General features: G+C 36.1%; 3 protein-coding genes across 3 annotated transcripts; all 3 read right to left on the bottom strand.

The window, feature by feature from the left end:
- Window positions 1-14,160: 14,160 nt before the first annotated feature.
- On the bottom strand, window positions 14,161-15,946 carry LOC145683224 (zinc finger BED domain-containing protein 4-like). Its single transcript, XM_081754591.1, has 3 exons — window positions 15,909-15,946; window positions 15,019-15,295; window positions 14,161-14,910 (listed from the first exon to the last, which is right to left on the bottom strand). Exons 1-3 carry the CDS (start codon window positions 15,944-15,946, stop codon window positions 14,161-14,163), a joined length of 1,065 nt encoding a protein of 354 aa, XP_081610717.1.
- A 48,854-nt stretch (window positions 15,947-64,800) lies between these two features.
- Window positions 64,801-68,387, bottom strand: LOC145683223 (uncharacterized). The gene is made up of 2 exons (XM_081754590.1): window positions 67,837-68,387; window positions 64,801-64,936 (listed from the first exon to the last, which is right to left on the bottom strand). The coding sequence occupies exons 1-2, from the start codon at window positions 68,385-68,387 to the stop codon at window positions 64,801-64,803; spliced, it is 687 nt and encodes a 228-aa protein (XP_081610716.1).
- Window positions 68,388-71,364: 2,977 nt separating this feature from the next.
- Window positions 71,365-111,486, bottom strand: LOC145683222 (uncharacterized). Its single transcript, XM_081754589.1, has 6 exons — window positions 111,402-111,486; window positions 95,774-96,343; window positions 77,786-78,268; window positions 77,673-77,680; window positions 74,419-74,764; window positions 71,365-71,443 (listed from the first exon to the last, which is right to left on the bottom strand). Exons 2-6 carry the CDS (start codon window positions 96,079-96,081, stop codon window positions 71,365-71,367), a joined length of 1,224 nt encoding a protein of 407 aa, XP_081610715.1. The 5' UTR covers window positions 96,082-96,343; window positions 111,402-111,486.
- Window positions 111,487-112,688: the final 1,202 nt, after the last annotated feature.

Genomic DNA, 112,688 nt, shown 5'->3' with positions numbered 1-112,688 from the left:
AATAATAATAATAATAATAAATTTTTAGTTTATGATTTATCACCCTTTTCAGGATCGACGATATATTTGACGTGGTCCTACAACTTAACGAAGAATCCAAACCACATAAGTTTCGTTCACGACAGGAACGGATCGAGGACGGACTGCTGGGGGGGCGGTGGGTTGCAATTAGTGCTCTCAAACGGGTCGGGTCAGGTCAACTCGGGTCGGGTTGTCGGGTCGGGTCAGTCGGGTCAGCTCGGGTCGGGTTGTCGGGTCAGGCTACTCGGGTCGGGACAGTCGGGTTATCGGGTCGGGTCACTCGGGTCGGGTTATCGGGTCGGGTCAGTCGGGTCAGCTCGGGTCGGGTTGTCGGGTCGGGTCAATCGGGTCAACTCGGGTCGGGTCACTCGGGTCGGGTTATCGGGTCGGGTCAGCTCGGGTCGGGTTAGTCGGGTCGGGTTGTCGGGTCGGGTCAGTCGGGTCAGTTCACTTTGGTCAACTGAGTTTAGGTTGAGCTTAAACTCGGCGGGAGTCGAAAATTGCTGTTTTTCACTAGCTGCCTAATTAAAAATAGCAATTTTCAATTGATTTTATAGAAACCATAAATCTATTTTGAACACTTGCAGCTAGTGGTTTTATGGTAAATGCTTTATTTTGTACTTGTGTGTACTTTAATTTTTAAATATGGAAGATAGATTTTACCAATCGACAGTAATATTAATATCTACGCCAATATGGAGTCTGGATTTAGAACAAAACTAGAAATTGTTTAAGCAAGGAAAAAAGAAAGATTGGATATGGACGACCAAGCCCAAGCAGGGCTGCAGTGGCTCAGTAGTAGAGAATTCATCTCTGGTGCCTGGTGTAAATGGTTCGATCTCAGTTTGTGCTAAATAGGCTTTGTGGTGGAGAAACGCCGTGTAGTGGGTTTTCTCGGGGTTCTCCTGTTTCCTCCCACTTTCTTCATTCCACCATTTCATTCATTTCTCATGGTCACCATATCCCTTAACCTTGGTGCAGAATCGAGAGACCTTAAACTGAATATTTCATTTTATTTCACCAAGCCCAACGACATCGATACAAGAACAAGATAAAGATTGGATATGCAAGACGAATTGCATAGTAATCTTTCTCTTGGCCTTGTTTTGGTGATCACCGAGTAGCGATGAGCGTATTTTCTTGCTTTCCGTAGGGTCTATAGTATGAAAGACCATAATCAAATCACACTTGGTCTTCATTTGTACCGATGAGGCGAGCATTCTTGGCTCTTGTATAGCATGAAAGACCACCAAGATTACGAAATGCAGAACCAAGACTTGACTGCAAGACAAAGAATAAGACGCAGTATTGATGACAAAGACCCAGGCACGTAGCCAGGATTGCGTGAAGGGGGAGGGGGTCCGTGACATGAAATATTATACTCATCACACCAGGGGCTCGGTCATTCTAAACAATTTTACTGGAATATATATTGGTTAGTTTAGCCAGGATTTCGTAACGGGGGGAAGGGGGGGCGTGACGTAAAAATTCTGAAAGAGCTCGATCAATCTAAACTACTTTACTATTAACATATATTGTTTTGTGAGGATATGTTGGTAAGTATTTTAATAAACTATGAAGAAATCTCAAGTAAAATTTAAAAAAAGTATTGAAAAAGATTATACAATATTTACATCCTTCCTCTATTTATTCAAATATAACAATTTTCCTTTCATTATGAAATCAACCATTATAAAAAGTATATATTCACTATTATAAAAAGTACATACTCAATAATATCTTGTAAAATATTTTCCAATATCTGCGTTCCTTTTTCTGTTGAATCAAATGTTAACAGAACTTTCTTTCCACATATATTTTTGTTTTTATTATTCTGTCAACTACTGCCTGTTTCAAATGACAGGTTAAAGGAGCAGTAGAAAATTGTTTTTGAAAAAAACATGTTTGATATTGCAAGGATGCGATGACGAAAAATTATGATAAAAAATGTCCACGCTGTTACACAACGGCACTATGCTTTAGGAAGCTTGAAATCTCCCTGACTAGTAGCAGAAATTCTGAGAATTCCGCAACTTTTCTAGAAATTTCAAATTCCCTGACTCTTCCAGGATCACCTTGTAACCATGTATTGCAAGTAATACAAATTTACTCATAAGAAGGACTAACCAAAAGCTTCATGTAGTTTATTTTTAACGCTGATCCTTCTTTTTCTCATTTCATTTTGTTTCATCATTCCTTGATTTTTTTTTCATTTCTGGTCTCGAAGGGGGTCCGGACCCCCCGGACCTTCCCCCCTTGGCTTCGTGCCGGCAAGACCCAGGAAGCGAATTGTTTGAATTTCATTTGTTGGGCTGAAAGTGATGAAATAAAATTAGTACTTTATAATTAAATATCATACTGTATTTTTAAATTTTAAATTACAAAATTCATATTATGTATCTTCTTACGTGCAACTATATATACTGTAAAATGCGTTTTAATTACCGAGAAAGTGGCACGGGTCTCGGAATCATAAGAACCTATTTTGGAATGAAAGTTGAAGGATTGGAAAAAATCACAGGTGTTCTCCTGTTTCCTCAACCCTTATCATTGTAGTTAAACGATTTCCTTTTGTTTCCGCCAAGATACTCTTGCTCCTGCCTTCCGAGAAGACCTCCTGCCATCCGGGCAGGTGAGAACACTGACCTTGAAGAAAAATTTCGTCACATAGAACTAAAGCAAGAAAAAAAAATCTTCCACGTCGGACATTGGTATCAGTTATAAAAAGAAATAACCAAACCTCAAAAGTGCCAAATATTCATAAAGATGCATATACAAATCCCCCGCTTGATCTAGTTAGTGGTTAACGTGTAAGACTTCGGTACACGTGGTCCGGGTTTAATTCCCAATGGGAGTGCATTTTGGCGTTCACCCAGTGTCGTGACCATAGTGCTCTCAAACGGATCGGGCTGACCCGACCCGACCCGACTCGGATTGGGTCAGCTCGGGTCGGGTTGGGTCAATCGGGTCAGAACGGGTCGGGTTATCGGGTGGGGTCAGTCAGGTCGGGTTATCGGGTCGGGTCTGTCGGGTCAGCTCGGGTCGGGTTGTCGGGTCGGGTCAATCGGGTCAGCTCGGGTCGGGTCAATCAGATCGGATCACGGTTCGGGTCAGTCGGGTCGGGTCGGGTCAGTCAATTCGGGTCACGAGTCGGGTCGGTCTTCAACCCGACCCGACCCTACCCGTTGAGAGCACTAGTTGCAATACTGCCACTTAAAGCTACTTTTAAGAGTTCCAAACACTGTGATGGGTTTTGTTTATATATAAAATAAGAAAAGTTTCCTCTTCTGGGGGGGTGATTGCCCCGATCACTTCCCCCCTGGTTCAGGAACTGTATACAACTAGGAAATCCGTTGAAACCTCGTATTAGATTTTCTTTCACGATCTTATGTGTTGTATCCTATCCTCGCCCGAAAGTAGAAATGACCCTTTTATTCAGAAGCAAAGACTTATATTGTACGGTAATCGCTGTGCCTTACAATGACTCCCCTGAAATTCTAGAACAAGTGAGATAAGGGTCTTACTACGGACGAGCAAATAAGCTCCAAACGAATTCCTGGGCCCCTTAAATCGAATTCGTCTGTTAAGTGTTAATTTAAAAAGGTTTACTATAGCAAATGACGAGAGTTCATTATAGAAGAAGCGGAACTCCTCGTTCTTCGCACAGGAAGAATGACGTTTGCTGAATGAGAAAATAAATTTAAATATTAAAAGAAACTCTCTTTCCTCTTCCATTAACAACATTTTCGAGAAATGAAAATCTTTATATAACGGATTTCATATCTCCTGAATACTCACTTTGGGTTTTCTTTTCTGTACAAACCAAGGAAGTTATAGAAAAGTAACCAAGAAAGTTATCTTCCTTTTTCATCCACGACCTTCGAACATCGATATGTCACCCAAGGCGTACTTAGAAGATCAAAAATAGTAACTATCGGTATCGACGACCTTCTTCCAACGTTCTGGAAGGCAATGGAACCAATCACGGTAGAGTTTGCTGGGCTGTGAAGCGAAGAAGGTATCAAGTGCATTTTGCACCTCTACTAGGGGCTTGAACTGGCGTCCTCTAAGATGATTGTCCAAGGAACAGAACAAGTGATAATAGGACGGTGCATTGTTCGGGGAGTATGGCGGATGCAACTGTTTTTTTGCCATCCAAGGCGTAGAATGATATCTTGGTTCATCCTTACCAGTAAGGCTTAGCGTTGTCTTGTAAGAGGAGGAAATCTTTGCGATTTAGAAGTGCTGGCTCCAGAGTTTTGAGTGTTTCTTCAATGCGGCTCAACTGCTAAAAGTACACACTTGCATTGATGCTCTGACCGGCTGGTAGCAGTTCCCGATGCACGATACCGCGAGTAGTCCACCAAACACAGGACGACCTTCCTCTGGTACAGTGCTGGTTTTGTCTGTTTTGGAACCGGTTCATGGGATGCAACCAATGATAACGCCGCCATGGAGCTTCGGACAGGACCCACTTCTCATCACATGTCAACACTGTCCAGAAATGGCTCCGTCCTCAGACGAAACAGCAAAGAAATACACATGATTGCTCGCGTTGTCTTCTGGCCCAGAGTCAAATCATGTAGGACCCATCAACCCAACTTGTACTGCTTCCCAAGTTGATGCAGGTGCTGCCGAATAGTTTCTCCACTCACACTGAATTGTAGTCCCAGTTCCTCACATGTTTCCTTAAGGCCTGGCATATCTTTCGCCCCAATGCAGCAGCATTAGAACCCAGTTTGAACTCGTACAGCATACACACCCTTATGACGCTGTGTGGAGGTATCATGTTCACTCTGTCCTTAAGCAAGTTCACGGTGTAACTGAACTGCTACAACCAGGTGGTGTGTTGGATATACTCACACCAACAACTGACATTCGCTTTATCTCCATTCGCATTTGACTTACGGTGTGAGGGCCAATTGAACCTCTAGAAAAAACGACAGAACTTTCTTGATTACCTTTATAATACAGAGAGGTTTGCCCATAACTACCTTATTCAATGAAGCACAGAAACAAGCGAGCATCACTAAACCTGATTGGGTTCTCTTTATTCTGCCATTAATTTCGCTCAAAGCATTAGATTCTCCGTATGTGAACCTACAGTGTTTATTGTGTGTATTTTTATTTTAATCTTTGCTTTAACGTTGAAAATGGTTACATGCCCATCTTACAAAGTACTGTTCATTACTTTCAGTAGGGCTAGGCTGCTAGCCTCGTTCAGGCTCGCACTTACTCGGGATTGCATTTTTCAATGAGGATTGAACTCACTACAGCCTCTTCTGAGCTCGCGTTCACTAATTTCTCTGGGAGTTTCTCACTTGGGCTCACTACACTCAGTGGGGCTCGGACTTACTGCTCTCAACTGGGCTCCAGCTCACTGGAATCAATGGGTCTCTTGGTCATTACTCTGAGTGGAGCTTACACTCACTTGGGCTCATGCTCAAATTTGTTTGGGTTTCCGGTCATTTACTTTGAACGAAGTTCGAAATGAAATGAAATGAAATCTTTGAGTTTTACGTCCCACGCATATGCCGGGTAGGCTAAAGGAGACGGTTATGATGAGAAATGAAGAAAGTGGGAGGAAACGGTAGAATCCCGAGGAAATCCACGCTCACGGCGTTTGTCCACAAAGTTCATGCGGCGGGAGCAGAGTTTGAACCCGGGACCCCATGCACCAGAGGTGAACGCTCTATCACTGAACCACCGCGGTCCCTGAATGAAGTTCGAGTCCGTCACATTCAGTACAGCTCGGACTTCTCAACCTGAGACGGACTTAACCTACTCTGAATCACTTCCTTCAACTGGCGTTGGGATCACTAGCATCAGTTCGAGTTGCTTTCACTTGAGCTCGCGCTTAATAATTTCGTTCGAGCTTGGAGTCTTATATCTCCAATGGAGCTCAAACTCACTATTTTCAGTGGGATTTGGGCTCACTCGGGATCGGGTTCACTAACCTCAATTGGCTTCATGATCAGGGTCACATCCGATTGTTTGGTTAATATTAGAGAAATAAAACGTAAGATGTTGCAATTTTTAACTTTCTATTGTGATACATTGATTATAAGTTGGATCAACAAAGATGACGAAGTAGGCGTAATAAAGCTGTGACGTGTGATTTCGTGATTTTGTAGTACACGTAGACCCTCTATTTTATAAAATCCTTGGTATGAACAATCGAAATTTAAATATTATAGAATACCTCTTTCCTATATTTGTAATAGAGGCAGAAGTTGTCGAAAACGTCTTTTCCCCATTTAAGAGTGGACTTTTCGAAAAATGCTAAAATATGTAATCAGTTATTGTTAATGGTAAAAATGGTGTGTTTGTGTTAGAGACCTGCACGGGTCGAATTTTTCGGCCCGAGCCCAATCCAGCCCGAACGTACCTAGACCCGGCCCAGCCCGGGCCCGAAATGTTTTGGAGATTTTCGGCCCGAGCCCGGCCCGGTCCGATAAGTTTTTCAAAATTCTTGGCCCAAGCCCGGTCCGGGCCCGATAAATTTTAAAAGTTTTTGGCCCGACCCCGGCCCGATAATTTTTTAAAAAAAATTAGCTCCAGCCCGAATCTTTCTCAAAATTTAGTACTAAATTTGACCTAACTCTCAGAAACATTTTCTAAACTTTGTTCACAACCTGACGCTAGCCTTCCGAATGGTACCATTGCCTCCTAGAACTTTGCCTGTCATCGAGCGAACAAAAACTCCATTCCTTGTAACAAAAATCTAACTTAATTGATTTTTAGCATAAAGTGAAGATGGTAATATTGTTTAGCGACAGGCAAAACACTTCCACCCCTTCTTTTTATATTTTGAGTTCAGTGAAGGTCAAGGTCAGAGCTCAATTTACCGCAATCCTCTATAGTGAAAGTGGAGCCGCTAAGCAACACAAACTGTAAATAGCTATTGCATTCTTTGTAACATTTTTCACGGACACACTTCTTCAACGTTTGGCTTTATTCCAATTATCATTTAACGAAAGTCAATAATTATTAAAGAATTGCAATTGATCGGCCCCAGCCCGACCCGACCTGAAAAGAAATCAGTGTCGGCCAGCCCAAGCCCGGCCCGGCCCAAAGAAATAACAGTGTCGACCCGCCCAAGCCCGGCCCGGCCCAAAGAAATAACAGAGTCGGCCCACCCAAGCCCGGCCCATGCAGATCTCTAGTTTGTGTGCATTATTTATTTACTGGAAACATTAAATCATATTGGAAAATTTTATGGCTACGGACAGGAAATTTCCCTTCATGAGCTACTAACACTGCCTGTCACAATAAATAGCAAACATTTTAGTCCAGTTTCACTCGTGTAGTCGAAAAATGTAAATAAACTCTGTGCGGTAATAACGTCCGAGTGAAAGTTTTTGAAAACTTCAGATGAGATCAAGGGCGCCCATCAGGGAGGCAAGGTGGGGCGCTTGCCCCCCCCTAAGAGGAAATTGTACTTGGGAATATCGAAGACCCCATAGAATTTTTACATTAGTTACAGCAAAATTTGAAACTATATTTGAAACGTCGCTTATACTTTCCCCCCTCCCTTGCAAACCACAACAGGGGCGCCCTTGGATGAGGTAGTCCGTGAACTAATTACACAGCAAGAAGAAAGTGCTGAAGCTATCATATTCTAGATTCTGGCTGCCTCCCCCCATTTTACCTTCTAGGTCCGCCACTGAAGAACAATACGCTCATCACTAATATCAAGCTTTAAATTAATTGGAAATCTAGTAATAATACTATGTTCTCCTTTAAAAACAATTAAAATATTGATCCTATCTTCGTCAGGAGCGTTATTTCTAGTATTTTCGCTGGGCAAATATTAAGGGGTGTCCTAGATACTCCTCCAAAATTTTGAAAGGCGACCATTAATGCACCCATGCCTTATGAATGGAAATTGGCCTGATAGAATCATACAAGATAAGAGTACCTCATCAAATATATTCGGAAAGGATAACATAGGTCAAAAATCTCTAAGTTTTCAGTTTTTGACAATGTCTTATTCCTCCCAAATTTTAAGATGGAAGCCTCAATGTACCTATGTCCTGGGCCCCTGTATAGTACTACATAATCATATAAGGTAATAAGGTCTCATCAAAGACGATAACACAGGCCAAAATCCTCTAAGTTTTGAAGTTTTAGAAATTTTATACTCCTGAAAGGAAATTACACAAATCTCCCAACTGGTAGAGGTCCTACATGTAATTCCAGATGTGAGTCAAGGTACCCGTGATGATCCTATGAACCACTGGATAGTTTTATGCACTCCTGGTCATGGGCTCTGATCAGCAATAGAGGAGGCACAAATTTTCGGCCAAGTGGGACAATTACTATTACAGACCTTTTCTGTCACAGTAAATGCTGCTTTCTCACAATATACACTGCGGTAGATGATCCATTGTTTTGTGTGCACGGCGTGAGGTAGACATAGGTGTCCAAACTCGCAAGCTCGTCGCTCATGAGCTTGGTACTCGAGCTCAACTGGGCTCGGGCTCAATAATTGAGCGCGAGCCCGAGTGAGCCCGAACCCCACTGAAATAATTGAACGCGAGCTCAGTTGAGAGAAATGAGCGTGAGTCCGAGTGAGTGCGAGCCCAATCGAGAGAAGTGAGTGCGAGCCCGAGTAAGCGCGAGCCCCGTTAAGAGAAATGATCGCGAGCCCAAATGAGTGCGAGCCCAGTCAAGAGAGATGAGCGCGAGCCCGATTGAGTGTGAGCTTAGTTGAGAGAAGTGATCACGAGTGCTAGTGAGCGCGAGCCCGACTGAGTGCGAGCCCAGTCAAGAGAGATGAGCGCGAGCCCGAGTGAGTGCGAGCTCAGTTGAAGGAAGTGAGTGCGAGCCTTAGTGAGCGAGAGCCCAGTTGAGAGAAATGAGCGGGAGCCCAAGTGAGTGCAAGCCCAGTTGAGAGAAGTGAGCGTGAGCCAAGCGAGCGCGAGTTGAATTGAGTGCGAGCCCACGCTAACTTCACACTCACGTGAACTTATTTGCTTTAGAGTCAAAGAGATAGGAAACGCATTCCATGCGCAGAATTGAAAAGGAAGATTGAAACAACTTTGCAAAAAGAAAAAGCACATTCTTGAGGTCTGAGCTGTCATTTTATTGTCCAAAGGACTTCAAACACCTTTCGATAGAAAATCGACTTTTTCATGGTTATTATGAGAGGATGGTATTTGCTTGAGGCAGGTATTTGTTTTTGTTGTTTTAGTGGCAACTTACAAGCTTTTTTTTTTTTTTAATTAAGATCATAGAGTAAGCAAACTGCTTTACCTTGCAAAGTAGGAAATTTATATACTAGCAACTAATGAAACTGTGGCTTCATCGAAAAGTCGAGTGAAATATGTATTATCTAATTGTAGCTTCTTTAAATCAAAATAAACAAGAGTAGCTCTTAAGAACGTTGAATACCTGCACCATCATAGTTCATGGGATATTTAACTACTGTATTATGTAATTTTAACATTTATAAATAAAAACTAAAACAAAATTTCATTTATACACTGGCCAAAATCCCAGGGGGATGAAAGGGGACATGTCCCCATCAATCTTATGACCCCCCAATAATCCGATTTGAAAAGTGCTTTTTTGGGATAAGTGTGATGATGTGTGTCCGACTGGCACAAAAGAAAGTCAAATGAAACTGATTTCTCTTGACTTTTCCATTTCATCTTAATGATGTAAAGATTTGAAATTTCATTACATTAAATTTTTCATTAATTAGTTACTCTATTTCCAACTATTTGTTTAATTCCTGTAACGATTGCTATTATGCTATTGAGATCACCATCATGTTGTGTCATACATAATTGATTTTCTTTCTTCATAGTTTATGGGAAGTCATTATTTGTATTATTATAAAACAGGTGTAATAAAATTTCAATGTGGATCATTGTGGATACCTCAGTAGAAACATATGAATTATAAATATGCATATATTCAGATTTCAGAATGTGTTCACGGCACTGATATGTACCACTACTTCATCTAGATCGCCTGATATATAATACAACAGAGAAATTAGAAAAAATGAAATGAAATCTTTAAGTTTTACGTCCCACTTTTATGCCGGTTAGGCTAAAGGAGACGGTGATGATGAGTAATGAATGAAATGGTGGAATGAAGAAAGTAGGAGAAAACCCGAGAAAACCCACGCACACAGTGTTTGTCCACCACAAAGTTCACTTGGCGGGGGCGGGGATCGAACCCGGGACCCCAAGCACGAGAGATGAACGCTCTACCACTGAGCCGCCACGGGCCCTAGAAAATTAGATTCATCTACTCTAATATCAGTCTCATCTCCCCCCTCATTCCCAGGATGAGCCTCAAATCTGCCCGCCATCCAATGTTGACGACAACTGTGCTCCCTTCATCTTCCACTGTGTATTGTTTTTCAACTTCACAAATATTTTGAATTTATATATATATATATATATATATATATATATATATATATATATATATATATATATATATATATATATATATATATATATTATGGGAACATTCTTACCCATCCCCTCGAAAGTTGAAGACAGATTTGCGCCGCTGCGTTTATATATAATAATATTTTTAAATAAATTAATACTTATAGAAATATTAAATATAATGCGGAGTGGGTATTTAAATAGATCACTGCACCCTTACACAACATAAGGAGGAATGTTATTAGGTTCTTTTAGTTTCAAGTCTCATATAGAGTTTTCTATTTCTTCGAGTTCTATTTCATTTCAATGAAAGTTCTTTAATATCTTACTTTCAGTTAGGGGTGGACGGTTCCTGGAAACGTAAACCGCGTTTTCGGTTCGTTACTTAAACCGGTTTGGAACGGCTAACCGAAACCAAGCCGATCCGTCTCTAAACCGAACCGAATCGAGTCGTTCCTAAACCGAATAGAACTGTTCAGACTGAACCGAAACCGAACTGAACTGTAATACAAATTGTTAAATTTCTGGTAGTTTTAGTACTCTTAAAATAGTATAACTGTAATATTTCCATTGTGTGACTCTTCACGCTAGAACATAATTTAGTACTATTAAATTAAAGTAGTTCCCAATTACTTCGGTCGGTTATCATATCTATATGGTTCTCATAATAAAATATCAATAGATAAGAAACGAGTCAATCTTTACTCAAAAATATTTATCTTTCTCTTTCGCTTGTATTATAATATATCACCACGATATATTTTTTCATAGTACAGTAACATTCACCATCATGAATATTTACAAGTTACATATTATCATTTAACATTTATAATTTTGAATACTTAAGGATATCTTGAGGTTCTCTCGGATTTCAGATAAGGGCAAAGTCGATTCACTGAACTATTGAATACAATTGTATACGATATTTATCCCAAGACTGAGACACTTCATCCTTTCTAATTCTAGTATATATCTTCTACATCAAAATTCTTTCCACTATACGACTTTTATTTCTATCTTTCCTTTCTTAATAACTTTCCCACATAAGAACTTTTAACCCCAGACAATTTTTTTTTACACAGATTCCATATTCATTGTACAATACAGTAAAACCTGTCAACTTGGCCACCTCTCTAAGTTGGCCATTTGCTTATCTTGTCCTGGTTCGTCTTGAACCTGCATTTTCCCACAAGACATTCGTTACTTATTACTCTGTAAGTTGGCCACCTGTCTATCTTGGAAGTTGGCCGCATTAAAGCAATATTTATCCTATGTTGATAATGATAAATTTACCTGCGTATCTTGGCCATGCAAATACGTTTTGTTATTTTTTAACTCTTTCGTATTCCCGTGAGAGAGCCAAATGTTCTGTCTTTGTTACTGGAGACAGAGAAGCATAGATTCCCACGATTTGTTCTTGGACGTCAATGGCCAGAATACTACCCTCACAAAGGGGTGTTGAAGGAAGATGCGAATAAGAAAAAGCACGTATAGGAATCCAGGAAATGGTTGTACGTATTTGTTTACTCTGTCTGTTTTGGTAAAACTATTAGCTATATCGGCTTCTTTCATCAGTGGGGACCTTTAGTAATTCCGAAAATATTCTCAAGTTTAAAGCTAACCATTTCAATTGTCATTTATTGGCACGTGACTGCTTGTCGAAAGGTAGCGGAGGTTTTGAGATATGAATTCCCTTAAAACTTTCTTAAAACGTCTTTCGCTCCAAGGGAAACACTTGTAGCTCATTATGAAGGGGTAGTTACTACAAAATTAGTATGTTCATATGTGAAAAAAAGAATAAAAGACATACGTCTAGAATGAACCACGATGAATAAATTTGTTATTGATAACTGATTTGCTACTTTTCGAAAGGTATCTGCAGAAAATATTTGTCACTGCCGAAAAAAAAAAAATCATATAAACTGCACTGAATTTAAAACTTTGCTTTTCTTATTCTCAATCTGAATAACTCAGTTTGCTACAATACCAATTTCAATAAACTGCGTACATATGTTCCGATTTTATAGTTGTTTGTGGGATTGTGTTTTCCATCCGAATAATTCAGTGTACCAGACTAGTCTTCAGGAAGAAAAAGGTACATATATTAAATATACTGTAGTATTTTTTCTAGTTCGTACTGTGTATTGTTACGATTAATCAATATACATTATTTAAAAGTAGATGTCGTGGTATTGCTTATTAAAATTTTACAATCAAATAATACTAGAAATTCTATTCTAAAAATACACCAATGACACTTATTTTCTGTAAGTTGACCACCTGTCTAAGTTGGTCACTTTTCAATAGAACGGATGGTGGCCAATATAGAATTCACTGTAATATACACAAATTATTCAGAAAACAAATATTAGAATTGTATAAATCTACATCATATAATACAGTAGTTCATATCACGGACACAATACAATAAACAGGATAAGGCATTGTCGCTTAAAATTTTTGTTTAGGTTGTAGGAGGAAAAAGATAACATTTAAAAACATGGATTTTTCAAAGAACAAAATGATAGTTTAAAAATAATAGTGTACTTATACACTCCAGCAACTACCAATGGCTAATGAACTTTTGGGAAAGACTAGCATATGATTAGGGTGTCTACTGACTTTCATTTTCAAAATTCCAGTATATTTAGTATAACTATCAGCAAAATTCCTGTACCTAATACAACGAGCTCTTTAAAGTTCTTTAGGAATAATCACTCTTGATGATTTCAGGTTTGTAACTGTTTGACCATCAAAAGAATATTTTATTTTTAACAAATTTAGTTAACCTTGATTTTAAAAAAACAATGAATTTTTAACAATTTTTAAAGGGCCTCCCAACTCCCCTCGCAGCCCTTTACTCCACCCATTGCTTTAAATGTCTAATTACTAAACGTATACAACTTTTGCTTTGGAAAAATGTACAATCTCAATGGATACAAAATTGTTTCTAAGACTACTAAAATAATTACAAAAAAGTATTGTTAACAAATTACCAGTTTCATGATTTTCCCAGTATGTGGATCAAAATTCCAGTGTATTTCCAGTATCAAAATTAAATTCCAGTAAAATTCAAGCATTTCCAGTATTTCCAATATTCAGTAAGATACCCTGATGATACACAGTTTATGCGTTCTTCGGAACAAAGTCCTTGTTCATTGGTAAGAAAATCAATTGTTCCGTGTGCTCAGCGAGAGAGACATTCTATAATCACTAACAACGTTAGATCCCATACTAAACACTCGTTCACTGGGAACACTTGTAGCTTCCGCCGAAAGGTATTTTCTTGCTAACTTTGCCATTTCTGGAAGCTCGTTACTATATCGGTGCCACCACTCTAATGGGTTTGATTCAAAATCACAACGTGGTAGTCTGTAGTACTTCTCTATTTCGTTTTACTCTGCTGCACTTACACATTTTCCACGAAGAAAAGCGGCAAAACATTTTTTTAGCTATTTTTCTAGGTGGGCATGAATCTTCGGATGTTAGGACATCTACTGTAGTTGGTGTTGTTAACATTAATTCTTCCTGAACTAACGACTTTATTTTGATCTCATCCTCTCTATTAAAAAAGAAACTTTTAAATCGAGAATCCAGGAAGCAGCACCTTTGAATCAAGTTCTTGGTTGGTTCCCGTAGATACCTCTGTTGAAGTGGACGCATGATTTGCTTCTTTACTTCCTTTACTACGTCTTCTACTGCTCTATCTAAAAGACTTTAGTCATTTTCATAATATTCGCAGAAAACCTCTGTACTTATATCGAATGTTTGTGTTTGAATATCTTCGGTGCCATTTTCTTTCTTCGGTACCTTGGATTTCTTCAGAATCGTGGTTTTCTTCGGTACTTTTGTTTCCTTTGCTGTTTTCGTCTTCTTCGATGAACTGCATGTCTTCCTTCAGTTGACACAACAAAGGCCATATACCCGAGGCTGTGACGTGCTTTTCGGAAGACATTGCCTCACTCATTTCTTGCAATGGCTTGAAAGCTTCTGTTAACCTTTCAGCCAATTTGATATATCTCAAGTCTAAAATCAGATTTGTGTGCCTCTGAGCTAGGACCCGAGAGAGCACATCCTTCTGCTCGTTGAATACCTCTAGTCGTGGCAAACAAGACCACCACCGTGTTGGTGTAGTCGAAGGTAGTAGGCGTTTACTCACTCCCTGATTGTCCTGCTCTTTACGAATTTCTCGTCTAAGCTTCATGTTACAGTGGGTGACTGTTCTGATTTTATTTAGAGTACTAAAGAGATGTTTAACAAGCGGAAGTTCTGAAGCTTTTGAAGCGCCAATATTGATAGCATGTCCAAAGCAATTTATATGTGGCAACTTCATCTGTTCCACAGTTTTCAAAATATTCGCAGCGTTGTCCGTCGTAATAGCTGCTATCATTTCACTCCTTATGCCCCATTCGGTAAGGGATAATTCCAACGCTGTTTGCAAATTGTTATCCGTGTGTTCCATATCAAGACAACTGCACTGTAAACAAAAATATTGCAAATGCCACTGGTCATTTACATAATGCACGGTCAAAGCTAGGAAAGGCTGTTGAACTGGTAAAGTCTAGCAATCTGTCGTTAGACTTACGTATTGGGCGTCAGTTAATGCTTGCTTCACTGCGTCCTTTGTATAAGCATATAATGCAGGAATTTTTGCTTCAGCAAAATATTTTCTTCCCGGTACTTGAAAGCTAGGTGCCAAAACAGACATCAAATGTTTAAAACCACGTTTCTCCACTGCTGCATACGGCTCCATTTCTACTGCCAGCCAGTACGCTATGGCTTGCTTAATCTTTTCTTTCATTCTCTTAGATGGTGGGATGAACGTTTCCAAAGTCGACTGCTGATTCTTGTTTGACTGTGACCTAGAAATGAAACAAAATGGAATGTTTTAGCTCAATACCTACAACTCTGCATTCAATTATTAAATAGAGAAGAAAGATTAAATAGTAGAGTAAATGGAGGGTAGGTGAGTTCACTGCATAAACAAGAAGCCCTTCCAGAGCCGGATTTAGATTTGCTGAGGCTCTAAGCTATTGAAAGTAATCGAGCCCTTTATATGTCCAGCTATCCTTTGTCAATGATAAATTATCTGCATTGCGGTGTGAAGCTACATGTTACATCTAGTCATTCAACGAGTGGGCACCCTATATGCAGAAATGATCAAACTAGTGATATTTTTGGGAGCAGGTTAGCAGGAGGGGCCTTATTACTTACATCATAGATGCCTTCACAGCACAAAATAACTGTTGATGAATGTAAGTTTTATAACTTTTTTGATCCTATAGTTTGGAAATGTACATCCACTTTTTCTTTAAATTTTAGGGCCGTCAAGAGAGTGGGCCCTAAGCTATAGCTTGTTTAGCTGATACGTAAATTCGTCACTGGCAGTGGACTCGTATTTGTTTATTAAATAGGCTGACTCAAATTAATCTGTAGATTGAGATACAGTCGCGGCCACCGTTAAGCGACCCTTACCCATACCCTTCGTAAGAAACAGCTCCTTCCACAAGCATGACCACAAGTGTCCACAAAAGTGTTTTCTGCACGTGCTGAGGGACAAGGTTGTCACATTTTTTTCTTGAAAATGTCTGGACACCATATGTTCTTCCTTCTAGAGAGAGCCATTGAGAAAGCCGTAGTAGAAACGTATTGACTCGTGAATTGTGTAATAAGAAGTGATCTAAGAAAAATGTTATGATCGGGTGCCAACAAAATTCAAATAGGGCGAAAATACCAAAACTGAACACGAATTATTTATGAGTTTTTAAAAAGATATATATACTATTATATTTTAAAAATTAAAAAAGATTATATCTAAAGTGACTTACTCATCAATACCTTACTCAAACTATTATAGATAGAAACATGGATTTGTACAGAATATTACTTTGTCAAAAGGCAAGGGCTAATAAAACAATTTTAAAAATATATGCCCTATATGAGACAAAGAGAGTTCATTTTTTTTTTTTTTTTTTTTTTTTTACTTAAAATAGAATATATGAATTCTTGAAGTTAAGAAGATGGAACTAGGGGATAAATTCTTCATTAAAATTAACAGAAAACACGTTTCAATGATTGCGAAAACTTCGCTCCTATGGGAGAAAAGAGAGGGTTTGTATTAATATTCAAATCTCCGATTATTTGTTTAGAAAATGCCGAATGTGAGAATTCGCTTAAGAAGGAGTAAAAGTCAGCACATACACTTCTCATTAAAAAAAAAAAAAAAAAAAAAATACAGGCCGCGACCTTCGGATTTTCTTTCTTTCTTTTTTTTTATTCTGTTCTTGAGAAGGGGCAATGGGGTCAGTTTCTATAATATTATAATTTTAGTTTTACTAAAGAAATATCCTCAGGTAATTAGAAACAAAGATTAGTGCAAAATGTCAGCAAAATTGCAAATTTGATTAGCACTCGGTTGATAAATCTGTCAGTACCGAAACTTAAAATAAAATTGAAAACAAGCTGTTGAGAATGATATCTGTAAATACTTTACTTTTGTATTGAAATCAATGTAATTCAATTGAGTGCAAGTATCTTACATGGAAACGTATCCTAAAGTTAGTGACGTGGGCTGGGTCTATGGTTTCATCATTGAAGCCAATAAACTGGTGATATTAAATAAATGTTGTTTAGAATTATTTTATATTATTCCGATATGTGATCTTCTTTGATTAAAGTAAGATCACTGGTTTGGGACGCGCAAAAACTATTTAACTCAGACTTGACTAGTGTTGTCCAGGAGAGGAGACGTCTTGTTAAGGTTGAAGAAGTCTCGTCTTGTCTCGATTCTCAAATAATTCTTTATCCTCTCTTTCGAAAATGTTCTCGTTTTTAAAGTAATTTTATATCCTTGACTTTTGAGAGTAATGTACGTCAATTTTTGCACTTAGTAATAAGACAATTAAATGCTTTGTGGGGATAAGTGTTGAATAATTTGCATTAATTAAAAAAGATACATGTCGCCCGGATTTCTTAACCAATATTCATATCGAAGCCAGACCCTAGCTAGGGGTAGATTCGACCACCTTCAGCCCCCTGAAACTTTCGTGTTTTGCTTCACTTCCAAGTACACGATTCTTTTATTTGTTACTTAGACTTTTCTGGCCAGAAGGACCAGGTTGCTTATCATCTGGTACCGCCGAAAGAAATTAGACATTTTCAATCAGCAAGAAAATACGTAGACACCACCAGCATACTACAGTCTCTTCGAACAAAATCTCAAGGGAAAGTAGAGAACTAAAACTTACCATTTGACAACTATGAAAAACATTGATGGTCATAAACAATAAATTGAAGCGTTCTATAAGGAATGAAATTTTTTGAGAAAGTATTCCAAGCTAAGATTTTCACTTCCTTCTCTTCGTTTCTTTAATTTGCAAAACAATACAAAAAAGTTTTAACTTTTAACTTCTTTTTGTGTTGTTACTCAATCGTGGATGAAGAAGGAAGACGTCTTTCCTTCTTTCTTTCTTTATATATATAAACTTCTTTCTTTATATATAAACTTAAAACAAGATCATGCTTAAATTTATAAATATATGATTCATTTTATTATGGCTTGCAAAAATCGGAAAACTATAAAGGGAAGAAAGGAAAATCACCCTACTACCTGCCTTTAGTTGTAAACTATAGAGTCAAAAGTTAGGCTCTTGCAGAAATTGAGAATAAATATCTACCTTTTAAGTGCATAAATTTTTCCCCTTTCCATACTTTGTTTTTCTTTCTTTCTTTTTTTTTTTTTTTTAGTCATCCTGAAGAAAATAAAATCCGTTTAAAAAATGAGATTCTTCGTTAGCTCATTTTCCCTACAGATATTTTGTGGGCAATAAATAAACATATCACTTTATCGAAAACTTTCGAATACTAACATAATGCAAGTTGGGTCTACGTTGAACTAAAAAATAAGTTTTTACTTCTGCTGTTCCCATATGACAATCTGGAATGGAAACCTTCAAAACAGAGAGGAACCAGTTCATTCAGTTTAGAAATCTGGCATCATTGAGTCCTTCGCGACCTCCAGTGCAGTTTGCGGTTGCTAAGCCACAGGGGGTAGAGGAAAGTCTTCCTTCTTCCAGGAAAAATATCCATGGCCCCGACTTTATCTCAAGAATAATAGAGAAAGAAAAGTCAAACCTTTTATCAAAGAAATGTGGAAAGGGGGGCGGGAGCTTATCGTGCATAATGTAACAACAAGAATGATTAGTGTTCCCAATCCAATATACACTGTATAGTTTTATTTTGGAAACGGTGCTACGTCCGCTTATTACATATTCTGAAACTGCATGTAAAAAGAAAGGCTATGAAAGAAAAAATCACATTCCTGCCAGCGTTACAAATGAAGAACGATATAGTAACCAAAACATCCGAAATTCCCGGGCTCCTATTATTACAACAGTAACAATGAAAGTAAAAGAGACGGGGAAAGCACATGTAGAGAACCACTATGGCAGCGTTTCCCAACCGGTGTGCCGCGAATGGACCGCTGGTGTGCCGCGAGGAAATCGCAACATAATTATTAATTCTATAGCAACGAAATTGCAACACATAGGAAAAAACGTATATTCTTGTATTTCACATTGCTATGAATTTCTACCATGGAAAAAATTAGTGTAATTGTAATATATTATTCTACAACTATTACTGTGTAGCAGACAGTGTTTCGGCTCGTACGCATTTCCACGGTTAGCTGCTATCTTACGTTTCAATTGAGAGTCGTACTAACACCGAGAAATGGAAGCTCTTGTACGGTACGCGTCAAATGAACGTTCGTAGAACATTCATTCGCACGTGAATAACAGAACAACACTTTGTTTGTTCGTTCGTTATTTAGTGATCTTCGTTCTTAGTGAAAGGTTGGATACAGTTTCCGAAAAAGAAAACGTATTTTTAAAAATCTGTGTCGTATATTTCATTGCAATTATTTCCTATTTTAAAATTAGAATAAAAAAATAAGCATAATGAACTAGCATAGGGGAAAACCAGTGTTCGAGATTTTATCTCTGTGAGAAGGAAATCAGTAATCACAGAAATGAAATTACCATGGTATTTTATATTTGCAAATAATAATAATAATAATAATAATAATAATAATAATAATAATAATAATAATAATAATAATAATAATAATAATAATAATAATATTTATGAGTGTGCCGCGAATATTCAAGTTACACCCGTAATGTGCCGCAAGTTGAAAAAGGTTGGGAAACGCTGCACTATGGTGACAAATTACGAAAAAGTCCCAATATAAGCGTCACATATAATCACATACAAAGTATTTAGAATATCTAAGAATCATCATGCCGTTTACAGGAATTTGATACCTCAAGCCGTTCAGGAGATATAAAAATCATGTGGAGTTTTGCAATACTGCCTAATAAAATTCACACACACTATACGAAAAATGAAGAATATCGATTTAACTACTTAAAAAAATGAAATGTAATCTTTAAGTTTAACGTCCCACGTTATGCCGGTTAGGCTAAAGGAGACGGTGATAATGAGAAATGAGTGAAATGGTGGAATGAAGAAAGTGGGAGAAAACGGGAGATTCCCGAGAAAACCCATGAGCACGGTGTTTGTCCACCACAAAGTCCACACGGCGCGAGCTGGGATCGAACCAGGGACCGCTGGGATCGATATATATACAGTATATATTTACAACTTTTTATTCTTAGCCGAAACTACATTTGGTGCAAGTAAATTATTCGTAGGTGTCATTGCAATATACTATGTCAGCAATTAAGACACAATATTAACATTCAAATTTACATTTCAGGATATATTTTGCACTAAATACTTCCTACACATTTACTTACATAGGTAACATGAAAGAAAAATGTTAAAAGTAAGGCTACACTTGATAAATGGGTTTTGCTTTAGGCCTATTTTGCTAGTTTTACTTCCCCATCAACAGCGAGGCTATATGAGACGTGAACCTACAATTTAACGTGGGATCCGAACCACTTGTTTCCCAATTTCGAATCGAAGCCGGGACCCTTGACCAGAAGGCAAGGAGCTTATTTATTCATCCGTCTGCGACACTTTTGATAAATAGGTGTTTTAGACAAATGAAAAGGAAAAACACTTAATTAAGGGTATCAGGCATCCCAACTTCGTCGGGACAGTCTTTTCATTTTAACTCACTTCTGAATATATTTAGATTTCAACCAGGACTCAGATGTCTATCGAATATTTCGTTAGCATAAAATTCACGCATTCCTGTGTTCTTTTCCTTTATAAACTCACTTCCAAATTTAATGTCATTAAATTAATAAAGTGTAGAAATTGTTATTCGTTATCCGTTGTGTCAAAATGAAAGTAACGATACTTCATTTACCGAAATCGGCCCAGCCGTTTGTGTTCTTGGCCTCTAAAAAAAGTTATCTGAACTATAAGGGTAAACTTTAGTATATAAACAATATGGAATACTTTTCTACATGACAAAAATTAAAAGCAATAGTTGATTGTTACTCGGGATTGATAGCTAAAACGAACAGCAATTGTTTCTCAAACATCAGATGCGAGCGGAGTTTACACGATTCTGTTTATTAGAAAAGCTTCCCTCCCTGTGAAGGTCAGCAACTTGCTTTCCCCTTCTGCAGTGGTAAGTGATAGCAGGTAGGGGAGTTTCCTATCAGGTTGCCTGGAATAGACGTTAGTGTTGGCTCAAGGGCGCGATTTAGGAGGGGCAGGGAGGGGCATTTGGCCCCCTGAGTTTGAGGTGTATATAGTTTTTATCAATAAAATAGTAGTAAATCAGTGAAAAACGCGAAATTTTACTTATATCAAGAGGTCTTGCCCCCACCCCCCAAGCAAAATCTGAAATGACGCTCCTGTGTTGGCCATGAAACACATGAAATTTCAAATCTGCTCTCGAATTTAGAAACATATTTCTTATCTCAGTCGAGACATCGAGCTTCTTCATGTCTGTGTCGATAGGGTATTCGACTCTGGAATGTGATACCCGGGTTCGTTTCCTGGCGGTGGCTCATGTTTCAGATCTAGTGTTGGACTGGGACCACAGGGTCCTATAGTAAAGACCAGTTTAGGGGCTTCATGGTAGGAGTCGTATACATCTCGTAAATTAAGGCATCATCCATTTGTCAGAGTTCTGTTCCGGTGTCCCAAAAACGTTTGCCGGAATGCTAAAATGTGCCATGTTTGATTTATGGAATAAAAACTACAGAGTCAATAGTTGTTAATGAAGTGAGTCAACAAAAAACAAACATGATAACTCATTGTTTCTCTAACAGTCATTTAATTTCTACTAATTTCAAGTGACTGACAGACAATACAGATAATAACTATTTTAGTTCAACGAATTTAACGTTTAGTTGTAGTATCAACATAACGGAAATATTTATTTTACGTTAAACATCCTTAAATATGTATTTGCATATGCAATATTCAAAGTGTGTAGTTATCCTAGCCATACTGGTAATATAAATTTTATTACTGTAATGTAGAAAAAGGGACCCCATTCTATCTGCTTTATTGTAAATTCAGGCTGTAATGATCATCATAATTGAACGAGAAATGACAGATGTGCGAAGTTTTCTAAATGCTATTTCTGTTGTATATTGCAGTAATATTCTGGAAGAAGCCTGTAAGGTATTTGGGGCCCTTCTGGACATAGAGAGATCTACAGTTATCTTTGTGAGGTCTGTAGGAATACTCAGTGACATGGATGTGTTGTAGGACCGAATTTCGTGGTTCTTTTTGTTATGTTGTAGATACTTACATAAGGATTAAATATATATATACTGTATATAAAAACGAAGTTGAGGGTGGGTCCCCGGTCATGATTCCGGCCCTCCGGCCTTGGCCAGTCCGAAGCTGTTCTGATCCGATACTAGCTATACTTCCACGTTTCATACAGCCTCACTACTGATAGGTACCTTAAACTCAAATCTAATCCAGCCCAGTCCAATCGAACCTCTAACAGGTAACACTACCATTGACTTATCAACGGAGAATTCATGACTGAGAAGTAAAATTGTTTAAGGGTCCCTATCACTGCGAAATTAAAATACTGCTAATGTTACTGCAATTATGTGATATCTTCAAATAGATAAAAGATAATCGAAAAGAGTATCAAGACCTCCCTAGACGACGTTATTTTGCATGAGGTAGTGTTACCACGAGTCACCTAGTAGCTTTGTGTTTGCAGTTATTTAGAAACGCGAAAATAAATACCGATTTTCTAATAGACTGAAATCGAAAGCAGATAAGTGAGTCTTGATAACGGCATCTCACGAAAACTAATATTGTCTAGGGAGGTCTTGTTCCACTTTTCGATTATCTTTTTTGTATTTGAAGATATCACATAATTACTGTAAAATTAGCGGTATTTTAATTTCGCAGTGATGAGGCCTCTTAAGGGTGTGAATTATTTACAACTATTTAAATAGTAGTGTCACTTTGTATATCATCAATAGTACTCGCCCAATCGTCACAACCATGACTCACCAGACTCGGTGACCCAAAGTAGCACGTTACCAAGACTGAGTTGTGTTCTATTAGGACCCAGAAACCATTCCATTTCGTCATGGACAAAATATAGAAAAGCGCACGTCAGATAATGCAATTCAGATGATTATGATTCTCCCTCCCTGTATTTGTCTCTCCCTCGGTCTGTGCTAAAACTATCTCTCTCTCTTTCTTTCTTTCTTTCTTTCTTTCTTTCTTTCTTTCTTTCTTTCTTTCTTCTGTGTTGCCTTCCCTCAGATCTACTGGTTATCGCGTGTGCCATTTGGTGAAAGTAGTCCAAACCGGAGATTTTAGTTTTGCCCATGAAATAAACAATAAAACAAAAGTCTTGTCTCGAAACCGAGACGAATGTCGGGACGTGAAGTAAATTTTTAAACTCGAGATGAGATCACAAATTTCATTACTCTTCTGCAAAACACTAGTTCATCTATCACTTAGATCTAAAACATTACTTTAAATGAACATGATTTAAGAAAAGTAAATTGGTAAATTTTACTGTACGATCACAATGTGAAGCATTTCTCAAAGTTAAAAATGTACATGCAACTTATAAAATATAATCCAGTAAGTAATATTGCTTAAATGCTTTTACATAACACTCCCCATCAACTTCTTGCGGTGCAGAAGGATTCTGATAACTTGCAATGAAGGTTTCTGATAACTTTCAATGAAGGATTCTGATAACTTGCAACGAAGGATTCTGATAACTTGTAATGAAGGATTCTGATAACTTGCAATGAAGGATTCTGATAACTCGCAATGAAGGATTTTGATAACTTGCAATGGAGGATTCTGATAACTTGCAATGAAGGATTCTGATAACTTGCAATGAAGGTTTCTGATAACTTCCAATGAAGGTTTCTGATAACTTGCAATGAAGGATTTTAATAACTTGCAATGAAGGATTCTGATAACTTGCAATGAAGGATTCTGATAACTTGCAATGAAGGTTTCTGATAACTTGCAATGAAGGATTCTGATAACTTGCAATGAAGGATTCTGATAACTTGTAATGAAGGATTCTGATAACTTGTAATGAAAATAAGAGAGACAATACGTTTATAAATGGTTTATTTAAACTTACAAAACGAGACAAAAAAATATTTTGAGACAAGCGGGAAATGCTTTTCAAGAATTGATACAACACAAGGAAGAAAACTTTGACTTTCACGTCCCACGATTATGTTCTTTAGACTAAAGGAGACTACAGGGTGCGGTGGCTCAGTGGTAGAGCGTTCACCTCTGGTGCATGTGGTTCTTGGTTAGATCCGAGCTCGCGCTAAGTGAGCTTTGTGGTGGACAAAGACCGAGTGCGTGGGTTTTCCTGGGGTTCTCCTGTATCCTCCCACTTTCTTTATTTCATTCATTTCTCATTATCATATTTCTTTAGCCTAGGCGGCATAAGCGTGGGACGTAAAACTGAAAGATTTCATTTCATTTCACTTCAAGCAAACGATGATTGGAGCAAGTGAATGGCGATGGAAGAATTGGTGGAATGCGAAAGTGTGAGGAAACGGGAGTACTCCACGGACACCATGTGGTCCATCACAAACATACTTTGCCGGAGATCCAACCACGGACTCCACGCACTAGAAGCAAGAACCCTACCACTTACTGCTTTCCAGTATGGGAATAGTAGCAAGTATAAAATTATATACACTGTACCGAATAGTTCAGACACAGTTCGTTGATTTAGAAGTCACATATCAGCAATCCAACACGTAAATGTTCGACTTCATGAAAAGGAAATCATTAGCCAAGAAGAGGACATCAATAACTTAGAAGAGGACATCATTAACACGTGAAAATGTTGCAGTAAAACTGTAGATGTTGATATCATACCAAGTCAGTACGAGTGATCGGTTCCTATAAGAGAGACCTCACACGTAATCGACGCGAACATTAAAGTTGGTGTAAAGGGACAAGTTTTGCCGATAGATGTCACTACAGCCTTCGTATCTCTCTCATGTATTTTTTACCTTTCACAAAAATTCACGATTTCTCTTATAAATTTCAACTTACAGACTTCAAACTTTGAGAGAAGGGACTTCATAACCTATCGAAGGCAACAATCCGTGCCGATTTTTTATTTGTATTTTTCTTCATTGTTAAAATAGCTTGATTGTTGAAATGGATATCCTAACCTTTAACAATGGAACTGTTTCAACAATGAAAAAATTATAAATAAAAAATTGGCACGGATTGTTGCCTTTGATAGGTTATGAAGTTTCTCCTCTAGAAATTTGAAGTCTCTAGGTTGAAATTGGTAAGAGAAATTATAAATTTTCGTGAAAGCTAAAAAATACACGAGAGAGATATGAAGACCGTAGTGACACCTATCGGCAAAACTTGTCCCTTTATACCAACCTTAAGTCATCCGTATCGTCACTCCAGATGATGGCAAACCCCGAATCACTAGAAAGTACATTTTTGGTTACATGGTTAACGTGCGCGACTTTGCAGTGGGGGGGGGGGGAGGGCACAGTTCCATTCACAGTGGGAGTTCATCTAGTTAGGATAGAACGTAAAGCTATAAGTTAACGTCTCATATAACCTAAGTGCTGAAGTGATAGCTTGTCTAATATCGAATATTGTGTTCTGTTGGATAGAATAATGGAAACTAAATATTGTGAGCCTAAGTTATTACTTTTCACATTTTCTATTTTTGAACTGCCAAATGGATATACTACCATTGTTTCTTTCAGATAGTTTTCGTTGACATTTTCGGACGATTACAAATATTTAGAGAGATTTAGAGTTGGAAGCAACAATATGATTTCCTCCTGTACGTCTTATCACCGTTATCTACTACTGAATACTTGCAACAACAGAACACAGGAAGTTAAACTTCCTTCTTCATACAGAGCTTTAAAATTTTATATATATATTCCTCATGTACCGTAGGCTGACGATAAGATGGAGTTCTATGAATTGTGACCCATAAAAGAGGATACAGAGTGAGCATTTACATACTTCTAGTGAAACAGAACATGCAGCGCCGTAACTTAGATTCTTTCTTGGGGGGACAAGCATATTTGGGCACCTAGAAAAAGTTGTTTCGGTCCCCCGGAATATTCGAAAATAAGCCCCTTCTTTCCATCTTACTCTTGCTCTTTGTGGGGCCCCCGGAGCCTGTGGACCCTCCCGCACGGCAAGGTCTGCGAGGTCGTTAGTTACGACCTTGGGCCCACTCCATACATGACAAATTAATTAAGGGGACAATATTGACAAATCTTAAAGCCATACGAATAAATATTTGTTTCTAGGGTCCCTACTAGTAGACATTTTTTTTTTATTGAGATGGGCCCACGACTCAGTTTTGTTTTATTTAACTTCTGTGTGCTGTTTTGTTTATGTAATAGTGAATCTGTTTGATGCTTCATTTATAATTTCATGTTCGTATCGTATATGGAGTAAGAAAATTTTCTCTTAAAGTGGGACCCCCTCGATCTCCCGCGGAAATCCTGTGGATATCTTGGGAGCAAATTCGGACAATCCCGGGATGTCCCGTCGTCCGTTGCGGGCTCAGTCTCGGACATCCCGTGAACGTAGTTGTGCTATGTGGGTATGTTATATACTGGCATTCATTGTTCAACTACGCGGAAGGAATTATTTGTTCATAATTATTTCATAGTGTGTACAGCAACGGGATTATATAAATTAAGAGGAATTTGTAAGATCTTTGATAAATGTGCAGAAAGAAATTTGTTATCTGTATTTCACTTTTGATCAGCTGCGAAAAGTGAAAAATGTACGGTAATTGGTATATTACGGTCTCTCACAAGTGCAAAGAAATATGGTAGCTTTAAAAGGAATTTATTTAAAGTCAAAACTAGAAAATTAGGCCTACCTACCTATGAATTAATATTTGCAGCTATAGCTGTAGCCATAGAGAAATGAATAATCTAGGCATTCACTATACCATATACCATAAAATTTATTATTTACTTGCAAATAGTTGTATTACTGATAGTCTAATTATCACAATTAAACTACATAAACCATATAATATTTAAACACAAATATCTTTATAGCATTATTAAAGAAACTATTTGGTTGTTTTCACTTTGCATTCTGAGAACAACGTAAATATGTTTATTATTTGTGTAACATTTTTATATTCCACTTGTAAAATCACTAATTTGTATATTTATCAAGTAAAATATTAGATCAGCCGACAAATATATTAACCGCAACAAAATATTAAGAACATGCTTTTTAAAATTTTATTAGGTCATTTTACGAGAAACCTCCACGTTAAGCGCACAAGTATAACATAGTAATAATTTGATTTGTAATATACTCCAGCAACTTTGTAATACAAATAAAATTGAAGATTTTCCTCACAAATATTATACAGGAAGTACACCTTTTGCTAAAGAGAATTTATTTGTTTCAAAAATATAGGAATAGTAACATCCAGTAAGGTATCCAAATTGTAATAGAGTAATAACTCAAAGATCGTGCTGGTATCTTCTGGCAATTTTTAAAACAACACAACTCACTTGTCAGGGGAATTGATATTTACTTTTATTTAGGTTGTCATTGTTAGGAACAACCAATTAGCAAGCTTTATTTGTCTGTCTCCGCATATGGAAGCATCGAAAACGGTACGGACCCCAGGTGTGCTAAATACGGTTTGTTCTTAAATATTCTTATAATTTCTAAATACAAAAGCGTACAACAAATAAATTGTTATTAGTGAATTGAAAACATCTTAAAAAGAGGTGTCCTAAGTCGCAGACAGGAACATGAAACAAACAGAGAAAATATATGAATATAATGAAGCCTGGGGTCTGCACGGACCCCAGGTTGCCGTCATAAGGTTAAATGCTCTAACAGGATATATTTCTTACGTCATTTTCATTGTATTTTATTTTCTCAAAATGCCTCCTAAAGGCCTGAATGTTCACAGCCCAATTGGGGTTAGGAAATTAACCCGGACATGTCATGGCTTGAATGCGGAAAGCATTCAGCTAGGGTGGTATATAAAGGTCTTAGTGTAGAAGCGATTCATTTGAATCGTCAGGAAGTTTGACGACTTGTAGGAAATTGTAAGTTTGCGCCCGTTGGTCTTCGGGACCAATTTATTAACCTATATTTTTTTTTATTTATGACTTACAAGATGTGCTGTCAATAAGTGACGCACAGAATGGTGCTTCGTTAGATTTGACCGCCGTTTAACTCTTTTATTTGTATTAAAATGTTTGAAAGTTTATTAGTTATGTTACACAATGTAGGTATACAGATAGATATATCAATCATTTACGTGTAGCGATATGATATGTAGGAATGCCAAGTAGTTCATACGAGAATTATCACCTAGTTTGGAACTTTACTAACTTCATCAATAGATTTTATATGTTTATTGAAGAAAATATGATTAATATTTAAGATTTGTTCGTATATTATATACACACATACATTTATATAATATGTCAGTACCTTTTAATTATCTTTATGAAAGACGTATATTTGAAATGAAGTGAAGAAGTAGTTTTAATGAAAAGCATATTAAAAAGAAAAAAAGTTTCGTTTTCATAATTTTTTACAAGTTTATCCATTGCTCAACGACTCAGGCAAAGGACAGAAAACCTAATTTTTGGTTGCTTTATCTTAAATATTCATACAGGTGAAAAAATGTAGTTAATTCACTTTACTAAAGTTTTTATTTACTTCAATACGAAAGAAGCATTAGTTGAAACTTTCGCTACATAACTCATTTGAATAAAATAGTCGTAACTAACGAATTACTTTGTTGTTTAACTGATTGTTTTTATGTTTATTGGTGTGAAAGGAGAGAAAGCATTGTCCTAAACTAGCACTTGTCAATAAACTCACACAACAGTAATAATATGTAATGAAATTTAAATTGAATTTGAAAAGTTTCAGATTTAAAAAAATTAGATTCATTGTACAATCTAATAACGGATAGGTTCCATTGCTTATGGTACGTTGAGGAAATCAGGCATAAACCAACGAGGCACGTGGATATTGATAATGGTAGTAGTAGTCCCCGACGTATGGCGAACTGAGTCAGCAAAAATTTTTGTGACGTCATAGGTCAAAGGTCAATGACCTTGGCCCGGGGTCAATGACCTAGGGGTACCTAGGACCACCCCCTCTAAATTTTGGCAGGGGTACCTTGGCCCACCCCTTAAATTTTGGCAGGGGTACATAGGACCACCCCGCTTAAATTTTGGAAATTGCCAAATCTAAAAATTGGGTGTGGTAGCCTAGGACCATAGTATGTACCTCTATTAGTATTGGGTGTCTATGTCGTTCCCTTTCATGGGTAAAAAATTGCCAAAAATTGAAATTTCGGGGGTTTTTGACCTAATTTATCCCCTTTGATGAGGTGTTATTACCTTATATAGTTATATGGGCGTATACAGGGGTTCATTACCTTTCATAAGACATGGGTATATTTGTGCACCCCTTGAGAAATTTGGGAGGGGTACCTTGGCCCACCCCTTCAATTTTGGAAATTGCCCAATTTCAACATTTGGTATTATAGTACAGGACCCTAATATGTATTATGATAAATTTGGATGGTCCACCTCGTTTCCTTTTAGGGGTACCAAATTGCCAAAATATAAACGTAAGCAATACGTTGTACCACGTGTTTGGTTTTTGGCTCAATTTATCCCCTTTGATGAGGTGTTATTACCTTATATGGTTATATGGTCATGTATAGGGGTCCATTACCTTTCATAACATATGGGTATATTAATGCACCCCTTGAAAAATTTGGGAGGGGTACCTTGGCCCACCCCTTCAATTTTGGAAATTGCCCAATTTCAACATTGGGTATTATAGTACAGGACCCTAATATCTATTATGATAAATTTGGGTGGTCCACCTCATTCCGTTCTAGGGGTACAAAATTGCCAAAAATATAAACGTAAGCAATACGTTATACCACGTGTTTTTTTTTGGCTCAATTTATCCCCTTTGATGAGGTGTTATTACCTTATATGGTTATATGGTCATGTATAGGGGTCCATTCCCTTTCATAAGATATGGGTATATTGATGCACCCCTTGAAAAATTTGGGAGGGGCACCTTGGCCCACCCCTTTAATTCTGGAAATTGACCAATTTAAACATTTGGTATTATAGTACTGCACCCTAACATGTATTATGATAAATTTGGGTGGTCCACCTTGTTCCCTTCTAGGGGTACAAATTTGCCAAAATATAAACGTAAGCAATACGTTGTACCACGTGTTTGGTATTTTGGCCCAATTTATTTCCTTGGATGAAGTCCTATTACCTTATATGGTTATGTATAGGGGTCTATTCCCTATCATAAGACATAGGTACATTTGTGCACCCCTTTAAAAATTTGGGAGGGGTACCTTGGCCCACCCCTTAAATTTTGGAAATTGATCATTTTATATATTTGGTATTATAGTACTGGACCCTAACATGTATTATGATAAATTTGGGTGGTCCACCTCGTTTCCTTCTAGGGGTACAAAATTGCCAAAATATAAACGTAAGCAATACGTTATACCATGTGTTTGGTTTTTGGTCGATTTTATCCCCTTTGATGAGGTGTTATTATCCTATTTAGTTATATGGTCATGTATAGGGGTCCATTACCTTTCATAAGATATGGGTATATTTGTGCACCTCGGGAGGGGTACTTTGGCCCACCCCTTAAATTTTGGAAATTGCCCAATTTAAACGTTGGGTATTATAGTACAAGACCCTAATATGCATTATGATAAATTTGGGTGGTCCACCTCGTTCCCTTTTAGGGGTACAAAATTGACAAAATATAAACGTAAGCATTACGTTGTACCACATGTTTGGTTTTTGACCTAATTTATTCCTTTGGATGAGGTCCTATTACCTTATATGGTAATGTATAGGTGTTCATTCCCTATCATAAGACATAGGTACATTGATGCACCCCGGGAGGGGATTCGGTATCATAGTACATGACTCAACATGTATCATGATAAATTTGGGTGGTCCACATCGTTCTCTTTTAGGGGTACAAAATTGCTAAAATATAAACATAAGCAATATGTTGTACCATGTGTTTGGTTTTTGGACCAATTTCTCCCCTTTGATGAGGTTTTATTACCTTATATGGTTATATGGTCATGTATATAGGTTCATTTCCTATCATAAGATATGGGTACATTGATGCATCCTTTAAAAATTTGGGAGGGGTATCTTGGCTCATCCACTCGGTTTTAGAAATTGTTTAATATAAGCATTTGGTATCATAGTACAGGTCTCCAATATGTACCACTATAAATTTGGATGGTCCACATCGTTCCCTTTCTCATAGGTAAAGAACTACCAAAAATCAAATTTCGGAGGTTATTGACCCCTATTTAGCATGTTATATGGTTTATTACCTTTATATGTTTATGTTCCCTTTTAAATTTGGGGAATTATCAAATAACAAAATTCGGTAAACGTTTTCTAAGCCCCATTGTAGATGTTGGTGTTCCTCTTATGGCCAAATATTCAAAATTTAAAGGTTATTGACCGGCTTTATTATTGAATAAGTACAGGATTTATTACTTTTTTCATAAGACACAGGTGTATTTGTGTACCAATCTTAAATTTTGAAAGGGGTACATTTCTTATTGTCATATCAATAATTGGTAATTGTTCTTTGGGTAAATCATTGTGATCACGTAATCAGTTATTGACCTATGATGGAATTAGGAGTCCAGGACATTGGAACATTGAAACTTTGTAGGATAATTTGAGAATTGCGTCATTGGTTTTGATTATTCCCGCCAAATATAAACGTAAGCAAGACGTTGTACCACGTGATTGTCCTTGAAGAGGTAGTGTACAGGGATTCATTTCCTTTGTTGTGGTACTTCTTAAGTTTGAGTACACACACTTTTAGAAAACAGTTGGTTCTACTCAGGTAAACAATTGACGGACATTATTGACCTTATTGAACATATAATGATATGATTAATTCTAAGACTTAGGTATATCAAGAGAAGTATTCTTTAAATTTGGGAATGGTGATAAACAGAATTTTAACATAAGGCGCGAAATTTGAAACAATACATTGAACTTTAGTCACAGCTCATAGTCTAAGATCATTGGTGGGGATTGATTTGGAATCTGATAGCTAACCTTATTGAATCTTATGACTCATAGACGAAAGGCAATACATGCTACAACAGTTTGAAATTTAATCATAAGGTGATGTAATCTGACACTAGCGAAGTTATTGTTAATGCAATTTGATTGGCTGATCACTATCTTTCCTGCAATCTGATTGGTTGATCACTATCTTTCGTGCAATCTGATTGGTTGATGATTTTCAAATCTTTGCTGCATTCAGTTTTAAGTTTTGTTTAACATTTAAAAATCTTGGTTTCGTTCAACATTTTGCACTCACTGATAAATATGATCAAAACCGTTTATTTGTTAATCGAATAGTTAAAAACCGGATAAAGTTTGACGGTTAACCGTGAAACGTAAAATTTTTTGAAACTTTTTGTTTGAAAATTCTTGCTTTCAAATTTTTGTTTGAATTTTTTGTTTCAGAATTTTATTTGAAATTTTTTTGACAACTTTTGTTTCAAAATTTTTTGTTTAAAAATTTTTCGTTTGAAATTTAAAAAAAATTTCTCGTTTCAAAATTTTGTTTAAATTTTTTTTTGAAATTTTTTCGTTTCCAAATCTTTTGTTTGAAATTTTTTGTTTCAAAATTTTGTTTGAAATTTTTTTCGTTTCAAAATTTTGTTTGAATTTTTTTCGTTTGAAATTTTTTGTTTGAATTTTTTTCGTTTCCAAGTTTTTTCGTTTCAAAAATTTTTTTTCAAACTTTTGTTTCAAAGATTTTTGTTCGAAATTTTTGTTTGTAAACTTTTTTGTTTCAAATTTTGGTTTGACATTTTTTAAGTTTGTGCACTCATTAGTAAAGAACCGGAACTGTTTAGAGCAAAAATCTTTGACAACATTGTTTTTTTCATGATGCAATAGTACGTCAGAATATGGGGCTGTACTTGAAATGAAAAAACACAAATCATTGAAATGGATCATTTTATTACACTCCACATACATCCATACCAGATAGTGGTTCTGGATATTGTCGATACAATGTATTTTGAACTTCTTGCACTAGTTTGTCTTTAGCATATAATTTTAATTCCAATTGAAGTCTTTTAAGGTCTATTGCAATATCAATTGGTGGAAACTCAATGTCCATTTGATCACAAATAAACTGTTTATCAATACAGGTATGCACCCACGAACGATGTTGACAACCATCAAAGCATCTAGATACATGTTGTACAATATGCATTTTCAAAATAGTACTTTTTCAGGAATATACTTGTTTTGTTGCACACTTCCACTGCATGTTTCACACACTGAAATACGTTGATAAATTTGTTCCATTCTGTTTCCGTTAGATACACCATGTTGCGAGGGACATGGAATGTACTCTTTTTACGTAACAGCACCATCTTTTCTTCGAGGACTGTACGCAACACCACTTCATGATTTGAGCCTAATGATTTGACTATGGTCACATTTAGCTCATCATGAAAATAGTCATTTATTTGATCGATTCGTGAACATAATATTTGCCATTCTTCACAGGTCAGTTGTACACCAAATTGTTCTGCTTTGCCCAATCGAATCACTGGTTCAAATGTTCTAGCACTGATACCAATTATCACATGTTTTGTTTGAAATATATTTATTGAATAATAGCTTGCGAAGATGAACTCTTTATCGTTAGAAGTACACATCTTTCCTCCTGAAAAACACTTGCTCAAATGATTTCGTGGGATGACAGTGTATTGGTTGATTTATAGAACTACGGCTGACGTCATTGGAAAGGAATGTGCTGACGTTTGAATTCATGATTTCATCACAGTTCCTGACGTGATCCTGACAAACGAAATTCATACAACTATGTCTGACGTCAAAGGAATGTGCTGACGTTTGAATTCATGATTTCATCACAATTGTTGACGAATCTGGCTGTGTACTAAATTCAAATTGATGATTTCGACCCAAGAATCCTTTGTAACATAAAGATACAGATCCAGTATTTAAGAAACGTAACAGTTCTTCTTGTTTTGATGCTTCCATGGGTAAATATCTTGCTGGTAAAATTATATTCTTATCATTTTCAAGCTTCACTACGATTCTTAATCCAAACTTTGTAGGGATCATTTGGCTAGCTAAGATTCTATAAGGTACATTCTGTTGTAAATCAGTAATCTTGGTAAATGATTTCATCACATCACGTGTGTTTAGAAACTGCAGACAAGTAGCCATGATGATGTTATCATGAATACTAACTCGAACGATACTTATATATGATGCAAACCGGAAATTTAAGGGGTGGGCCAAGGTACCCCTCCTGGGGAGTTGCTGACGTCATGCTGACCAACCAAATTCATACAACTATGTCTGACGTCAAAGGAATGTGCTGACGTTTGAATTCATGATTTCGTCACAATTGCTGACGAATCTGGCTGTGTACTAAATTCAAATTGATGACTTCGACCCAAGAATCCTTTGTAACATAAAGATACAGATCCAGTATTTAAGAAACGCAGCAGTTCTTCTTGTTTTGATGGTTCCATGGGTAAATATCTTGCTGGTAAAATTATATTCTTATCATTTTCAAGCTTCACTACGATTCTTAATCCAAACTTTGTAGGGATCATTTGGCTAGCTAAGATTCTATAAGGTACACTTTGTTGTAAATCAGTAATCTTGGTAAATGATTTCATCACATCACGTGTGTTTAGAAACTGCAGACAAGTAGCCATGATGATGTTATCATGAATACTAACTCGAACGATACTTATATATGATGCAAAACTGATGACGTTGCATTATCATGTTCTGACGTGTACTATTGCACCACAACGTTGCCAGATGTTTTTGTTCTAAACAGTTCCGGCTAGTGCATACCTGTATTGATAAACAGTTTATTTGTGATCAAATGGACATTGAGTTTCCACCAATTGATATTGCACTAGACCTTAAAAGACTTCAACTGGAATTAAAATTATATGCTAAAGACAAACTAGTGCAAGAAGTTCAAAATACATTGTATCGACAATATCCAGAACCACTATCTGGTATGGATGTATGTGGAGTGTAATAAAATGATCCATTTCAATGAATTGTGTTTTTTTTCATTTCAAGTACAACCCCAGGTTCTGACGTGTACTATTGCACCACAATGTTGTCAAAGGTTTTTGTTCTAAACAGTTCCGGTTCTTTACTAATAAGTGCACAAACTTTTAAAAATGTCAACTCAAAATTTGAAACAAAAATTTCAAACAAAAATCTTTGAAACAAAATTTTGAAACGAAAAAAAATTCAAACAAAAAATTTCAAACGAAAAAAATTCAAACAAAATTTTGAAGCGAAAAAAATTTCAAACAAAATTTTGAAACAAAAAATTTCAAACAAAAAATTTGGAAACGAAAAATTTTAAACAAAAAATTTTAAACAAAATTTTCGAACAAAAATTTTCAAACAAAAAATTTCAAACGAAAAAAAATTTCAAACAAAAATTTCAAACGAAAAAATCTCAAACAAAATTTTGAAACAAAAAAATTTGGAAACGAAAAATTTTCAAACAAAAAATTTCAAGCAAAAAAAAATTTCAAACTAAAAAAAATTTACGTTTCACGGTTAACCGTCAAACTTTATCCAGTTTTTAACTATTCGATTAACAAATAAACGGTTTTGATCATATTTATCAGTGAGTGCAAAATGTTGAACGAAACCAAGATTTTTAAATGTTAAACAAAACTTAAAACTGAATACAGCAAAGATTTGAAAATCATCAACCAATCAGATTGCACGAAAGATAGTGATCAACCAATCAGATTGCAGGAAAGATAGTGATCAACCAATCAAATTGCATTAACAATAACTTTGCCAGTGTTGTAGCATGTATTGCCTTTCGTCTATGAGTCATAAGATTCAATAAGGTTAGCTATCAGATTTCAAATCAATCCCCACCAATGATCTTAGACTATGAGCTGTGACTAAAGTTCAATGTATTGTTTCAAATTTCGCACCTTATGTTAAAATTCTGTTTATCACCATTCCCAAATTTAAAGAATACTTCTCTTGATATACCTAAGTCTTAGAGTTAATCATATCATTATATGTTCAATAAGGTCAATAATGTCCGTCAATTGTTTACCTGAGTAGAACCAACTGTTTTCTAGAAGTGTGTGTGTACTCAAACTTAAGAAGTACCACAACAAAGGAAATGAATCCCTGTACACTACCTCATCAAGGTCAATCACGTGGTACAACGTCTTGCTTACGTTTATATTTGGCGGGAATAATCAAAACCAATGACGCAATTCTCAAATTATCCTACAAAGTTTCAATGTTCCAATGTCCTGGACTCCTAATTCCATCATAGGTCAATAACTGATTACGTGATCACAATGATTTACCCAAAGAACAATTACCAATTATTGATATGACAATAAGAAATGTACCCCTTTCAAAATTTAAGATTGGTACACAAATACACCTGTGTCTTATGAAAAAAGTAATAAATCCTGTACTTATTCAATAATAAAGCCGGTCAATAACCTTTAAATTTTGAATATTTGGCCATAAGAGGAACACCAACATCTACAATGGGGCTTAGAAAACGTTTACCGAATTTTGTTATTTGATAATTCCCCAAATTTAAAAGGGAACATAAACATATAAAGGTAATAAACCATATAACATGCTAAATAGGGGTCAATAACCTCCGAAATTTGATTTTTGGTAGTTCTTTACCTATGAGAAAGGGAACGATGTGGACCATCCAAATTTATAGTGGTACATATTGGAGACCTGTACTATGATACCAAATGCTTATATTAAACAATTTCTAAAACCGAGTGGATGAGCCAAGATACCCCTCCCAAATTTTTAAAGGATGCATCAATGTACCCATATCTTATGATAGGAAATGAACCTATATACATGACCATATAACCATATAAGGTAATAAAACCTCATCAAAGGGGAGAAATTGGTCCAAAAACCAAACACATGGTACAACATATTGCTTATGTTTATATTTTAGCAATTTTGTGCCCCTAAAAGAGAACGATGTGGACCACCCAAATTTATCATGATACATGTTGAGTCATGTACTATGATACCGAATCCCCTCCCGGGGTGCATCAATGTACCTATGTCTTATGATAGGGAATGAACACCTATACATTACCATATAAGGTAATAGGACCTCATCCAAAGGAATAAATTAGGTCAAAAACCAAACATGTGGTACAACGTAATGCTTACGTTTATATTTTGTCAATTTTGTACCCCTAAAAGGGAACGAGGTGGACCACCCAAATTTATCATAATGCATATTAGGGTCTTGTACTATAATACCCAACGTTTAAATTGGGCAATTTCCAAAATTTAAGGGGTGGGCCAAAGTACCCCTCCCGAGGTGCACAAATATACCCATATCTTATGAAAGGTAATGGACCCCTATACATGACCATATAACTAAATAGGATAATAACACCTCATCAAAGGGGATAAAATCGACCAAAAACCAAACACATGGTATAACGTATTGCTTACGTTTATATTTTGGCAATTTTGTACCCCTAGAAGGAAACGAGGTGGACCACCCAAATTTATCATAATACATGTTAGGGTCCAGTACTATAATACCAAATATATAAAATGATCAATTTCCAAAATTTAAGGGGTGGGCCAAGGTACCCCTCCCAAATTTTTAAAGGGGTGCACAAATGTACCTATGTCTTATGATAGGGAATAGACCCCTATACATAACCATATAAGGTAATAGGACTTCATCCAAGGAAATAAATTGGGCCAAAATACCAAACACGTGGTACAACGTATTGCTTACGTTTATATTTTGGCAAATTTGTACCCCTAGAAGGGAACAAGGTGGACCACCCAAATTTATCATAATACATGTTAGGGTGCAGTACTATAATACCAAATGTTTAAATTGGTCAATTTCCAGAATTAAAGGGGTGGGCCAAGGTGCCCCTCCCAAATTTTTCAAGGGGTGCATCAATATACCCATATCTTATGAAAGGGAATGGACCCCTATACATGACCATATAACCATATAAGGTAATAACACCTCATCAAAGGGGATAAATTGAGCCAAAAAAAAACACGTGGTATAACGTATTGCTTACGTTTATATTTTTGGCAATTTTGTACCCCTAGAACGGAATGAGGTGGACCACCCAAATTTATCATAATAGATATTAGGGTCCTGTACTATAATACCCAATGTTGAAATTGGGCAATTTCCAAAATTGAAGGGGTGGGCCAAGGTACCCCTCCCAAATTTTTCAAGGGGTGCATTAATATACCCATATGTTATGAAAGGTAATGGACCCCTATACATGACCATATAACCATATAAGGTAATAACACCTCATCAAAGGGGATAAATTGAGCCAAAAACCAAACACGTGGTACAACGTATTGCTTACGTTTATATTTTGGCAATTTGGTACCCCTAAAAGGAAACGAGGTGGACCATCCAAATTTATCATAATACATATTAGGGTCCTGTACTATAATACCAAATGTTGAAATTGGGCAATTTCCAAAATTGAAGGGGTGGGCCAAGGTACCCCTCCCAAATTTCTCAAGGGGTGCACAAATATACCCATGTCTTATGAAAGGTAATGAACCCCTGTATACGCCCATATAACTATATAAGGTAATAACACCTCATCAAAGGGGATAAATTAGGTCAAAAACCCCCGAAATTTCAATTTTTGGCAATTTTTTACCCATGAAAGGGAACGACATAGACACCCAATACTAATAGAGGTACATACTATGGTCCTAGGCTACCACACCCAATTTTTAGATTTGGCAATTTCCAAAATTTAAGCGGGGTGGTCCTATGTACCCCTGCCAAAATTTAAGGGGTGGGCCAAGGTACCCCTGCCAAAATTTAGAGGGGGTGGTCCTAGGTACCCCTAGGTCATTGACCCCGGGCCAAGGTCATTGACCTTTGACCTATGACGTCACAAAAATTTTTGCTGACTCAGTTCGCCATACGTCGGGAACTACTACTATGGTTATTAAGCGAACAGAATGATTGCCTGTGAAGTATTTTTGGGTTGTATACGTTTCAGTTCAACCGAATGGCAATTGAGCATTCTAAATGATTTAGGGCTATTTTTGGGATGCCAAAAACTGTTGTAAGGCAGTATCCTTACAAGAATTTACTGTCACGATGCATGTGTGTTTTTAACGTGATTCCAAAAGCCATTAGAGGGCGGCTCACGTTCGGAGATAGTTACTGCTTGTTACTTCTCGAATACCTAGCTTATGGATGCTAGATGAGTAGGGAGTGTTTATTGTAAATGTTTAATATTCTTAGAGGTGGATTGTATATCCCTCTTGCGATGTACGTTGCGATTAATGCCCATGAATGTGTTATTAGAGTTGTACTTTGTCGTTGCCAATGAGGAGTTTTGTTGAAGATAGTCAAATAATGATTGTATCAGCCAATGATCGTGCGTTCGCTAATGTGATAAAGATCCGTGCACTAGTGTTGCTGCCTGTGTACCTGTTGCAGTTGATGATTTGATAAAAATAAAAGTTTACGTTTGTTTTGAGTATTACTGGTAGTTTAAAAAAATGAGAGTTGACATGTGATTCTAAATTTATATGAAACATTGCAATGAATCTTTCGTTTTATCCTTTGGGCAATATGATTATTGAAACTTGAGACTTAAACGATTTTGTATTCCTTTAGCGTTTTTGATATTTAGTAAGTTGTAGTAGTATATTTTAAATAATGAGTATACGATTACAGCTATAATTGCTTTACGAGATGCTTGTTTTGAAAACTGTTTTGATTTATTAATGTTTTTATGTGTAGGAATATGGATATTTTTAAGTGTGATCATTTTCTTGGATACCACATCATGTGTTTATATGTGGTAGTCGAATATTATAAAATATTTTGAATAAGAAAGTTTAAGTATTGATTAGGTTTGTTGCAAAAAGGTGCATATACACACATTACACTACACCAAGTACACATATTAGGAATTTCGACTTTATCGCTTAGGCCGTCGTCAGGCAACATTTCCGAAATCGATACACACAGTTTTGATATTGTCTACTAATTAAGTATTTTGTGTTAATGTTTATCTGTATATCCATTTGGTTTAATGTGTTTACTGTTTTCAAACATGTTATAGTATATGCTTAGTGGAATGTAAATTGAGACAGGTGAGAAACCGATAATTGAAAAATGAATAAAGAAATAAAAGGAACAATGAATTGCATATACAAATAAATGAAATAATAACGAACATTTTATTGGTGGTGGCTCAAAGGTGGCTTATTCAGAACTTAAAAGTAACATTATATACATCACGGGTGGCTTTAACAAATAGATGGCTTAATGTCATACAGGTTAAACAACCTTTTAGTTAACAAGTGTGATATATACAGTGAAGTCCCAATATACCGAATTTTCACAGTAAATCTCCAGTGACATTTGATTTACATACAGGATGTTTCGCAATACAGTGATCTTCCAGTGACATTTCAATACAGACCATTAACCCTCTGACGGCCAGGGTTCTCTTCGCAAATTGAATCAATTTGCTCGGTCAATTGTTTGAGGTCAATAAGATAACACCGACTCGAAGCTCATTTTTTCGAGTTTAAAAAGACATTGCAAAAAACAGATTTAATTCCAAACTTTATTAATTAAGCCTCGTATATAAAGGAACAATCGCGAAACCTTCTTCATCAGTTTGGTATTTTGTGCATTTGTGTTGGTAGGCCTCTCTTCGATTTTTACCGTCATATATGGCGTCGAGCAATAGGGACTGATCACGTGGTAGTAACATGTTTGGTGAACGTTTCTCTGTGTCTGATTTTTGGGACAATCACTTTCTACCTACGCACTCTTATAACCAAAAGCTAATTGAGCGATAATTCTAGTCCCGACGCTAGGAGTGAAAATCGGGATTTTTCCCGGCTGACCGTATACAAGCTTTGGTTTTGCTGAAAGAACCCTCAGTGGTTTGTACGCGGCGGTTTGTCACTTGGAGGAGCACCCACAAAGGCGAGTGGGGTGCATTGTTCTAAAGATAACACATAACTGCTCCCTTGTTCGGGTTGAGCTTTGCACACTGAATCGCCGTTTGCATGTGTGAGAGTTAATTTTTATAGTTTATCGTCAGTGATTGTTACGCATCCGCGTAAAATAATTATTCAAACAGTGTGTAGAAATCTCATGTGAAGTGATTCGTATATACGTGTTAGCACTCTAACATTCGTTTGTGGTCTCAGGTTTATGTGGCAGACTCTGGTTCTAAACCATTGAGCAGCAAGGAATAATTTCCCCAGGTTCGATAATCGCTTATTCCTACCAGTGGGGAACTACATTGGACCTTCGAGATTACTTGACGCAGCTCCAAGCCTATTCCGGCTCTAGTACAGGAACATTTATGTGGATCACCTTTACGCCCAGTGGATTCGACGCCAGGACCCGAGTGGTATCAGTAGCGAACCAATTGACCGGTCAAAAACTAATTGTGAGTAAGTGAAACCTAAATTTGTCGATAAAGCCACCTAGCCATATTTTCATTGAAATAAATTAAATAGAAATTAAATGAGAGGTTGAAACAATCAAAGAATATTTAGCAAAAGTTATTTGTTCGCTTGCAATCTTTTAATGTCCTTTTAATTTGTGTAAATCATATTCAGCATCATTATATTTTTTACACAGTTTAATCAGGTTATGTGATTTGTATCGCAGAATAATTTTATTAGTTAATATCTGTGCTCCAGTTAATCACCTATACACTTTTTTTTACGGTATCTATGTTTTGCCTGCCGGTTTTCTCAGCTCCGGTTCAAGGCAAAGATGTAGATAGGGATGAAATCGTAATTTGTCTTAGCAAAGCTGGGATAAATGCTCTAAATGAAAGAGAGAGAGAGAGAAAGAGGGAGATGTGTAAACAAGAGAGTAGTCAAAAACTAATTTAAATGTTATGCTTGTATTTACTAAATCCTAACGACAAAAACACGACTTCAATCTCTCGCAATTTTTTGTAATAGGGGGTCCAAGTCCAAGACTGAACTCATACTTCGAAAGTCCGCAGCCTTGCCAGATACCACGTTTAAGGTCTATAGACTTTGACAAATGATCATTTAAATGGATTTTGGAGAACACATTTTGTATAACGTATTAATGAGGCTGATGAAGGATGGAAGAAACGCATATATCTTAAGTACCGCAGAGATATATTGATGGGTTTTTCGAAAGACAAGTGTAAATACACAGGATCGGAGACGTTTAAACGGGTAATATGAAATAATATCCAGCAATTTGGATAGTGCTGCTTGCATATTATACGTAGGATTGAGTGCAGCTTGATATTCGGTGATGACCTGACTACAGATGGGTTTTAAACAGCTAGCAATGATTTTAGTAAATATTTTAAGATGGGTATTCAGAAACGTAATAGGACGAAAGTCCTCAAGAGAAAAACTTCCGGATTTTTTAGGAAGTAGGATCAATATGCCATCATTCTATGGAATATTATAGGCGTGTAATAATTTATTCATTACTTCAAGTACTGTCTGACCCACAATAATCGAATATTGCTTATAGAATAGGTAACGCAGTCTATGAGGCCCAGGGCTGTATATATTATGTGATTTCTTTAAAACGCTCGTCAATTCCTCGACCGAAAATGTGTTAATGAGGTAAATCCAAGGCGTCGGGAGGGTCATGCGATAAACTAAAATCTATAAAGTCTTGTATGTCGATCAACGTATCCTGAGGTGTGTCATACATTGGCTGAAAATAACGAACAAATTCAGTTTGAATATCATCAAAATTTTAGAGGGTTGTTTCCACGCCAAAATCAAGACAATCTATATAATCGGAGGTATTACGGTACACATTACGCATACAACGATAAAGGTGGTCTTTTCATTTTCCAGTTTTTCACCAAGATGTGCGCAGCTGTACAACTTAGAAAAAAGTTGATGTTCAACTTGACGTAATTTTGCTTTCTTGTGTTGCATGAGAGTAAAAGTTTCCAGTGTGCTCCGTGGTGGCCATATGTCATGCAGAATTTTGTAATAAAATTCCTGAGTATGGAGAAGATAGGTCTTTCTTTCTCGAGCTTGCCATTGAAAAATGAACGAATTTTATGTTTAGCGTAAGCTACTTAGCACTGATTAAGGCTGTGGTAATAGCGTTGTTGTTTACACCAATATTGCCACTTATGAAGGAATAAATTTTTAATATCAGGCCGGTTTAAAAGTCGAGGTGACAATTTCCAATATGAACGACCAACAGATCGACTCACAGCTTGTGGAAGCTTGCAGGGAATGTAGATGTCCACCCAACACATGTACATGTTAGCCAGGTGTAAAGAATATTTCTTGAGATACATTAGAGTTCATATGATAAGTACTTGAATAGAGGAATCATGTGAAATTCACATGAAGGGAATAAGGTCACTTTCACCCTAAAATAAGTGCCTGACACATATCGAGGAATCAACCTGCTATATGCATATCACGTACCGGATATGTACTCGACACATTTACTGGCATATGCCAGGACTATACTAGGCATATGTTATGATATTAGCGACTCTACCAGTTGTTACAAAGGCTAAAGTGAAACTAAATTGCAAGCTAATTATATTGTAATCCATAACAATTAAACATAATTTGATATTTTCTTGTAGTAAACACATTATATTGTAATATGCGAAAGTATAAACGTATAAGTGGTATGGAGAACATATGAAAGGAAAATACGTCGCGTGCACACATTACAAAATATATAAAACAATTGTCGTTGGACTTTCATACAAAACTTACCTCGAAGAAACAGAAATTTTGTAGACGATGTTCCTAATTTATTTTATATTATTTGAACACAATCAGTACACACCTCATGATGAACTGCAACTTTCTTTTAAACCCGCCTTTCTTCTGACTGTCTGCGCGGGCGTCGACAAACGAATGTCAGAATGCGAAGCAACGTACTAGCGACCAAGCCGTTATTCATGAGGTATATGCGTTCCTCACATTTCAATAAAACATGTAAACTATCTTTCGAGTGGGTGGACGTGGTGAGTTGCAGCTTGGAGTGCTGATTGAAAATATGAGAAGGTTTTGAGCTTTCTGTTTCACGTCCTCGACAGAAATCTTCGAAGAGTGCTTACCTAGTGACACATGCTGGGCACATGAAATGCACATTCCTCAAGTACCAGGTACGTAAGTTATTGGTATAGAAGTTAAATGGTACGTGGCTATCATGTACGTGGTTGGGTGTGTGACTACATGATCAGAAAACGAGCGGAAGCGCATGGCCGCTTCTGTAATATTTTGCCGAGCTACTTCTGATATATACATCCTATCTAAACGGGATTTTACTCGGGCGTAGCGGTACGTCATTTGGCGTTCTGCATGACTTAATAACCAAACGTCGCGTAGGTGAAGCTGTGAGATAAGAGTTTGCATAGCCTTACATGGTATATATTGTTCTGACGTGTCTAATGGTGATGCCACCGCATTCCAGTCTCCTCCAATGATAAGTTTGTCCGGTTGTAACTAACTAACTAACTCTATGGCCTATGGAACCCGGAGGTTCAATGCCGCGTTCACAAAAGCCCTCCACTGACTTCTATCCTTAGCTAATTGCATCCAGTTTCTACTTTGTATTCCTATCTCTGCGAGATCCATATTAATATTATGCTCCCATCTGCGCCTAGGTCTTCCTAATGGTCGTTTTCCTATGGGTCTACCAGTCAAGACTTTGAAAGCGTTTCTACTTTCTTCCATTCTAGCTACATGACCTGCCCACCTAAGCCTCCTAGACTTGACGACTCTAACAATGTTGGGTAAACCGTATAAATTATGTAGTTCCTCGTTATGAAGTTTCCGCCATTCCCCATTGCCGTTCCTCTTGGGTCCAAATATTCGTCTCAGGATCCTGTTCTCAAATACTTTCAGTCTATGTTCTTCCCTCAGAGTAAGTGACCATGTTTCGCAACCATACAGAACAACAGGCATGATTATCGTTTCGTATATTTTAAGCTTCAAATTCTTTGACAGAATTCGCGACGACAAGAGATTTTGAACCGAATAGTAACACGAATTCCTTGCTTTTAGTCGACATTTAATTTCTTCGTGAATATGATTTTCGTCTGTTAATATTGATCCTAAATATTTGAAAGTATCCACTTTATCAAAAGTATTATTTAATATTTTAACGCCTCCACAATTTGCCGTATTACGGTCCAAACGCACTTCCATGTATTTAGTTTTCTCTGCATTTACTTCTAAACCCATGTCCCTGCAAGCGTTTAATAATATCTCTGCATTTATTTCTACTGTTCTCCTATCATCCCCTATTAAATTTACATCATCAGCATATGCCATAACCTGGTGAATGCCGTTCAACTCTAGGCCCTGGTTGCTATCTTTGATTTTCCTTATGGCGTATTCCAGCACAAAGTTAAATAATAATGGCGACAACGCATCTCCTTGTTTCAGGCCATTTTCGACGTGGAAGCTCGTGGACAAAAATTTTCCTACCCGGACTTTACTTTGGGATTCACTTAAACATATCTTAATTAATCTAATTAGCTTTCTCGGTATTCCAAGCTCTGTAAGAACGTTGTATAATGTTTCTCTCCTAACCGAGTCGTAAGCCTTTCTAAAATCAATAAATAGTTGATGTACCGGGGTATTGTATTCCCACTTCTTTTCGAGTATTTGGCGAATGGTAAATATTTGGTCGATAGTTGATGGATTTCGTCTAAATCCGCACTGATAATCTCCAATAATTTCATCTGCGTATGGGGTCAATCTTGCTAACAGAATATTTGAAAGGATTTTATAGGATGTTGACAGAAGAGAAATGCCTCGATAATTATTACAGTCAGTTTTGTCGCCTTTCTTGTGAATTGGAACAATGATTGACTCTTTCCACTCTTGTGGCAATTCTTCCTTGTTCCAGATAAGGAGAATGAGTTTGTGTATCTTGTTCCACAATTTTTCGCCTCCAGCTAAAATTAACTCAGCCGGAATTTCATCTACACCCGGAGATTTGTGTTTCTTTAATTTCTTTATAGCGGCTTCCACTTCTATTCGATTGGGTTCTGGAATATACGGTTCTGCGGTGTGTATATCCTTTTCTCCACGCACATTAGTTTTTGGCTGCGTGTTCAGCAAATCGTCAAAGAAATCTTTCGATCTATTTAAGAGGCTATCCGCATCAGTGAGAACTGTTCCGTCAGATTTCTTTAATATATAAGCACGAGGTTGATAGCCTTTCTTAAATTCGCTGATCCCCTTATACATGTCCCGAATTCCAGTCTCCTCCAATGATAAGTTTGTCCGGTTGTGCTGGTAATAATGGCACTATGTCTTCATTATAAAACTGTTCATTACGTAAGCGGCTTTGGTGAATAAATGTTAATAATCGTGAACCCCTCAGAGCAGCAGCGAATTGCTCCACCGGTATCGTCCACTTCTGTACCTTTCTTGTACAAAATAGCAGTTCCTAGTTGGTGTTCTCCTTGATTAATAATATTATTATATGCCGGTAAAAAGGAAAATAAGGAGACAGCCACTTTTTGAAGCTAAAGAAAATCGGCATCAATTTGTGCTACAAATTGTTGCAGTAAGCACTGATTAAATAGTTGGATATAGCATTTAAATTGAGTGTATAAAATGACCGTGCATTAGTTAGAGGCATATTATTGTTGGAAACAGAAATACTGCTACTGCAGAAAAAAAAAGACAAAGACAGACAAATATCTGAGGGAAAGAAAGTACAAGGCCAATCAACATATCGATGCACAATACTTATAGTGATGTTATGGAGCTGACTCTCGGCCCAGCAAACTATTTTGTCGAGTAGGCAAATCTAACAGGCAACTGATTGGTATGGTTTTCCACTGTTTCCACTGATGATACTGTTTCTACTTGGTCATTAGGTGTTATGAAGAAACTATCTAAATCGTAACTAAAAGTTTCGGTTACAATTTCACACACGTCATTCGAATGGGGCGGGAATCAGCAAGTTTCGGCTTTAGTTTCTTACCTTAAGGCAGCGATTCAGCTTTCTTCTCAATGTATGCTTGGCACTTACTTGCTGTTCATAGGTTTTACTATTAACTTTGTTTACTTGCTGGGAAGACGACTCACACATTTCACTTGTTTCAGAAGCGCGCACTGGCGAAGGTAGTTCTTGAGTATACCCAGAGATAGCAGCATGCGCCACTTTACTCGCTATCGCTGAGGATGCTGGGGCGAATGAGATGCATCAACGGGTTTGAATAAAGCCGGAAATGCCAAATCATCATTAAGAAGAAGCACACTATTATCACATCCAGGCAGTTCATTTATCGGGGTTCTCATAGGCGGTAGAGTCTCAGCAACTTGCACAATTGCATATCACCTTGTAGATGGAAGTGTTCCTTTAAATATTTCCGTCATCTGGAGTTCCTCAGCATGTTTCGATGTTGGCTGTCTTACATTTTTCTTCTTTGTGCAAACTGCGGGTGAGGCACATATCCAACACGTTGTTTGTTGCCCCTGGTACATCACCATGGCTCTCTGGTGTCAAAAAACGCTTTGGAAGTAATGATTTTTTCAGTAACATGGAAATAATACGCACTCCATTATAAATAGAATATGGGAGATATACAGGCCATTTTTCATGATTATCGTTATGTACAGCCCCATATTTATTTAACATATTCACTACTACCTCATCTGGCAATTCCATGGGCAAAAACAAAACTCACACGCGAATCAAAGCAGAGGCTGCGTCTGTAATTCGTATTTCATGGTGGAAATTCACTGTTTCTGGGTTATTCAACATAAATACGTTAAACTTATGCACATCACCGATTTTCATATATATACAGCATTCCTCGTCATGCAATTGTATTGCCGCTGTCTCAGTTAATAAGGGTGCAAAGTTCTCACTTAGCCTTTATGTATATCAAGTGCTAATAGCCGCCTGGATCTTGTGCTCTTATCGAATTCGAATTTCATGGTATTCTTACAAATATTCTGGGACATACTGATATCAATGCAGTATATAAAGCATCAACACAGAAACAATTCTATATATTACTTCTGTTTATCTATATCTATCCATCTATCTATATATCTATATCTATATCTATCTATCTATCTATCTATCTATCTATATATATATATATATATATATATATATATATATATATATATATATATAGGTATATAGATAGGTAGATAGATAATTAAAGGCATTATTAGTAGATCAATAACCAATACTACGTAGTGCAACACACTCACAACACAAAAACTGCATCTGAGACAAAGCACATCCTCGCAGTATTAAGAATCGAAGCAAACTACCCACTGAGCTAACACAAGTATTCTTCGTAACATGATTCTAGCAATGTATAACGGACTCTCAAGACAGTTATGACATTCATATTCACTGCATTCATATCAGCTGTTTCTGTTCTACTTTGATTTTTATTTTAGTACTCAGGCGAGAATTATGTTCTGTCTTAACTTTGAGCATCCTTTTACATATGGAAAGATTCCTTTACTATCTAAATGTCCCAATACGTATGGAGAGCTAAATGACAAAGAAGCATGTGCTGACATTAATACAAGGTTTCGAAATATGTTATCATTAAATATTTCAATCTATGTTGCTTTTCTTCTACACTTGGTAACGAGTCTTATTATATTTGAAAGAAGAAAAACGCATCTGCAAAATTTTTCCCGACTGCAAAAGTTTTCTTGGAGGTTCGAACCTGGTTTACTTTTTTCCGAAGATAACCGAAGTTAAACTTAGAAAAGGTTTGGCTCAAAATAGCGATAAAGAGTGGTGCCATGCTTTATGAGACAAGGTGTACGTTATCAACATATTAATGATCATTAACAGTTCCCCTTCATCTTTTTTCTCTGTCTCTCCTTAAATGTAAGAGATGTGACATTCTCTTCAATACTATAACCAATTTTTCTGCAGCATGTGGTTCTTGCTTTGTTCCCACTTTGCTCCAAGTGTGTTTTCTAATATACAATTACCTTCTCTAGAACTCCATTTGGTCTAGTGGCTAGCATCTCTGATTTCTGTTTGTGTGGTCCAGGGTTCGATTCCTGCAAAGGATACAGTTTAATGACCATAGTGGTTCAGATTCCAGTATAATCAGTAGATCCACGTCCCCTTTTGCCTAAGGGTTTTGCTTGAAGTGATTTTAATGAATAGACACCGCTTGTAGAACCCCGTTTGATGTAATGCCTATCTTGACTTCGGTTTACATTGTAACGGGTTCGATTCCCGGTGGGGAATACAATTGAAAATCCTAAGTGATTTTGATTCCACTATAAACAGTGGGTCCACGTCTTCTTTAGCTTAGCGGGCATAAATCTCTGACGTTAAACTAAACCAAACCAAACCAAACATCGTCTGCAAGGAAACGAGAGTGTACCCGAGAAACGCTGCACAAACACCATGTGCGTACATTTTCTATGGGGTCTCCCGTTTCCTTCCACTCTTCTCGCACAAGGACAAGGGCACAGTGACTCAGTGATAAAACTTTCATTTTATTTTACGTTTTAATATAACTTTGTTCAACCTAATAAGAGCTATCAATTAATATGAATGTAAAACAATGATTTAAAGCATGACGTGACTTTCTCTTTCAGTGCGATTACATTCCATGTTTACGACAATTCTGTCATAGTCTGATCTTAACATTTTGTATCAAGTTCCTTAAAAATGTCTTCCGTAAGGTATTCAATTATGAATGTGATATTTCACTTACTATTAGTTCTAATGCAGAAATTAATCTTTACTCACTAGACGCAATCCAAAACGGTGTACATATTGAATTTATTTCTTCTCTCTCCTTTGATACATCATGACATAGCAAACAAATTCAGCATGGAATATTTATTTATTTATTTTCCTGCAGTGAAGTTTAGCGGAAAGGACATAAGCATTGGACGTTAAATTGAAATATTCATTTCCTTTTTTCACTAATGCTTGTGAATCTTTTTTCTTACAAGCAGTGGTCGAAGTGAGACGGAATGCGGTGGTATGCCATACCGCCTCTGGTTTATCAGTGATGAAGGCATACCGCCTCTGATTTTCCAATGATTAAAACATACCGTCACTGGAAAGTGGATGCTAAATACCTTTAATAAATCCAGTTTATACACAGTAATTGACGAATAGCTTGGCACGTAAACAGTTTTATTACTTATGTAGAAATAATTTCTAAATTGACAACACCGACATTTTCTTACCTTTTTCGTACCTTTTGTTTCTAAAATGTGATTTCTGCAAACAAGTTTACCTAGTTTATATTTTCATGTGCCCTATTTAATTTTTTTGTTATGTATGTTTGTATGTGCGTCTCTTCTTGCCTAATGCAAATAAATGTCGTGTTTTGAGCATGGCTGGGTTTACGACTTGTCTATTGTAGGAGCGGACCTTCGGGGTGTTTGGAATACCACACAGTCGAGTGTGGGACCGGGAGTTTTCCCGCAGGAAATGATTAATATCGTCTTTCAGTTTCAGAGCATTTTCGTGTATAACTCTCTATAATACAACATAAAAGAATATTTTCTCAGAAGGTTGGAGGGGATCAAAATCTCTCCATGCCTCCCCCTTGCGTTACTACATAGAAACTCTCCAATAGTTTTCAGTCATTATGTAAATAAAAATGCAATCTTTTAGGAAACATACGTCAATACATTTCAACATTTAGGTAGCCTGTATGTCAAGTCAAAATCACGATAAAACATACCGCCTCTGTATTTTTCCACTTCGAACACAGCTTACAAGTTCTCGTATGATGCATGAGTTCCTTTCTTTGATCTCATCCACAAAAAGTGAACATTCTTATGAACAAACTTCATGTGCGCGAGTTTTTCTCGCGTTCACCTCGGTTGCATGGGGGGTCCTTCGTTCCATCACAGCTCACGCTAAGTGAAGTAAACAACATGTGCGTTGATTTTTAGAACACGCGTTTCTCTCTTCGCGTAAAGGCATATTCTTATTACGATTATTCTTTTTCCATTCTATTGAACACCAGGATATATCACTTAATTTATGCTTTAAATGATGCAGTCTGAATCGTAAGACCTGAAACTTAAAGATTCAGTTCCAATCACTATTTATCATTTCAACAATTATTATTATTATTAACGTCATGTTTCCACTTTATACCTACTTAGCTTATGCAAGTAAATTGTCTTTTATTTCTTTCAATAAACTAGCGAGCAGGTACACACATGGAGAAACACACCACTCAACAATATATATTAACTAATGACATATTGAGCAATTAATCGACGAATCAATTCTCGATATAGCTATGCTGACGTCACGTCACATCCTTAACCAACAAAAAGCAGTTTCCTGAATTTAATGAATACAGTTAATGATTCTACCTAGAACAAGCCGTTTTAAATACTGTCACCTTACCCCCACCGTTAGGTAAAATATACACAAAATCCATTGCCAAAATTTAATGAATAAAGTTAATGACAATACCCAAAAACTAATGCTTTTAAATCGGACACCCTAATTTCCATCCTCTATGAGATACATTAGACGCAAAATCCAGTATTTTGGTGTGTCTTCCGGACCATATCTCCACCAAAAGTGTGTATTTTAGTATCATCTAACCCCTACATGAGGATCATAACTTCACGTGATCCACACAATACTTACGACATTAAGTGACTTTGAAGAAAACAGCCATGAAAGTTGAGTTGAGCGGCCCGTTCAGCAGCGAGGCTGTATGAGACGTGGACCGACTGATTAAGGTGGAATCCGAACTACATGAGCTGCCGCCGGGAATCGAACCATGGTGTCCCGCGCCATAGGCTTGTAGGGTACGACCATCGCACAGAGAGCACTCCAGTGGAAAATATCTTCCCAAGGCATGAAAGCACAAATCATCATAAAAAATAAGCCAGATAACGTAATTTTTGTTTACTTCCCTTACTCCCTCCCCATGGTCAAAGGTTAAAGTCTGAGAGAAATATATCCTTCTACTTATAGCACTTCAAACGATCTGCTACAGTGAATCGATTCGAGAGATAACGGTCAGCTATTAACAAAAGGTGAGCTCCGACGTCTATCCTGTCTAGAACTTTAGTTCTCATGGCACTTCATTTGCCAGCTTCTGTGCCAATCCCATAATGTATGGTACATTTTTTCTTTTTCTACCACAATATGTTCTGAGGTATAATGAGAGACATAATCATAATTAAGGCACGAACAAGCCCTGAGTTGATCACGGTTTCCACTGTTGGACCGCGAGGTAAAATTTCGATTGTTTCGTTGATATGCCCATTTGCTTGCGGGTTCATATTGCCGTAGATTTCTAGTGAATCATCCCTATAGTAATTCTCATTCATGTTATGCATTGGTGGTGTCCGGTAAGAAACCAGTTTTTATTTTCTTCAGCAATTACTATTGTTACTTCTTCCTTTTTTGCTTCCACATCCCTGAATAATCTGGAAATGAACGGAGTAGTGTTTTCGTTCTACCGTTGGTATTTAAATTCCACATCAAACTCAAGGCGGAATTGATAACCAATGGTATGCAATGCAAATTAATATTTAATTCTTAATTCTTTATAACTAAAACAGAGTAAGTGAGTAATATTTATCCTATACTAGCTATACGAGACCTGTCAAAAAGAAACGGGGAAGTATTCCGTCTGATGATTACACTGTTCAAAAACGAAAATGTAAATTGAACAAAATCAGCTAATTCTTATTGATTTTGTGGTGCTGATTACGAATTTGAAAGTTATTTTCGAATATTAGCTCTACTTTTTGTTTTACAGGCATGTCTAATAATAACGCTTTAAAAATAAATATATTCGCTTCGTTTGGGGTAAAATGTTACACTGATCCGGCAACACTGAAGAAACTATATGAATGCTTGGTTTCATTGTGTTCCTTATCTCAGTAGTGTTCTGCTATTGTTAGAAAAGACAGGTTTAGTGCAGTTATCAGCGTTTTGGGTGTGACGTTTGTGTAGTGCAGGACATAAAATTACAACTACAAGTACGCAAAAATATTGGTATTTCGAATGTATATTTTTAAATAGTTGTCGGAACTATTTCAAGTGACATTTTGAGGATTTCAATAAACAAAAATGCCGCGAAATTGTGTAAACAGTGCGGATAGCTTCTGCTACGTGTGTGGGGAAGTGACATTTTCCTCACAAAAGCAGACTATAACACCACTAATAAGAAAAGCCTATCAATATTACTTTGGTTGTAAAATTGGAGACCAAGATAAATCTTGGGCACCCCACATTGTGTGTAACACTTGTGCCAGCAATCTAAGAAATTGGTTTAATGGGAAGGGGCGCTCAATGCCTTTTGCAGTGCCCATGATTTGGAGGGAGCCAAGCGACCACATCAGAGACTGTTATTTTTGTATGTTCCTTCTGTCAAGAAGGGAATTTCCACGAAGAAGAAGCGGGCCTTGATCTATCCTAACATTCCTTCTGCAATGCGCCCTGTTCCACATGGAGGACTACCTGTTCCTGACCCACCTAAAGAATACGATCTTTTTTCTCATGATGATCAAGAAATTGAAGCTCCTGAATCAAGTACTTCGAAGGACTCTAAGTTTGTTGTAGAAGAACCTCCATGTGAACCACATAGACTTACTCAAGAGGAACTCAGACTTACTCACGATTTTCAGTGGCTCATTTGTGGTGACCTTAAAGTAATAGCACTGTTGCTAGGTATGCAGTTAGGGAATACAAAGTATTGTTGCTTTATATGTGAATGGGACAGTAGAGATCGTGGATCTCATTACCGCAAAAGTGATTGGAGTACCAGAGAAACTCTTCAGCCGGGAGTGAAAAATGTGCAGCATGAACCACTGGTAGATCGTAACCTAATTTTGCTTCCCCCTCTACACATTAAATTAGGTCTTATGAAAAGTTTTGTTAAGAGCATGAACCAAGAGGATGAGGCCTATACGTACCTAAGAGAACAATTCCATCGATTAAGTGATGCCAAAGTTAAAGAGGGTGTTTACATAGGGCCACAGATTAAGCAACTATTCAAATATCACAAGTTCGACGAAATTCTCCAAGGTGAGGAGAAAGCTGCGTGGGAAAGCTTGAAGAGTCTTTGTTCACAGTTTTTGGGAAGACACCGAGCAACAAATTACAAACAACTGGTAGCAAAGTTGTTATTGTGCTACGAACATCTTGGTTGCAATATGTCTCTGAAACCCCACTTTCTTCATTCACATCTATACTTCTTTCCCGAAGATTGTGGAGCAGTAAGTGACGAACATGGTGAGCGTTTCCATCAAGATATTGCAGCCATGGAGAAGAGATATGAGGGAAAGTGGAGTTCTAACATATTGGCCGACTACTGTTGGACTATTGCAAGGGATGCTCCAGATGTAACCTACAAAAGGCAAGCCAAGCGAAGACGCTCAAAATAAAATAAACATAATCCTGTACAAGGGATCACTTGAAACTTTTGTCTACATTGAAGTGTAGTTCTTGCACAAAAAGGTATTTTTACATATTTTTCATGTTTTGATGTTAATACTGATTTTTATTACGGAATTGTTAATGTTTAACTTGACCACGGTTACTTTATTTTCTTATCGCTGTGAAACTGGTATTTGCGCAATTTTGAAAAAAGGAAGTACAAGGGTATAGAAAACTATAGGTTAGGGTACTTCTTAACTCCCCAGCTTATCACATCACAGTGAAATAGATAAAAAAAAGTGAAATGTAGGTTTTTACAAGGATTTTGCTTAAATGTTCTATAAATATTAATACATTTGTATATATACAGCTACTGTTGTACAAGGGCGTTTTTTTCAGAACCTGAGCTAAGAAAATTATTCTATTATCATTTCCTTTCATATTATGCTTAAATGAATGTAAAAATCGCAATTTCAAAGAATTTACATACTTTCGATCAAAATTTGTTGAACAGTGTTATCAATCCATTCTATTATTACTCACTAATTCGAACCTATCTAAAAAGTTATTCGAAAATTCCTTAGTTCGGTTCTCGCTTCCTTAAATCCATGACCTTCTTCAGGAGGTGGGAGAATTAAAGAATTGCAATGTATTGTCCACTTATTGATCCTAATAAACCGTTACTTTCACTACTCAATATCAATCATTTTTGGGACCTTTTAATCAGATGCAGCAATGCTTACAATATGTAGTTAGAACTTCAGCATCATTTAATATACTTAAATGTCGGGAGATTCCTTTCCTACCCTACAAGATTTAAGTGATAAATTTGAAACTTGAATGCAACAATGAGAAAGAACGGACTTAGTTTTAAGAATATTGTAATTTATATTCCCGCCAAAATAACACTGTATGTAACTATTTTAAAAGACTAATAACGAAACATGAATCTTTAACTGATTTTTCTGGATCGAGACAAAATGCGAAATTCATATCTTCTTATTTTACCAGATCAAATTCTTTTTTATTTCCTTACAAAGCAAATACTTACTTGAAAGACAAGTAAAAGATAACAAAAGCTGATAGAGAAAAGTATATACTAAGAAAGAAAATCGGTAATAAGACATGTGAGTTGAAAGTAACACATTATACAGTACTAAATACTAAATTAAAACTGTATACAATAGGAATATGTTCTGAAGACAAAATCAATCATTCCTAAAAGAATTTAACATATCAATTACAAAAGAATTAAAAGTTACACATACTAGAAAGCAGTAAATGATTATATAAGTTTGAGGGCAGAATCAACTCTCTGCAAGAATCTTGATCGATATTATATATACACGAATATTACTACTGAGGACGAGGTGAAAAGCCTAATGACAAAATAAGCGAACAAAAATTAAAACACAAGTATATTGAGCTTAAAAAATATTATAAAATTATCACCCAAGAACGAATACTGAAATAACTATCAATCGACATCCTTGGAATGTTAAAATACCAGAAATCTAAAGAAACATAAAATAAGTCTCATTCAAAATTTCCAGGGCTATCTATCTTGTATCTATTGTAAGAAAAATGGATAAAAAAATTAGAAATAAAATTATGCTTCTGCCTTGGCAAAAAATATACAAATATGTAAACATGGGCCTTGAATAAAACGGTGATAACCTAATATGTATTTAAAAATTGATTATCTACTAGACATTTTGATAAAGCTAGTCGCTAGTTGTTTTAACTAACGCTATTGACGACTAAGTTCAAATATATTATTAAAGAAATACATCAAAGTACGGAAAGGGCAGTATACTAGTTTGTTTACCATATTTTAGGAACTCAGAACAAACAAAAGCATATTCGATACATCAGTTGTCGCACATATAGTATGTCACTGGTGCTAAGCATCGTTGTATTCCAAGAAGAAACTAACGATTTACGTATGACAAAATATTAAAGATTCTGCCACTTAAACCAGTTGAATATGAGATTGAAACTATATCCACAAAGAAAAAATATTATAATATAAGAGTTGTATTGTAAATATCCAAATCCACTTCAGAAGTCATTGCAGTGATTTTTGCCTTGCTTAAATTTTATGGCAAATATTATTTTCGGCGATAATATCCACGACACACACATGATTTCTAGTCTTTTCTCTTATTTGTATTTAAATTGTTTTCAGCAAAACCAGTGTAATACGATTAGTAGAGCACTATGCTATTTGCTCGAAGTATGATATGTGTGAAAAGTACAGTACATCCCTTCAAACATTCAGTATGAGATATCTAACCAGCATGTACCAACATGGCTCTCCAAATGTCGTCTGTGAATAAACCCTTTCCCACATTTTTCAAAATAATATTGTTTCTCACCTGTATGTATCAGTAAATGTCAAGCCAAGCCTAACTATATACTAAATTTCTTCCCACAGTCATTACCCACATAGGTTCCTTAGTGATATGTACTAGTATGTGACTAGCCAAATATGGTTTTCGATTAAACCTTTTCCCACAATAATCGCAAGTGTACCTACCAGTATGTACTAACATGTGCTTAGTTAATGTTGACTTTTGATTAAATCCTTTTCCACACTCAATACAAGTGTAAAATTTTTCACTTGTATGTATTAACATGTGTCTAGTTAATCTCGCCTTTAGAGTAAATCCCTTCCCACATTCACTACAATAATGAGATCCCCGAGATGTATGTACTAATATGTGACAAGCTAAAAGTGATCTTTGACTAAAATTTTTCCCACATTGGTTACAAATGAATTCACCACTATGTATTAGCATGTGTTTAGCCAAATTTGACTTTAGACTAAATCCTCTTCCACATTGAATACAAGTATGGGATTTCACAACCCAATGTACTAACATGTGTGTAGGCAAGTACTGCTTTTGAGCAAATTTCATATCACATTCATTACAGCCGTAAGGTTTCTCACCTGTATGTACTAACATATGGGAAGCGAGATGTGATTTTCGAACAAACCTTTTCCCACATTTGTCACAAGGATACTGTTTCTCACCTGTGTGTATCACTAAATGTCGAGATAAAATTGATTTTTTAGTAAATCTCTTACCACATTCGTTACAGGTGTAAGGTTTTTCTCCGGTGTGTACTAGCGTGTGACTAGCCAAATATGATCTTTGAATAAACCCTTTCCCACATTTGTTACAAGAGTACTTTCTGTTACTTGAATGTATTAGTAAGTGTTTAACCAAATACGATTTCATACTAAATTTCCTCCCACATTCATTACATTGGTAGTTTTTCTCTGCTGTATGAATGGCCATGTGACAAGCCAAATTAAATCTTTTACTAAATTCTTTTCCACATACGTCACAAAAATAATGTTTCTCATCAGCATGTACTAACTTATACGATGTCAAATTAGGTCTCACACTTGCTCCCTTCTCACATTCCTCAATCGTACATTTTTCTGTTAACATGTGGATTCCCAAAGTTGACTGCATTTTAATTGTTTTCTGGCAAATCTGTTGTCTCTCATCATTATACATAACATTGCGAGTTGGCATGTATGATAACGCTGTTGTTCCGATTAATTCATTGTCACACGTGTCGGAATTAAGTAAACTTTCAACTGGGTGTGAATATGATGGCTTTGCTGAAGAAAGAGTACTACTTCTTCTGCAAAAATAATTTTTATGACTCTTCAAACAAATTTGTATAATGAAATAGAAATTTCAAATAAATCACATATTACACAATAAAATGTAAATATATCTATATATAATCAAGCTATTACAGAATAAAAATAGACTTGCTTGTGAGTACAGTAATTATCCCATCCCTGAAGTAAATTAGCAATTTATATGCCGGTATATTGAAATGCATTAAACGGAAACAATATGGAAGATTGAGCAAAATGTTCAGTAATGTGATACTTAACGCTGATTTCGTTTTAATTTCAGTTTTGAAAATAGTGACAACTGTATACTGCTGTTTATTTCCATGTCTCGCCTACATCGTAATTAAAAATATATGTTTCAATGTGTTTCAAATTCTATATAAAACTGAGAATAATGCTTGTGGAGTAAAAAGAATAACTTGTAAAAAAATCAAGAAATTTATCTCTCGTTTGCACAGTTAGATGCTTGTAATAAGTTTTCCCATTCAATGGACTTTCAGGAAATTATTCTAGTTAAATATTAAAAGTTTATATTACCGACTTTGAATAGTAACAGTTTATACTGCCGACTTTTTCCATTTAAGTTAAAACTGCACGAAGATTTGATCGAAACTAAATTGATCTGTACCTCAATAACCCATTAACAGTTGCATTGGGATTCTACCCCGTATCAGCAATTGAGTAAACTTTGCATCAACTAATTAACTATAATGGGTAATATGATCACAAAATTTGCATGTTGAGGAGTATATTCTTCAGTAGCGACTCGTAGTGTGTACAAGCATCGATTGCAAAGTTGCAATATCAAAGGTATGTAGGTACGCGCAAGTGTTCCCCTCCCGCGGCATTCTCAGTCTTATCCAAAACATATTCAGGAAATATGAAGAGGAAAGTCTTTTAAGCTCTATTTCTATATTATCGATTAAATTATGTCTCTAATATTGATTTAATATATAATTTATTTCCTTTTTTCCAAACAACCACTATCAATGTACGTTTACACACTATTTATATAAAAAACCTCTACACTCTTGTTATTGAACACGAGATAAATCGAATATATAGTATGTGCTGTAAGCCATGAATGATGGCGTTAATCCGAAAAGAAGAAAAAAACAAGAAAATTGCATGAACGCAGTTAAACAAAATTATTTAATTATATAAACTATGCATTATTTTAGAATGGAAGGTCGTTCTTCGATCTTCTGGGCTTCAAATTTTTCTATGACTTTATTGAATTCTGAAATGCTGCACGCCAAGTTTTTCTGAATAGAAAGCATCGCTACCGCTAATATTTTCAGCTTTATTTTCTTAAGGGTCCAGAAACACCTTTTTCCTCCGACAATATGCATTTTTGAGCATTTCTTTCTATAAATATACGGTACAAAGAGTCCATGACACCACGTATTTTTGTCTCTAAAGAAGCATGAAAGCTAAGATGTTTTCCTTCGAAAATGAAAACAAAATAGTTTAACATTCCAGCAAATTAGGCTAAAGAAGACAGATGAGTATTGGAAGTGAATTATTTTATATTAATTTATGCTCTCCGCCGGAAATCGAACACGGAATCATGTGCACGAAAGACACAGAGGTAGGAATTAGACCAGTAGTAAGACATTATCTTCTTCGAGACTCGATCGACCCCCCCCCCAGAATATTATCTTTTAAAAAATAAAACATCCCAAGAATTTTCAGCTTTGTATTATAAATGTTAAATAAAATCTATTGACTTCGAACGACCGCCCCCAAACTTTCAGCCTGGATACATCCCTGCTACCACCAGACTTATATTTGTTCTTTGTTAGTGTATGTTTTGTGGATAACTTCTTTCTTCCAAGCGTCTGTATCTCCCTCACCCTATCAATTGAGTCGAGCGCTGCTAAGCGAAGGAATTCGTAACTATTACAAAAGCTGACCAGTTGCGGAAGGAAGTGCAACCGCAAGAGAGCAATACGGTAAGATAGGAGCGATGCAAGAATAAATCCACTTCCCCATGTTAAGAGATAGGAGCAAGCTGCCATATGCTCAATGTTACTGCTTCCAATGGCAACGTTCGCTACCACTGGGAATGTAAATCTCTCTCTTTGTTTCCGTTTTTTAATTGACTTTTTTCAGAAATGCATCAATACTGCTCTGCGCTCAAGAGCAGAGGTTTATTTTTTACTGATACACTACTTTAATACTTAAAAATATTTTTAGTATTAAAAAAATATTCGGTTGCACAAGCATGCAACATACAGTACCAACCGCCGCTGATATTCTTCATAATGGTCCGTAACACAAAACACACAAAAAAATGTTATAACTGACAATTAAATATTCAAATTTTTAAAATGAATGATGTAGGACAATAGGTTTAGGATTTTTTTGGAAAAAAATATTAAAAGTAAGTAAAAGTCAATAATGATTATATTTTGTACAGTGGTGACTTTAACGGATATCATCTGATTATTAAGCAAATAGAAGAATGCAATATAAAGGTTTTAAATTTTAAATACAAATACTCACTGTTTTCTTTCCTATGGTCTTATTTGTAGAGAAAAACAGAACGCCTAGAATTATCAATAGATCAAAACTTTATTGGATTTGAAGTATCCTAAAGCTAAATATTTAAAACAGTAAACTTTGTTTTAGGGTTGTAATTTGTCTTCTAAAGAATGACCAAAGCTCGAAAATGACAAGGAACTACTACGTCTTATGAGATATTTGTCGGTGAAACACTCCATTGAATAGTGAGGAGAGAAATGAAGTAACTTTATATTCGAAGCAAAATTGAGAACATTCCTTGATTATATATATATATCGTCATATTTAGAGAAATTAAACAAACTGGATAACTTAGTAAACATTCTTCCTTGTAGTTTTCATATACGGATCCATAGTATAAGTAGTAGTAAAAGTAGGAGTAGGAGTAGGAACGGGTTAGAAGCTGTGCAGGGGCTCGTTGAGTTCTGTTCTCGACATAAAATGGGCAAATTGAAAACTTGCCCACATTTTTCCATCCATTTTACAACCTATTGTTACGATACTATACGTCGGAGGTCCCTGGTTCAATTCCATCGACGGACTTTTGGATTTAGGACATCTACTTCGCTGGATTATTTTTTTCTTTCCTAGCAAAGTTCAATTATGTAGTCTTAAGCTTCCTAGAAGCATTTTTGTATACCTTTGTGTTTTATTAAAAGATTAGTGCAATTGCAGATTCCTTTAACCTCATATAAAGTCAATGCCTTTGTTTATTTTCCTAGCTTTGTGCAACTTATCAACTTTCTACTTGTGTCTGGGTACGTTTCCATTTCTTGGCAGTGTCACTAGTCTGCGTTTGAAGAGGTTGTTCACATTCAACTTATTTGTAAATATTTCGAGCGCCCAGTTAGCTCTTCTCTAGTTGACTCAATGGATTGCCTCAACTAAAAGTTATTGTCTGGTAAGTACGTCGACGATTATTGTTAAGTGTGTATTTTGTGTTTTCTACTTTTCGCTGAGATTTAGCTTCCCACTTGGAATTCCTGAGGAAGTACAATTCAGGATTTGGAGGTGAATTCCCCAGCGTGAGAGGTTTTCGACTCTCAAACGGCTTGACTCATCTGACGTCACGAACACGGTGTTATGAGGAGGTGAGTTATGGAGTGACCATATTTGGTATTGAGGAAATGAGGAGGTGTGGTTTGAGGCCTCAGTCCGGGAAACAAAACTGGATGGTGAGTGTTTCTCGGGGTACTTCGTTTTGAGTTGAAAGAACAGCAACCAGCGAGAGAGAGAGGGAGAATGGAGTTACAACCATTGAAGAATGTAAAGTTAATTAGGTCGAAACAATAAGTGACTACGCCAGACTAATTACTAATATTCTAATTTTTTCCTTTCCTTACCTGCTGCACTTTTAGAAATGCAAATTTGAGTATGAGTTATGATTTCTGAATACCATGACATACATTTCCCACATGCTTTAGTTGTAGAATTAGGTTTGAGATGAAATATACTTTTATATTCCAGCGTAAGTTGCTGGTGGTGGAGAAAGAACCCCAAAATCTAGTCATCTATCGGTCTCATAATGACCAAAGGGATAGATGAAATTAAGCTAAACATAACTGCTATTTAGGCATGTTTCATGATGGAAATGCTTTGGGTTTGATCTCTGTAGTACCTGTGCAGCTGGATTAAAAAAATTGGCGTTTTCACTTTTTTGTTCTGACTACATTTATTTGGAGATTATTTTTAAATGTTGCGTTACTTTGCTGAGGATAATGTGATTTTATCTGATTTCTGTGATGATTTAGATGCTACTGAATTTTTTGAGCCGATTATTACATCATCTCCGTGTCGCATACATTTTACGCGACAATGTTTTGATAAGATTAAAAAGCAATTACAGTTTACGCATTCGCTTTCGAGTATTGACACTGTATCTTCATTAGATTCTGACAGGTTTGAGTTTACTGTAGACATGGCTGTTGGGGGAAATCAGGATAATATTGGTATTTTGAGTCATATCCTTCGACCAGAACCATTTTTTGGACGTATGGGCGATGATATTGTTCGCTATATCGATCAATTTGAAGTATTGGCTCAAGTAAATAATTGGACAGACGTAAAGAAAAAATGGATTCTGGGTTGGATTTTAAAGGGGTCAGCTGCCTATTGGTTTGACACTACGTCAAAACAAGCAGATTTTCCGGAGTTGTCATACGAGCAGTTTAAACAGAAGCTATCAGCTGCTTTCAAGGACGCGCTTTTGCCTCAACTTACAGAACAGGAAATGCGGATGCGAGAGCAAAATGATGGAGAGAGTATTCTATCATACATTTAAGCCAAGCGTAATTTAATTTTACGTAACGATAAGGACGCGCCAGTAGCTACGCAAGTGCAGTTAATAATCCATGGATTATCTCCTTAGTAAATGAGATTGGCAATAAAAAAACAATATGTTACCGTTGAAGCTTTAGTGCATTATTTGTTGGATGAGGAGAAAGCGTGCGTGTTGTTGGAAAGAAAAGCAATTGAAAAGCTGATTAAGAAAAATCCGTTATTAGCAAATTCTCAATTAATGCAGTGTAATCCGCCCGAGATCAATCGGCTTGTGTTCCGCAAAGTCAGCCTTCCCAGGCTGTAGTACAGACTTCGCCCTCTCAAGCTACGAATGCACAGGAAACTGATCAGGTTAAAGATCAGCTGGCTGCTATACAAAAGCAATTAACGCAATTGTATTTGCAAGCAGAAAATGAGAGGACAGATGATCAACGTTCGTTTTCGAGACGTAATACTAATAACAACAATAGTAATAACAATTATGGACGGAATTATAATAGACGGGGCAATGGCCAACGGTTTCATCAGAATCGTTCCCGTGGTGGTTAGAACAACAATGCAGGGAATAGGACACAGCAGAGGAATCCTATTATTTGTCATAAATGTGGAAAGGAAAATCATATTGCCACCCACTATAGAAGTAATTTAAACTGATCAATAGAGTTGATGACGCAGGGCCATCAGCTCTTCAAAGTCTTAATCCCTATTAAGATTGATCGTGCGCTTCCTCATGTTAATGTTACTATCAATGGGAAAGAGAGTCCTTTATTACAGGATTCTGGATCTCAGGTGTCTTGTATTGGTCAGGACATGGTCCCGCGTTTTGCTAAAGTTCAAGCCACGCATAGTTTTTTGAAAGGCGTGACATGGAATACTTTGTCTCTTAACAAGATAGCTTTGGTTCGATTCAAGCTTGGATCTCAAGTTTTTTGTCATCCTTTTCGGGTTATTTCAGCGTATTTCCACCCACCCCTATTGGGGCAGGATTTTTATTATCGCATAAGGCAAATTTAAATTTTCATGATTTACATTTGGAAGTTACGCGATTTGGTAGGATTCCTAAATTCACTCTGCCCACGGACAGTACAGTTAATTTTGTGTCTAACGAATTTGCAACGCTTGTATCTCCTGTGTATAAGATTTTTTTGTCTGTTTGGTTGCCCCCACGTTCGCGAACATGTGTTAAAGTAAAGAAATGTTTTGATTTATTGGGAAATAGAGATTATTTAGTACCTAATAAGTTCGTAATGGGTGTTGTACATGTTTTATTAAGAGATACTGCGGTTGTCAGCGTAAATTCACATATTTGGGTTTCGAATCCTACTGACAAGCAATTTTTGCTGTGGAAGAATAAAGTTTTAGGGCATGCTGTTCTGAATAGGGAAGAACATTTTTGTAGCAATGTTACAGAAGATACTGGTCTTCAAAATAGTCAATGTGATAAATTTGATTGTACCAGGGTGGACGTGAACCCTGAACTCTCTGAACATGACAGACAACGATTTTATGATTTAATTACGGAGTATAGAAATGTGTTTAGTCGGTCCCCGGACGATTTTTCAAAGGCACGGGACTACGTTAACGAATTTCAGTTTAAAGATGAAGACCCAGTATATATCCGCCAGTTTTCCATTCCGTTCCATCTTCGGGATGCTGTTCACGAGCAACTTGAACAGTTACTTAAACAAAACGTCATTCGTCCTTGTCATGTAGTTAGAATCATCCCATCATATTAGTTAAGAAGAAAAATGGATCTTGGAGGTTCCTGGCAGATATGAGATTTACGAATGCTAAGATAAGACCTATTAGTTTTCCTGTACCACCAATTCAGGACATATTAGTGCGTTCTAGTTGTAAAAACCTTATTTGTACAACAGATCTTTCGCAGGAATTCTTTCAAGTGCCTTTGTCTGAAAAAAGCCAACTAGTAACTGCTTTTTCTGTTCCTGGACTTAAGCAATACTGTTTCACTTCCATTCCTAAGGAAGGAGTTACTTCTCCAGCGGCGTTAAATGATTTAATGAAACTAACACTAGAAGGATTAGACGAAAATAAAGTATTCTATTATCTTGATGATATTTTGTGGTCAGACGATACGATAGATGGTATTATCAATGCAACACGTAAACTATTTGAACGATTAAGACGTAGAGGTTTGAAAATATCTCCTGAAAAAAAAAAAACAAATTACGCCATTTTTCATTGGAAATATTGGGTCACCGCGTTTCTAAGCGTGGTATTTCTATTTCTGAACGTATTACTGAATCGATTCAAAATTATAGACGTCCGAGAACACGAACCAGGGACCTCCGACGTATAGTATCGTAAAACTATGGATCCATATAGTAGAACAGCACCCATTCCTCAATATAGTAGACAAAATGAACAAAATAGTAAACACGAATGCAAAATTTGATATTTTCAACTAAATTTCACAAAAATGCTATGTTCCACTTAAAAATTATAATTAAAGACTCATATTTCACATAAAGCAAATTACATTTCAAAAATTTTAAAATATTAAATTCTAGAAAATCTGGATTTAATTTTCAGACACAGATTCCAAGGATGACTATAATGACTCTCCTATACATATAGCCAAGAATCTCCTGATGGGAAACGGCTGTCACATTTTCCATTAAAGAAAACATGTTACTAATTACTATAGATTAAATTTATATATAGATTAACAGAAAATGATTTCATATATACATTATATATGTTAGTAGTACAGCTCACTATGGATGCTATATATATCCATATCAATGCTATTACAAAAAGTTGAATCCTTAAAAACTGATGAAGGTTTCAATAGTAGTGTTGTTGGATTTTGAACAATAAAAATTTAATCGATTCTTCCATTTTCTTTTTTCTATTTCCAAAAAAAAGTAAACATCTTCACATGTTCAAACATACTTCTGACCAGAATGTCTACACTAGAGAGGTTAAGTAGAATAATCAAAAACTGTGGAGAAACGTAATAAATTAAATTACGTAACGCTAAAGAATATGTTCCCAGAACCTTGTTTAATTCAGTCATATTACAATAGTGAAATATGATATGTTGAATGTTTATTGAAATACACAAAAGACATTACGAATAAAATTAAAGATAAGGAAGTGAAGCAAATGAATGACTTACTTAAGAAGCCCGACTTGTTCTTATTTGCGATACATCATAAAAAATAGTATCCATTCCTGCTTCGTATACTTCTTTTGATTAATGAAACTTCACGACCTATGAAAAAATCTAGCTATACCCTGCACTAGGAGGATTTTCCTTAACGTCGATAGATTTAATCCTCCAGAAGGTAATTGAATGGTTTAAAGCAAGTACATGGTAAACAACAAATTTTCAATTGGTGAGTTATGCAGCACGCGATAGAGAGCAACGCATACCGCTCATTTTATCTTGTCCGAGTTCAAATTGTTCTCTATCGATGACAGTAATATTCACTTATGTAAAGGCTCGTTGTAATTTCTCGGAATGCATAAGGTGGTAATCAACAGTTACGATGGCAGACAATGAGGAGCCGTGTACTACCTTCCTATCCAAAAACAAACGAATTTGCACATTCGATGTTTCTTACAGCCAATTCAATGATGATATATTGTTGAGTGACTCAGGAAGTGAGTATTGTCCCGAAGATGACACAACTGGTCGTCGTGGGAAAATAATGAGGTAAGTTGCACTGTGTTTTCTGCCACGTTCTGTACGTTGCTTACCAAGTTCCGTTTTCATGATTTTGCAGAATTTTATCTGGGTATTTCCCATTCGTTTCTGCATAATCCATTATTGTTTTCGGGTAAGGGTTACCATTTGACTACATTATGTTGAGTGAATCGTCGAGCATTTTCAATAATTAGCGAGTAATGTGGAATATAAAGTTTTGCATTGTAGTAGGTGCTGTGGGATGTCAATTATTTTATTTTAGTAAATGCAGTACACTTCTTTAATATAAAAACACATTTACACGTGACGTTTCGATCTTCTAGCCAAGACTCTCATCAGACGTACATTGAGTGATACAAAAAATTACTCAAGTATATATACACAATTAATCTCTCTATCTGCTCTCTCATTGGCCCGTTCAAACAGCTCATCAGAAGCGTGGAAATCTATCTGAACTGACCAATGGGACAACATAACATTCTACCAGAAAGAAACAACAAGGAGCAAGCAACCATTGAATACATTAATTCATATACATTTTTCTGTATTTATCAATAATATTTCTCCATTCTTTATTAATGCTGATACCTTTGGTCCAATTCATTAAGTTTACATCCTCTTCCTTTTCTATCCACCAGGCCTCTTTCCACTTTCTCGACCACAATCTTTTTTCCCGTTCCAGCACAATAACTTCTTCCCAGTTCACATCATGTTCCTTTTCTTTTACATGTTTAAAGATTGCGTTTGTTTCTCTGCCATATTTCACATCACTTTTATGTTGCATAATTCTTTCTTTCAATAATTTTGCTGTCTCACCAATATATTTCATATCACAATCCTTACAATTTATACAATAAATGACACCTTTCTGATCTCTCTTTTGTTTTTTCTTCCCTTTGCTTTTGACCATGTCCAACAACGTTCTGCTACCTTTTCTATACACCTTAACCCCTTGCTTTCTTAACATCTTTTTTAAAATCTCGGTATCTTCTCCTAACCCTATAATGCCTTTCCATACCCCCTCATTGTCCTCTTCACTTTTACCTTTCCCCGAGACCACAGTTGCTTTAACGATATCCCTTTTACTATAACCATTCTCATACAGCTGTCCTTTAAGAATTTCCACATTCTCTTCTACATTTTTGTTGCAAATTTTGGAAATTCTTTCTAACATATTTCTTATGAAATTAGCTTTTGTGCTTCTATCTACATTACTTTTCTTATTACAATATATACCAGCACTACATTCTTTTTGATACCATTGAGTCTTAATGCTCTTCCCTTCCTTACTCATTAAAATGTCAAGATAACATAATACACCTCCCTGCTCTGTCTCTAGTTCTAATTCTATTCCCTTCTCCTTATCTTCAATACTACCAACGAACTCTATCAACTCTTCTTTTGATCCTTCCCATATCCCAAAACAATCATCAACGTCTCTGCATAAAAATCGAATCTTTTCTTTCCCCTTTTCTATCACATCCTTCTCCCACACATTCATAATGATATCAGACAATACCGGACTTATCTTAGATCCTATACTTAAACCATCCTTAATCTTATATATGCTATTCTTAACTATACAGAAACCAAACTCCCATATTAAGTTGAGGGCTTTTCTAACTTTCTCCCATTTCCAGCCTTTAACACATTCTCCCCCCATAACTCTCTTAATCATATCAAGTATAGCACCTCTCTTTAGACTAGGGAACATGGCTTTAACATCTAAACTGAACAAAATACAATCATTATTAATTTCAGCATTACTGGTGTAGTTTATTACTTCTCTATAGTCTTTAATATCCTCCATTTTGCTAAGTACTCTGGAAACGTTATTGATGATTCTAATAGGTATTTTACGTTATTCGACCACCTTGCCCTATTGGATTCGTGGAATCCTGAGATGAAGAAGGAACTCCTTCCCATGAAGGAAGAGGCTCTCGATTTGGTATTGCAATTAAAAGTACAAAACCAAATGAACACACTTAGTTACGATCAATTGAAAACCAAATTAATGGATTTAAGTATGCCAAAGATACCAGTACGTCGGACGGAATTTGAAATTTTTCAGGTTCAACAACGGGAAAATAAACCTATTGATTCATATTTTTTAAAGGAAATTAAAATTCATTCGACAAGTCATGTCTCAGGCCACCGAGTAACAAAAAATAAACTATTTATCTCTGGGCTTAAAGAATTTTTTAACAGAAGATCTCTTTGGAAACATTTACTAGGTTACAGGCTTTACAATCACATTTACATAACTTAGAAAAAACGCATGACCGTATGGAAAACCGTGATTACGTCGGATTATCGCAAGCAATTTATTCTCTGTGTGATAAAACTCCGTCAGTTAACAGTTTAAATTCTTGAACGGTGGCTAGCACTTCCTTCCCCACGTATCAGCAACAAGCAATTTATACTTCATGCAGTCAAACACCCAACTGGCATTATTATCAACAAAATGTTCCAACATTTCCTTTACCTTCCGCACCATCGCTACAGGATGCCTCTCAAACTCAAGTATATTCAATCCTCCGTCCCAAGTTAGCAGTACACAACCCCCACCCCCCTGCGGCAAGCACATCTAACGCTACGAACGCCAATGGTTCATTGGTATTAAGCAAGCTTACCAATCAGATGCGCGAATTGCTTTTTAATGGCTCAGAATGCAATTAGAAATTCTCAATTTGGGCGTGGCGGCCGTAATAATTATAAACCACGCAGTACAAATAACGGCAATAATAATCAGCATAAGAAGGAAAACTAAAACAATCCTAGGAATAATAACAAAAATAGCAATACACATAAACCGAACCATAGTTACAGTCTGTGGTACATGTTATTTTTTATTTTCCAAAACTTGAACAACAATTCTTTAAGGAACATTTTGTCTGTTTCTAATTCTTTCTTTTAGCTCTATCTTCTGAGTGCCTCTTTACCAAAAACTGCATAAATCTAGGCATTAATTTGCTCATGTTCTTCGTAGGCTTACTACTGGCAACCCTGGATATCATGCATTCACCACTGGCAACACTGGAAATCACGCATTCACCACTGGCAACCCTGGAAATCATGCATTCATTGTCCTCCTTCTCTTGCACGCCTTTCCTGTTAGAATTATTATCCCAAATTGACTCATCAATTCTAAACTTCCTCCTAGCAGTCACCACTTCAATTTTTTCGGACTTGGGCTTAACTTCCAGTGCTTTCTTCTCGATCTTCTTCTCCGTTTCTCCCATTTGTTTGCTTCCAAAATTTCCAGATGACAATGTACTATTGACAGTCGAAGATTTTTGTCTAAAGGGCTTTTTGGCTTCTGGCAGCCTAACCTGATTGCTGGCCTTATCTAATCTTGTAATTTCTACACTTAACTTGTTTAGATTAAGATGAGGTTTTTCCTGGGCAACTTTTGAAACTTCAGTGTTCTTGCTTGTCTGTTTGAACTCAAACTTGGGGTTCAACCTTTTTGCCAAACATGCCCTTGCATAATGACCAATAAAAAGACATCTAAAACATCGCTTGGATTTTGCTGGGCAATCCTTGTTGTTGTGGACACGTTTACATCTTTTACAGTCATTACGTTTGTGTTCAATTGAAGTATTTGCCTCTTTACACTGTAGTTGTAGTTTTAAAAAAGATATTTCTTCTTTTAATATCGTTATTTCCTGATCTCGTTGTTGTAATTCCTTTCCAATGCACCTTTTAACTTTGATGTCCACCATATTCTCTATCTGTTCCCACCAAATCGAGAGCCTAGAATTCGTTGTTATCGACTGCGCCATTTGTTACTTTATAAAATGAAATGATGCTACTTTCTTAAAGGGTATTTGTCTAGTGTTGGTAACTTAATAAACTTTAACGTAATCTATCCGGAATCTTAATTGCACTATAAATCAAACACATGTTTACACTATTATATAACCTGAGTTTTTATTCCTCTTCCATTCAACTGTATCCTTCTTATTATATCTTTAGATAATGATCTCCATGAATCTTTCTGAATTCATATACTTACAATCTTCCTAATCTTTGTCCTTATGACATATATTTAATATCCTTCAATACATCTTGTTTATCTTGATCAACATACAACCACAGACTATAAATCTTACGCTACACAGTATGTGTAGTCTACCGTGACACTTTCTACCAACAGTTATATGCAGGGATATTCTTCCAATATATGTTTTCGAAACATCAACCAGGAAACGCATAGGGAGCCCCGGACAAATTTTCTCCAGAACACGTTCTGAAGGCCGTTACACACGAAGAAGACGTACAACAAAAAGATGTATCCAACGAGTGTAACAAACAAATACCTGCATCACTTTACACTGTAGCTCCAGTGACCGATAGCAGAGAAAGAGTATAAAATTACTACGTCAGGAACATAAATTACTAGTCAATATAATGATCAATAGATAAAAATACCTTGTAATAAAAGATAGAGGAAGCTTTCTCAGTCTTTGGACGAAATTAGCGATTTCTTCAAATATGCAATTAATTCCTTTCAATACTAATCTTAGAGGAATTGAACATTTAATTGTAAAATTGCGATATGGTGCTCTAATTGAACTCAAAATTGGTTCAGGAACATTTTCGCATTACTTTTGAATTTTGGAACATGGAGAATTCTTACCTCTATTCGGTGAAAATATTTTAAATTCTCTAAAAGTAAAATTGACTTGCAACACAACACATTGTCTGTATGCAGGAAGACACGGCCACCGACATTTCCAACCGAAGTGGATGCACAGGAAGAACTATCGGCACATGCAATTAATTCAATAAAACAGAATACAACAGCTGACGTATTTACCACTCTCAGAGTTACCATCCCAGCTAGGACGCATTTCTTTCTTCCTGTTAACATCAAGAATCGGAATAGGAATAAAGAAAACATAATTGTTTCTCCACTTGAGAATTTATTAGATAGATACGGATTGCAAGCATTACCAACCAAATTACCAAAAAGCAATTTCATATTAATAAAATCTAACCCATCTAATAGATCAATAACATTAGCAAAATATACACCAATTGCGTGCGTTGAGGAGGATCTGCAAGTGGTTAATATACAGGGGGATTATCAATTAGGCGACCAAAATGATGAAATATTTTATAGATCAGAACAGGAAATACAGAAAAGATTTGATAAAACAGCACCACTTTTAGATATTAAACTTTTTAACATAAACCCGGACTTAACACAAGAACACAAAAAGGCTGTACACAATTTATTTTTTAAATACAGGGATGTCTTTTCCTATTCACCCACAGATATAGGATATTTTCGTGTCTACATTCACAAAATACGGATAGATAAAGGGCTTATTGTGGTCGCGTTCTAAAGGGGTCGTGGACATAGAACGCGCCATAGAAGAGGACATAGAACGCGCATTCTTTTCATCAGAGGTCACCCCTAATTTTGGCTTTGACATCACAAATTGATCTCCAAATTAAGCGGCTATTAGAAGCCACCATCATCAAAGAAACCAACGGTAGTTCATTCTCGTCGCCACTTCTGACAGGGCGAAAGCCAAACACCGCAGAATTTCGCTTAATTCTGAATTTACAGACATGTAATAAGTTCACAAAATAACTTTGTATACCATCCCAGCAAACAGAAGACATTTTACATGTGCTTAGGGTCAAATCTTCGACATCGAATATCAAATATTATTGGACCCTAAATGCCAAAAATACATTACTTTTGAAGTTAATCTTATTAGGAAATCGTATCAATTTCAACTTTGCGTTATGGCGCCACCGCAACCTTGAATTCTATAAATTCGGCAGCCACCTGCGGACCAGTACCACTGCTCTGGTGTCCCTCCTACTGTTTCCCTAGGAACATTAGGAGTAACCCAACGCTAAGCCTCTAATCAGCTACAGGATTCTTGGCTCTTCTTTTCTTCTCATTTAGCCTCCTAGGGAGCTTTGTTGAGAATCCTAACCCCAGTTGCTTTTCTTGCTACGGGGCTCTTCTACCACAAACCCCCTCACTGTCTGACACAGAGCTTTAGAGCATCCTTCGCCACTCTGCTTATCCTGCCACGATGCTCTGTGGAGATCCTGTCCGTGATCTCATGGTCAAGAACTACCTATTCTAACCTAACAAATTTAGAAGAGAATGAATTTGTAGTATTTCTGTAAATACTGTTATTTAGTGAATTTTATGGTAAAAGCCGGTAGTGAGAGCGATTCCGGACACTCATTTTATTACCTCGCTCTACCTACAAACCTATCTGGGACAAAGTTTTACAATATATATAATGATAGGAGGACGAAGCGCTTGATTAAAAATTTAAGTATTTGTGACACAGAATAGTAGGAATATTAGGAGTAAATATGCATTTTCATTTTCAATAGAGGTGCATGTATATTATTTACTTAAAATAATAAACAATATTCTAAGCAGCACTGGAGAACCATAACCACAGTTTTTGGTCATTGTAAATTTGAAGTTTGCTAACAATCATATGTTGTATTCAGTTTATCAGTTATTTACAGCTGCATATCGAGAGCAGAAAATAAGCGACATTTTGCGTTAAATCAGTTAAAATTTTTCAACATTTTTATGTAAATAGTTGTAGTTTTCCTTAATTGTAGTATTTAAAATGTTTGAAAATTAAAAGTATTTGCAAGAATTGAAAATGAATATTGACATTATCTTACTTTGAAAAAAATGTGGTGCACGGTAGTGAATTTGAATAAATAATTCTGCCGAAAATATCTATTTAGTTGTTTTGTACGATGACTTTCTACCTGTATTCACGAATAAAGAAGGTGCATACCTAACAAAATTCACTTGGACTCTAGTCTTCAGAATTTCAATATCGCTAAATGTTTTAATTTAATTTAGAACAGCATGTTAACCTGAAATCTATGTTGAATATAATATGTTTTCAGAAATTTATCTCTACCAGTTTGAAATCATTGTGACAGTTCAAAATAGTGCGTAGAAAGTGTCATTTTGCATAACTGGTCTAATGATATTTTAGTTCAGATAAGAAGGATTTTCAAGTTACATTTCAGGGAAGTAAAAAGGAAATTAAGATTGTTCTTGCTATAGAACATTAAGACTATGACACAAAAGTTTCCAATCTACCTGAAATAGTAGTTCCAAACCTATCTGCGTGGGACACGGATGTATCGCAACATTCGACATGTGTACAATGAATCTTTCACGATAATATAACATTAAAGGTGCCATATAATAAAATACAAATGATATAAATTTAAAACTGAGATAGTACTAAGTGAAACAATATTATGTTTTATTAAAGTTGGGGAACATACCCCAAAAATAACAAATTATTGGACTTGTGCTTACAACCGAACTTTATCGTTTTCCAGCGTACACTGAGCAAAAGATGTCCTGTTGTGAATAAAAAGCAAGTTAAGAAGCGCCACTCTAAATTGTAAAACGGAGTTTTAGCAATTGTTATTTCGGCGTTCAAGTAACCAACAGAACGTCCCCCTTTAATATTTCTAGAAAAATAGATGCCAACATAAAATGTAAGTGCCTCTTACGCAATCTGGTTATCTATCTTTCACTCTATTTCTCTTACATATATTGTATATATTTTCGTATAAAGTACGTTGCGGCCGTTTATTCGAAATTATTTTACATTAGTTGAAATGTATTTAAGAAATAAGTAGAAACGTGATTGAAGTATAATATTTAATTAGCGGCAATTTTGTGCATGTTCTCTTACTTATCCAACTTTCTAAAATTAAATAAACATAATTAGACTAAACTAAAAGGAAAGTATTAAAACGAACCAGAAAATAAATGGAACATAACTGGACGAAAAGAGCATACGTGCACGTACCTGAGTTCTTGAGGATTGTTAGTTTCTTCCTGACAACCAATTTCTTGAACACTTTCTTTACTCTCTTTTTCAATAATGCAACACATGTGATTGTTTAACTCTCCCGTAGTACTTGCAAAATCATCAAATTTTGGTTTAAAATTACTGTTGACATTTACGAGTAAATCAGCCTTTGATATGCGCTTGACCATACATATTGGATTTGCAGTTAACTTCCAATCACCCTCCTTGAATTCTGAATGGAATTTAAAATTAGGCTTTACATTTTCTCCTTGCATGGACAGCTTAATATCTTCAACTTCTTCCATTCCATTTTCCTTTTTATGTTTATTTTCAGAATGTACCACTGAAGATATTGAAAAAGAATCCTTATGTTTCAGTTCATTGGCTTTAATACTATGTAGCATACTGCGATCTTCATTAGGTTGATTTTCTGTTTTCATTTCGTCCTTATTTGAACCAAGGTTGAAGGTTGAAGCAGACGTAAAAAAAAGTGTTGTAGATTTAATAATCAAGCGTAAGATATCGTGTCCTAAAAATATATTTTCGGTGAAACTACTGACTGTGAGGAAATTTGTACTACTTATTAACAAGGTACATTATCGAAAGCAATATTCAAAAATGGTTAAGCAGTTTTCGTTATGGAAATTTCTGCGTCCATCATGCTTCTTGTAGTGGATGACCAATCACAGAAAAAAATGTTAATTTCTGGAAAAAGTACACCTGGACAGGGTGATAAACAGTGAAAATATTACCAATGACCTAGAAATCCATCAAACAGTTGTAAACAGTTTGGAGAAAGCTAGCTAAAGAAAGAAGTACTACATTTGGATACTACCTAGATAGATCTAGCTCCAGAATACTTACAGAATGGAGCGAATATCTAACAAAAGGTATTAAAATGTAGTCAAAACGAAGCTGTTCATCACGAGTAACGAAATGTGGAAAACGTATAATATCAATTTTGGAAGAATATCGTGCTCGAAATTTGCATGAACAGTCTGGTTAATGGTTAGGCAAAGCAGACGACGTAATAAATATAGAGAGCATACTAACGTAGTATAAATCATCAGCGAGCTGATTAAGTACATTAGAGCAGGCTATGAGCTGAACATTATATTCCAACTAAACGACTGGCATTAATACTTGAAGTTTAAGAAGAGTATTGACTAGTAGCAATACCGCTGCAAACTTCTTCAGTTGCTCAAGTACCAGACGGGATTTCACTCTTCTGTAGAGATGTTGGCGGTTATATATATATATATATATTTATATAAAGGGCGAGAGAGAGATTTACGATTTTCTTTCGGGGGGCTTTTCTAACTTTAGTTCTGGAAATGTAAAAACTCTGCATAATATTTGATTTACTTGAATGTAGTAAATAAAATTTCGGGGGACATAAGCCTGAAAGTCCACCGTTAAAAGCGCCACTATGTATATCTATATCTATATCTATCTATCTATCTATATATCTATCTATCTATCTATATATATATATATATATATATATATATATATATATATATATATATAATGATATGAGAACCAGGCACTTGCTTAATAGTTTAAGTGTTTCAAATTTAATGATTTTTTTGAGTTTTACTTCCCACCGCTATGGCGGAATAGACTAAAGAAGACAGTGATGATAAATAAATGAAATGGTGGAACAAAGATAGTGGGTGCAAATGGGGAATCCTGAGGAAACTCACGCACACAGTGTTTGACCACCACTAAATTTCCGTGGCGGGACTTAGGATTGAACTCGGTACTCCACGCACTAGAAGTGAACGCTCTACCACTGAGCTAATTTAAGTGTTTGTAGCACGCAGTAATAGGAATATTACGTGTAAATCTGCATTTTCATTTTCACTCGAGGTGTATGTGCATAAATATATTATTAACTTAAAATAATAAACAATATTATAAGCAGTACTGGACAACCATACCCATACTTTTTAGATATTGTTACTTTGAAGTTTGCTAACAATCGTATATTGTGTTCACAATTTATGTCAATTTATCAATTATTTATTGTTGTATAACCAGAGCAGAAAATCAGGAATTTTGTGAGTTATGTTGATTAAAATTTTTCAACACATTAATTGAAAAAATGTAGTTTTTCTTTATTTTAGTAATAAAAATATTTGAACACTAAAAGCGTTTGCAAGAATTGAAACTGAATATCCACTTTATCTTATTTGAAAAAATTATGGTGCACTGTCGTGAATTTGAATAAATTATTCTGCCGAAAGTTTCTATTTAGTTGTTTTGTACGAAGAGACTCTCCTTATATTCACGAATAAAGAAAGTTCATACTTAACAAAACCTGCTTGGGCTATAGTCCTGAAACTTTTGAATATCTTTAAATGTTTGAGTTTAATTTAGGGTAGCATGTAAACCCTGAACTCTATGCTCAACATGGTATGTTTCTAGAGATTCATCGCTGCTAATTTGATATTTTTTGACAGTTAAAAATAGTGCGTAGAAAGATCAATTGTGTATAACAAGTCCTAATGATACTTTAGTCTCAGATAAGATGGATTTACAAGTTACATCTCAGAGACGTGAAAAGCGAATTAAAACTTTTCTCGCTATAACAGATTAAGACTTTGTCACAAAATATTCCAGTCTATCCTCAAACAGTACTTTCAATTTTATCTGCGTGGTATACCAGCGTACCGCAACATTCACATGTGTACAAAGAATCTTTCATGGCAATATAACATTAAAGATACCATATAATAAAATAAAAATGATATAAATTTAAAATAAAAAGATACTAAGTCAAACAATATGTAGGTTTTATTCAAGTTGGGGAACACACTCTAAAGATTAACAAAACATCGATTTGTGCTTACAAGCGAACTTAAGTGTTTTCAGCATAGACTGAACAAAGGATGCCCTGAAAGAAGGTTTGGAACCGCCACTCTAAATTGTAAGACGGAGTTTCAGCAATTGTATATTTCGGCGTTCAAGTAACTAACAGAACGCTCCTAATATTACTAAAAATAGATGCCAACATAAAATGTAAGTGCCTCCTATGCAATCTGTTTATCTATCTCCTACTTACCTATCTCTTTCTCCCTATTTCTCTTATATAAATTTTATATATTGTGTGTATACTGTATATTATTTTCCAATCGTCTATTCGAAATTATTTTACATCAGTTGAAATATATTTAAGAAATAAGTAGAAACACGGTTCAAGTGTAATATTTAATTAGCGGTTCTTTTGTGCATGTTTTCTTACTTACCCAACTTTCTAAAATTAAATAAACATAATTAGACTAAACTAAAAGGAAAGTATTAAAACGAACCAGAAAATAAATGGAACATAACTCAACGGAAAGAGCATACGTGAACGTACCTGAGTTCTTGAAGATTGACAGTTTCTTCCTGACAACCAATTTCTTGAACATTTTCTTTACTCTCTTTCTCAATAATACAACAGAGGTGATTATTTGACTTTTCCGTAGTACTTGGAAAATTATCAAATTTTGGTTTAAAATTACTGTTGACATTTACGAGCAAATCAGCCTTTGATATACGCTTGACAATACATATTGGATTTGCAGTTAACTTCCAATCACCTTCTTTGAATTCTGAATGGAATTTAAAATTAGGCTTTAAATTTTCTCCTCGCATGGACAGCTTAATGTCTTCAACTTCCTCCATTCCATTTTCCTTTTTATGTGTATTTTCAGAACGTATCGCTAAAGATATTGAAAATGAATCCTTATGTTTCAGTTCATTGGCTTTAATACTATGTAGCATACTGCGATCTTCATTAGGTTGATTTTCTGTTTTCATTTTGTCCTTATTTGAACCAAGGTTGAAGGTTGAAGCAAACCTAAAAAAAGTGTTGTAGATTTAATAATCAGGCCTATGATATGGTGTCCAAAAAATATATTTTCGGACGAAACTGGTGATCAGTGAGGAAATTTGTACTACTTATTAACAACTTACATTATCGAAAGCAACATTCAAAAATGGTTCATTAGCTTTCGGTCTGGAAATTTCTGCGTACAGCATGCTTCTTGCAGTGGATGACCAATCACAGAAAAGGTTGTTAATTTCTTGTAGAAGTACACCACGATTGGCTGATAAAAAGTCAAAACATTGCGAGTGACCTAAAAATCCATCATCAAATAGTTCTAAACAGTTTGGAAAAGCTAGCTACAGAAAAAACTACTTTCGATTGCTAGATCTAGCTCCAAAATATTCAGAGTGGAGCGATTCTCTAACAAAATGTAGTTACACCTGAAGTAGTTGATCACGAGTAAAGAAATGTGGAAAAGGTGTGATATCAATTTGCGAAGAATATCGTGTTCGAAATTCACATTAACGGTTTGGTTACGTTAAGCAAAGTAGACGACGTAATTAATGTAAATGGCATACCAATGTAGTATGAATCATCAGCGAGCTGGTAAAGTATATTGGAGAACGCTGTGAACTGAACATTATATTCCAATTAAATGACTGGCATTAATACTTCAAGTTTGAAACGAGTATTGACTGGTAGCAATACCACTGCTAACTTCGTCAGTTGCTCAAGTTCTAGGCGGGGTTATGCTTTGCTGTAGAGATATTGGCTGTTAACACGATTACGTTCCGTTAAATCAGAATTTGAGTATACATGTTTATATCCATTTTACGATAGGAGAACCAAGCGCTTGTTTAATAATTTAGGTGTTTGTAGCACACAGTAACAGGAATATTACGTGTAAATCTGCATTTTTATTGTCGACAGAGGTTCATGTGCATAAATATATTATTTATTTAAAATAATAAACAGGACTAGACAACCGTAACCACAATCTTTAGTTATTGTTAATTTGAAGTTTGCTATCATTCATATAGATATATTCCATTCAAAATTTGTCAATTTATCAGTTATTTAATGTTGCATATCTATAGCAGAAAATCAGTGATTCCGTGTGTTTTGTCGATTAAAATTTCGTAATATATTAATGTCAAAAGTTGTTGTTTACCTTAATTTTAATGTTAAAAATGTTTGAAAATTAAAATTATCTTCAAGAATTGAAAATGAATATTAACATTATCTTACGTTGAAAACATTATGCTGCACTGTTTGAAATTGAATAAATAATTCTGCCCAAAATTTCTATTTAGTTGTTTTGTACAAAGACTTTCTCCCTATATTCACCAATAAAGTTCAGACTCAACAAAATTTTTAGGCTATAGTCTTCAGACTATTGAAAATCACTAAATGTTTAGTTTAATTTAGAGTAGCATATACAAGTTAAAGATATGCTGAAAAGAATATGTTCATATATTCACCGCTCCCAGTTTGAAATTTTCGTGGCAGTTCGAAATAGTGCGTAGAAAGATCAATTGTTTATAACAAGGCCTAATGATACTTTAGTCTCTAATAAAATATATTTTTAAGTTACATTTCAGAGAAGTGAAAAGCGAAGTAAAACTTTTCTTGGTGTAGGAGGTAAAGACTTTGTCACAAAAGATTCCAATCTTCCCCAAGACAATAGTTTCAACCTATCTGCGAGGCACACCAGTGTATCGCAACATTTGACAAGTGTACAAAGAATATTTCATGTTAATATCACATTAAAGGTGGCACATAAGTAAATATGATATAAATTTAAAATAAAAATACTAATAAGCCAAACAATATGTATGTTTAATTAAAGCTTGAGAACATACCCTAGAAATTAACAAAACATTGGATTAGTGCTTACAATCGTACTTTAGCGTTTTCAGCGCATCTCAGCAAAGGATTCTCTGCTGTAAATAATATATATATATATATATATATATATATATATATATATATATATATATATATATATATATATATATATATATATATAGGTTGGGCCGATATTTAGCTACTTTGGAATTTCGAATGAAGGAGAGGAATTCCTTCTCTGTGAGACAAAAATTATTTATTTATTTTTTCATAAAATTTCATGATCCACTCTCTACTGCAGTTCAAAGTTTCAAAAGTTTTTAAAGATGAAAGTTTGGAGTTTTCATTTGGAATGGAGTAGAAGGATTTTCGTTTGGCGATGCAAAGAGAATATCTATTTTATATCTTCCACTATTTCCTGGGGGTTGAAATCCTCAAAGATCTCGAAAAACTTAATTTTGGAATTTTCACCCGGAATAGGGTGGAAACGCTTCCCCCTAGTAAGACAGAAAGTATTCATCTTCAAGATTCTCACAGAATCCCATCCTCCACCCCTCACCAGAGCTGAGAACTTTGAAAACCCTGTAAAATTCAAATCATGAAATCCCGTTATGGAATAGGGTGCAAATGTTTTCTTTTAGTGGCAAAAATATTTATTTTCAATATTTCATTGAATCATGTCTTCCACCCTTCACTGGGGGTTGACAATTTCAAAACTTTTGAAATATTGAAAATTTTGATTTTTGAATAAAATTGAGTAAATAAGTTTTCTTTAGTAAGACAGAAAATTCTACAGAATTTCGGTCCACATTTATGGAAACGAAGTGGAACGTCCGCCAATGGCGCTAAAATCGCACAGACAGTAAGCACAGCAGAGCAATCAGAAACCAGCTGTGTGGAGAAGTCGGTAGCAGGAAGTGAAGTGCTCCGAGTGTAAAATACCTCCAAAATTGGCCCATTCTGGGAGGGTAAATCACCGCTCTTTCGGCCATCAGATACAGCTACAGTGCAATTATAAAACAGTGTTCATGCAAGGGTTTCACCATTTCCAAGAAGTGTATTGCCAATGTACTCAAATAAGGAACGAGGTTAAAAATTCTAAGCATTGCGTTAACTCCAAATAGTCCACAAATATACCATATTATAGATGTTCTTTTCTTAACTACCGCAATAACTTCTCCGTGATATCCACTATCTATAACACCCACACACACAGCTAAATCTTCTTTTAAACTCAAACTTGATCTAGAAAAGACTTTTCCGAAATATACTTTTGGTATGTGTATCTAAATTCCAGTTTTAAGTAAACGAGTGTGCGTGGGACTTATCCTTAAAGTTTGGAACAATAGAGATCATAACTAGAAGAATCATAAAAGCACTATATTCATTTAAAGAAACAGCTTTAAGAGACATAATGCAATATTCACTTTTATGAAATAATTCATCAAAGGTTCCATTTTTGTTATGGCTATGGAAACAAAATTCAAATTGAGTGTAGCTAATAATTCTTTTGAGTTTTTACTTTCAACCAGTTTGCCACCAGCTTGACAAAATATCTAAACACATAATAACCAATTCTACGAATAATCAACTTCTTTAATCAACTCTTCTTTTGATAGTGGTGTCCGAAACTCATTACTTTTACCTTTACGAATACCTAGTTTTTGTTGCATTAGATTAAACAGCTTAACACTGTTAGGGTCTCTAAATTTTTCGTAAATGATTAATGATTTGGATATTTCTCGTACGCTTCATTAAGAGGTTTGTATAAACTCCTCTTCTTACATCTGATAGGATAATAAAGAAAAAGATCATTTAGTTAGCATTTCTTCTATATTACCATGAAATTGTCTTTCGAATTGTCGTCTATATGTGGTGCTGCTATTTCTTTTATTTTTTCGTTTTGAATTCTAGAATTTCCTACTGATTGTACTACTCTGTAATCTAATTTTTCCATGTTTTCTTGACATTGCTTAAAGTCATCAGTGAAATAATCTTCAATAATTTGATAACACTTATCATAAACATCAACTACAATCCAAAATGAGATACTTAATAATAATTCCTTTCTTACATTTGTTCCTGATATTTAATGTTTGTTATGTCTTCTCCTTTTGTTGTATATGAAGAGAGATCTCCGAATTCGTAGGATCACCTCCTCTATTATAATATTTCATCAGACCTTTAGACTGTATATTTTCTAACCATTTAATTTCTTTCCTCCCCTCTAACATAACTTGGAAGCGTTAAAATATCCTGTACTTTTATCATTGATCAATTTAAAATCAGCAAATAAACCATATCAAAATTATCTTTAATTTGTTCGTAGCAAATATCGTCTAAACTCTGAGAGTTATCCATAGAGCTCATATTTATTATTTAGAAATATTTTATTTTTCTCCCATCATCACTATTCTTCTTTTACTTCCAAACCTTTTAACATTTCACTTAATTCATCATTTTGTATTTCTTGTATAATTTCTTTGATAGTATCTAATTCACACTTGAAAAATTCAACTATATATTTAAATTCACCTAATTCTTTATGTATCAGTAAAGAATTTACTTATATCAGATCCTAATTTCTTAGCATTAAGTGTCATATAAATTTTGATTTTGGAACAAAATTGAGTAAAAAAGTTTTCGTTAGTAAGACAGAAAATTCTACAGAATTTCGGTCCACATTTATGGAAACGAAGTGGAACGTCCGCCAGTGGCGGTAGAATCACACAGACAGTAAGCACAGAAGAGCAATCAGAAACCAGCTGTGTGGAGAAGTCGGTAGCAGAAAGTGAAGTGCTCCGAGTGTAAAATACCTCCAAAATGACACGAGTGTGAACTTAGCAGGACCACTTTTGAAAATTATAAATATTTCCACACCATACGTTTGTACTGCGTTTGTACCGGTTTGTACCGTAAAAAATTTCGTTTGTATCGGTCTCAAATTCGAAAAAATCAAAAAATAAAGTGGTCCTGCTAACTTCACGTGAACTTAGCAGGACCACTGATAAATTTCTACAAATTTCATGTTTTTTTCTGTACGAATCGTTTGTACTGCGTCTGTACCGGATTGTACAGTAAAAATTTTCGTTTGTACCGGTCTCAAATTCGAAAAAAATGAAAAATAAAGTGGTCCTGCTAATTTCACGTGAACATAGCAGGACCACTGACAAATTTCTACAAATTTGATGATTTTTCTGTACGAATCGTTTGTACTGCGTTTGTACCGGATTGTACCGTAAAAATTTTCGTTTGTACCTATCTCAAATTCGAAAAAATCGTAAAATAAAATGGTCCTGCTAAGTTCACGTGAACTTAGCAGGACCACTGATAAATTTCTACAAATTTGATGATTTTTCTGTACGAATCGTTTGTACTGCGTTTGTACCGGATTGTACCGTAAAACTTTTCGTTTGTACCAGTCTCAAATTCGAAAAAATCGAAAAACGTGAACTTAGCAGGACCACTGATAAATTTCTACAAATTTGATGATTTTTCTGTACGAATCGTTTGTACTGCGTTTATACCGGATTGTACCGTAAAATATTTCGTTTGTACCGGTCTCAAATTCGAAAAAATCGAAAAATAAAGTGGTCCTGTTAAGTTCACGTGAACATATCAGGACCACTAATAAATTTCTACAAATCTTATGATTTTTCTGTTTGAATCGTTTGTTCTGCGTTTGTACCGGATTGTACTGTAAAAATTTTCGTTTGTACCGATCTAAAATAAAAAAGTCGAAAAATAAACTGGCCCTGCTAAGTTCACGTGAGGTTGAAGGTCAACGGAAGTTTGGTCTTGTAAATCTTGAGGTTAAAATCTACTAAAACAAGAATTGAGCTAGTATCAAACGTGTTAGTTTCAGTAAAGCTATTGTTCATTGTGAATAGGATACTAAACACACAAAATTTTAATTGTATAATATAAATTTGTGATTCCAAATATAAAAATAAGAAAGTAGAGTATTTTTTTGAGTTAAACTGGCAGATAATTGCAAGTAGCCGAAAACGTAATGGGTCGCCCAATTTGAAAGTTTGGTAGGAACTTTCGTGATCAAAAATTGCCCAATCCGCTTCTTGTAGCCCAATCTGCCTACACTGCTGAGAAGGCTCACGAATCATTGAAACCACCTTTCCAAAACAGCAACTGATTGGACCAACGAAGATCGAGAAGCAAGAGGCGATTCGCGAATGAGCAACATACAGTCAGAGACAATATAAGGTATAGGTTGGAGGTACCAGTATAGAGAATAAATGCTCCAACCTATACTTAATTTTGTTACTGGCTGTACGAGATTTATATGTTACAAATATTGTCAATCCCAAACTACCGTGTCTCCTTCAAAACCATATTCCTACAGAAACCTGACTGCCAAAGACCATGACCTTAGAAGAACCACGTCTCCTTAATAACTACGACTCATGAAAATACACAAATCACGAAGAAACACGACTCATAAAGAATCGTCGATCATTCCTAGTCAGAGACGACTCACTCGCTCATTCAAAAAAGTAGTCAAAAGATTCGGCTCAATCGCGAGCTACACATTATTAATTAATCTTTAAATTAGCATCATAGTTTTGACTCCTAGCGTTTTAGCAACAGATAATGCAATAGAATATGATGAAAATTGTTCCAAAAACTATTACACGAATGTCTCATTTTGTCTTAGCAGAACACTTTACTTTCCGAATTTTTTAATTTGACGCAGATACAAACGAAACTTTTTACGGTACAATCCGGTACAAACGCACTACATACGATTGGTTAAAAAAATATCTTCAGATTTCTAGAAATTTGTATTCTGGTTAGGGATGCACGCGAGACGAGAGTGAAAATTTTATGCGAGACGCGAGACGATACTCAGTTAAGTCTCGGACGAGAAGTCTCGCAACATTTATGAATTCCATTTAATTGCATATTTAGTGATTTTACATTTATTGAGTTTTCCAGGAACAAAAATGCCTCCAGGAACAAAAAGTGATAGGGGCAATAGACATTTTATGAGATTTATTATTATTCAAGGTCGATTTTCAGAAATAAAGCCTTCTTTAGTTTCTAAACATCATTAAAAAAGAAAAGCTTTGTAAATAGGAAATTTATTACAGCATCGATTTAGGACTTGGGACACAAACACATACACGCGGGCGCGCACGAATACATGAACTTCTGTTTTTTGTCTGAAAAGCGAACAAGACTCCCTATTGCTGCGAAATGTGATATTTCTGTTGTTTCTGTCTTTTTCACATTACTACTAGCGATTAATGTTGGGGGATGGGGGGGAAATCCCCTCTCGTCAAAGTTATCCCTGGCCCGACTCGCAAAAATAACATGATATTTTTAGTGAGATGCCTCCGGATAGAATGCCTCTCTGCAAGCTATAAAATGCGGTCTACAACTGAGGTGTTGAAGTAGGAAGTACGAAACCGCGTTCTTGTAAGGTCAGCATTTTACTTAGCTCAGGACCAAAAGACATGTGGTCTGTGTCTGTGTGATTTGACACAAGTGCTGTCGGGTTAACCAAAACTTTTCAGGTTTTGATATTCTGGCAGCACTGCAGTTAGTTCAGCTGTATGATCTGGAAATTGATCCAGAAAGCTTTTTTCGTATCAAGTATATTTTGCTGGATATTTTGATTCTCGCAATTGTTAACATATTGCGTTATCCTCAAGTCCGTTGACACAAGTAATGTTATTCCTTGGTAGTTGGTGTAAAGGGAGATAGGCGACAATAGATGGCAGCACCGTTCTTCTCAGTAGCGTAGCCAGGATATGTGTTTGGGGTGGGGCCCAAGTGCTGTTATAGGTACATATAGAGAAATTACAAACAAAAAATATATAAACATAAAAATATATATAAAAAAATTACAAACATCAAAGTACCAAAGTACATTGTCGGACTTCTTTGGGGGGGAGGCACCTCTGCCCCCTTCCCTACGCCACTGGACACAAGTAACGTATTTTTATAATTTCTCTGCTGCTTCCACAAATTTAATGCTAGAGAGTTTAAACTTTCTGAAAAGAAAGTTCAAACCTATTCTAAGGGAACAATCCGTGTCAATTTTGGATATTATGACATTAAAGCATTCCTCGGACTAGAAGCAGGCAAAGACAAGGTTGAAATCCGGTTAAATAAAGACGAAGAAATTTACATATAGATATAGTAAAAGGATCCGGGTTTGGTTCAATGAGTTCAGAAAAACATATACGGAAACGTTATATATATTGTTTCTATCCTAATTACATTGGCGACTTTTTTTCGGGGCAAAAATGTGCCCGCATGACATACTGGAAAATATTGCTGGAGACCTCTAAGCTGGAAAACAATGTTGGATCCAGCAACAATTTATGCTGGTTTTGCTGTAAATTATGCCATTAATTTGACGGAAATTAATGGTCCAGCAATCAAATTCGAGCACAACTTTTCTTTTAACTTGGAGCGGAGGGGACAAAAGTTCGGATAGCATGTTGAACTCTAGGTTTCGTCTCCTTAGGATGTTATGAACATTCATCCCATGGAAAGTAATGGCAAACCACCATGGACTCGCCTTGCCAAGTGACTTTTAGGTCAAATACCTACCTTCGGACAGAATATCACGCGAGACGCGAGAGACGCAAGATGAGACTCAAAATTTTATTCGAGACGCGAGACGAGACTTCACACTTACGAAACGAAACGAGACGAGACCAAATTTTTAGGCTCCGAGGAGAGACGAGACTTTTGCATTTATCGTCTCGTCTCGTACCGCATGCATCTCTAATTCTGGTCCTGGTACGTTCACGTGAACGTAGCAGGACCACTTTGTTTTTCGATTTTTTCGAATCTGAGACCGGTACAAATGAAAAATTTTACGGTTCAATCCGGTACAAACGCAGTACCAACGATTCGTTAAGGAAAATCTTCAAATTTGTATAAATTTATCAGTGGTCCTGCTATGTTCACATGAATTTAGTAGGACCATTTATTTTTCGATTTTTCCGAGTTTGAGAGCGATACAAAATAAACTTTTTACAGTACAATCCGGTACAAACGCAGAACAAACGATTCAAACAGAAAAATTTTAAGATTTGCAGGAAGTTGTATTCTGGTCCTGCTATGTTCACGTGAATTTAGGAGGACGACTTTATTTTTTAATTTCTTCGAATTTGAGACCGGTACAAACGAAAATTTTTACTGTACAATCCGGTACAAACGTAGAACAAACGATTCCAACAGAAAAAATCACCAAATTTGTAGAAATTTATCAGTGGTCCTGCTATGTTCACGAGAACTTAGCACGACCAGTTTATTTTTCGATTTTTCCGCATTTGAGACCGTTAAAAACGAAAATTTTTACTGTACAATCCGGTACAAACGCAGAACAAACGATTCCAACAGAAAAATCATCAAATTAGTAGAAATTTATCAGTGGTCCTCCTATGTTCACGAGAACTTAGCAGGACCACTTCATTTTTCGATTTTTTCGAATTTGAGACCGGTACAAATGAAAATTTTTACGGTACAATCCGGTACAAACGCAGTACAAGTGATTCGTACAGAAAAATAAATTTGTAGAAATTCATCAGTGGTCCTGTTCACGGGACCACTTTATTTTTTGATTTTGAGACCGGCACAAACGAAAATTTTTACGGTACAATCCGGTACAAACGTAGAACAAACGATTCCAACAGAAAAAATCACCAAATTTGTAGAAATTTATCAGTGGTCCTGCTATGTTCACGAGAACTTAGCACGACCAGTTTATTTTTCGATTTTTCCGCATTTGAGACCGTTAAAAACGAAAATTTTTACTGTACAATCCGGTACAAACGCAGAACAAACGATTCCAACAGAAAAATCATCAAATTAGTAGAAATTTATCAGTGGTCCTCCTATGTTCACGAGAACTTAGCAGGACCACTTCATTTTTCGATTTTTTCGAATTTGAGACCGGTACAAATGAAAATTTTTACGGTACAATCCGGTACAAACGCAGTACAAGTGATTCGTACAGAAAAATAAATTTGTAGAAATTCATCAGTGGTCCTGTTCACGGGACCACTTTATTTTTTGATTTTGAGACCGGCACAAACGAAAATTTTTACGGTACAATCCGGTACAAACGTAGAACAAACGATTCCAACAGAAAAAATCACCAAATTTGTAGAAATTTATCAGTGGTCCTGCTATGTTCACGTGAACGTTTTCGAATTTGAGACCGGTACAAACGAAATTTTTTACGGTACAATCCGGTACATACGTAGAACAAACGATTCAAACAGAAAAAAATATCAAATTTGTAGAAATTTATCAGTAGCCCTGCTAAGTTCACGTGAACTTAGCCGCACCATTTTATTTTTCGATTTTTTCGAATTTGAGACCGGTACATACGAAAATTTTTACGGTACAATCCGGTACAAACGTAGAACAAACGATTCCAACAGAAAAATTTTAAGATTTGCAGAAATTTGTATTCTGGTAATGCTATGTTCACGTGAACTTAGCAGTTCCACTTTATTCTTCGATTTTTTCGAATTTGAGACCGGTACAAACGAAAATTTTTACGGTACAATCCGGTACAAACGCAGTACAAACGATTCGTACAGAAAAATCATCAAATTTGTAGAAATTTATCAGTGGTCCTGCTAAGTTCACGCTTAGCAGGACCACTTTATTTTTCGATTTTTTCGAATTTGAGACCGGTACAAACGAAAATTTTTACTGTACAATCCGGTACAAACGTAGAACAAACGATTCCAACAGAAAAATCTTAAGATTTGCAGAAATTTGTATTCTGGTCCTGCTATGTTCACGTGAACTTAGCAGGACCACTTTATTTTTTGATTTTTTCGAATTTGAGAGCGGTACAAACGAAATTTTTTACGGTACAATCCGGTACAAACGCAGTACAAACGATTCGTACAGAAAAATCAAATTCGTAGAAATTTATCAGTGGTCCTGCTAAGTTCACGTGAACTTAGCACGACCAGTTTATTTTTCGAATTTTTTCGAATTTGAGACCGGTACAAACGAAAATTTTTACGGTACAATCCGGTACAAACGCGGAACAAACGATTCCAAGAAAAAAATCATCAAATTTGTAGAAATTCATCAGTGGTCCTGCTAAGTTCACGCTTAGCAGGACCACTTTTTTTTATTTTTTCGAATTTGAGACCGGTACAAACGAAAATGTTTACGGTACAATCCGGTACAAACGCAGTACAAACGATTCATACAGAAAAATCATGAAATTTGTAGAAATTTATCAGTGGTCATGCTAAGTTCACGTGAACTTTTTCGAATTTGAGACCGGTACAAACGAAATTTTTTACGGTACAATCCGGTACATACGTAGAACAAACGATTCAAACAGAAAAATTCATCAAATTTGTAGAAATTTATCAGTAGCCCTGCAAAGTTCACGTGAACTTAGCCGGACCACTTTATTTTTCGATTTTTTCGAATTTGAGACCGGTACAAACGAAATTTTTTACGGTAGAAACGCAGTACAAACGTATGGTGTGTAAATGTTTATAGTTTTCAAAAGTGGTCCTGCTAAGTTCACACTCGTCAAAATGACCCATTCTGGGAGGGTAAATCACCACTCTTTCGGACATCGGATACAGTTACAGTGCAATTATGAAACAGTGTTCATGCAAAGGTTTCACGATTTCCAAGAAGGGTATTGCCAATGTACTCAAACGCAACAAAAATTCACAGCCAGAGGAAGCGGGTGTGTACACAGTGGCACGAAAACAACACCCGCGTCCCAAACGTACAGTGGATGTGGTTCGGCAAGTGCAGAAGTTTGTGACCCAGGAGAATCCGCCGCTATAAAGAGACATTGATAGTAGCGTTAGAAGATACAAATCAATTGTACAGAGGATAATCAGCCAGGATTTACGCCTGCAAGTGAAGCGTAAGCCACGTGTTCACACATTCACCAACAAACATATCCGGGAACGCAGGGTCCATTGCAAACGGCTCTATGAACGGCATTTAGCTGGCGACAATGGAAATATGTCGTCACGTTAGACGAGGAATGGATCTATTTGTCAAACTCCAAGCAGGTTCGAGCCATTTACTATCATCCCAAGGATGCCAAAGACCATGCCAATTGGATCCGCACGTGCCGTAAAGGTTTTCCCCGTGGCTTCAGGATTGTTAAAGTTTTTTGCCATTAAGGGAAACTTCCCGCGCATAGAGTTGCACAAATGTAAAAATTAACACAGCATACTATCAACAATACGCTCTGGAGCCATTATACCGGCATCATATTCCGTCGTTGTATTGTGCTGAGGTGTCGAAAGTCTTCATTCATAAAGACAAAGCAGCCAGCCACACGGCTCCAAGTGTGACATACATGGGCCGCAAAGCGCGTGAAACTGGAATCCACTGACACTTTTAATATCTGCAACGTTCAAGTGGTTTAGTATTGGTAGGAAGTAATGTCGCTTTCTTGACAGTTCATCAAATCGATGTATTCATCAGCATCAAAGTTAAGTTTTGGTACCTTGAATATCCGAATATGTTTGTGATCTTTAGTTTTAGCATTCAAGATCAGTCTAAGAGTAAGTTCTCTAACAAAAAGGCGATTATCACATAGCACAGCACAATAGAATGTTCTCTGAATGTGAAAAAATGAATTGCTTTCGATCACATTATCCACGATCCTTTCCAACTCTTCATTTAAGTATTTTTCGTCTCTGTGTCAGCACAAATAATCCCGACGGAAATTTAAAGGACCTGACGAATTTGCTTGAAAGGTTTATGCCAAAATGTGGTTGCAAATAAGATTCAAGCCGTTACTTAAAAATGGAGTAGAACGTGTTCTTCAAACCATCAAGCTGAGTCGGCACTTAAATAAAGAGTTAAAAAGTATCGTAGATCCTGTGATCCAACCAATTCACTTTTTACATACCCAGAAAACATTCTGTTTTGTATGCTATGTGATAATCGTCTCTTTGTTACAGAACTTGTTTTTAGCTGTTTTTTCTGAATACCAAAACTTAACTTTGAGGCCGATGAATACATCGATTTGATCAACTGGCAAGAAAACGACATTACTTCCCTCCAATACTACAACACTCGAACGTTGAATATATCAAAAATGTCGTAATGAACTTTCAGAGAAAATTCTTGATTCTCAATCATATCCTTGTCACATTCAAGCAGTAGAGAGGTGTACCAAATTAGTGACGGAAGATTCTATATCTGTGTTTGGCTGGAATAGTGGAGATGGCTTCATGAAGGAAAGAGTAGATTCCCAAATATCAATGGCACAGTTCGAAACAACAACAACAGCAACAAAAACAAGACCAGCCAATAAGTTGGTAAAATAATTGGTGCATACTACTCTCTGAGTACCAATGCATTCTGGTGATGTTTTAAGCTTTAATGTAAAATTGTAAATATTGCGTTATAAAAAATAGTTATTTATTAAGTTCATCTTATATTAGGTTTCCTTATTGCATCTCCTACCTACTTCTGAAAATTAAAAACCGTTAGAGTTTGCAAAATCCTTTAATGTGTGTTAAAAGATGCACTTTTATGAAGAAAAAGCTAAAAATAAATATCTTCTTTGTCTCAATACAAGAAAAAATTTCTACTCAACTCCACTCAAAAATAAAAAAATTAAGTTTTCAAAAGAATTGTCAACACCCGGTGGAGTGTGAAAGATGGGAACTTGTGAAAAAATCAAAATAAATATCTTTTGCCATTAAAGGAAACATTTCCACCCTGTTCTATATCCTGGTTCCATGGTTTTGATTATTGGGGGTTTTCGAAGTTTTCAGCCTTCAGTGGGGGTGGAGGGTGAGTTTCTGTGAGGGGCTTGAAAATGAATGCTTTCTTTGGCTGACTAGGGGGAAGCTTTTCCTCCCTAAACCAGGTGAAAGATCCAAAATTTAATTTTTCGTTATTTTTTTTTTTTTTTTTTTTTTAGGATTTCAGGCCCTAGTAGAGGGTGTAAGGTGAAACCGTATGAAAAACTTCAAAACGAATATTTTCTTTGTATCACCCAAAAAAAAAAAAAAAACGTCCAACCCATTCCAAATGAAAACTCGAAAATTTAATCTTTTATAATTTTTGGAACTTCCAACCCCCTTTAGAGGATGAAAAGTGAAATTTTTGAAAAACATTGAAAATAAATATTCTTCTTATTTCAGCTAAAGGAAATTTTCACGGCCTTCCCAAATCGAAATTCTAAATTCCTAAAAATCGGTGCAGTCTAATATATATATACAGGGTGGGCCATTTTAATTAATCCACGAAAATATCTGAAAAATGATAAAACATAGAAGAAATGTTTGAAGTACACGTCATATATTGCTAAGGGGGAAAACCATTTCCGCCAAAAGTACCCCTCCCCACCCCCCGGAAATGGGGGTAACGGGGGGTAACTTTGAAATGTCAAATGGGAACATGGGTCGAGTAATACCTCGTTCGAAAGGTCTTGGAAAACTAAGTAACGCTGTACCAAAATTTGTTTCATATGGAGCACCAGTTTCAAAATGGCCGCCATGATATAGTTCGGAAACTCCAGTAGTCGTAGTATGAAAACCATGGGAGGTAAATGAATGGAACAAAATTGAAATACGTAAATATCATAGGGCATATCGAATAATGTGACCCTTGCAATCCCAGCGGCTTCCCTGAAGAGATCTTGTGAGCTAACTTCAAAATTTCAATGTCCGACCGGACAATGGTCGGGCGTACGCTTGACCTACCCAATGCTGTTTGGAAGGCAGACTTCAGGGATAGAGAATTAGTGCACTCAGTTAATGCGGATGGCCACAGTCAAGGGCGCCCATAGGGGGGGCAAGGGGGGCTCTCGACCCCCTAGAGGAAATTGTGCTTCGGAATATCGAAAATTCAATAGAATTTTTAGAATAGCTACAGCAAAATTTGAAACTATATTTGAAATATCGCTTTTTCTTGCCTCCCTTGGAAACCACAACATGGGCGCCCTTGGCCACAGTTACATTTTGATTAACTATTATCACTCATGTCATATTGTGAGCTTGAGGGACGAAACAGTGTGTACGTATATCCCCGAAATGCTTTCCGAATAACCAGCACGCATTGCATAAAAGTTTCTGTGGCGACGGAGATTAGCAAATTCACACGTTTGTAAGTTCCAGCAACTGCGTTATTCGACAATTTCTTTCGTATAACGTTCCTTCTGTTATCGCATCAAATCATACTTAGCCATACAGATATGCGTTACCATTCAAATAAAATTTCACCTTTTTATAGTCACTACAGTGTCATCCTTACAAACAAATGTTTCAACCATACCATACCTATTTGTAAGGTAGCCTTAATTTGCGAATTAAAGTAGAGTTCTCATTTGAACTTTCACTGTTACTTTCCACCCCACTCACAGAGCACAGGAAAAGATTATTTTGCAGGACTTGGATATCTCTCTATACCTTATGGCAATTTTACTCTAACATTTTTATCTCTGTTGTATCATTCTCGAACCTTGGAACGCCTCCGTGGTTTTCCTATTTAATTTTCGTTATTTTCATTTATCTCTACCCGTATTCATACTATGGACACTAGACGTTATCTTAGACACATTCACCATGTCTTGGCGATCATTGTGAAAGTGGTGTCTCATGTCGAAAATATTCTTACAGAAGCTGTTTGATATTCATTTGTCTAGGTAACATGATGTTACTCGCTTCAAGTTGCTATTTGAAATTTTCAAGTTGGCCCCGAATACCTTTCAGTGGAGTCACCCCGACAACACCTCTCGATGTGCCTTACGTCAGTTACCTACTCCAGTTTTTCTTCTGTTGATTTATCTCCAATCGCTTTCATACTACGGATACTAAACCTTTTCTCTGACACTGATACTATGTTTCGGCGGCCTTTTGAGAACACTGCCATTTCACCTCAATCGTTTACTCCTGCAAGATGTTTGATTTTGCAAGATTTATCGAACGAGGTACCACTCGACTCATGTTACTATTTGAAATCTTGAAGTTAGCCCCCAAGACCACTTCAGGGAGGCCACTGGGATCACAGGGACCACACCATTCGATATGCCCTATGATATTTACGTATTTCAATTTTGTTCCATTCATTTACCTCCCATGGTTTTCATACTACGACTACTGGAGTTTCCGAACTATATCATGGCGGCCATTTTGAAACCGGTGCTCCATATGAAACAAATTTTGGTACAGCGTTACTTAGTTTTCCAAGACCTTTCGAACGAGGTATTACTCGACCCATGTTCCCATTTGACATTTCAAAGTTACCCCCCGTTACCCCCATTTCCGGGGGGTGGGGAGGGGTACTTTTGGCGGAAATGGTTTTCCCCCTTAGCAATATATAACGTTTATTTCAAACATTTCTTCTATGTTTTATCATTTTTCAGATATTTCCGTGGATTAATTAAAATGGCCCACCCTGTATACTAGCAGCGTTCACCCCGCTTCGCTGCGGTCACCCCGGAACGCAATAAACGTTGTTACTTAGATAATTTTTACTTTTTCGCTTTCAAGTGATATGATAAAAACCATAGAAGATTGCAGTAAATGTTAACATTATATCGCCTGTCATTTATGTTAACCCGCCCCGCTTCGCTGCGGTCACCCCGGAACGCAATAAACTTTTTTACTTAGATAATTTTTACTTTTTCGCTTTCAAGTGATATGATAAAAACCATAGTAGATTGCAGTAAATGTTAACATTATATCGCCTGTCATTTATGTTAACCCGCCGAGTGACACGGTCATGCGGGTTGCATATAAATACGTTTATTTTTATACCTATGATGAACTAACAAAGGATTTGTGCGTTCTCTTTTATATAATATATATATATATATATATATATATATATATATATATATACGAGGAAAAGTCAAAAATTATCTACATTTTTCATTATACAGTTTATTTACCTGAAGCTAGGGTTATGCTATGCACATAATTTTTCTACGTAACCTCCCTCCTTATCAATGCACCGCATTTTATGCACAGATTATATGAAAACCGAGCTTGTCGTGGATGATTTGATGGGCAGAGCCATGACTGATGTTCAAAGCAGATGCTACCTCATCGATAGTGATTCGCCTATTCGCCAGAACCATCTCTCGAGCTTACTGAATGGTGTCATCTGTAGTGGAGGTTGATAGCCGTCCTGCTCCCTCTTCATGCGTTACACTTGTTCGAACACTTTTAAATTTCTCGAGCCACAAAAACACTGTTTTACGTGATAGTGGACTTCTCCCATATTGCGATGATAGTCTGCGATGAATGTGAGACCCTTTGACACCCTTCAACAACAGGAATCGGATCACTGCTCGTTGTTTCTCTTTGGTGCAAACTTCTAATGAAGCAGCCATGATATATATATATATATATATATATATATATATATATATATATATATATATATATATATATATATATATATATATATATATATATATAGTAAATATTGCTAGTATATAGTTCGTTTCAGCCGTCTATTCGAAATTATTTTACATCAGTTGAAACGAATTTCAAAAACAAGTAGAAACGCGATTGAAGTGCAATATTTAATTAGCGGCACTTTTGTGCATGCTCTCTTACTTATCCATCATTCTAAAACTAAATTTAGATAATTAGACTAAATTAAAAAGCAAATATTAAAACGAACCTTTAAATAAATGGAACCATAACTCAACGGAAAGAGCATACGTGAACGTACCTGAATTCTTGAAGATTGACAGTTTCTTCCTGACAACCAATTTCTTGAACATTTTCTTTACTCTCTTTCTCAATAATACAACACAGGTGATTGTTTGACTTTTCCGTAGTACTTGGAATATTATCAAATTTTGGTTTAAAAGTACTGTTGACATTTAAGAGTAAATCAGCCTTTGATAAATGCTTGGCAATACATATTGGTTTCGCAGTTAACTTCCAATCATCTTGTTTCCATTCTGAAGGGAATTTAACATTAGGCTTTAAATGTTCTTCTTGCATGGACAGCTTAATGTCTTTAACTTCCTCCATTCTATTTTCTTTTTTTTTTTGTGTGTGTGTTTAAATTAAAAACATAACATAGAACCTATTGAAAAAGAAACCCCATTTTTCAGTTCATTGGCTTCAATATTACACATCTTACTGCGATCTTCACTAGGTTCATTTTCTGTTTTCGTTTTGTCCTTTTTTGAACCAAGATTGAAGCAATAAAGGATTATTAAGTTTTAAAAAAAATGATTACGTTGAAGACTAGAGGCACCTATCACTCAGTGTTTGAAAGAAATGAACAATTCTGAAAGAACATAAAAATGAATCATTTATTAATGACAGATATTATATTCAACAAAACAATAAATAATAAAAATTAAACTGTGCTACACTTTTCGAAGATACCTCTGGTTATTTATAAGATTAGGTTAATGAGCTCGTCGGGTCCAGTTTCTCGAAAGCATGGTAGACTTACATTATTGATATAGACGATACCACGATTAAAGATACCACAACAAATGTGACAATTTAAAGACACTACAACATACTCAACACCCCCAAAATAATTTAAACGTTGTAACGTGTCTCATTCTAATAGCGAGAGATTGAAGAATCACGCATATTAAGGAAACCTACTATTTTAAAATGTACTAATATAATATGTTCTATTGCTAGATGGCACTGTAGGGGTGTTAACAAACCACCCAAACGTGGCATAGCATTATCTTACCCATTACGTTAGACTTAACCAGACCTTTCGACCCGCCCAGGAAACTCCATTTTTTTTTCACAAAAAGTTTGCAGTTTAGGAGGAGTCACAAAATATTAACCGTTAAAACATTTGGTGATATTCCCTTTTTATATATATATACGAGCAATAGACTTGAGAGTAGATTGTTAGTTTAATAGAGGTGCCTCCAAAGTACGACCCGCGGACCAACACCAACCCGTGATCACCAGCTGTATACTTCGACCAATCACGGATTAATGATGTTTGGCGTGATTCTGTCGGTCCCCACAATATGGCGTTTCCGCTATAGTATGTTGAAATTCCGCTACCAAGGCCTTGACCCTTGAGACTTAGAGGAAAAGTCAGTGTGTCTCTTAGGTTAAAAAGTTTTGAGACCCCCTGGCCTAATATATGCAAATATTAACAGAAGGTAGCTTTTGCCGACTTGTACCGCTTAAAAAGGCCTAACGGATAACTTTTCTTTCGTGGGGCATTCTCTCTTTGGATCTACCACTGACCTACGGAAGGTTTATACCTCGTCATTCTACGCATAAGAGTGGGAGGTTCGGAGGAGACGCAAGATATTATCCGTAGTATTTGAGAATACGAGTGTATTTGTTTGCACTAATAATAGAAGGAGAGCAGGTTATAATGTTAATATTGTGCTGTGTATATTGACGAAACAAATACTTTGTCAACGGAAGTGCGCTTTCCCCTGCGTCCCTCTTTTAGATTTACTACTGCTCCGAACTTGAAAACATATTCCTTTGTTCTCAAAGTTGCACTGAGTAAAAAATCGTATGTGGCGTATGTAAAGTCGTATGTTACATTTGTAAATACTGTAGTTTAAGGACTTAACGTACGGCAAACGTATAACTGAAAAACGCATGTTTTATAATACTTTCTGTATAAGTGTTCCATCTATACGTACTTTCCGTATGAAGCAATATAGGCGGTCAGGATCTCATTACAAATGGACGTATATAACATAGCTGATGAAGGTAACATGGATATAGTATGTATGTAATATAAGGAAGACTGTTAGATATCAGACATCCTGCAATGGCATGATGTATCATCTAAGGGCAGTTCTTATGTTACATACGGAAAACGTAAGCTCCGTACTGATTTCTGTAGTAAGCAAAAGGATTACGTATATTTCTTCAATATACCGCTGTCCGGAGAACGGATTTTTCTCAGTGTAACTATTTCTTTCTATAAAATATCTTTTGCGACAATATGCCACTAATTTATGTGTTGTATGTAATGCATAATAAACTTCTTGGCATTATATACCACGAAGGTTGTCTATGGGGCACTTAGCGGGTAATAGTTTTGAGATGTTCGCCAAGCATAGCTCCAATCACATTTTTTCGTGACTTTCTAAAATGCAATTCCTTGCCTCTCAACCCCGTATCCCCACAGGGACTCCAAGCCAGAACGAAGCATTAGTTATTCGCCTACAAGGCGGGCAAGCAATGTAAGTAATGCAAAGTAGATCTAATATCATTTGAATTAATCTTGGCTAAGTAACGCATTACAAGTTACTTTACTTGCCCTTAAAATCAATGGCGTATACTGGTTTGATGGTTTCATCACTAACCTTTATAACTTTTACATTATTATTATTATTATTATTATTATTATTATTATTATTATTATTATTATTATTATTATTATTATTATTATTATTATTATTATTGGAATTTAGTTTCTTTCTTATTGCAAAGTCTTCAAAATAAGAAAAAGACTTACAACACACTTTCTTTTTATCAAGTAGATAAATACTCGTATGATTTGGTCTTCACTAGAAAAACTATTGTGCATTTCTACCTTCGTTTGCTGCACAAAGTAGGACTATCCCTACTTTTTTTTTTTTTTTTTTTTTATAAGTTGTAACAATACTCATATCGAGAAATTTTTGTTGGGATGGGGTCCAAGTTTTAGGGTGCCAATACTACAAGCCACCACGGATATGAAATATTGAAAGGTTATTTATTATTCTGCATCCGAGAAGATGGTAAGTAATTGCATAATACTTCCACCTATATTTTCAGAGAAAAAGTTATAGAATTAGAATGTTTTTATAAGAAAAAGAAAAAAATGAAATGAAATTTCCAGTTTTACGTTCCGCAGATATGCCGGTTAGGCAAAAGGAGACGGTGATGATGAGAAATGAATGAAATGGTGGAATGAATAAAGTGGGAGGAAACGGAAGAGCCCCGAGAAATCCCACACACAGTGTTTGTCCACCACAAAGTTCACTTGGCGTGAGCGAGGACTGAACCAAGTACCCCATGCACTAGAAGTGAACGCTCTATCACTGAGCAGCCCCGGTCCCTTATAAAAGAAAGAGTAGGGATGAAGTGTAAAATCAAATTTTCATGATGCATCAATCATTTCCCTGTTAAACAAATGAAGGGTAAGGGGAAAAAAGAAGGAATGTCACAAAATTGGATTTTCGAGAAAACGGCGTTTTAATATTGAAAACAGCGTATAAACAATAGGGTTAGTCAAATTTTTTGCCCCTTTTTACATGGATATTTCTACATCTACGCATGCATGGCATATACAGTCAAGTAGTAAAAAGAGTCACCAAGAGATAGGACAAAGCAACCGAAGAAGCACGTACATGAACATTCCTTGTTTTTTCCCCTTATACAGTTTTATTGAGTTAGGATAGTCAGTATAAAAATATATGTTGAGTCAGTATGAAAATATATGTTGAGTTAGGATGTTTCGAGAGGGGTTTGGACTCGTATGGTCCCCGTGGATGCGCCACTGTATCGATTATGGTGGAATGCTTAAAAAAATAGCCAGTTAGTAACAAAGGAGCCTCAGTCTGTAAGAGCCTTCGCAACTTAACTCAAGTAATGAAACAAGTAATTATAACTACGCCGACTATCGCAAAATATTATAAAAACACGAAATTTGCATTGCTTTGACGCAAACCGCTACGGAACGAGACTCAAGATGTCCGAGACCATTCCCAGAGACTAACAAAATATGCTGTCATTCTGATATTATTTCCCCTTACCTTCGCTCACGCCCAAGAAACCGATTACTGTAGAGGCAACTGCTGTTACCTGCCAGCCTGTTCGCACGCTGCGGGTGAAGGTGGAGGAAAAAGGAATGCGCTCATAACTACACGATTTTCCTTGCAGTTGAGTAAGTAGAGGAGGTTTCCTGCTGCGTTGCCAGATTGAAAATCTCTTAAGAAAGTGAAACAGGGTGCGTGAAAAAAGATACTAAATGTTTCTAAATTCATACATTTCGCAGAAACTTTTAACATTGAAAGAAGATGCAAAAGTATAAAATTATCAATATAAATTAGTTTATACTATCATCGATTAGCCGCTTCGCTGGGTTAAAAGTAAAATATAAATGCACAACTCTTATCTCATATGTTTGGTTTCCGTGAAATATGCTGTTTTCGTTTTTAGTGATATTGATTTAAACGGAATCGGAAGATTTCTGGTCATCTCAGCGAACCCCAAAAATTATGGTTTCGACAATAATATCGGCCATTTTCGATCATTTTTATATATGTATATCTCCCTCCTCCATGTTGCGGGCCAAAGCATCGGAAGTGTCAGCGTTCATCTCAGTGACCCTGTAAACTATGGTTTCGACACTAATATGGATCATTTTTGATCAGTTTTATCTATTTCCCTCCCCCTCCCCCAAGTTGCGGTACTGCATTTGGATTTAATAACCATCAAAGTGTCACTGTTCATCTCAGCGACCCCGAAAACTATAGATTCGACACTAGTATCAGTCATTTTTGATCATTTATAAATGTTCCTTCTTCCTCCCCGAAGTTGCACTGTCAAAGCGATATGACAAAACCATCTCAGGTCTGAATCTCATCTATGATGAAAATTTCATCGATATCGGTTGGGTTGTTCGAGAGTTAAGTTTTATTTATTTTATATAGCTCCCCATCCTCTCCCGTAAGTTCTAGTCTCAAAGCGATATGATACAAACCATCCCAGGATCGAACCTGATCTATGTATAAAATTTGATCGAGATCGACCAGGTGGTTCAAGTATTATTAAGTCACTAAAGATACTCACTTTCATTTTCAATTTATACACATATATCTCCCCCCACCCCTTCCCCTAAGTTGCACCATCAAAATAAAATAAAAAATTATCCCAAGCTCGAACTTCATCTATGTTGAAAATTTAATCGAGATTAGTTGGGTGTTTCAAGAGTTAGAAACGTTTTAATTATTTTAGATATACATCTCCCTCCCCCGCCTCTTGATAATTTGATGGAGATTGGTCGAGTGGTTCAAGAGTTATAAGGTTATATATATATATATATATATATATATATATATATATATATATATATATATATATATATATACCTCCTTCCCCTGCCCGAAGTTCTACCGTGAAAATGATATGATAGAAACCACCTCAGTTGCGAACTTTACCTATATTGAAAACTTAATTGAGATCGGTCTGGTGGTGAAGAGTGATGAAGTCACAAAGACAGTAACTTTAATTTTTAGTTTTTTGCATATGTTGTACCCCTCTCCTATGTTGTACCGTCAAAGCAAAATGACAAAATGGTCCCAGGTCCGAACCTCATCTATATTGAAAATTTGATCAAGATCGGTTAGGTCGTTCAAGAGTTATTACCTTTTATTTATTTTCATATATACGTATCTCCCCCTGCCCTAGGTTCTATCGTCAAGGTGAAATAATATATAAAAAAAATTAGTCCCGAACCTCATCTATGTTGAAAATTTGACTGAGATCTGTGGGGTTGTGCAAAAGTTATTAAGTCACTAACCTAGTCACTTTCCCCAAGGTTGTTCTGTCAAAGTGAAAAGACAAAATCGATCTCAGTTTTGAACCTCATCTATATGGAAAATTTGATCGAGTTCAGTCTGGTGATTCAAGAGTTATTAAGTTTATTTTTTCTTTCTTCCCCTCCGCTAAGTTTTCGTTAGTCTAGTGAGTGAAACCTCACATTACCGTGTGTATGTAAGAAAGCGTTCTGGTCTTTGCATTCACTCACTAGACTAAAGAAAATTCTACCCACTGAAACAAAGCTACTACTTGTAAAATCTCTAATATTCTCTCACCTTGAATATTGTGATGTAGCTCTATCAGACTTAAATGAAGAATTAGCGTACCGTTTGCAACGTATCCAAAATGCCTGTATACTTTTTGCCTATAATCTCAAACGATCAAATCATTTAACTCCATATTACGGCCTTTTGAAACTTGCCGATAGACGTTATTTGCATTGACTCACACTTTTCTTTAAGGCTTTGCGGTTTGAACAACCTTCCTACTTATTCCAACGCTTGTAACCACTAAATGCTCACCACGACCACAATACAAGATCAGGTGTCGTCAAAATTCTACTCGAATGCGTTCTTTGCATCCACTATCCGTGCGTGGAATGACCTTCCATTAAACACAAGACAATCTCAGTCAATCAACGTATTTAAGAAGACGGTTGAGCAGATCTTCCATAAGTCTACTAAGCAGAGGCTTACTAATATCTGAAAAAAAATGATGGTTTTTATACCTCCTACCTTTTATTTCTTTTGTTCGCTAAATCTATATGATTATATTATGTGGCTATTTAAAGTAATCTAAGTAATCTATGTGTGCATGTGATGTGATACGCGCGCGTGCGCGCATATATATATATATATATATATATATATATATATATATATATATATATATATATATATATATATATATATATATGTGTGTGTGTGTGTGTGTGTGTGTGTGTACATATGATTAGGAGTGTTTTATATATTTTATTATTATTATTGTATTAGTAATTATGATACTTTTGTATTGCATGGTCAAGTGGGAGGCAAGGCAGGAGCCTTAACTTCGCCATGTAAAATAAGACTAAATAAATAAATAAATAAATAAGTTCTAACGTCAACGTGAATAGCTAAAACACACTCCCAGGCCAGAACTGCATCTACGTCAAAAATTTTATCGAGATCGTTCGGGTGGTTCATAAGATTGACAGTCACAAACATAGTCACTTTCAATTTTATAATGTAGATTATATTAAGTTTATTCTGTAATATTCTAGGGCTACCGCCGGTAGCCCGCAAAATACGCCACTGCTTAAAATGTAACGCGTTACTTGCCCCAGAAAAGTAACTGTTACCCCACTGTAAAATACACTACTAGGTGAAATTAAGGATAAAAGTAATGGCATAGATTGTAACGATATCTTCTTAAACATAATCGTTACTTTTCCCAGTTCGCTAATATTACGCCTATATGATAACACGTACAATGAAACCACACAATATAATCAATCACTTACTACTTTGAAATAATACACAGTGATTTTAGACAACGTCGACTTTCATCATCTATATTTTCTCTTACTATCACAGTCAATAAACAACTACTGGTTGTCACAGCAACCCCAAAAAACGACGAATCTGTTATTACCAAGGATCTTATAAAATAGAAGATCTGCCCTTACTACAAACTCTTGAAGCCATACGTGACAGTTTCGCCACCCCTATACTCTGCCCACTTCGTCCAATAAGATCGCAATGTTTTGAGCCAACAATCATGGAGGAAACGAAAGTAGCGAATCAGACGATGATGAAAACGAGACTAGCCAATCAGACTTGCCGATCCTCGGTTGTTTTTTTGGCTTCATTAATTTAATAGGATGAAGATACGTATAGGCAGATCCTCTATTTTATAACATCCTTGGTTATCAACCATATTTCTCTATATCTTTCTCTTCTTCGTCATCACAGTCTGTGCACTTCTAAGTAACACTTTTTGCCCACAATAATTAAATTTACAAAAATGGAAGTGACTTACAAATATACAATATCGTTGTACGATTGTACACATAACAAAATGAAAATGAAATCTTTCAGTTTAGCGTCACACGTTTACATGTGCGCCTACTATGGGTTCTCCGGGGCTCCAGCACCTACAAGATTTTTAGTTTTTACCCGGGTTTGAACCCATTTCTCTTGCGTTTAAGTCAGCTGTGTTACCGACTGAGCTAGGGCAAGCCACAACTTATCCTTATAGTACCGGCATATTTTACTTTATCACAGCACAGGCGTTTATGGCAGTGTTCATAAAAGATTTTAACTAAAAATAAATCAGTCAAATATCGAGACTTCCCTGGAAATAGGCCTATATAGGTTAACACGTCCCGCCATTCATTTGCACCCACATAAATTTTGGAAAGTCGGCGGCGTTGCACCGTTATGCCCTTTAGAATAAAGGAGACGAATGATTGAGGCAAACGAATGATGATTGAGGAATTAGTAGAATGAGCATGTGGGAGAAAACGGATATACCTCTAGAAATCACATGGACATGATATTGTGCCGGTGCTGTGCCATCAGTCGTAGCTCAAAATACTTATTAAATGAACGCAACAAAATGGGGATGAAACTGATGCATGACACGGTATTATGGTTGAATTTAAATGAAATTTCAATGTTTCAATTTTTTTAAAAATGACTAGTGGGAAAGGTAAGAGAAAGAGAAAGGTTTTAACTAAGATAAAGGAATGAGCTCTAGCCCGATGTTCCAACGAGGCTGGCGTCATCCTAGTCATCTGGGACGATGAATGTCTTTCTCTGGACGAGCTTGAATAAACTGGAGTCAGTCAACATCTGGATCTCTATCCTGTTGATCTGCAAGAGGCGTCGAGTTCTCTCTTGACAATGCGTCTTTACGATAATGTTCTTCTACACCTTCATTCCACTAGTTTCAACTTAAGATCGATGTATCTGCGGTGATAAACCAACAGAATGGTATTCTTGAGTTATGGAGCTGGCTGTTCTCCAACGGTGCGATCCGCTTCTCTCGTCGATCCTGCATCTATCCTAATCGTGTGTCGAATAGCCCTTGTCGATGTGTCCTCCGTGGTTATGTCTGGCTGTAAAGTGATGACTTTGGCGTTCAATGAACGGGGAAGTGTCAGGCTGTGCTTAAGGCATGCGGAAAATGAAGAAGGAAACTAATCGCGTTTATTAACAATTTCAAAAGTAACAATTAACAAATACATGCTTATTCAAATTATCTGGTAATGTACAACATTAATAAAAGTTTTGTTCCGTATATTTTAAAGAGTTCATAGTTCTGTCGTAGATAAATGTAATTTAATAAAATAATTGAATTTAGCGAATTAGTTAAGAGTTTACACAATTATCACATCATCACTTCACATCTAATACACAGCTACTTCACAGTATTGTCCACAACAAACTTACTTGGGTTGGGATCCAACTAAGAACCCCTCTCACCAAAAATAAATGCCTTACCACTGAGCATTCGTGCCCAATCCTCCGCCACTTATTTATAAAACAAGATGGATTGAATTTTCCAAGAATTGAGACAAGATGAGGAAATATTCGAAAATCGACACGAAATTAAAAACTTATTTCTCGTCTCATCCCATTACGTGGGCAACACGTCTCACTTTCCGTTTCTTTATTTTATCTTGAATCGTTTATGATGTATAACCGCTCCGCCTACGTTTTAACTGAATACTTTGGCTATTTAGCAAACGTTGCCCCTCATTAAAAATTATATGTATCAAGTTATATATATATATATATATATATATATATATATATATATATATATATATATATATATATATATATATATATATATATATATAGTGCTGGATCCACGATATGATCAAGGGATAAACCATAGTTTGCCTCTTTACACAGTGTAAAGCAGGATTGAAGCCCATTTTATCCAGTGTATACCTGAGCATCAAGGGGGGAAGCTATAGCCCCTATAGCCTTCCTCTTGGATCCTGTATCCGCGCCTATTTATATATAGGGTGAACCTGAAAGGTGTGACAATCTCCAGGAGGTAATTCGGGGGACGTCCAAAGAAGAGAAAAAGTCCTCTTCCGTATTGTCAAATTCCACGTAGTGTACCAGTGACAGGGGTACCAACTTCGAGTCAACACTTAAATCCTGAAAATTGGAATGGATCAGAACGATTGCGCAAACTATCTCTGTCTGCCCAACTCTCTAATGCAACGTTTTGCTTATGTTCATAGCCACATTTAACTAGTTTTGACGTTACAAATCACTTCTCGCAGTTTGTGCATATTAGGGATGGCCAGATCCGGATATTTTTGGATCCGAAAAATCGGATCTTGAATCCGGATTTGAAATTTCGGATCTTGCGTCCGGATCCGAAAAACCGGATCTTGGATCCGGATCCGAAACTCCGTGTCAGAAAATTCGGGTGTTCCGAATCAGAAAAGTTTTCGAAATTATTGATAAAATGATTTTCAATCCTATGCTTAAAATAAGATTTTAAGACACTTGTGGTATGTGATCGTGTGACAGCCTTGCGTTCTCTTACTCTGTTGATATTTGGCTTTTGTGCCTTGATATGTCACAATTACTCCAAATTTGATTGAGTAAAACTGTCGACTTTGGTGAGAGCAATCTCAGTGTCAGATTCTATTCTAGTGCAAATACTCGATCGAGAAGGTAGTAAATCTTTTTTAAAGCGGTCGTCCTGATAGAAATTTGTCCTTTGTTTTCTGTAACGCTAGTCAAATGCTGGGATGAAACCTTAGTCTCAAGACCAAGCTTCTTCATTAGGCTCAAGCTGCTTACTTTCCTAATTCTGTCCGAGTTATTGTGGTCACTGAATGAGGCCATTTCCTAGTCGTGATGGGCTAGGCCATAGCTAATAGAACAACCTATAAAATATAGGTCAAATCAAATTAAGGAGCAACTTCCTTTTCTTGCTCTTCATGAGATTTTTTCTTTCTTTAAAAATACGTTTCTCTGTGACCCATTTAGTATTAAGAATTGTAGTAGAGATAAAGTTCTAAATGGCAATTAATGTATCAAAATTAATGTATTAATGTAGCTGTATGTGTATACAAAATACCATATGCAGCCTCGAGCAGTAACACGTATCTTTATAATTAGCAATCCACTACTATTAAATCCGTATAGGTTGTATAAGGAGCTATATCATTCATGCAAACACATAGGCGGATCCAGGGGGAGGGCGAAAAGTCGTTCGCCCCTACCTAGCGGCACCATTAACAGTGTACTTTAGTAGTCATTTGTGGCAATTTCAGATCATCTAAGTAATTTTTCACTGCTAGCATCCCTAACCGCCCCCCCTAAGAATCCATCCACCTCCTCCAGGAGTCTGTTCTGGATTCTCCCCTGTGCAAACATAATATACAACTCATTCAAGAGTACATTTTGTTGACTTTTTAAAATTTATATTTTAAAGGATTGTTATTTCTCGAGGCTACTTATGCAATTTTGTCCACAGGGATACATGCAATTTCCAGTCATTACGCAAATACATTTATATATTTATACTTACTAGACTGCGGCTAGTTGGAGGCTTCGCCACTAGACCCCCGTTACTACAGCCTCGCACCACAAAAACCTCTAATCATAATCAATTTAAAAAGAAATGTCTGGAGGTTCGGCCTTAGACCCTCTGATATCTCATTTGATCGGCCTACGGCCTCGCACCTCGCAAACCTACAACCATACCGAATCTCAGTTCAAATGTCAAGTTGTATGTAATAACATTCCGGTATCCCGAGATATACCGAATTTCAGCGCGAGTACGTGGGGGCTTCCTCCCCCCATCCCACATATTTGCTCGGTCTACGGCCTCGCATAGCATACGCCTGCAAACATAACGAATTTTTGTTCAAATAACAAGTTTCATTTCTCTAACATTCCAGAATTCCAAGATATAAAAATCTTTTCTTCCCGCCCCTTTTCTTCCCTTCTAAGACATACATAAAAAAAAACGCTTAAGTATATATCTAATTATTTCAAATGAAAAGTCCAAATACCAAATTCTATGCTCCTAACCTTCAGAGGGTCCCAGATATCGACATGTTATTATAATAATTACAATCCCCACCCTTTTTCCTTTCCATCTCTTTTCTTTTCCTTTTTACTTAAACATCAAAAAACACTGAAACATATGTCAAATTATTTTCAATGAGAAATGCAGATACCAAATTTCAAGTCTGTAACCTTAAAGGATCGAACATATTAATACAATTAATCCCCACTTAATTTTCTTCCCGCCCTTGTTCTTCCCTTTTGGGTCACATATTTAAAAAACGTTGAAATACGTATCTAATTATTTTAAGTGAGAAGTCCAAATACCAAATTCCATGTTTCTAACCCTTTAAGTTTCCGAGGTATAGGCATATTATTATACTAATTGCAATAATTGCAATTTCCACCCTTTTTTCACTTTCTACATCTTTCCTTCCCCTTCTAGTTTATATATAAAAAAACACTTAAACAAGCATCAACTTATTTTCAATGAGAAACCCAAATACCAAAATTTGAAGTATCTAACGTCAAGAATCTCGGAGATATAGCCATTTTATTGAAATATTTTCCACCCCATTTCCCCCTTCCTCGTCGAATTTCCCAAAGTCCTTCCTTAGTGGTATCCTACGTCACAGATCCTACCTATTGTCCGAATTTCAAGTTTCTAGCTTAATTGATTTGGCCTGTACGATGATCTGTCACTCACTAACTCAGTCACTCAGGACTATGCCCTTTTTATATACAGAGATTTAAGATTTTATGGGAAAGCCATGGATTTTGTTCTAAGACCGCCAGTGTCTTAGAGATGTAATAGCTTTGCGGTAAACTTTAGGCAATCAACTGACTGATCTGCGTCTATATATTATGTAAAATACCGCTTATGATATTTATTTTGCTAGTAATAAAAAAAGACAGAAATAATGAAGAAAATTCAAGTACATCCATGATTTTAGCGTAATGCTCCAGGAGTTCAGATCATTGCATTATCATAAGAGCCGGCTGTATAAGATAGACTACATTAATTTCGAATGTCGGACAAAGAAAATATGCAGTATTACTATGCAGTTGTTCAACGTTATAACTCAATTTGAAAATATTATCATAGGTCTCACAAGCAATCGAATTTTAATCCTAACTCGATTAATATATAACAAAAGGCAGATCTATACAACTACTGACTTGAGATGAAAGTGGCATACTTCTACGTTTAAAGATATACTAAAGACTAAATGATGGGGTGTGCGCAACAGTGGTCTAATCCCGAAAAATGTGAAAATGAGATTTTGATGTAATATCTTGTCATTTAAATTGAATTGTCTTCCTACTGAGATACATAAAATTCACCCAGTAAATTTTATACATATTTTCTACATATTGATATTTTAGTACTGGGTCTGAATCTAAGCCCTAAAATATTCAAAACCTTATCTGAACTTATGAAATCTGAACTTCGAAATTTTGGATCTGGATCGAGGAACCGGATATCCGGATTCTGGTCCAAGATCCGAAACTTCGGATCCGCATCCAAGATTCGAAATTCCGGATCTTTTGATGTCATGAATCACCTCAATGAAAAAATGAAATGAAATTTTTGAGTTTTACGTCCCATGGTTATGCCGGTTAGGCTAAAGGAGACGGTGATCATGAGTAATGAATGAAATGGCGGAATGAAGAAAGTGGGAGAACCCCGAGGAAACCCACGCACACGGTGTTTGTCCACGACAAAGTTCACTAGACGGGAGCTGGGTTTGAACCCGGGACCTCGTGCACCAGAGGTGAACGCTCTGCAACTGAGCCACCGCGGCCCCGAATCACCTCAATGACTTTGTGCACATCTTTCAGGTTTACTCTTTCTCTCTCTTTATACATACATACATACATACATATATATTATATATATATATATATATATATATATATATATATATATATATATATATATATATATATATATATATATATATATATACAGGCACAAATCCAAGAGGCGGCTATATGGGCTATAGCCCCTTGACGTTCAGGTATACACTAGATAAAATGGCTTCAATCCTGCTTTACACTGGATAAAGCTGCAAACTATGGTGTAGCCCCTCCCTTGATCATATCCTGGATCCGCCACTATATATATGGTGTTTTCATTTGTGTAAACTCTTTTGAGAAACCTTGTTACTCTAGTTGCTTAAGTTTCTTTCAGGTAATTTCGGTGGTTAAATAGTAAGAATCGAGTAAGGCAACCGTAGCACTTTCGACACTTTCCTATGTTAGATTTTGTTTCAACCTTTTATCTGAAAGCGATAGAAACTTAACAACCAGTGGAGCCAATACATATACACAACTCCCAGATTAAAAGAAAGAGAAAAAAGGAGAGAGAGAAATCTTAAAAGCGGTTACACTAAATATCTTAGCACTTAATGAACATTTATAGTATAGTCATAGTATACATTTTCTTTCTACTGAAGTATCAAACTTAATAAGAACCGGGTCAAGGCTCACCGGAAGTGAGTGAAAGAGAGTAGATTATTGCCATTACCTAGGTATTGACGACTAAATGGACCCATATACGCAGACAGATGCATGAAGAAACCTTCGAACATGCATGAAAAATGATGAAACCGTAGGCAAGTTGATCGTGTATGGCCTCGTTCAGGCATGTTGAAAGTTTTCAAAATCTTCTGTAAACATGCATGATTATTTTTGCCGTTCTTCGTGCATGTTTACCGTGTATGTGCTCGTTCATGCAAGTTGGTTCTTTTATATTTAGGTCCGCCAATCACGACAGCGGAAGAAATCACGTGACTTTCCTTCGAAATGCCAAGGTCATTCTTCTACTAAGTTGGACAGCAAGTTGGTACGTGTGGGGGCAAAAAACTCTTCCAACAATGGATGATGAAACAAAGGTTTCATGTAAGTTGGTCATGCAAGTGTGTGCGTCTATGGCTCCCTTAATAGACACAGTATTTTTTTTAAGTCGTAGAAATGTTATTACCTTATGTCCTTATGTCTTGGAGGAGGGAAAAAAAACAGGGATATTGGGAGTTCTGAGCGATTTTTGTTGAGACACGTGATGTAGTCAATTGAAAACAGTTTCGGCTAAACCGCGACATTTGACAGGATTACATATATTGTAAATCAAGATCAGTGGCGTAGGGAAGAGGGAGCAGAGGATCCGCCCCCCAAAGAGGTACGACAATGTACTTTAGTACTTTGATGTTTTTAATTTTTTATATATGTTTATGTTTATATATTTTTGTTTGTAATTTTTCTATATGTACACTGATGTCCAAAATGATTGTCGCATATCTATAACTGTCTTCTTGTAAGAATATAATTTGATACTCATTTTGCAGGGTACTTTTAGTACTGACACTATGTGTGTAATCGGGAAATGTATATTTGTTGTGAATTTCATAGGAAAAGAATTATAAGTACGAAAATTATAATGAGTAAAATAAAATGTTGCTAAATGCACAAGAAAGTTTCATTTTCGTTTTATTGTTCTTATTTACTGCTCTTTTGACATGGAATTTGTCACATACATGTCTTTCCCGATTATACACATACTAACATTATAAGAAATACCGGCGAATTCATTGCCAAATTATATTCCTACAACAACGTATTTATAGACATGCGATAATAATTTTGGACATGAGTGTACCAATAACAGCACTTGGCCTCCCCCCAAACACACACCCTGACTACGCTACTGATCAAGATTGAACAATTTAAGCAAGCTGCCTCTGTTGCTTTGGTAAAGCAAAAAAATAAGCTTCTTACCTGAAACAATGAGGAAAACTTTGGCATACGATAAAATCCCTTTATATTCTTGTCCGCTTGCTTATAATAAGCCCATACTTCTGAAGCACAAACGACTAACTGATTGTCTCCTATCAGTGTGTGGTTTCCGCTTCCTCCGTCCTTCAACCTTGTACTTGATATCCGAAACAACACGGTATAGTTTGGAATGAAACAGATGCACTGACGGTATTGATGTAAATAATTTGTTTATACAGTAAAAGGTCCCTGCATAATAATAATAATAATAATAATAATAATAATAATAATAATAATAATAATAATAATAATAATAACAACAATAATAATAATAATAATAATAATAATAATAATAATAATAATAATAATAATAATAATAATTGGTTAGTTTATGATTTATCATCCTTTTCAGGAACGACGATATATTTGACGTGGTCCTATAACTTAACGAAGAATCCAAACCACATAAGTTTCGTTCAGGAAGGGGTGGATCGAGGACGGATTTCTGGGGGGGCGGTGGGTTGAAATACTGCCACTTAAAGCTACTTTTAAGAGTTCCAAACTCTGGGATGGGTTTTGTTTATATATAAAATAAGAAAAAGGTTTCCTCTTCTGGGGGGAGATTGCCCCGATCGCCCCCACCCCTGGATCCGCCCCTGGTTCGGGAACTGTATAAAACCTGGAAATCCCTTGAAATCTCGTATTAGATTTCCTTTGACGATCTTATGTGTTGTATCCTGTCCTCGCCCCAAAGTAAAAATGACATTTTATTCAGAAGCAAAGACATATTGTACGGTAATCGCTGTGACTTACAATGGCTGCCCTCAAATTGTAGAAGAAGTAAGACAAGGGTCTTACTACGGACGAGCAAATAAGCTCCAAACGAATTCCTGGGCCCCTCAAACTCGAATTCGACTGTTAAGTGTTAATTAAAAAAGGTTTGCTATTGCAAATGACGAGAGTTCATTATAGAAGAAGCGAAACTGCTCGTTCTTCGCACAGGAAGAATGACGTTTACTGAATACGAAACTAAATTTAAATATTAAAAGAAAACATATTCCCCCTTCCATTAACAACATTTTCGAGAAATGCAAATGTTTATATAGCAGATTTCATATCTCCTGCCTAAACGAATACTCACTTTGAGTTTTCTTTTCTGTACAAACCAAGGGAGTTATACAAAGGTAACCAAGAAAGTTCTCTTGCTTTTTCATCCACGACCTTCGAACATCGATATGTCACCCAAAACGTACTTAAAAGATCAAAAATAGTGACCATCGGTATCGGCGA

Source organism: Thermobia domestica, chromosome 4 (assembly GCF_964235325.1).
Source record: "Thermobia domestica chromosome 4, izTheDome1.hap1.1, whole genome shotgun sequence".
NCBI classification, from domain to species: domain Eukaryota; kingdom Metazoa; phylum Arthropoda; class Insecta; order Zygentoma; family Lepismatidae; genus Thermobia; species Thermobia domestica.
The sequence above is the reverse complement of the archived record's forward strand: the minus strand, read 5'-3'. Positions and strand labels throughout refer to the sequence as shown.

What these genes read in the sequence shown, in the direction of transcription:
- LOC145683222 (XM_081754589.1), bottom strand. Translation starts at nt 96,081, where the DNA reads ATGGAGGAAGTTAAAGACATTAAGCTGTCCATGCAAGAAGAACATTTA. An exon ending in GTCAATCTTCAAGAATTCAG is followed by an intron (nt 78,269 to 95,773) that starts GTACGTTCACGT and finishes CACTTTTTTTAG; the next exon opens with GTTTGCTTCAACCTTCAACC. An exon ending in AACAATCCTCAAGAACTCAG is followed by an intron (nt 71,444 to 74,418) that starts GTACGTGCACGT and finishes TGATGTTAACAG; the next exon opens with GAAGAAAGAAATGCGTCCTA.
- LOC145683224 (XM_081754591.1), bottom strand. Translation starts at nt 15,946, where the DNA reads ATGCTTGTGGAAGGAGCTGTTTCTTACGAAGGGTATGG. An exon ending in GTTTCTTACGAAGGGTATGG is followed by an intron (nt 15,296 to 15,908) that starts GTAAGGGTCGCT and finishes TTTCATTTCTAG; the next exon opens with GTCACAGTCAAACAAGAATC. An exon ending in CATTAACTGACGCCCAATAC is followed by an intron (nt 14,911 to 15,018) that starts GTAAGTCTAACG and finishes TTTTGTTTACAG; the next exon opens with TGCAGTTGTCTTGATATGGA.
- LOC145683223 (XM_081754590.1), bottom strand. Translation starts at nt 68,387, where the DNA reads ATGGAGGATATTAAAGACTATAGAGAAGTAATAAACTACACCAGTAAT. An exon ending in AAGAGCATTAAGACTCAATG is followed by an intron (nt 64,937 to 67,836) that starts GTATCAAAAAGA and finishes TAATCCTTCTAG; the next exon opens with TGTTAGTTTCATTAAATCAT.